Source organism: Micromys minutus, assembly GCF_963924665.1.
Source record: "Micromys minutus genome assembly, chromosome: 25".
Lineage (NCBI taxonomy): Eukaryota > Metazoa > Chordata > Mammalia > Rodentia > Muridae > Micromys > Micromys minutus.
Window position 1 is genome coordinate 22,310,921 of NC_137960.1, and position 116,789 is coordinate 22,427,709.

The 116,789-nt window shown below is 49.0% G+C and overlaps 2 protein-coding genes across 2 annotated transcripts; one reads left to right on the plus strand and one right to left on the minus strand.

Moving 5' to 3' along the window:
* The first annotated feature begins 11,560 nt into the window (after positions 1-11,560).
* Positions 11,561-75,266, plus strand: HK1 (hexokinase 1). Its single transcript, XM_080938022.1, has 17 exons — positions 11,561-11,638; positions 31,913-32,075; positions 42,104-42,252; positions 47,309-47,428; positions 50,226-50,321; positions 50,874-50,973; positions 51,078-51,261; positions 54,880-55,035; positions 56,765-56,998; positions 60,782-61,086; positions 62,463-62,731; positions 64,675-64,770; positions 65,442-65,541; positions 69,883-70,066; positions 71,170-71,325; positions 73,508-73,741; positions 74,359-75,266. Exons 1-17 carry the CDS (start codon positions 11,576-11,578, stop codon positions 74,504-74,506), a joined length of 2,757 nt encoding a protein of 918 aa, XP_080794148.1. The 5' UTR covers positions 11,561-11,575; the 3' UTR covers positions 74,507-75,266.
* A 7,951-nt stretch (positions 75,267-83,217) lies between these two features.
* TACR2 (tachykinin receptor 2) lies at positions 83,218-95,821 on the minus strand (the record flags this gene model as incomplete). The annotated part of the gene is made up of 5 exons (XM_080938314.1): positions 83,218-83,437; positions 86,848-87,044; positions 87,852-88,005; positions 90,749-90,943; positions 95,424-95,821. The coding sequence occupies 5 exons, from the start codon at positions 95,819-95,821 to the stop codon at positions 83,218-83,220; spliced, it is 1,164 nt and encodes a 387-aa protein (XP_080794440.1).
* Between the last annotated feature and the right edge of the window lie 20,968 nt (positions 95,822-116,789).

Below are 116,789 nucleotides of genomic sequence, written 5' to 3' on the forward strand. Positions count from 1 at the left end.
AACCAGGGAGCCATCTCTCCAGCCCCTGTCCTCCATCTTTGAGCTCCTGGTGCCGTTGTGAGGATCTGGTAAGTCTTCATTTGAGTAAATTCACGAATGGGAAATGCCTCCATCATTGCCTTTCTCTGGAAGAGTTGGGTTGGCACTGGCTCCTGCTGATTTCTTCCGTTCTCTGACTTTGATCAGCTACAGGCATCAGTCTATGTGGATGCAGGTTACCAAAGCTGCCTTTGTAACTCTGTCTTGTTTTGTCTTTAAGGCTATAGGTGTTGAACCACAGATCCAACCCCCTCTCACAGAGGATAAGGTAAGAAGTCTAAATGTGGGTTTGTTTGTTTGTTTGCTTGCTTGCTTCCTTCAGGAGTATTTCTGTGTGTATAAAAGATACTGTGTGGCTATTCTGTTCCCTCTGGGGACTCTGATAATGATTTTAAACCACTGGGCAGCCCCACAGTAGATTCCCCTGGGTGGGGAGCTGTGTTTACTTCTGAGCTCTTCCTCTCTGGGCCCAGATTTCCACACAGCAGAGTGCAGCAGGAGTGGGGGGTAAGGGGTGTAGAGGGAGTTCAAAGGGGACTCTTTCAGGCCCTTTCTTGAAAGCAAAAAGCAGGCTGAGCTGAACACAGGCCCTGCCTTGGCTTGGCATAACAACTGGGGAGCCCAAGATGAGATGGGGTCTCTCTCTGCCACCTTTCCAATTGTGTGGACCTCAGGGCCCGTTCCTTCTGTACTTCAGAAATGACGAGTGTCAAGCCTTTCTTACCCACAGAGGCAGACATAATTCATGGGGCCCTGAACGGAAGCTTGCTGTACCTCCCGTCCATTCCCCCAAGCAGGCACCTTAAAGTGTTTTAAAGGCCAAACATGGGGAAGTAGGTCTATAGTCTTAGTACTTAAGAAGCAGGTGCTGGGGATGGGGTGGGAGAGGGGTAGGGTGGGGGTGAGGGTGGAAGTGGGAGGCGAGGGGGGGAGGTGAGGGGAGTGGGGGTTGCAAATGTGAGGCCAACCAGGCTATAAAATAAGATTTTGTTCTTGCAAAGAAAAGAAGAAGAAAATACAATAGGTAGACTCCACCATGGTTTGCTCCATGAGACAGTTACGGTAAGATAAAGGCTTTAGTAACCAACCTGCTGTAAGGGGAGGTGGCGTGAGCTTTGGCACAGCCCTCAGCTAAGGCAGGAGTAGTAGTACAACTTTGGGGCCATAATGAGCTACCAGGCATATATGACCTTATCTCAAAAAAGCCACACAAAAAAAAAAAAAAAAAAAAAAAAAAAAAAAAAAAACCCAAAAAAAACCAAAACAAAACAAAAAAAAAGCAAAACAACAAAACATCAGCTTACTAAGTCTGTTTTTGTTTTTGTTTTGTTTGTTTGTTTGTTTGAGACAGGGTTTCTCTGTGTAGCTCTGACTGTAGACTAAAGCTATCTCTGTAGACTAGGTTGGGCTTGAAACTTAGAGATCTGCCTGCCTCTGCAGGTTTTTATTTTGTTTTGTTTTTGTTTTTTGACTGTGTAGCTCTGGCTGGCTAGCCTGAAACTGTGATGGTCTTAAACTCACAAAGATCTTTCTGCCTCTACCTCCCAAATGCTGGAAGGAGAGGGGTTTGGGGGGAGTGGAGAGGAAACGATATAGGTTTTAAAACCTCAAAGCCACACCTCCTCCAACAAGGCTATACCTCCCAATCCTTCCCAAACAGTTTCACCAACTGGGGACCAAACATTCAAACATATGAGTCTATGGGGGCCAATCTCACTTAAATCACCAAACCTGTCTGCCTTTGACCTTGGATTTTTCATCTCTCAAACCAGAAGACAATACATTTTTTTTTTTTTTTTTTTTTTTTTTTGTTAAACCACCCAGTCTGTGGCATTTCATTATGGCAGGTATACCAAAACTTAACTCTCCAAAGTGGAAAAAAGCCAAATATTCATCTGTCCTTGAAAGGACAAATAAGTAGGGCTGGAGAGATGGCTCAGCAGTTAAGAGCACCATCTGCTCTTCCAGAGGTTCTGTGTTCAATTCCCAGCAACCACATAGTGGCTCACAACCATCTGTAATAGAATCTGATGCCCTCTTCTGGTGATTCTGAAAATAGCTACAGTGTACTCATATAAATATAATAAATAAATCTTAAAAAAGAAAGAAAGAAAGAAAGAAAGAAAGAAAGAAAGAAAGAAAGAACAAACAAGTTGTGGTATGGTCACACAAAGGAATATTATTTGGCAACAAACAAAAATAAGCAAAAAAAAAAAAAAAAAAAAAAACCCAACAAAGTTCAGATACATATGACAGAGAAAACCCTTAAAATTATGCCCAGTGAGAGAAACCAATCACAAAAGACCACATATTGTATTGTTCCATTTCTATGAAATATCCAGAATAGGCAAAGATATGGACCTAACAAATGTTTGTCAACGACCCAACCCACTCATATAGAAATTTGCAAGCTGATAGTTACCAGAAAGAGGGAGACAGGAGATGTTCTAAGGTTAACTGTGGTGATTGTATCACAAGTCATTGGTGAATTAGCTCAGTTATGCTACCTGCCTCTAGTCCCAGCTTTTTGGAGGCTAAAGTAAGGAGATCCCTTGAGCCCAAGAGTTTGAAGCTAGCCTGGACAACCTGGGCAACCTGGGCACACGCACGCGTACGTACACACACACACACACACACACACACACAATCCTAAAACAACTAAATAAGGGGCTGGGGAGATGGTCATCATGCTCTGGGAGAGCACCGCTGTAACTCCAGGTCTAGGAGATCCAAAGCCTTTTTCTGACCTCCCCAAGCACTGTTATATATGTGGTGCACATATACACATGCAGGCAAAGCAGTCTTACACATGAGTCAGAAGTGACAAAACCAGATGGTTAAATTATGTAATATGCGAATTTACATCCCTCCACAAAGCCCCAACCCTTGGAGGCTGAGGCAGGAAGACTGTGAGTTCAAGCCCTATCTGGGCGACATAGTCAGACCGTATCCCCAAAAGGAAACCTTCCCTTTAAGGATTCCCTAAGGAAGTACCACAAACTTATGGAACTAAAAGAATCCACGAGATCAGTTTTCCAAACAAGCTCTCCAGTTCCTTGCCGGAAGTTCTTGTGAGGGGGCAGTTTAACCCTTTGTGGGCCAGACTGCAGAAGGCATCCAGAGAGGTGAGATTGGGAAGGTGTGTGGCTTGGTTGATTCCCTTTGTTCTGAACGGATGTAATGACAGGTCAGACATTGGTCTATAGAACAGATGGTGCCTGGGGATAAGGCCTGGGTTTGCAGCTTGGGGGACAGGGAACAAGTTCTGTCTGGGACACCCTTGCCCACACTCTGGCATGGCTTCTTCCTCCTCTTGTCAACCCTCGGGGAGGTCTTCCTGTCCACCCTGCTTGAGAGGATTCCCCCGACCCCTTGGCTGTTTAGCCTCTCTATTGGCTAGAAATGAATCTGGCTAGTTGTAATAGAAAACCCTCAAGTTTGGGCCACAAGGCAACTTCATTTTTCTCTTTATTTTGGAAATCTAGAGATAGCATGTGTGGGGCTGGGGCTGATGCATCATGCCTTACTGGCTCTGTATGGCACAGGGGCACTGGAACCTGCTTTAATTTGGTTGCTTTATTTTGTCTGGCTCCCATGCCCAAGGTGATTTTACAATCCATGGATCTGGCAGGAAGGAGGCAGGAAAAACGCTCTATAGAGGAAAAGAGGCACAAAAGCCGTTACTGGAAGTCACCAGGAAAGACTCCAACTTCCATCCCTTTATCTGTTTGGTTGGGGACTGGTCACATGGCCGGTAGCTGCAAAGGAGACTGGAAATATGATCCTTATCCAGGGGTGGAGGTGGTAGTGATGGTGGTGGCTGAATTCAGCTAAAAACAGAAACATTGATTAGTCAGACCAAAGGAGAAGTGGTTATCATGGGATGTGGCCGGGCGAGCGACCCGGCGCTGGCGCCTGCGTGATACATATTCAAGTAGGATTTGTTCACTGTCTGTCTCCCTAAATGTGGTCAGACACAGTGACTTGTCCATTGCCACATTTGGGGTGACCGGGGAAACACAGAGCAGAGAGTGTCTTGGATATTCATTGAGGTAAAAAAAATGACGCCGCAGGGACTTGAGAAATAGCAGGGTTCTTTTTCTGTTCTACATTTGGTTTTCTGAGACGGAGTCTAGATATGTAGCCCAGGCTGGCCTTGATGCCCCTGATTCTGGCACCTGAGTGCTAGGATTACCGGAGTGAGCCACCTGAGCTGATACAAGCATATTAAACAACAATGACCGCCGCTGTGGGAGGCACCGTGTTTTCAGTGTCTGAGCAAGCACACCCTTTCTAGTTCTTTCTGTACTCTGGCTGGCTGGTTCAACTCAGCTGTTCTGGCTCAAAACATGCTAATTCAGTCTGGCTTCTCCCAGCTTCTTAATGAATTGATCTGCTTGGCCTCAAACTAACTCTGGCAATTTGTTCCGATATTCTGGCTCCTTCTCATTCTCTGACTTGTTCTGTCCTCACTGGGGTCTAGCTTCTCTCTGTGATCTGTCTCTGTTCAACATTCCAGTTAAAATGCCTCCTTCCTCCTCTCTCTCTGCACTGGCCCTCAAGCAGCTTTCTGCTCCTCTCTCTACTTGTGAGAGTTGGGTACATCCAATTCTGTCAAATCTTTCTCTGATTTGTCACTTTGTCTGCCACTCATTGAAACATCACTTTTAGACATGTGTGCTTCTCTCTCTCTCTCTCTCTCTCTCTCTCTCTCTCTGTGCTTTTTTCTACAAACTAATTTTACCTCCATTGTTTTAGATTATGTACTAAGGGTGTGTCTGCATTCCAGCCAGAGAGATAAAGGTGTGTCCTAAGGGCTGAGCCATACCACAACTAGAAAGAGTTGTTGTTGTTGTTTTCAGATATAACACAATATCAAGGTTGACAAAGTTATCAAATATTCAAAAGAATTTTTATATGATTCTGAGTACATAGGTATATAAGGCAGTGTACAAATCAAATACTGATAATAAATCATAATTTACTTTTAAATGAGTCATATATATATAGATATAGTTATTTAATATAGGGTTTCACTGTGTAGCCATTGTTGCCTTGAAACTTGCTGTGTAGACCAATCTGGCCTCAAACTCACAGGAATCCTCCTGCCTCAGTCTCCTGAGTGCTGAAATTAAAGGCATGTGTTACTATAGTTGCCTATAATTTTTAAATTAAATTACCGATTACTGTGTGGGGAGGGGATGTCAGTGAGCACGTGTGCTGGTCTGGAGGTCAGAAGACAACGCTGACAGCAGGTTCTCCATGATGGGTTCCAAGGGTGGAACTCGGGTTGTCAGGCTTGCAGGCAACAGAGCCATCTTGCTATCTTGCCAGCTCTAATATGCACACACTCTTACTACCTATTAAAGATGAAAGCAAGCCAGCTGCTAATGAGGTGGGTGCATTTATTTTTCCATAAAGAATTGAACCTGGCCTGAATACTTCATCCTGAAGGACGTACTGAATCTTTACGGTCTCTTTAGAGTCCACGGCTATTCAGTTTTCTAAACATCAGTGCTGAGAAAACCACTTCCCATAAATACACAGGACAAGATGGCAGAAGCACATTCAGGGCCATTTCAGAAGTCATTAGAAATTCTGTCCTAATCCTGAGCTAGAATCCACTGGACAATTTTTAAATTGCTTATTAGCAACTCTCTCTCTCCCTCTCTCTCTCATCTCTCCCTCCCTCCCTCCCCCCTCCCTCCCTCCCTCTCCCTCTCTCAGGTTACACTGGCTGTCCTGGAACTCTCACATAGACCAGGCTGTCCTGCTTCTGCCTCCCAAGGGCTAGAATGAAGGGTGTGTGCTACCATGCCCTGCTATCAAGTGGCAACTTTTCAAATCAAACTTTCAAGCGCATGCAGTCTGCAGAGGTGGCTAATTTGATAAATGCTAACACGCCACGCGATGTCCAGAAAACATGAAAGTCTTTGTGCAATTATACCGTTGCTATTCTCGAAGCTAAAACACCACAGTTCATAACACACAGGACCATAAGCACATGTGCTGCTACTGTTCCCCAAAGAGTTCAGAATACCTGACAGGTGGCAAGTCCTACCTAGGTCTCAACCCCTTCTTACTATGAGGCCAATTGTGTTTAGTTTTAAAGTGACTTACGGCTGAGCATGATGGTGCACACCTTTCATCCCAGCAGTAGGGAGGCAGAGGCAGACATGTTTGGAGGCCAACTTGGTCTACAGACTGAGCTCCAAGCCAGCAAAGCTACATGGTGAGACACTGTCTCAAAACAAAATAAAACACCCCTTCCCAACAGAAAATGAGTCCCAGCACTTGGGATAGCAGAGGCAGGCAGATTTCTGTGACTATGTAGACAGCCTGGTCTACACAGTGAATTCCGGGACAGCCAGGGCTACAAAGAGAAACTGTTTCCAAAAAAAAAAAAAAAAAAAAAAAAAAAAAGCTATTTGCCAACAACAACAAAGTAACTAATTTCTAATTCTTCTCTGAATTAAAATATCTTTTTCTTTAGAAAATGAGGTGATAAAAAATAACTTTAAAAAGATCTTTTCTTAGCAAAATACCAAGTCAGTACTTAATTTGTGGTTGCTTGCATATTAGATTCACTGTGAACTCTCCTCCCCCAGGAACCCTGACTGGGCGTGGATTTGCACTTCCAAGAATATTTTGGCACTAAATCAAAGGCAATGGGTGGAGGCAGACCCTTGTTGGCTCTGTGAAGGCAGCTGAGTATGGGGACTGGTCAACATTGTCCTGGAAAGCTGTTTTGGTCAGCATGGGCAGTTGTAATTGCTCTGGGCCAACAAGATAAGGGTTTTCTTGTTCCGGAAGAGGCCTGGCTGAGATAAAGGACAGGTGCCTAAAAGGTGCTGCAGGCCTTCAGTTTAACCCTCCCACTCACAGACTTTCCTCAGCCCCTTTGGGGCAGAACTGAGAATATGGAAGTCTAGCTTTCTTTGAATAGTGGTCAGGTAGAGCCAAGCAGGTAGGCAGAAACCATGATGCTACCTGAGGGGCAGGTGTTTGGGGAGACAGTAGAGGGATTGCCAGGGTAACCAGGGTATAAAATTCTCATGCAAAACTTAAATTTTGGTGCCTCCATGTTCTTCTTGCTTGATCCTAACTAACCCTGGCTCTAATGCCTGAAGTCCATTGCTTGTTAAACCCACCCATTAAGATGGAGACAATGCTTTTACATTGTTGTGGTGTAGTGCGGTGTGTGTGTGGGGGGGGGTTGGGTGGTAGATCTGGCTACAGGTGCCTGCCTTGGGCTGGAGAAGGTAGTGGCTGCCCTCATATCTAGCCCAACCCTTGCTACATAATTATCAACACGGGTGGCTAGATCCTCGCTGTCAGAAATGGTGGGTTTTACCGTGAAGTCTAACCATGCTTAAGTGTTGGCCGGTACTTATAAAATACTAGCTGGGCTAAACAAGCTGATATAGGGTCTAGTGGTTGTCAGCATATCGATCCTGTTAGCAGGCAGGAGGACAGAATTTTGGGCCACTTGGAGGGAAAGCAGCTAAGAATGTAATTTTATCAGTCCATTCATGATGGGTGGTACTTGGAAGTGCTGGTAGGTTTTGGAGCAAAGCTGATTAGAGGTTGCAGTAAACTTTCACCCCTTGGTACTTGGCATCAGAAAGCCCCTACAGGCTGCTAAAAGAACACTACTTGGGGCTCTACTATGGAAGTCCTCATATGTCTTAACCCCATGGAAATCCAGGGTCTGAATCAGCAGTTCTCATTGGGCAAGTAGTAAACCAGGTTGCAAATCACTGAGGGGGTGCCGGGCTGTGTCTTCTCTTCACTGCTCTCTCTCTCTCTCTCTCTCTCTCTCTCTCTCACACACACACACACACACACACACACACACACACCTCATTGACAGATTAAGTGGGGGTAATGATATTTGTCCTTGTAACCTCTCCAGGCTGTTATCAGGAGAAATGAGGCAATACATGAGAAACTGCTTTGTAAACCAAACCGGTGACATTATGTAAACACAGTCATTGGGAGGAGTATGCTCCCTGGTGCCAGGGGTTCAGCCCATCTGTTGGGGATCACTGTGGGGGAATTGCCAGCACTGTGGGGCGGATGGGAACGAATCAGACATCCTAAGCATTCAGTCTGTATTGTCTTCTGGGCAGGTGTGTTTGGTGCGGAGGCAGCCTGACAACATTCGGTCTTTCCCAAGACTCGTACCAGGAGAGACACAGTAAATGAACTGAGAGCTCAGGGGACTTGCGGGACAGATGACACTTGCTCAGGAGCGGAGGGAACTTGAGACTCTCTGGGTTGAGGTCTTCCCGTGGCACTCAACAGGTAGAGACCAGAGATCAAAGTTGAAGAACATCAGGCCAGTTTGGGCTACATAGGACATTATCAAAAAGAAAGAAAAAAGAAAAGGAACAGGGAGTAGGGTAGTAGAGGGGGAAAGAAACATGCTAATGTGAAGAGAATAATCAAGAACTAAGCATAGTGGTGGACATGAAGGAGGCAGAGGCTGGTGGGTCCTTGAGTTCAAGGCCAGCCTGGTCTACAGAGTGAGTTCCAGGACAGCCAGGACCACACAGAGAGACTGTGTCTTGAAAAACCAACTAAAGATCCAAACAACCAAACATAACTCATGCATGAGGCCTGGAGAGATAAATCCATGATAAAGAGTATTGCCTGCTCTTGCAGAGGACCCGAGTTCAATCCCAGTAACCACATGGTGGCTCACGAACATCTGCAACTCCAGTTCCAGGGGATCTGATGTTCTCTTCTGACCTCCTTGAGCATGAGGAACATGCATGGCTCACACACACACAGACTATACATACATATGTACATATAAGCAAAATATTCATATAAAAACCCTAAAATAATTAAAGCTAAACCCCAGGCATGGTAGTGCACACCTTTAATCCCAGCACTTGCTAGGCAGAGGTAGGCTAGCCTGGTCTATATAGAGAGTTCCAGGACTGCCAGCGCTACATAGTAAGACCCTGTTTCAAACAAAAGCAAACTAAGGAAAAACCAGCAAGAAACATTCATGAAGTGGTCCAGGGCTCAACCGAGAGAAGACACACCACAGCTATAGTGCTGGCTCCAGGAAACTGTCTGATGGGAGCAGATAAGACCAAGTCTCCAGGGGACAGTCACCCATATCAGGAAGGCAGTCTTGACTCAGAGTTGCTTATCTGGCCCAGTCTGCCTGAGGTGCTGGGGTAGGATGGACAGAGTGCTGGCTAAGCATCAGAACTGGGGTTGAGTCCCCGCTCCAAATTCTACCGCAACCCGCCACTGGGCAAGATGGCCTACCAGCTGTGGATCCTACGGCTTGTCTGTAGAGAAGAACCCTGGTCTCCATTTGCATGGATTCTGAGCACTGTCCGAGTGTGCCCTGTGGAGGTGCTGGGGCCTGGGAGGCCAGGGTGAGTGGCTGAGGCCAGGGGAGGCCGGTTTGGGAAGGAAGGCCAGATGTGCCATCCTTTGGTGAAGTTGGAACTTAGACAGGTGTAGGTGAATGGGGAAGGATGGGTGAGCAAGGCAGTATGAGCAAAGCCATGATGGAATGGATATGTGGGGTTGAGGACAGTGGGAAACAGTTCTGCTGTGGCTGTGGCCAGGGGAGAGATGCGCTCAAAGAGTAGGGTCAGTAACAGGGCCAGCTTGTTTACATTGGCTCCATCAGGATGCAGGGCCTGGAACGGCAGGGACATAACGTAATTGAGGTTGCTTTTTAATGTGACTGTCGTGGCCTGCTGCACAGAATGGCTTGGATGGCGGGTAGCCAACAACTAGAAAGCCAGCTCAAATGTTCTTGTCATATTTCTAGCTAGACAGGAGAAAAACTGGGGTGGGGATGGTGTTGGGGGGGTGGCAGTGAGTCTGACTTAGAGATGTGTATTAGGAAACAATGTTAAGTCTTGGTGTGTGTGTGTGTGTGTGTACTGAGTCACCTTGGTATAGGGGTCAAGGAAAGGTACAGCAAAGGTACCTACCTGCCTACAAACTTGGCCAGCTTTTTCCCAGCTCTGGTTTGTTGGGTGAGGGTTGTACTGGGACAGATTATAGTGATGGCTGAAGACTGGGGGAGAGGGCCGTGAGCCCAGCGCTGGGGGGGTCGGAGAGGTGGCCCATTCAACCTACAGAACTCTGAGAAAACAAAACAACCCTCCTTCCTCAAAGACTCCCCCGACTTTGAGAGCAGGCAGAAGTACATTTGCAGATTCAAATGCAGCTCAGAAGAATCATTTTGTCCTGATACTGGCGGCCAGTGTTGGTAGCATTCCTGTGTGTGTGCTAGTTTGAGATTTATGTGGGACTCAAATAGAGGCCTCTGGTCTAACACCATCTCAGTGGGTGGTGATGGCTAGAAGGTTACTTGAAGGGTGTCCTAGGGCATGGGTATTTTTGCCCCCTATGGAGGTTGGGCCTAGCCAGGGGCTCCCAGTCCCCAGGTGTGGGGTGGAAATTGAACTCTATAGTCACCTTAGGGCATATGCTGCAGCCCTGGTCTCAGGGACATGGCCTGCAAGAGAAGTGTAGGTAAGAGAAGCTACATACAACAGCCAGGTCACAGGGGTTAAAGCTAAGCAACGCCAGCTCTACTCTTGAGCAGCAACTGTAAAGCGTTGCCTCAGGTTCCTCACCTGTAGAATCAGAGTGGTAGTCACTTCTGCATGTCTGAGTTCTTACATGCCATAATGTACAAATACGATTTTCCCTCAATCCCCACCTGAACAGTACCCCCAACCTCCCAGGACCCGGATGCCCAAGAGACAGAGAAAGGTGGGAAGATCTTGGACAGGTCCCCAAATTCCACACAATCCCATGTAAGGGCCATGAGTTTACAGGGGCAGGTGGTATGGGTTTAGCTATGTGAATTCTGACAGTTTTGGGATGTAGATCTGGTGGCCATGCTGGGATGCCAAGCATCATCCTTAGATTCTGGATGCTCTAGGGCAGGCAGGCACAGGGACCCAGTGTAAGATCAGCGAAGCCGCCTAGTTTCGGCTTCCGCTCTCTTTCCACGCCCACTTGTGTGCTTCCCCAACAGTGGGGTTGGGAGGGGTGGGGGACGAGCCCTAATCTCCGAGGAAGGGGTGTGGCCCCGTTCGTGTTCTTCAGTTTGTGGCGTCCTGGATCTGTCCTTTGGTCTAGATCGTGTCCTACACCCACCCGCTCAGGCATGGCACTGTGCCGCCACGCGTGACCGTGCGCTTCTTACGTGGGGGACGTGCAGGGTGCTGCCTCCTTTCCGGCGCGGGAGGGAGCGGCCGTCACTCTCCTGCTCTGTCTGGGAAGCCCCAGCCATTGCGCTGCAGAAGCGCCTAGCAGCCAATGGGGACTGAGGAGGTGGGCCGGCAGGCGGTTGTCACCCTCCTGGGGACGGGAGCTCTGAGGTCTGGAGGGCGCAGGCAGACGCCCCGCCCAGGGACTAAGGGGGAGGAGCCAAGGGAGGAGGAGGTGGAGTTGCGGATCCACCGCCGGAGGACCACTGCTCACTAGGGCTACTGAGAGCTACTGGCCCCATACCTGCTTCTCCGCATCCCCCACCGACAGAATGATCGCCGCGCAACTACTGGCCTATTACTTCACTGAACTGAAGGATGACCAAATCAAAAAGGTGAACCCCGCCGGCGCCGCCCTGGCCTCAGCTTTGCATTCCCGCATCCGCTCGCCACCGCCTGCATCCTCCCCGGCCTCTCCCAGGCAGCATCTGGTTGGACTTCAGGGTGCAGGCGACAGGCCTCGTGCTAGGATTCACCCGGGCATTGTCGGCATGCGAGCGTGCTTGTGCTTTAAGGAGCTGGGCGGCTGGCTGAAGACCCCCCCTTTCTTCCCCCCTCCGTCTGGATTGCATACTGCAGTGTCCTTGAAATGGACTATGGATGTCAGATGGGTACCCGCATGTTGTGCCGGGCTGGGACCTGGCTGGGTGGGGACAAGCGGGCCCGTCTTTGAGGCCTGTTTGGAAAGGTCCACGCGCCGTGGGCGGGGAAGGTGTGATCACTGAGATGTGCTGGGGAGGTGAGTTAGCAGCTGGTGAGGGTGCTGGCTGAAAGCCAGACATCCCATATTTGGGGGTTCTCATTTGGAGAATGTGGTGCCCTCCTGAAACTGTCTCTGGGCTCCCCCAGCTGTTGCAGCTGTTCCTTACTCTAAGGACGGGGTGACCCGCCTGGCTTTCCGGTGCGGGGAGGGGAGCAGAGGCCACCGGAAACTTTGCTCATAGGCCTTAGGTCTGGAACCGCATGTCTGAATGGAATTTTTTATTCCTTTAAAGCTGTAATTTACAGGCAGTCTCAGCCCGGGAGCTCAAATAAGACACTTTAGTCACTTGAAGAGCTCAGAGGGGTTGGCATGTGTTCTTGTGACTTGTTACACACTGACGCTGCTGGGTCCTAGGGGTGATGTTTGTCCAAAGTAAAGTGCCGTCCGCTGGTGGGTCGTAAAGATGTACCTCACTTTTCTGCCACCCGTTAAGTAAGACAGGATGCTTTTCCTGAAATAGCCTAAGATGGCCGGGGAAACATCCCGCACATTTTATTAGCGCTACAGGTATGCTTTACCTACCCTCCTAGCAGAGAGCATGGTCCTGTATCTTTCCAGAGGTAACAGTGTCACCAACCCGACTGGCACTGGGACAAGGAGTGCGATCTACAGGTGAGAGGCAGAGGTCCCCACCTGAGACTTCTCATCCTGCACTGTAGGAAGCAGTCTTACTGGGGAATGTGACCTCCTGAAGGTCACAGTGCTGGTTAGAGGTGGAGCCAGGGCGGGACTCAGACCTCCTCCCACTCAAGAACTTGACCAGGACTCCCCCTGGGTATCAGCTGAAGGGGAGGTGCTGAGAGCGCAGCTCATGGAGATGCTGCTAGCATCCTGGGATCTCAGCCTGGATGGGGACCAGGAGCAGGGTGCTGGGTGGATGGGATTTGGGAACTTGCCACAGGCTGGGGTTGTCATACCCAGGCTGCGCGGCAACCCTCTCGGAGAGACCTGACCTCAGGGAGCTATGATCAGCACATGCAACATGCAGTTGCTGAGTTTCTTCCATTGCTGATGCTTGTCGCATGGGAAGAGAAGACAAGCCCTAGCAGGGCGGAGTGCACGTAGAATGGGCCTCCGGAATCAAGAGTTCATAGCTCTCCTCTGCGGCTTAGGAATGCTGTCCAGGGTGGAGGCCCAATGACCTTGTAAACTAAGCCCTCCGGCCACACACCCACAGCCACCTGTGTGGCTGCCAGCTGCCTGGCTACTCCATTACATGGTGCTGGGTGGCTTCTGTCCGTGGCTGAGTTGGACTAAGGATCAGACTCCAGCACTCCACTACTAGTAGCCTGACTCATCTCCCTTCCATTCAGTCTCCCAGGCTCTGTGGATATATGAACACATGGATTCAAACAGGGCCCAACTAAAGCCCTCAGAGATTGATATCCCCTCCCCCACCTTTATCCCAGTGCGAAACTTTCACCTTGTTTGTGTAGGAGATCCTTAAAAACAAGAGCTCCCAGCCCGGTAGGTGGGTGGGTGGTGGCTCAAGCCTTTAATCCAGGTTTCCGCTTTTTTTTTTTTTTTTTTTTTGGGAGACAAAGGAGAGGTAGGTGGATCTAATCCCTCCTCCAAAACAACAAACAAACAAACAAACAACATTTCTCAAAACAAAAAACCCAATAACAACAAAACCAACCAAACAGCAACCAACAAAAAACAAGAGCTTCCTCTTGCACCTCACCCGGCCCCTCTACCTGTATGGTGGTCTGCCATACATGGGTGTGGCCCATGGGCGGGTCCCTGGGCACACAGTGGTCACTTGCTCGCCTGAGTCGGTTTACTAGCTTCCTGTCCTTCCCAGCCCATTTCTGTTATAAGAAAGGCTGCCTGAGAGTTCTAGTCTCTAAATCTTGCCTTTTTTCCTGGGTCTGGGTCCTGTGTGCTACCCTAAAGGGAACCCAGTCTCCTAACTGGGCAGCCATGATGATTCAGTTATCCCTCTGAGGCAGCCGTTGGGGCTCTGGAGACAGGCCTCTGGTAAGATACAGGACCATGCTGTCTGCTAGGAGGAAGGAAATTGGATCTTGTTGGGGGAAGGTTTTCAGGGTTGCCCAGAATACAAAGGCACCCAAGAGACGGTTTTATTTCCCTCTACTGCCTGAGAGCCCTCAGTAATCCAGCCTTGAGAACAGGTCCTGGGCAGAACTCTCAGCTCCTGGCTGCTTTTGCACAGTGCTCGTTAAAGGGTGCTACGAAAAAGGGGACCTGACGGGCAGAACCTAAGGTGTTTAAGAGGATGAACATTTCACGCACTTTGTGACTACTCCCATTTCTCTGAGTTCCACTTGGGGAAGGAGGGGGTTAACCCCCAAGTGGCTAAGGCACCTTGCAGGGCCCTGCCCCCTCCATTGTGTGCCACAGGGAGGGACCTGGAGGTGGAGTATTGCTCAGCTCGCTGCCTGTTTATTCAGGAAAATGAAGGGCTGGAGAGATGCCTCTGTGGTTATGGTGGTTCTTGCAGAGGTCCCTGAGTTCAGTTCCCACACCCTCTTCAGGTGGCTTGTAACCTCCTGTCACTTCAGCTCCGAGAGGAAGCATCCTTCTGGGCTCCTGGAGTAGGGCACAGGCAGACATGATTTAGAAAAGACCAGATGTGTCTTTTCTAAAAGAAAAGTGCTGTGTTCTTAATCTCAGCACTTGAGAAGCAGTGGTAGGGAGAAAAGAAAAAAAAAATATATAGAAAGAAAAATGGAGCCAGGAGTATCAGAAATAAGAAGGAGCAGATGTCTTTCTCCCTAGGCATGCCAGAGCAGCAAACTGCAGACACCCAGGGGGCTTTCTCTGGAGGGTTCCCCATAGCCCCTACACAATCTGAGTTGACAGGGAACCAACACGCGTGATTTGTGCAGTGGCCTGGCCCAGAATGGCCAGGTAGAGCAATGGATAGGCCGTGGGTGGCTTTTAATTGATAAACAGATGCCCTTCATTTCCTCAGACTATGGCTGGTAGAGCTACAAAGGAAGGGAAAGGGGAAGGAAGGAAATATGGAGCTGTTGGCTGTAACCACAAGATGTGGCAGGCTGAGTCTGGAAACGTTGAGAGTTCTAGGCTACCGTGAGGCCCTGTCTCAGAGTTCCTTATTGTTTAGGGAGGCGAGTTAGGAAATCCTAAAAACAGGGTGGGTGAGTTGACTCAGTTGGCTGAAGCGCTCACTTCACAAGCCTGGGGACCTGAGTTCGATCCCTGCGCCCCCATAGTTGGAGAGACCCAACTCTCACAAGCTGTCCTATGACTTCAACAAAATCGTGCCTGCACTCCCATCTGGTAATAGTATTAATAAATTGAATTTTTTAAAAAGAATTTTATGGCTAGGCAGTGCTGGCACATGTCTTTAATCCCAGCACCCAGGAGGCAGAGGTAGGCAGATCTCTTGAGTTCACAGCTGAACAGAGCGAGTTCTAGGGCAGCCAGGGCTGCATTGAGAAACCCTGTCTCAAAACAGACAACTAACAACCAAACAAAACAACAACTTAAAAAAGAAAGAAACAGCTAGCACCTGATTGGCCAGTATTCCATCATAGTTTTTCATTCCCCTCCATCATAGGTATTGGGTTTGTCCAGTAGAGCAGATGGGGACAGGGTCACTCCCAGGGAGGGCCCCGGGAAGGGTCCTGAGAGAACACTGAGGAATAGACCAGGGAATTGCGGGTTGTGAGGTGCCTCCTCTCTGACCACGCCCCCACTCTGACCACGCCCCCACTCTGACCACGCCTTGTGCCGTTGCCTCCCACACTCCTGCTGTTCTTTGGAGGAAATCATAGACAGCCTTCTCCTTGAAAGACCGGCCCGCTTGTGTGTCCGTCTGTACCCAGGGTTTTCTGGCTGGCGGAGTTAGAGTCTGGAAGCAGCTCTGCATCCGCCCGAGCGGGAACTGAGAGATCTTCCCACTGAGAGGCAGCCATCCCCAAACAATCACCATTTGCTCCTTGACTTCAGGTCCAGGGCTGTGTAAACCAAGCTCTGGATGTGAACCCGAGGAAGGGTGGACATTGGTCTGGTTGGAGAAGGGAGGACAGGGGCCCACCAACTTCCAGGTTAAGGAACTACACCAGTGGGACCTGAGGAAGCTACCTACTGTGTTATATTCATCATATATGACTATTTCATATCATATATATGTACATATAAAATACGTTTTTAAATAAATGTAGTTTTACTAGCTGGTAGATTTTTATTTCTGGAAAAAAACATTGGCTTCTGATGAACTGGCCCTTTAAGAAGCCTGTCAGCAGCTTTGAAAGGTAGAGCCCAGTGGACAGCAGCCTTTCTGTAGCTTGGGTTCCTTGTTTTAATAGTTTCTTAGCTCCGCGCACTCTGAAGTACCTTATGTCATTAAGACATCACTTAAATACAACTGAGAGATCACATCGTGAATCTTTCAAATGTGAATGTGTTATGTGTATATATGCATTCACGAGGTCCTCTGGAAACCTCAAGAGAGGCCCGTGGCTGTGACTCAGAAGTAGAGCCTCCCCCTGACCTGTGCTAGAGTCCCCATCGCTGCAAAGCTACAGACAAATTGGTTAGCCAGGCTGTGGGGCAGGAACGGTCATTGTGCTTCCGGACCACTCCCTCCTTTAGGCAGTCCTGTGTGCTGTAAGAGGAGGGGCTCTTAATCCCTATTCAGAAACCAGGGCTGCTCCCCACCCACCGGTTGCTGTAAGTTTATGAATGGAACCCAGAAAGCTTTCTGGGAGAAAAACTCAAATGCTGTCAATTTTAATGGCTTATCTCGGAACCTGTATCTTAACTCTCTGCTCTCTTCTATAAAAAAATATAAATCTTTTCTATGAGGAGATATTCGAGGCACATAAACCTATCGGAGCTCATGTGACTAATATACACAAACTCACACCTTACCTTGACAAGTCAGACACAGTTGGCTTAGAGCCACCTTGGGGCCCACTCGTTCCCATTCTTGAGACTCTGCCATCTGAGTGTTCTATTTATTTATCTGTTCTCTTTAATCGTTTTATTTTATGCATATGAGTGTTTCTGCATACATGTATGCACACTGTGTACGCGATGGGTGCCTGAGGAGGGATAGAAGAGGGTGTCAGGTCCCCTGGGCCTTGGAGTCACAGATTGTTATGAGGCACCATGAGCATGCTGGGAACTGAACTTGAACAGCCAGTTCTCTTAACCGTGCATCCGTCTCTTCACACCTCCCAACTTCTCACGCATTGTCTGCGTGTGCGCATGTGCGTTAGATCCCCCCGGGCGCTGGAATTAGAGGTGATTATGAGGTCCATTTACAGATCCTGTGGGTGCTGGAAACTAAGCCTGTGTTTTCTGGAAGAGCAGCGAGCCCTCTTAGTGGCTGAGCCATCTCTCGAGCTCCGCCGTCCCGAAGGTGGTATTTTCGCAGATGCTTTTACACTTGTTCCATACATCCCTCCCTATAAACATCGTCTAGTACCTTAAATGCAGGTACGCCTCCTGAATTCAATCAGTACTTGAGCCATTGATTTGTGTTGGTTTAAATGTTTGTAAGTAGCCTTCTTCTGGTTGTGCCCCGCTGAATTCTTTTCTGCAGCTCTGAGTTCTGTTTGGGGGGACTTTTTTCATGTTGCTGTGTGGACTTTATTTGTTTACACGGCTCCGTGCTCTGAGCTAACCGAGCCATCCTTTTGACAGCCACTTAGGTGTCTCAATTTTTTTTTCAGATACTGGTGTCTGCATGAGCTTCTTTCACCCCCTAAAGCTCCAGAGAGGGCTTCTGCACACTCTGAGGTGTTGCAAATTGTTGCCAAATTGTTGCCAAATTGTTGGCCCTGATGGTCCTGCTCTATTACACTCCTATCAGAATGTGGGATTTACTGGTTAAGCCAACTTTTGATATAGGAAAACCTTTACAGATAGTTTGGTTTAATTTTGTTTTGGTGTGACATTTCATTGATTTATTTGCTTGTGTTTGTGTACCACAGTGTGTGTGTGTGTGTGTGTGTGTGTGTGTGTGTGTGTGTGTGTGAAGTTTGGAGTTACTTCTCTTTATCCACCTCAAGCATTTGGTGGCGGGTTTGCATGGCAAACAGTTTTAGCTACAGAGCCACCCCAAGGTCCTTAACCCTTACGTATTTGTGATAGGCATCAGAAGTGGCTTCCATTTATGTCTTTGTACTGGAGCGTCTAGCAGAAATTAGCCTGTTTCCTATTTTACCCTATCAAGTGGCTTTGTTTGGTCACAGTCTCAGTGAGTGAACTTGACAGCTCCAGGTGTGATTTATGTGCAGTTCCCCTCACCCCCATCTGCTGAAGCTGAGCCTTTTGTGTAGGTCTGGGTGGCTGCAGAGCTCCCCCCACCCCTCTTTGGATCAGCCCATGGCAGAGCAGGCTTATCTGTCTCCGAAATGTGCCCAGCCCTATTCAGACAGAACTCAAGCCAACAGCCTCTCTCTGGCTATCTTCCGTAAAAGGAGAGGGTGGATGTGCCCTGTGCTTCAGGGAAAACTGAGCAGTGAATCTTGAAGCCCAGCCCTTTGCAAACAGTAACTGAGCATGCCCAGTGTGGGCAGAAAAATGTCGGCGCAGGCTCAGTTCAGTCCTCATTGACTCTCGGCTCCAGAATCTAAAACCTGCAGGGAAACTCCCTCTGAGATGGGGGCAGCGGTGGGGTAGGGTGTGGCAGAGTCACACTGTGCCTGCTGCATGCTCTCTTTTTGTCTTTGATTTTTATTTTTTGGAATGCATGTGTGCACATTTGCATACATGCCGGTGCGTGTGTGTACCTGCGTGCGTGGAGGCCAGAAGCTGTGCCATCCACAGGTGTTCTCTTATTTTTTGAGACAGGGTCTCTCAATAAACCCGGAGCTCACCCATATGGCTGGATCCGCCTGTCACCTCTCACCTGTCACCGTCCTCTGTTCCCCCAGTGTTGGAGTTACAGGTGTGCTGCTGTGTCCCACTTTGATGTGAGAGTTGGGGATCCAGCTCAGGGCCTCATGTTTGTTCACTATGGGAGCCGTTTCCCAGCCTTGATTCTTCTATGTAAGTCTAGCTAGCCTGGAACTCATATAGCTCAGACTGGCCTTGAACTCATAATCCTCCTGGCTCAACCCCCCAAGTGCTGGGGTTATTAGGTTTGCACCACCTCTGCCTTCTTAGATTCAGAGAAGGCCTTGGGTAGCATTTCCTGGGATTTTGATAACCCATTGCCTCTGCCGTGTTTGTCTGTCCTTTTGCCAATTGATGGGCGTCTGAGATAGGTTCCCTTTTGGCTGTCATCTGAATGCCGCTGTGAACATCCGTGCATACATGGACATTTGCCTCTGTGTGCTTCTTGTCTGTATGCAAGGGAACAGAGTTTTTTTTTTTTTTTTTTTTTTTTTTTTGGTGAGCCCCTGGGAGGAGGACACCATGTAGAAACGAGGAAACTGGGGACCCAGTCCTCACACACAAGTGGTGAAGCTCCTTGTTAAGGGCAGGCATGTCACCAACAACAGATCCCCTGACTCAGAATTGCACCCAGTGCTCTCCTGCGGCGGTTTAGGGAGACAGATCCAAAGGAAGAAAGGATGGATAGAGTAGGAGAGGCAGGAATGGGGCCTCCCAGGTTTCCCTTTCTCCAATGCCAGCTCTGCTCAGCAACCTGTGCTTGTGGTCTGGTGTCTTCTCCGCCCCCCCCCCCCCCCACAACACCACAGCCCAGGATGCCTTCCATTTGGAAAGGAAACTGACCTAGTAAGTTCATGTGCATCTGCGTGTCCCTGTTGATACATGCAAACTGTCTCTAGCAGCATCGCTTGCCCCAGACCTCATTTCCCTCTCGGTCCCTGGCGCCTGCCAGGACCTCTTCCAGATGGGTGGGGTGAGTGAGATTGGAAGACCCTGGCCGCCCTTAGAATGAAGCTGCACCTCCCCCTGGCAGGCCGTTTTGTTTCATTTTTGAAGTGTTTGCTTAAACAAGATGCTTGGCTTTGTTAAGTTCTTCCAGGGAGCGTACGAACTTTCTGCATTTTACATCGGGTGCAGAGGAGGGTCTAGACATAGACTCAAGGTAATCTCGGTGGGCAGAGAGCAGTCGGGACCCAGGCATCTCTGACACCATGGGTGGTTGTACCGAGCTGTATGCAGAACTAGAACTGTGGTCCAGGACTTGAAGCTGCCTCTGATGGGGCTCAGGGCAAGCTGTCCCAAAATATATCCGAAAACTGGAAGGATTTTCCCGGCCATCCACCAAAGGAACAGACCCTCGCCCCCGCCCTACCCCCTCACCACACCCAGAGCAATAGGAGAGTCTGAGAAACAGACCTGTAGCTGTTCCCTTGTTTATTATGTTGAGTCTTGCCCCGTAGCCTGGGTTGCATGCTGGGAGCCACAGCACCCAACTCAAAAGTTCCCATGTGATGAGGAAGCTGAGTCTTTAGAAACAAGGACGTAGACACATCAACTCACCCTGATACTCACAGCTTGTACGGTGGCATTTAATGACTCCATTGTGCATGAGAAAACTGCAGGCCTCACACACAGGGAAATTGTCTCAGCTCCCAGGGCAACACACTGGCAAACAGCAATAAACTCAGTCACCTTCCCTCTTGTTCCTCATGCCCTGAGCCAGGAAGACCAGAATAATACCCTGAGGTCAGGCTCAAGGTCCCCTGCTGCTCAGGGTGACCTTGGCACCTATTAACAAGTCTTGTTTGGGGAGAGTGGTCAAGACCTTGTCCAGGAAGAGAACAAAACTGTCACATTGAACCTACCAAATTCGGGAGACAGCCTGGAATGCAGCGGGACGGGAAGAGCCGGTCCCTCCTTACTTCCTGTGGCTAGCTGGGGAGAGAAGCAGCCTCCAGACACCCAGTCCCCAGAGTCCTAGGCACCCAAGACCAAGGTGACACCTGAAGTGAGGACATTTTCTCTCATTATGCTGCAGCTCGGGGAGGTGGCTAGGACAGAAACTGAAAAGCCCCAAGTCAGCCCTTAGGGGGCGTGAGGGGGACCAAGTCACTCCCTGTCTCCATCTGTAATGACACATGGCAGACGCAGGGACGCCTCGGAGTGTAGGCACTTAAGATACAGATCGCAGCTTTGATCTATTTGTCTAGCGAACATGGACACTCACTAGGGCTAGGAGCTCTGGCTTACAAACCAAGGCAGATGTCGGCCAGGATCCAGGCCTGGGGCCCTGAGCTCAGACTACCTAGGAAGTCATGGCTCCTCACGTGGTTGCTTAAAGTGCCCCGGGGTGGGGCTGGGGGTGTGTTCTGGGTGAGCCACAGTAACTCCACCTGGTATTTGTGGCATCTCTTAAGTTTTCCAAGTCAACTCTGGTTGCTCTCAAATGTGGTTAGTGGCTAGGTAACAAGGCAGGGATCATTGACCTCATGTGACAGAGAAGGAAACTGAGGCCCAGGGAGCTTAATGGCCATCGAACAGCGAACAGCGCTGTCAGCCTGGGCTTTCGTGTCTGGTCCCAGGCTACCCATGGCTCAGTGCTTAGAGAGTGGGTGTTACTCTTCCAGAGGACCCGAGCTTAGTTCCCAGCCCCGTGTCAGGGTACTGGCAAACAGGGCGTATGGCACCCTCTTCTGGACTCATTCATACTAATGCAAATCTAAAAGCAAACTAGAGCTTGGGGAGAAAGATCTATGTAAGAAGGGAGGCCTGAGTTTTTATGTGGGCTCTAGGGGCTAGAAGAGATGGCTAAATGGATTAATGGGCAAGAGTACTTGCTGCTCTTGCAGAGGATATAAGTCTAGCCCCCAGAACCCACCATGGTGGTTCACAAGCATCTGTTAGAGCAGTGGTTCTCAACCTGTGGGTCGTGACCCCCTTAGGGTCATATCTAACATAAAATTTTTCATAGGGTTGTACATCAGATGCTTGCATTAAGATGCATAACAGTAGCAAAATTGCACTTATTGAAGTCGCACCAAAAACTATTGTATAGTTGGGGTTACCACAGCCGGAGGAACTGTATGAAAGGGTCTCAGCATCAGAAAGGCTGAGAACCGTTGCTTTACAGGATCTGATACCTTCTACCTTCTGCAAGCATGAGGTCTATCCATGGTGCATATAACAACCAGCCTAGCTGAACTAGTGAGCTCCTAGTTCAGTGTGAGACTAAAAAAAGAAGGGGGACTGGAGAGATGGCTCAGTGGTTAAGAGCACTGACTGCCCTTCCAGAGGTCCTGAGTTCAATTCCCAGCAACTACATGGTGGTTCACAACCATCTGTAATGGGATCTGATGCCCTCTTCTGGTGTGTCTGAAGACAGCTACAGTGTATTTATATGTAATAAATAAATCTTAAAAAAAAACAAAAAAAAGCCAGATGTGGTGGCCTATGTAGAAGCAAGAGCATCTCTGAGTCTGGTCTATAGAGTGAGTTCTAGTACAGCCAGGGCCACTCAGAGAAACCTTGTCCCTACAAAACAAACACTACCACCAAAAATTAAAAATAAAAGGTAGAAAGATGGAGACCCGACATCAGCCTCTGGCTTTCACGTGCGTGCACATGTGTATGAACGTGAACAGGGACATAGCACACACACACAGACAACAATGAAAAAAAATGGGGGACATTTTTTCCCCTGTTGTTGTGGATAGAGTCCTTGGGGCTTAATCCGTGTTCACTGAGGCAGAAGGAATAGTCTGGATGTATAATAAGCCTTGTGCTGGAGGCCGTGTGTGAGCCTGGGTGAAGAGCAAGGGTCTTTGCTTTGTAGTTTTGCTTTGGAGATAGTTAAGGTTCTCAGAGGAACCTCTGCAAGGAATTCAATTTCCAGACGCGTGTTCCTCCGTGACTTGCAGATTGCTAAGTACCTTCTTACAGGAACATAAGAATCTGATTAGCTTTAGGGCCTTGGTGTTCTGCTGGGCCTCAGCCAATTAAGGGAGATATATGAAGAGACAGAGCGGGTTAGAACTCAGAGAGGGTTAGGGGATGTGACCGAAGTGCAGACCGTTTGGGGAAAAGAAGACAGTAGGCCTTATCTGAGCCAGTGCACCCTCAGAGACTTCCCTGAACTAGGCGTCACCAGAGGCCACCCCGCCCAGCTGAGGAGTCACATTGTGGCGCCAGCCTGAGGACTTGGGGACACACAGAGGGCAGAAGACAAGGCACCTGCGCCTCAGGCATTAGCAGTCCAGCAGAGGCGTGGACCATGCCCGTGTTCCTGTGGCATTGGGAAAGACACACATCATGACATGTGTCCTGGGGCCAGCTGACTTCTCTATAGAGGACACCTAAGGCTAGGGGGATGCTGAAGAGAGGGACAGACGGTGGCTTGAGGCCGGGCGGATCATGGCATGTCCTGTGCAGAAGGTGAGTTTGCAGATGGCGTGAAGGAACAAGAAGCGCAGGGGTCTCTTTAGCATGGTGTCGCATGCCTGAATCACAGGACTCAGAGGCAAGCAGTTTTCTGTGAGTTCAAAGCCAGCCTGATCTACGCAGCAAGTTCCAGACCAGCTAGGACTCTCCACAATGAGACCCTGTCTCAAAAGAACAAAAGCAGGATTCACAGAGACCACTGGGTGGTGACTCCAAGGAAGAAATTGAATGGGTGAAATTTGATGCTGTCAAAGCAGGAGAATATTGGGGTTATGGCTACTCTAGGAACCTCCAAATGATTGTAGATGTTCCCCTACTCCCCAAAGCTAACTGCATCTCTACTCAGAAACTGGCCACCAATGGTGGGGAAAGACCAGTTTCCCATACAGCCACCATCTGCAGCAGTGAGGTGGGGCTTGCAGCTGGGGCAGCCACGTGCATCAGGAGTTAGACTGGGAGATACTCGTCTGTCCCTCAGATGCCACCAACCACAGTGGAGAATCTGGGAGGCCTGGGCTTTGCTTCCATCTTTGCTGTAACTTCTGAACATTGTCCCCATGATAACTGGGGGAGGACTGGATACACAGGCAGCTAGCCCCTGCTGGGATGGCCCTTGCAACCAGGAAAGACCAAGTTACACAACTGTCACCTGTGTGGAGGGCCTGGGCGGTCCCGTGCAGACTCCCTGTTGGTGGTTCCGTGTCTCCCTAGGCCCCGGTTACTGGGTTCTGTAGGTTTTCTTGTGATGTCCTTCACCCTTTCGGCTCCTATGATCTTTTCTCCGCTTCTTCCAAAGTATTCCCTGAGCTCCGCTTATGTTTGACTGAGGGTCTCTACATTTGTTTTATCAGCTGCTGGGTGAGGCCTCTCTGGTGACAGCTGGGCTGGGTATTGATCCATACAGTCATTTCATAGACTTTTTGGGAAAAAAAAATGTCAGCCATGTTTGGTTCTATTCTAGGTCACTGGGCTCCCTGGCCTCCAGGTCCTGGCCCTCCAGAGAGTGTCAGGGTGGGCTCTCTCTCATGGTGTGGGTCTCAAGCTGGACCAGCCATTGAGACTGTGATGTCTGATCTACTTTCCTTAGTGACATTCATGCTTCCCTCCATGGGCCCTCCTTGTTACTTGGCTTTTTGGGTCTGTGGCTTGTAGCATGGTCATCCTGTACCATTTATAAACGAGTACACACCATGCTTGTGTTCCTGGTCCTGGTTACCTCACTCGGGATGGGATTTTCTAGTTCTATCCATTTGCCCGCAAAACGCATGAAATCATTGGAGCTGGAAAGATAACTCAGAGCGTTAGAGCACCTACTGCTTTTGCAGAGACCCAGGTTCAGTTCCCAGCATCTACACACTGACTCCGTGGTAACCAGTGCTGCCTTCTGGCCTCCACGAGCACCAGGCAGGCACACAGTGCACAAAATATACATGTGAAATAAAACAATTCATTTTCTAATAGAACGGGCTAACATAAATCTTAATCAAGTCATTCTTAAGATATTTCTTTTCTAAAATTAGTTATTTTATTTACTTACATTTCAAATATTATTCCCCCATTTCCTCCCCCATCGAGAGAACACATGATTACGTCACTCAGGGATGGGGAAAGAGATGCTTTTAGTTACATTCTTTGCACTTGACTAAAGTCTTGATCTTGCATCTTTTAGACAAAAGTTTGTCCCTATCTCAGAAGTGAGAAGAGCAGGAGGGAGGAAGGTTATGGAAGGTCCTTAATCCAAACCCAGCTGTTCTTTCTAAAACTTCAAGTCTGGCACTTGGCATTTGCCTTGTCTCTGCTCTGGCTCACCTCTTAACCCATTTGCTCCCAGCTGCCCAGGTTTCCTCTATGAGGGGCTGTGCTTGGAAATCTTCGCTTAGGGGATGTCCTGAGTAGTTTCAAGACATCTGTCGATTTGCCTAATTTATTTATTGGTTTTTGTTTTTGTTTGTTTAAGAATTGTTTATTTTATTTTATGTATGTGAGTACACTGTAGCTGTCTTCAGACACACCAGAAGTAGGCATCAGATCCCATTACAGATGGTTCTGAGCCACCATGTGGTTTCTGGGATTTGAACTCGGGACCTCTGCTAGAACAGTCAGTGCTCTTAACCACTGAGCCACGTCTCCAGCCCTCTATTGTTTTTTTATCTCTGAGTTGGAGTCTGTATAGCTCCCTGAGTAGAGGAGAATGACCTTGAACTTTTGTTGTGTGTGCTTGTGAATGGTGTTTGCTGTGTGTGTGTAAATTTGTGTATGGGTGTGTATACACTTATGAGGCCCAAGGACCCTGAGTAGCTCCCTTTATCACTCTCCACTGTTTATGAATGTATATGTATTTGTACATGCATATGTATATATACATACACACATATATGCTTGTGTGTGTGTGTGTGTGTATGTGTGTATGTGTGTATGTGTGTATGTCATCTTTCACTGAATTCAAGCTTCCTGTTTGACTGGTTAGTCAGTGAGTTTATTGGAGCCACCTGCCTCAGCTCCCAACCACCACCTCCTAACACTGGGATCAGAGGGCTGTCGAGAACATGCTGGAGTCTTACATGGGTGCTGGGGATTTGAACTCAGGTCCTCCTGCTTTCCCAGCAAATGCTCTTACCCAGTGCACCATCTTCCCCAGCCCTGACCTTGAGCTTTTGTTCCTCTGGGAGTATTGCTGTGACAGGCCTGTGCATGCTTTTGTTTGAAAGAATGTGGACTTTGGGGCTTTGGATTTGGAAAGCCATGGAATGCTGTAAGTGGGGCTTAATGGCCCAACCTCATAGGAATATGGAATACAGTGGTGCTGGGGTCATTTGAACTGTGTAGGTCTGCTGGCCCAAGAGCTTAGTGGAGAGGAACTTTAATTTGTGGCCAAGAGGCTGGTTTTGTGATGTTTTGGTGAAGAATGTGGCTGCTTTCTTTTCTTCCATTGTCCAGAGACTCTGCCTGAGGCTAAGGTGAAGAGACTCAGATTAACTGCACTGACAAAGGAAGTCTCAAAAAAGCCCAACAGAGACTTTGTTCTCTGGTTAAGTCTGATGAAGAGCATTTTGAACAAATGTAGCTAGTGGAGAAAGGAAAAATACAAAATACTTTAGTATTAAAGGGACACCAGGAAGTGAAATGGGGCTGAATCCTTCGATTAAGGATATTAAATTGAATTAAGGGAGTGGTGACCTTGGGTCAAGATCTCACCAAGCTAAATTTAGGTCTAGGCATAGTAGAATAAACCTTTAATCCCAGGAGGCAAAGACAAGCAGATCACTACCAGCCTAGAACCGAGAAGATGCTGGTTGAAGAAAAACATAATCCCAGTGTCTAGTAGGACAGACATGAAGATCTCTGAGTTCAAAGTCAGTCTACAGAGCACGTGCCAGGACAGCCAAGCTTAGGTAGTGCAGGAGGTGGAAAACAGAAAGCTAGTGAGAATGTAATAGGATGAGGGGGCCATGTTCCAGCCCCAGCAAGCAGCAGAACTCAGAAGCTTTGGACATGTGGCTCTGGCTTTAGAGAGTCCAGAATAGAAGAGACTACTGGGACTGTTCACAGCAGTAAAACTCTGAGACAAGAGGGCTGTAGAGAACATGCTGGAGTCTTACATGGGTGCTGGGGATTTGAACTCAGGTCCTCCTGCTTTCCCAGCAAATGCTCTTACCCAGTGCACCATCTTCCCCAGCCCTGACCTTGAGCTTCTGTTATTCCACTTTCTATCTCCCACATGCTAAAACCGTACACTTGGTTTATGTGGCACTATGGGTGGAACCTAGGACTTCCTGCATGCTGAGCAACCACTCTAGCAGCTGAGCTAGAGTCTCAGCCCAGATTTACCTGTTTTTTTAAACACTGTCTTTCTGTGTAGACAAGGCTGGCTTCACTTGCAACCCTCCTGCTTCAGCTTCCAGCACGACGGGCGTGTGTCACCATTCCGAGTTCTCTCATTCGAAATTCCCACAGAGAGCGGCTGGGAGAAGGGGTGAAAATTTCCACAACCAAACCCTTTCCATAGAAAGTGAAAGTGCTCATGTTGCCAACGGTTACTGGCAATCCTGTCCCGAGGCCTGCTCACTTGGGCATGTCTAGTCTTGAATTTTTTTTTTTTTTTTTTTGTGCTTGTCCTTTTGGGATCCAGAGGGTGGGACTGCGGTCAGGCACAGCCATGTGAGTTAACAGGGCCCAGTGCCTGGCCACCAGTTCTTTCATCGGACAGAGGGCTTGTGGCCAGGGGACTTGGCAAGGTGACATTCTCTCTGCTGATGGCATCTGCTGCCTCAGCCAGAGTCCATCTGTGCAAGGTGCTGAGTTTCAAGGCCCTCTTGGTATATATACACCGAGGAACAGTGAGACCCTACTCGTGGATAGGACTAGTCTCACATGGGGTGGTGGCACAGGCCCTGGAGTCTGATTTGGCTCTGGCAAGAGCTACAGGCCTGGCTATCCATGTCCCTGTCCACCCGAGTAGATCCCTGTAGAGTCATGTGATGCACAATGTACCAGAGCATGGGACAGCCTAGAGCTGTGTGTGTGTGTGTGTGTGTGTGTGTGTGTGTGTGTGTGTGTGTGATAGTCAGTGATTGAGTATATTATTGTGTGTGTGATAGTGATTGAGTATATTATTGTGCGTATGTGTGTGAATGTGTGTAAGAGTGTATAAATGTGAGTGTGTGGGTGAGTGTGTATATGAGTGTGAATGTGTGTCATGTGTGTGGTTGTGATTGAGTATATGATTGTGTGTGTATGTGAGTGTAAATGTGTGAAGTGTTTTAGTGTGTCAGTGTGTATGTGTGTGTATGTCTGTGTGTGATTGTCTGATTGAATATATGATTGTGAGTGTGTATGTGTGAGTGTGTAAATGTGTATGTATGTGAGAGTGTGTGTGTGAATGTTTGTGTGTGAGTGTGTGTGAATATATGTGTGTGTGTGAGTGTGTGTGGGGGTCTGTGTGCATGTATATATATGTGTGATTGTCAGTGATTGAGTATATGATTGTGAGTGTGTGTATGTGTATGTGAATGTGGGAAGTGTTTGAGTGTGTCAGTGTATGTGTGTGTGTGTGTGATAGTGGTGTGATTGTCAGTGTTTGAGTATATGATTGTGAGTGTGTGTATGTGTGTGTGAATGTGGGAAGTGTTTGAGTGCGTCAGTGTGTCAGTGTATGTGTGTGTGTGTGATAGTGATTGAATATATGATTGTGAGTGTGTGTTTGAGTGTATGTATGCGTGAGTGAGTGAGTGTGTATGAGTGTGTGTGTGTGTAGTTGGGGGAGAAGGGGCTATCTAGAGTTCCACTGACTCACATAACCCATTGCCTCATGCGCCTGCTGCCACGCCTCCTGAGCCATGCTGGGTTGAATCCCTGCCGTGTGAGCCAGGATGAACCTCTCTGTAGAATTAAAATTTCCTCGAGTCTCACACTGTAAAGGAAAAGGCTGGAGTCCTGGTACCAGCTGGAGCATGAGCTTGTCTCCTGGGAAGTGATTTCATCTCTTGTTGACCTGCAGGACCCGTTTGATTTTTTTTCCCCTCTCTCTATGGGCTAGGTCAACTTGAAATGCTGGAATTTGTGATTATAGTATCTGTAACAGAAATAGTCTTCCAGTTAGGAGCCAGGTTACCTGGGGAGCTTTAGAGAGTCCTGCCTTTCCTCTTTCTCTCTCTCTTTCTTCCTTTCTTTCCTTCATTTTTTCTAAAATACTTGTTTATTTTATGTATGCGAGTACACTGTCACTCTCTTCAGACACTCCAGAAGAGGACATTAAATCTCATTACAGCTTTGTGATGCTGTTGTGAGCCACCGTGTGGTTGCTGGGAATTGAACTCAGAACCCTTGGAAGAGCAGCCAGTGCTCTTAACCACTGAGCCATCTCTCCAGCCTGAGTCCTGCCTTTTCTAGAACCTTCTCCCTAACCAGCTGGAAGACCTCAACTGCTCTCCATAGGTAGGCCCTCAAGGGTCATGGATGGTTGCCTGGTGAGCTAAGCTTAGACGTGCTGGTGAAAGACTGTGCTCCCCTGGCTGTGTTCTTTGAATGGATCATTTAGCTACGTGTGGCCCCACTCCTGCAGCTGTAAAACAAGGATTAACAACATCTTCCCGACAAGGTCTTTTGGAAGGGTAAATGCCACACTGGACATGAAAGCGCGTGGTTCATGTGATTACAGGAGGGTTCCAGCAGCCAGCAGCCTCCTAGCTGCTCCTCTGTGCCGGGCAAAGCTCCATTTAAAAAACTTCCTTCCCCTGGGGGCACCTACACTGTGTCAGAAGGGGATGGGCATCACTAGACAGTCAGGACTTTGTGTGAGGAGGGTGGCAGATGAAGAAGTCACAGGAGGCTGGGATGGCCCTGTGACTTATTCCTGGAGGCCAGGTCCCTACTGCCTGCAGATGCCTTCTTGCTCCTTTGGAGGCTCCGCCATCTCCTTGGGTCCTCTTTGATGCTCTCGGGTTCACCATGTGCTGGGATCAGGTCTGTATTTGTTGGCTTGGCTCTTGGGACCCTGTGTGATGCAGCCACTCTTGGCTTCTTCATCTCTTGAGCTGTCAGCTCCATCCGCACTGAACTGATTTCCATTCACTTTTGGCCACACACGCACCTGCCAGCTTTGGGGTAGAGCACTGTGTGTCTCCACACAGGCTGTGCTCGTGTGGCAGCTGATTGTCCCTCATGTGGCTTGCCGAGAAGGAGAAAGAAAAGACTGGACGATGATGGGGACGGGCCCAGTGATTCCCCTCTGGCCACAGAGTAGACTCCTAGCACCATGGTTATCTATGCAACAGGAGACAGCGGGCCTGGAGACCAGAGCAAATATGCAGAAGTGACCTAGCCTGGGGACTCTTGTCCCCGAGGCAGGACATTTCCAACCATTCTGAACAGTGAGTACTGGACGCCAGTCTCTGCAGCTAATCAGCCAATCAGCATCAAGGTCTTGTCAGTGTTTCTGGGTCATAAATCTGGCTGTAAGCAGTGGGAGCCTTCTGTGTGCAAAGGGGCCACTGGGGTGACTGAGGCACACAGCACAGGAAGTTGTAATGGGTGAGTTGCAGGGCTCAGCACCATGGGAAAGGGTTATCTCCAGCCTTGGAGGACTTGGGTGACTTCAGGAGAAAGACTTCACTTGACCTGGAACTTGAGGGGCTGGGAAGAGGAGGAAGGCGGTTCAGGTGGGGGTGACCACAGGACCTGAGGCGCCTGAGGCAGCAGCAACAAGAGATAGATACAGGGAGTGCAAAGGGGAGTACACAGAGCTGCTGAGAGTGGGAGGGCGCCTCTGCGGTGGGGAGGCAGGTGAGGAGGCAGCGAGGGTGCCGAATGGGCGGATGTTGCCAGACCCAGGCAGACCCAGGTTTGAAGCAGGGCCTCGTGCATGCTGGGCAAGAGGTCTGCCAACTGAGTGATGCCCCCAGCCCTCCTCCAGTGAAACACGGTTTCAGAGAGTAATCAGAAAAAACAATCAGTGACGACCGCAAGGGGGTTTGAGATTAGGATCCTGTGTGTTTGGAGCTGTGAGCACATCTAGTAGGCACAGAGTCCCCATGTGTGAGCGTGGGCCCTCCCGGGGGGGGGGGGGGGGGAAGGGCTGGTGCTGTTCATTCTGAAGCTGGGGTTAATGCCTCCCCCTGGGGTCAGCTGCCTGTGCTATTCTGGACGGTTCTGTTCTCTGACTATCTATTACTCTACCTTCTTGGGAATTGTATTTGGCACTAGAGAGATGGCTGAGCACTGGGGAGCACTTGTTACTCTTGCAGAGGACCTGGGTTCGATTCCCAGTACCCACATGGTGACTTACAGTCCTCTATAATGCCAGTTCCAGGAGAGGTGGCACCTTCTTCTGGCCTCTGTGGGTGTCAGGCACAAACACAGCACACTTAACACAGATGTAGGCAAAACACAGAATACACATAAAATAAAAATAAACGAAACTTTTAAGAAAGCTGTGTGCCAAAAGAAGCCCATTGGCATTACTGCCTCATTCCTTCGTTCTTTTATTGCTGTTTTTTGAGAGTCTTGTTATACACTCCAGGCTGGCCTTGAACTTGTGATTCTCCTGCCCCGGTCTCCCGAGTGCTGGCATCGTAGGTGTACACCACCATGCCTGGTTAAGTCCAGTTTATTCCAACTGAAGAAAGGAAAATCCACACACACACCTCTTAGACAGCAGGGCTCAGACTTGAAACTAGGGGGCTGGTTCTAGAACCCGTGGTCTTAACCTGTGTGTCCTTGCCAACCAACCTTGATGAACTAGCTATCTCTCACAGAGGTACTGGGAGGGAACTTGCCTGCTTCCTGCATCTCCTTGGGGCCGAACAGCACACAGCGTGTGGTATCCAGGATTGGAACTAGCCTTGGGGTTGTCTTGTTGGTTTTCTAGGTGGGGAAGAGGGCAGCAGCACTGTGGACTGACTTTGGTTGGCACGGTTGAGGGAATCAACAGCCTCCTCCTGTGCGATGGCCCCTCCAGGCTGCTCCGGTGTGTCGATCACCCAGGCCCCCTGTTTCTTGTCATGCCCATCCAGGCTGGAGCGGAACTGAACTTCTCAAACTCAGCCTTCTTCTCCCTTCTTGTTCCTTCCCCCAGATTGATAAGTATCTGTATTCCATGCGGCTCTCTGATGAAATTCTGATAGACATCCTGACACGCTTCAAGAAAGAGATGAAGAATGGCCTCTCCCGGGATTATAATCCAACAGCCTCCGTCAAGATGCTGCCCACCTTCGTCCGGTCCATTCCAGATGGCTCAGGTGAGTCTGAGAGGTCTGGCTTTATGAGCTGGGTGCCCTGTGAAACCCATTCTTCTAACAGGTATTTGCTCATGTTACCCATTCATGAGTCTATCTATTAATCTAGCTTTACCCTCTCTCCTTCCATCCACTCACCCACCCACTCATCCACCCACCCACCCACCCACTCATCCACCCACCTACCCACCCACCCACCCACCCAGCCACCCAGCCACCCATTCCCTTGTTCCCCCATTGATCCCTCCATCCATACATCAACCCATGTGTCGTATACCTGCTGGGCATTTACCAAGCGCCAGTCACTGATGACACCATACTGAACAATCAATGCCTACCCTCAGGATTATGTGACACATGGAAAGTTTAGCATTTAGGGATTTACAGGTGCTTTGTGGGTTATCTTCATCTCTACTGTAAACCTAGGGTTTGTTCTGGAGAACTCCGAGCACCAGGCCATCTTTCCTTTGGAGCTCCTGAAAAGTAGCATTCCTAGTGGTCAGGTAGGTCTTGTGCCCAGAGGTGGGATATTCAAGTTCTCTTTTGGAAAAATTCCCTACACAATGTGTTAAGGTAGCCCCAAGAAGTCTCCCCTTGATCTGCATTCTTGTGGCTCCTGCCTGCTGCAGGGAGTTGAAGTCCCCGAGGACTGACATTATTGCTTTCTGGGTATTGCTGTCTGCTCTTCACTGCCCAGTGGAAGCTGGGAGGTCCTGGCTTCATTTGCTCACTGGTAGCCATTTTGTCTGGACAATTCATAGTTAACTACCAGTTTGCAAAGGTGAATGCTGAAGCCACACCAGTACTAGAATTGGGACTCACCCATCGTATGTCATGAGGGGAGCTATGTTTTTTTTTTTTTTTTTTTTTAGTTTACTCCTATAAGATTTCTTTACTGCTCTGGAGGCCTGGATCCAGTCTGATCTAGTGATTTTTAAGAAGCAGCCTTTTACAGTGGTTTTCCCAGCAAATGTTGGGCTTGCTGTGTGCACAATCTGGCTGGAGCCAGAATAGTTCTGGCTATATACCTGGCCTTGGGATTGTCCTCAGTGAGTTTTGGGTCCGGTTACTACTTGGTGGCATTAGGCCTGTTTTATAGCTGGGATCCACCACACTCACACTGTCTCTGTCTTTGATGTCTCTTTGTTCAAGAGCTGAACCGGTTTTGCTCAGGACCTTTCTGTCTGCTCAGGGGTTGGTTACTAGTTTGGCTTTTGAAGCGGTTCTGGCAGGCCGAATGACCCTGGCTGCTGTGCTCTGAGTGTGTTCTGATGCCTGCGGCTGGGGATGGGAGCCTCTCGTGTTCATTCTTAGTTTTTCTCAGCCCTGGATGGACCACAAGTGGGCAGAGAATCTGTCCCGTGTCTGAGCTGAGGTCAGCCGTGCCTTTGGCGGCTGAGTCCGGAGGGAGAGGCAAGTGAGCTGGGCTTGGGAACTTGGAAGGTGACTGTGAGCCCGTGTGACCAGGAAGGAGGAGTTAGTGGGAAGGAGGAAGGAGATGTGTCTCTTCTTTCTGAACTTGCACCTCCCAGCAGCTCCCTTCCTTAGATCAAACTGTGGCCCCTCCTCCATCTTTCCCACCATCCATTTCCAGGGTTGAGGGTCTCAAAGCGGGACAGCAGTAACCTGGACACTTTGCCCCTCAGATACGCTTCCAGACCCAGCCAGGTGGATACTAAAGCCCCTGGGTATTCCGGCCGAAGACAGATCTGTTTGCTTTAGCACAGCCACCCTCCCTGGAATCAACGTCCACATCTCATTTATCTGGAATCTCCTATTCTTAAAAGGCCTCTGAAAGCTGCATTGTCTTTTGTATAGCGTTTCCTTTGGTTCCTCCTCCACCTCAGTTATCCGAACCTCATAATCAGCCCAGCAGCATTTTTTTTTCTTCGTTAATGTTCCATCAGATAATGGTGTGCCTCGAAATCAGTGGTATCCCAATGTGATGACTCACGTAGCTACGCACCCATATTGGGACACAGTCACAAGGTCTGAGGAGTCAGAGCCAGCAGCCTGGGCCTTTGGCCTCCTTTGGCCCCCACTGCTTCCTCTGGTGCTGGTGGGATCAATACTGATCTGAGGGGCACAGAGCACAGATCATTATTAATAAGAAAAAGAGAAAGTAAAGGAGAAGGTGAAGCCAAATACCTGAGCGATGATGACCATTGGGTCCTCTGGGTCCTTGTCACTTGTCCTAAGGGATGCCACCTTGGGTTAGGGCCCACAGTGGTGATCTTTCTCTTTATCAGATCCCATTCCCAGATAAGGTTCCACTCACAGGTTGGCAGCACTGACCCCTGGATACAAATATTCATAAAGTTGTGTACTTGTGGGTTTTTTCTTCAAAGATAGGTAGGTCTGTCTGTCTATCTATCTGTCTGTCTGTCTATCTATCTATCTATCTATCATCTACCCATCCATCCATCCATCCATTCATCCATCCATCCATCCATTCTTCTATATCTATTGAGACAGGTTCTCATTTGTGTAGTTATAACTGACCTGCCTCTACCTCCCAATCTACCTGTTGGGATTAGGGGTGTGAAGAGTTTTTGTTGTTGTTATTGTTTTTTGGTTTCGTGTTTTGTTTTTCTGTACATGTAAATGTTTTGTCTGCATGTATGGGCTCCATGTGCTTGGGACCTCTGAAGTTAGAAGAGGGCATCAGATGCCTTGCAACTGGAGTTATAGATGGTAGGTTCTGGGGACGGGTCCTCTACAAGAGCAGCCCTTGCTCTTGACTACCGAGCCGTCCCTTTGGCCTTCCTTGGATTTCTTTTTTTTTTTTTTTTTTCTTTTTTTTTTAAGATTTATTTTTATGTGAGAACACTGTACTTGTCCTGAGACACACCAGAAGAGGGCATCAGATCTCATTACAGATGGTTGTGAGCCACCATGTGGTTGCTGGGGATTGGAACTCAGGACCTCTGGAAGAACAGTCAGTGCTCTTAACCACTGAGCCATCTCTCTCTCCAGCCCCCTTGGGTGTTACTAATGGACAATATTCCTCGTACAGTTTCTCCTGGTTGACTCTCATTCCTGAGGTTCCCCCCCACCCCGCTCCATTTAGTGCTAAAGGTATTGTAGGTCTTGGTTAGCCTGGGAGCTATGGGGTGCTATACACTCTTAGATGTTTGTTTCCCTTCATGGGTCACAACAAGTTCTTTACAGAGAAGCCACAGTTTTCTGAAAGCATATGGGCATAGCATTATCTTTTTCCATTCCAAGTAGAATGATTTATAGTATATTTGAGCATATTCTTTTTCTTTTTCTTTTTTGAGTCCTGTAGTCCTAGGAACTCGTTCTGTAGACCAGGCTGGCCTTGAACTCACAGATATCCACCTGCCTGAGTGCTGGGATTAAAGGTGAGGGCCACCACATGCTAATTCGCTTCTTTTGGGTCTGATGTAGCACTGGCTACCTTGAATGCTGCTCTGAGGGTGACTTGAAGTTCAGGTGGCAGGTGAGTGGTTCTGGGGGAGTTTAGGATAAAGACTGTCCCTGGAGCTGGCTTGCCTGTAGCGCATTCCCAGAGCAGGGCACTTTATGAAGGCAGGTTCTGTTTGTCTTGTGTTCCAGCACAGGCTGGGGCTTGGAGGCACCTGCCTCTGTGTTTGCTTTCTATTATTTAATGAAGGTCTGGCAATAATGACCTTCATTATTAGAAGTGCAGAGAGGGGCCGGGCCCTTCAGAGCTCTGCTTAATGAGCCTTCTCTTGAAGAGCGGCTCCCTCCCCACAGTACTATGGGAAATGCTGGGAGGAGTTAGGGGAGGAGGCCCTGGCAGAGGGGGGAGGAGGCAGATTTGAAACTGAAGACACAGAGAGGAAGTTGGACATAAGCCCTTGGCAGCTGAACTTGAAGTAAGAGGACGTAAAAAGAAATAAAATCCAAACCAAATGGTGAAGTCTCCAGCTCTCTCATTCAGCAGGACCTTGGAGAACTTTCTTTAGTCTCAGCCTCCCTTTGCCTCTTCTGTTAAATGAGTGTGAGGGAGTCTGATGACACATACTTACAGTTCCAGCCTTTGGGAAGGCTGAGGCAGGAGAAATGCCATGAGTTTCTCTATTTAGAAAAAAAAAATTTTTTTTTTGAAGGAGGGGCTGGAGAGATGATGGCTGAGGGGTTACAAGCACTGACTGCTCTTCTGGAAGTCCTGAGTTCAAATCCCAGCAACCACACAGTGGCTCATAACCATCTGTAATGGGATCCTATGCCCTATTCTGCTGTGTCTGAAGACAGCAATGATATATATATATATATATATATATATATATATATATATATATATATATATATATATATAAAATATATATAATATATATAATAAATCTTAATTTTTTTTGAATGATCTGAATACCATAATAAACAGAAAATGGCTGACTGCTGTGGAGGGACCTGTAGGGCACTGTGAGAAGCATAGTGAGTTCCATTAGCATCCCCGCACACTCTGTTGTTCCTTGGGAGGGCCTTTCTGTAGGTCCCCAGCCATAGGACCCGTCCTGGGGCTATGTAGGGGCAGCTCTGAGGGATGAAGAGGGCAGAGCTCTCGCTGGTATTGCTGATGCTGTGGAAGGAGGCAGAAGGGGAAACAGCCAATGCTCTCTCCCCTCCGTCCTCTCCCAACCGGCTGTGTAAGAAGCTACTTAAGAGGTTTAGGCAGGAGAGGAGAATGCTAAGTTTGACCTAAGTAAATGCCAGGCACCCAGCAGAGCTTAACAAATGCCCCGTGGCACTTACCTGAAGTCATTTCTCTTTGTCCCTGGCCAGGCTGCCTCTGAGAACAAGCAGACCTCATGACTGACCCAGGCAGTTCCTGCTGAGCCAGCTTCTACACTCAGATAGATAGTCTGCTGTCTGCAGACTCCTGCTGCAAGGGGAGCCGGTGAAATCAGCCGGTCCGGTGTCAAGCTTACTTCTCACTTATGAAGCTGAAGATGACTTATAGACATAAAACAAACAAACCCAGTGAGCACTGAGTATTTTTGACTCTGTGAGAAGGGAGGGTCCCCTGGCCACTGGTGGGACCAGTATGCTTGGCGCTTTCTCCTCCATACGCATGGGATGGACTTAATATTTTTCTAGCATTTCTAGGCTATAAAAGTGATTTTTCAAATAAGGGTGGTAACCATTTCTTCTCAGCCACACAGCACACTGAAGATGTAGCTAGAGACACCATAGGTAGAGAGGACCCTGCTTCAAGAGAGACCCCTTGGCTGTCAGCATTCACCAGTCAGGTACTTCTCAAACCCACCCTCTCCTTCACTGCCACCCAGGCTGGTTTTTCTGTTTGTTTCGTTATTGTTTTTGTTTATTTTTATAAACTCTGTCCTGGCCATTGTCATGGCCATCCTTTCTGATCCTGCCTGAACTCCCTCTTTTTTTTAAAGAAGCCAATCGCCAAAGGCAAGGTCGAAACGGTCGCATCTATTTTTCTTTCTGGAGTGTGATGGCATCAGATCTTTTATTTAGGTCTTTGATCTACTTGGAGTTAATGTTTTGTACAGGGTATGAGGTAAGGATACAACACGGTTCTTTCTGGACATTTAGCTTCCTGCTACAGCTAGCTGAAGGGACTCCTGCCAAGTCAACCAGCCATGAAACTGTGTCTCTGTCTGCCTGTATATTTTACTTGTTTTGGGTTCTACTTTGTTTTGAAACAGGCTCTTACTGTGCAACCCTGGCTGGCCAGGAACTCTCTGTGTAGACCAGGCTGGCCAGGGACTCTCTATGTGGATCAGGCTGGCCTCAAACTCAGAGATCTGTCTGCTTCTGCCTCCTGAGTGCTGGGATTAAGTTCATGCTTCACCATACCCGGCTTTATTTTTATTTAAGTAATTTTTCTTTCCCTCCAAAAATACAGTATTCTCTTTTATACAGTGGATATATACTTAGGCTTGATTCATTAAAAACTTTTGTAACTGGGAAAATTTTTAGTTGCCAACTTGGTCTCATGGTCAGATGAATAAAAGAAAAGAGGTTTCTCCCCGGTGGTTGAGAAGTCAGCACAGGCTGTCCTGCCCATCCCCCATGCCCAGTCAGCCTTTGAAACAGGATTGGGCCAACACTGTTGCTGTCTTCAGACACACCAGATCTCATTACAGATGGTTGTGAACCACCATGTGATGGCTGGGATTTGAACTCAGGACCTCTGGGAGAGCAGGCAGTGCTCTTAACCACTGAGCCATCTCTCCAGCCCCTGGCTGGTTGGATTCTTATGCATATCACAGAACTAAACAGCAAAACCAGAAACAGATGGGGCTTGGTGAGACCGTGGAGCCCAATGGTCAGCACCACAAAAGTAACCAGAAAAATAAAAGATGTTAGTGTCTCTTTATCGTCACTAAATTTTATAACTTAAATTTAATTATTGTTATTGTGAAAGTGTGGCATGTACACACATGTGTGGAGCTCAGGACAGTTGTGTGGAGTTGACTCTTTCCTCCCACTTTTACGAGGTTGGGGGGATCCAGCCATTGAACTCAAGTCTTCAGGCTTGCACGGAAAGGGCTTTACCCATCTCTCCAGCCCCGTTAGTGTGCATATGAGCATATGTGTATGTGTGTATGTGGAAGCATGTCCATGCATGTGTGGAGCCAGAGGTCAGCTTCAGGTGTCATCCTTCAGGTATGTCAGTCTTCCTTTTGGACATGAGTCTTTCATTGGTCTGGGGCCTAACAGTGGCTGGGCTGGCTGGCCAGTGAGCGCCTGGGATCCCAAGTGCTGTCCACCGCTGGTGCGGCGAGTGCATTACTCGCCTGGCTTCTTTCACACTGGTTCTGGGGATTGAACTCAGGTCCTCCTGCTTGCCTGTCAACCACTGTATTGAGTTATCTATGTAGCCATTCCTCTTACCCATCTATCTATCTTCTTTCCTCCCTTCCTCCTTTCCTTCCTCTTTCCATCTATCTTTCTTTTTCCTGGCAGAGACTGAACTTATGTGTGATTTGAAAGAGAATGGCCCCCATAGGGTCATATGCTTGAATGCTTGGTCCCCACCTCGTGGAAGTAAGGTGCGTCACTGGGGTATGAGCTTTGAGGTTTCAAAAGCACATAGCAGGTCTTATCTCTGCCTCTGTCCTGTCTCTGTCTCTGTCTCTGTCTCTCTCTCTCTGCCTGCTGCTTATAGATCAGATATAAAATTCAGCTATTGCTCTACTGTCTGTCTGTCTGTCTGCTTCCCTCCATGATAACTAACCCTCTATAAACTGTAAGCCACCCCCAATTAAATGCTTTCTTTTATAAGAGCTGCTGTGGTCATGGTGTCTTTTCACAGCAATAGGACAATGACTAGGCAACCTCAGGCAAGCTAAGCAAATGCTCCACTATCAAGCAACATTCCAGGCCTTACATTAATCAATCAATCAATCAATCAATCAATCAACACATACATAGCATGCTTATGGAGGTCAGAGGACAACTTCTTTTCTCTCCTACCTTGTTGAGACGGACACTGCTTTCCTTTCCTGCTTTGTGTTCTCCCGGCCGGCTGGCTTCCAGCCTACTCCCCTGTCTCTGCCTCCCAGCTGGCAGTGGGATTACAGATGTGCATCCCTCTGTCTGTCATTTTACCTCGGTTTGGGGATCAAACTTGGATCTTCAGGCTTGGGTGACTAGTGTTTTACTCACTGAACTAACCCCTCACCCCCAGTTTTGACCCAACCAAAGGGTGTGGCTCGGCGTTAAGTAGATGGATGGCATTCTAACACCAGCTTTCATCGGAAAGATGCAAGAGACAGTGGAAAATGACCTCGCACACATGTTAGTGAAGACAAACTAGAGGTCTCTTTTGTCGTGGCTAATGGCAGAAAGTGGTACAGCCTCTTTGTCAGGCTATATTTCTATGAGCTAACCATGCTTTATCAGACAGTGTGACTCACGAATACACTTGAGAGAAAGGGGAGACATGTGTGCCAGCATGCCTGGCAGTAGCTTTTTAATTAATTAATTAATTAATTAATTCCCTTTACATCCTGAGTGTGGTCCCCCTTCCTCCCTCACACGCCCCCTTCCCCAATCCACCCTTTCCCTTCACCTCTGAGAAGGGGAGGTTCCTCCTGGGGAACCAACCCACCCTGTCACCTCAAGTCACTGCAGGACTAGGTACATCCTCGCCCACTGAGGCCAGACAAGATCCACAGGCAGGCAACAGAGTCAGGGTAAGCCCCCGCTCCAGTTGTTGGGGGACCTAGATGTAGAACAAGCTGCACATCTGCTACATGTGTGTGGGAGGCCTAGGTTCAGCCCTTGTATGCTCTTTGGCTAGTGGTTCAGTCTCTGAACCCCCAAGGATTCAGGTTAGTTGACTTTCTTGGTCTTCTTATGGAGTCCCCATCTCCTCTGGGACCCGCTGTCCTTCCCCCAACTCTTCCATAAAACTTCCCGAGCTCCATCTAATGTTTGGCTCTGGGTCTCTGCAACTGTTTCCGGTCAGCTGCTGGGTGGAGCCTCTCAGAGGACAGTCAGCAGCTAGGCTCCTGTCTGAGAATCCAGGTTGACCGACAAACATAGCTTGAGGCTCCAAGGAAGTTGAAGGAGGAAGCCAGGCCAGTAGTGTGCCCCTGCACATCCTCTGAGGATGGCTCATTCCTAGCGCTGATAATCATAGTAGCCCGAAGTGCAAACAGCCCATGTCCATAGGTTAAGGAAGGATGTGTGAAGCCTGGTTTGTGTAATGGGTTACCAAAATGAATGAGACTTGCACAAACAGTATAACATAGAAGCAGGCTAGAAGCATTTTGCTAAGTAAAAAACTCAGTTACAAGGGACCATTTGTGTCTAATACTCAGAAAAGAGTTCAAAATCTACTTATCTGTCTGTCTATATCTGTGTGTTGTTCATGGTGCTATAGATCAACCCCAGGGCCTTACATATCCTGAGCAAGCACTTTACCACTGAGCTACATCCCCAACCTTTGGAATTTAAAAATATAACTTAAAAAAAAAAAAAAAACCTTTTAAAAAAAAGTATCATTTATACCACTCCCTTTTGAGACAAGTTTTTACTATGTAGCTCAGGTTAGCCTTAAACTCTCAATCTTTATGACTTAGACTAAGTACTGGGATCACAGGCATGCACCACCCTACTTGGCTTGGACCTTGAATGAACAGTTTTGTTATGTGACTCAGATTGCAGATTGTGTGTGGGTAACCCTTTTCAGGGTAGGTACCACCATGGTGATATTGGTAGTCATGGGGGATGGGGACTACTGGGACTCAGGGAGGCAAGGGTGGCTGACACTCCTGGCCTGGTGACACAGGCTGCAACGTGGATAAACCTGGAGACATTGTACTAAGTGAAAGCCACCAGCTGCAAAGAGACAATTTATGCCTGGCTCCACCTACATGGAATGTCCAGATCTCTTAGAGAGGAAAGAGGTGGCTGCTAGGGATGGGAGGGGTTAATGCTTAATGGTTACCAAGTCATGTTGGGGTGATAACCAAGTTTCCCAGAAGTAGTGACGGGAGCTGCTCAACTGTGCAAATATCCTTAGTGTCACCGAGCCGTGTGCTCAGCAGATGGCCCCAGTGTTAGGTTTCACATCTTTTACAATAACAATGAAAATACAATCCAAGGGGTGCCGGAAGCTTTAGGCAAGCAGTGATTGGCATCTGAGCCAATGTGGAGCGAACCCAGGACAGAAGATGGACCTTTCAGCACAGGCTTCTCTCGTGCTGAAATTCTGTTCAAGCTGGCCGTGGGCCGTGTTCAATCCTGCTTAGGCAGCAGGGTCAGGAGACCGAGGTCATCTTCTGCTACATAGTGATGTTGAGGCTAGCCTGGGCTACATGAAACACTCCCCCCCCTCAACAAAATAAAGAGCTAGTGTTGTGTGGACCTTATAACGAGGCAGAAGGTGGGATAGAGCTTTGTGCCTTCTTTGATGCCTCTTCCTCCTCAGAGTGGGACTAGAGATGGTTCCAGCAGATGCTGTATGGCGGGTGGGGGGCAGACAGGGCTGGATCCAGAGAGCAGGTACTGCGGGTGGCCCTCTCACACATAAATCTGACAACTGTTCTCTCTCTCATCAGAGAAGGGGGAGTTCATCGCCCTGGATCTCGGCGGGTCTTCCTTTCGAATCCTGCGGGTGCAGGTGAACCACGAGAAGAGCCAGAATGTCAGCATGGAGTCTGAGGTCTACGACACCCCAGAGAACATCGTACATGGTAGCGGAAGCCAGGTGAGCCCCTGTGCTCCTCACCCTGTCCCATCCATCCGGAATCCCTTGGCCAGACTTCTGAAAGCTGCCATCCTGGGCCCTGGCAGGACTCAGTGGAGGTCTGACACATAGTATGAACTGTACAGGACCCCCAGTGGAGGTTTGAGGCAGCTGTAGGGGGCGCCTGAAAGAGGTATGCACCGCCTGGTGAATCTAGGGACCTTCGAGTGGGTGAAGGCTGTGGGAAGGGAGGTCCTGTGGCATTGTTTCGAGCCCTTTTGTTCCCAAAGGATCCTGGGTCGCATCCTTGGCACAGGTTTTGCCCACCCTTTAGGTAGAAATGCTCCTCTCTCAGGCCACTGGCTCCTGCACCCACTCCCTGGAGGCCAGGCCTTGTGGAGTTGCTCTCAGCTTGGGAGAGCAGGAGCTCTCTCTTCTGATTGGATGACGCGCACACACCCTTGGCATGGCAACCAGAGGCTGCAGACTTTGCTTTTGCTGTGACTCCTCTAACTCATGTCCATACCCAAAGCTTCCCCTTCTGCCCCCAACCCTCCCCCTGCCCTTGTGTAGGGCCATCCTTCCTGACCACAGGACATTTGCGTACCTGCAGAGGGACTGCTTTGTGATGTGCGGTAGGTCCCTGTCTCCCAGGACTTTGGGACAAAGGTTCGGGCAATACCCTCGGGTTTTTATTTTTTATTTGTGGGTCCCCTGAGACTATCACATGGGGGTGCTCCATTACTCTTAGGGATGGACAAATGAGCTTGTGCCCCATCCATTCTGCAAGCTAGGGCCATCCACAGTCTTCATAGAAGCTTGCCAGATTTCTGCTGGGGAAACTGTGTGTTCCTGGTGAGGTTCCCAGTTCTCCAGAGAAAGCAATGGTTTCAGGGTGGACTGAGGGGAGGCCCAGGGGCCTTCTCTATAGGATTTTCTACCTGGTGCCTAAGTCACTGTGGGGGCGGGTTGGAGCCACCCACCTGGATAGGAGCTATTCTTGGCCTTGTGCAGTGCTCCTTGGATTCAGAGTTTTCTGGATCACATCACAGTGAACATAGAAAGAAGCCGTGTGTCTACGGTGGGCAAGCCACCTTACGAGCTAGCCACAGAGGCAGGCGAACTGCTCATTAGGTAGTCCTGTTCCCATCACTGGGCATCAGAGGCTGGTCCCTTCCCCCTAAAGCATCAGCGGCCCCTTTGCCTACTTGCATGGCTTCTTTCTACGAGTGGCCAGCAGCCAGGTTGCCAGGTCCTATTCCATGTAACAAGTACTGGCTTATCACTGGTCTTTGTGGTTAGTCTTTGAACACTACCAGTGTGCAAACATTCCTTGTGTTTCTTGGCTTGGCCTTTTAGGTGCAGGACTTGTATAGGGAGTGCTTCCATCCCAGGGTACCTTTCTTATTCCCAGGATCATTTTGCTCCCCATTTGTTCCTTTGCCCTTTGAGTCATCCAGGAAGATGATGGTGGTGGTGATGTAATGATGCTTGTTCTGTGTAATAGCCGATGTATAAGTACTTGGTATTTAGTGACCCATTTGATCATCATGGCAGCCCTGGAGAGTTTTCCCATGTCCATCTTAACACATGGGAAAGCTGCTTGATACCTGCCAAGTTCTGAGATTTCTGAGGTGCCCGCACACTAGAAGTTACAGTTTCGGCTACTAGGACCTTTTCTTTTCAATTTGCTTATTTATTTTGAAACAAGGTTTCACTGTGTAGCTCTGGCTGTCCTGGAACTCACTTTGTAGATCAGGCTGACCTCCAACTTGTAGAGATCTGCCTCCTGCCTCTGTTTCTCACTGCTGAAGTTAAAGGCGTGAATTTCTACATCCAGCAAAAATGTTTTGAAGTGTATATGTTTGCCTTGTGTGGGTGTATACCACATGTGTGTAGGTGCCCTAAGAGGCTGGAAGAAGACGCCGAGTCCCCTGGAATTGGGTTATGAGCCTCCAGATATAGGTACCACCAACCAAACTTGGGTTCTTTGGAAGAGCAGCAAGTGTTCTTAACCTCTGAGCCTCTCCCTAGACCCCTTTCTTAGATTATTGATGATGAGAAAATGTGGTGGCTGCAGACAGGGGCTTAGATCAGGGTGTGCGGGAAGCGAGGTAGGATTATGAACACGAATGGAACCGGGACATCTCCCGCAGCATCCTGGAATTAGCAGGCAGCTGATATCGAGTGGCCCATCTCCTGAGATCGCTGATGACCTCTTCCGCGGTGACCCAGGTCCTCACGTTACCCACAGAACTGCTCAGACTCACAGCCTGTGAACAACGACGTCTTAAGGGTCTGGATTTTATGGGATCCTCGCCCTCTGTGACGTGTAGGTGCTTAAAGGTTGATCTTCAGCTTGTCTCCTGAAACACCGTTAAACGTAAAGATGAACTGACACTCTCCGTGTTCGCCCTGCAGCTCCCCACCCCCACCCCTCCCAGTGTTTCTCTCCATCACACGGTATCTCAAACGTCTCCTACAATTTTAAGCTTTATGGTTTCCGAAGTTGCATGCAACACTGATGACACGGGACTCGAGTGACCAGGGAGACGGCTCGGCAGTAGTTACGCTTGCTGCACGAACTCGAGGACCAGAGTTCGGATCCCTGTACTCAGATAAAAAGCAGGCTGTGGCTGCCCAAATGGCTGTAACCCTAATACTGTCAGATAACGGAGGCAGGGGGATGACTTGAGCTTGCTGGTCCCCAGCCAGCTCCAGATTCAGTGAGAAGCCTTGTCTCAGGGTAGTAAAGTGGAGAGCGATAGAGGGGACACTTGATATTTTCCTCTGGCCTCATTTGTGAGCAACAGGACACATACACTGATACACATGTGTACATATACCTTATGTACATCACACACACACACACACACACACACACACAACTTAGTTTTGAAGATTTTAAATACTACTTAAAGGGTTTTTTTTTGGGGGGGGTTGGGGCGGCTATTTCTTTTGGTCATTATTTGCCCTGCTAGTCAGAGGGATTGAGTCTGTATGTGTGTGTGTGTGTGTGTGTGTGTAGCATGGATAGTATACAAGTTGGGTGGAAGCTCATACACATGCATGCATGAGAGCATTGTGTAGAGGTCAGAGGTTGACATTGGTAATCTTTCTCCAGCGCTCTCTGCATTATTTGTTTGAGACAGATCTATCATCGAACCCAAAGTTCACTGACTGGGCTGGCCATGTTGGCCAGTCAACCGTCCTCGTCTCTTCCTCCCCAGCACCAGGGCTGCAGTTTACTTCCTTGACTGGCTGTGCATACGTGCTCTCGGGATCTGAACTCAGGTCCTCACCCTTGCATGGAAGGCACTTTACCAACTGAGCCATCTCCCCATCCCTTAAAAAATTTATTTTTACTTGTGTGTGTGTGTGTGTGTGTGTGTAGGCTCACACATGCCACAGCGTGAATATGTGGAGGTCAGAGAACCTCTCGTGAGCACTGGGTCTTTCCTTCCATCGTGTGAGTCCCGCGTGTTGAACTCTAGGCTGTCAGGCTAGGTGGGAAGCACTTAGCTGCTTAGCTGTCTTGTTTACCCCAAAAACGTTTCCTTTGTAATTTATTTATCTTAGCTCAGGCTGGCCTGGAAGTAACTGTCAAGTCCAGACCGGCTTCAAACACATTATCCTGCCCTTGCCTTCAGAGTGTGAGATTATCGGATTGAGTCATTATCTAGATTCTGTGTCCATTCAAAAATAATGAGCATGTTGTCCGGAAGGTAATGAGGATTCATTCATTCATTCACTGATTCATTCATTGATTCACCCATTCATTTTTGTGGTACTGGGTACTGAATCCCAGGCCAGGCATCGAGGATGTTAGGCAAGCACTCCACCACTGATCTACCTCCCAAGCTTGTGTCTTAAATTTTATTTTAGAAGACAGGGCCTCTCTAAGATGCCCAGGCTGGCCTGGAACTCTGGAACCTCCTCCCTCAGCCTCTCAAGCGCAAAGACTCTAGATGTGTATATAAATACGTCCGGGGCAGCTTGGCCTGCTCAGCCACAATGAGGAGATGCATCTGGCTTGGGTCCAGGTGCTGGCTATGGGTTCCTGGCGTGGCCCTATTGCTGCAGCCAACCATTCCAGGCATCACACCCTGCCCTTCCTGTGTGGCCGCTCTTCCTTCCTTCTGCTCACTTACAGCAGGAGTGCCCGGAGCCCGAGCTGCAGATGGCATGTAGGGCTCAGGGACTGGCTTAGTAATGGGTTTGTATCAGTCTGAAGTAGGTCACAGGAAGCTTAGCCTGGTTTCTCCAGGGAGGGTGGTCACGTGTCCCTTCAGTCAGAGATACTGCTGACTGATACAGGCGTAGCTTGAGCAATAGGACCGAGGTGCCCGAGTTGGAATAGATTGGGCACCCCCACCCCCACCCCAGCAATGAGTCAGGTCCCCTCCAAAGCTGGCTCAGGGTGACTTACGGATTGGCACTCTGACACCGTCCTCCTCTGTCTGTGTCTTAGAAAGTGCGAGACTGTCTTCAGAACTGTTCTTAAAAATGCAGGGATGATGTCGTAACAGACAGCAGAGAGAACAGCCACCTCCATTTCCACTGTACCCACGAGCGTTCGAGATCGGGGCCAGGAGTAACCCCAGATCCCAGGTCCGGGGGGGGGGGGGCAGACAAGGGTGTTGTAGTTAGACGGTGTTGCACCATGAGCCATGCCTGGAGCCCTGTTTGTACGGCTTGATGTGGGTATTGGCAGGTGCAGAACCACGTGACCTCCGTACCTGGGATCCGCGCATTTTCCGGGGTGTTCATCTTTCCTTCAGTACGTAAAGCAAAGCGTAAAGCGTTGATGGTTCAGCCATGGAGCTGCCCGAGGATTTCTCTGGGAGTGGTCAGGTCGTTCCCTCCTGGGTAGCTGAGAGATGGCCAGTGTGTCAGGGAAGACTCTGTGTTTCTGAATTTCCCTACATGCCTGGATAACTGGTGTCGTGACCTCGGAGGGCTCAGTTCCGGTGGAGAACAGGAGGTGTCCTGTGAGAGCTTGTGCTAGCTTCACACATGCACAGCGCCCTCCCCCCACCCCTCCCCCAACCTGGTGTCCCTCCTCTGTGCCTTCTAGCTTTTTGATCATGTTGCCGAATGCCTGGGAGACTTCATGGAGAAAAAGAAGATCAAGGACAAAAACTTACCCGTGGGATTCACATTTTCCTTTCCCTGCCGACAATCCAAAATAGATGAGGTAAGACGATGCCTTGGAGATGATTGGACTCAGAAGATGGCGGCAGACACTCCCTTGTGTCCCCTTGCTTATGGGTGACCCTGTGCCTCTTAGTTTTGGAATCATTTGTCAAAATTAACCTGAGGTTGTGGTGCCACATTTCTCCTTCCCCTTCCTTTTGTGTACCACCTCTAACCCCTGACCTCTTCTGAGGCAGGGTCTTAATGTAGCCCAGGCTACCCTCTGGGTGGTAGCCTAGGATGACTTTGACCTCATGCTCCTCCTACCTTTACCTTCACAGTGCTGGGATTACAGATGTGCGTCACCTTGCCTGGTTTCTGGGGTACTGGGGATTGAACCCAGAACGCAATGCACGTTTAGACAAGCGCCCTGCTAGTTGAGCCATATCCCCAGCCTATTCCTTTTTTTTTTTTTCAATTACTTTAGTTGACGGTGTATTTTTAGAGCCCAGTTTATTCGTAGGTCCCTCCTCCCCCCAGGTAGAAGGAGCCATTGATGAAGCTCTCATAAATGAGCAAGTAAAAGAAGGTAGACAAGGCCTAATGGTTATGGAGAGATGTGGGGACATTCTTCATTGCGGTCGAGGTGTGTGTTTACCTGGAAGCCACATGGCGACTGAGAGTCTGGGCAGGTGCCATATCTCAGGAATCAGGCTGTCTTCTGCCTCAAGAGAAGCCTAGGGCTCCTTTGCTGAGCTCCCCGGTGCCTGACATGTCACACCATCTTTCTCGTTTGCTGTTCTCTCTCCCTGTGTCTATTTGGCAAGGTTGAGTTCAGCTCCGCCATGTGGCACACCTGTGCCCCGGAGAGCCGCAAAGCTGCGGAGTAAAGAGATATTCTGGCTGCAGAGTAAAGAGATACACCATTCCTTTTCTATATAGAGAGATAGAACATCCCCCACCCGCATCCACCACACACGCACGCACCTCCAGGTAAACAAACCCCAGGAATACCAACAGTAAACATTGAGGGCCCAGCCAGCCTCTGTGAGTGCTTCCGTGATGGGGAGACTGAGGCTGTCCTGCCGTCAGGAAACAGCAGAGCATGTGCTGACATGCTAGTTTACTGCAGGACCTTTGTTGATAGGGTCCACGCCCTGCTGCCGGCCGCTGCACGTTTGCCTGTTCCTCCTGAATCAGCAGGAAGGGTTTGGAGAGCCCAGTAGATCAAGCCCCTTGTTTTAGGATAGAGAACAGAGGCCTCCTTGAGATGACAGATTGATTTTTCATGATAGAACCCGGAGCACTGATCCAGGTCTCAGCCTCACATGTCACGCCCGCTCTAAGATGTTTCTGTCCCAGACGTTCCCCCTCTGGAATTGGGTAGTCTCAGCTAGACTCCCAAGATATCCAGTAGTTCAGTACCTTCAAGGTGTTCAGGTAAGCTGGTTCCCTGGAGTACCTCTTCCAGCTCTTCCCGAATGCCTGCCATTGTGTATCGGTAGTGTGGGAGAAAGGTCCCAAGTCCTCAGAAGATACCTAAAGCTGTAGATCATGCTGAACTATGTATTATGTGTTTTTTTCCTATACATACACACCTCCTGATAAAGTTAAGTTAGTACATTGTCCTAGTTAGGATTTTTCTGCTGTGAACAGACACCATGACCAAGGCAAGTCTTATAAGGACAACATTTAACTGGGGCTGGCTTACAGGTTCTGAGGTTCAGTCCGTTATCATCAAGGTGGGAACATGACAGCATCCAGGCAGGCATGGTGCAGGAGGAGCTGAGAGTTCTACACCTTCATCTGAAGGCTGCTAGGAAAACACTGGCTTCCAGGCAGCTAGGATGAGCGTCTTAAAGCCCACACCCACAGTGACACACCCACTCCAGCACAGCCACACCTTCTAATAGTGCCACTCCCTGGGCCGAGCATATGCAAACCATCACACACATTAAGCATGTTAAGAGATCAGTAACCAAAACTAATGGTGGGACATTTCTGTTTACTATACTAAGAGTTACATGAAGATATGTTCTGAAAACACCAAATTGCTGGGCTGGGATGTGACTCTGTTCAGTGCCTAGCAGGCACAGAGCCCCAGGTTTGATCTCCTGCACTTAGTAAATCAGGTATGATGGTGCATGCTTGTAAGCCCAACATAGCCATAACCCAGCTCTTGGGAGGCGGAGGCAGAAGAATCAAACTCAAGGTTATCCTCAGCTACATAGCAAGTCCAAAGCCAAAATTAGACACGTGAGACCCTGTCTCAGAGTCAGTTTACTCTTTGAGACATGGCAGTTGCTCTAGTAACCAAGATGGCCACTCAGTGAGCAACAAGATGACTAAGTGTTTAATGGGCACCGGGCCAGGCCCTAAGAGAAAATGGATAGGGATATGACCTGGCCTCCAGAAGGCAGTCTTTGACGGGAGGAGGGTGTGGCAAAAGGCACATCCTCCTGCAGACAGCAGCGGAGGAGCCAATAGTGTGGCTCTCTCCTTGGCTGCTCTTCAGAGGACCTGGGTTCAATTCCCAGCACCCAAATGATGCTCACAACTAACTGTAACTCCAGTTCCAGGGGAGTGGTCCTATACTCTCACATAGACAAACATGCAGGCAAAGCCACCAATGCACATACAAAATAATAAGTAAATCATTAAAAGAAAAGGTTTCCTCAGGCAAACCCATCCAGCGAATATACAGACAGACCCGGCTCTATCTCCATCGTGACCTGGTAGAGGCCATTTGTCACCGAGGGCGTCTGCTTTGTCCCTGTGCTGAGTAGCCCCACCCCCACCCCAGCCTTGGAGTGCCAAAGGCTCTCTGCCCTCAATCCACTGTCCACTCTCTTTCGCAGGCTGTACTGATCACGTGGACAAAGCGGTTCAAAGCCAGTGGAGTGGAAGGGGCGGATGTGGTCAAGCTACTGAACAAAGCCATTAAGAAGCGAGGGGTAATGTCTCTTGGGTTGGGCATATTGAGGGGAATCAACATCTTAAAATGGTTTAAGGTTCGTGTCATCAGGCGTGGAGGGACACGGAAGTTCTGTGGCCTTAATACCCTAGTAGAGGATGGTGTCACCAAAAGGTATCTAGTCTAGTCTGCTCCTGTCTGCTCCTGATACCATCCATGTGTAATCTGCAGAGATTAGAGCTGCTTTTCTCAAGCACGCGGGATTAGAGGGAGGAGCTGCTTTGCGCATGCGCATGCGACTCTTAGGCGCTCCTTTGGAGGCTTGCCCAGGAATGTAGCTCCAGGAGTAAAATTCACTCCCCCCCCCCCCCCCCCCCCCCCCCGAAGAATCCTAAACCGGATAATTAAGGGGACCTTGCAGTTTCCATAATGTAATCACTGCTGTCTAATCCAATTAATTGAGTCCTGGCCGCAGTGAAGCGGCTGCCACCCATCATGGGTGGTGGCGTTTGAGAATTGGAGCATGCCTGGTTGGGATTTCTGCGCCCATGTGGGAGCTGGTGTTGACCTTCTCTTCCTTGTCGGTCCCCAGGACTATGATGCTAACATTGTCGCCGTGGTGAATGACACAGTGGGGACCATGATGACCTGCGGCTACGATGACCAACAGTGTGAAGTTGGCCTGATCATTGGTAGGGTGTACCCTCCCCCATGCCCCAGCTTTTTGCTTTGCTCAGCCCATAAGGCACCCTTCCTTGCCTTGTGTGGTCACAGTTTACCACGTCGTCTCTCGCAGGCACAGGCACCAATGCTTGCTACATGGAGGAACTGAGACACATCGACCTGGTGGAAGGTGACGAGGGAAGGATGTGTATCAACACGGAATGGGGAGCCTTTGGGGACGATGGGTCCCTGGAAGACATCCGAACCGAGTTTGACAGAGAGTTGGACCGGGGATCCCTCAACCCTGGGAAGCAGCTGTGAGTTAACTTTCTCTCTGGCCACACATCTGACTTAGGAGGCATTTAGTTAAAGACGGGGCCGTTAAAACCAGGTAGCCACAGGGGCTGTCACCTATTGGCTTCCCCCAACACACACTGGCCTCAGCCATGCTAGGCAAACATTCTACCACGGAGCCACATCTCCAGCCTTTAAAAACGCTTTTATTTTGAAACAAGAGTCTTACTAAGTTGCTTAGGTTGGTCCTGAACTTACAATCTCTACCTCCTAGGTAGCTGAGATAACAGACCCTTACCGCCAGCCTGCCCCCTACTTCAGATGTGCATGATTGGACTATGCTTCTCACAGATGCACGGCTGTGGAGTTCATGCCATTAAAGGCAAGATGCCTTAGCCGGTTAAAGGCTCTTAGTGTGTAAACCAGGCAACTGGAGTTCAAGCCCTGGAACCCACATTACAGTAGCAAGGGAGAACCAAGACTTGTTTTCTGATACATATACACAGCAATAATAATAATAATAATAATAATAATAATAATAATAATAATAATAGGAGTAGTAGGACCATAATAATAATTATAATATTTTTAAAAATTTAGGGATGAATGATGGCTATATGGCCAAGTGTACTGACTGCTCTTTCAAAGGACCTGGTTTCAATTCCCAGTACTCATATAGCAGCTCAAAATCAACCATAGCTCCAGTTCCGGGGCATCTGACTCTATTTTCTGACCTCCACAGGCACTAAGCACATAGACACACAGTCAGGCAAAACCCCCATAAGTGCAAATTCATAGAACAATTAAAGCTATTAAACAGCATTCTCTCCCCTTACGATTGGGGGTAGGGATGTAGCTCCGTTGGTAGAGATGCCTGCCAGGCATGTCCAAGGCTCCGTCCCTCGAATGGGCGCAGTGATTTGTAATACCCTGTTCCCATCATCTGTTGGTGATTAGAGAGGGTCAGAAGTTCAAGGCCATCCTGTGCTCCATAGCATGTTCATGGACCGCTGAGGCTATGTGAGACCCCATCTCAAATGCAAAAATAATAGCTTTGGAATCACCAGACACAGACAAATGTCCTAAACAGTCAGTGGCCAGATTTCTTGGTCATGTATGAGCACGTGCCCTCTGTAGAACCTTGAAGGAAGGCCTTGTTTCACTGTCACTGAGATGAGAAGACTGGGGTACAATGGAACCGAAGCAACATGAGCCAGGCAGTCAGACCCTGCTTGCCTTCTGCTAGCCTGGGGATTCCAGCTTTAGACCCCACAGGGCACTTGCCACAGGAGCCTAAGCAGGAGCTGAACAGCCAGGCCACAGACGGTGCCTTCCTGCCAGGGAGCATTGACTCTGTGGATCTGGGTGAGCCCGCCCGGGGCCGGGCAGAAACAGGAACAATGAAGGCTGTGTTTGAAGGAAGGCTTGTTCTGTGCTGACAGGCCAGGGCTGGACTCTTGGGGGCCCCCGCAGCATCTTTGGCTGCTGGATGGCTCCGCCTGGAACACGTTGTTCTGTTGTGTCACTGCCAGCTCAGGGAGTGCCAGCTAACCAGCCAGCCTTGAGGAGGCCTCTGATCCGCCTTGCTTAGGAGTTCCTTCCCGTCCCTGATCAGTCATACTGGGGTCTGAATCTGACTCAGCTATGGTATTAGGCCCCGGGAGCCCCTGGACTGGGTCTTCAGCATGGCATGCATGGGTTGATTTCCACCCACAGGCTTCCCTACAGTGCTTGGACCCAGAAAGTTGACTTCAGATATGGAGTCACACCTCACACCACATGCACTGTGGGATTGGCCTATCCTTGAATTTGTCCAGAGCACCGAAGTGAGCTGATTGGCCTGCATCTACTTAGAGCCCGCCCCTGAGCATTAGGGTGAGGTCAGTGGCAAAGGATAAAATGAGGGTTTGGAGATGCATCAGAGTTGGTACAACATTTGCCTTGGCATGAACACACAGCTCTGGGTTGGAACCCCAATACTGTATAAGCCAGACCTCATAGCACACACCTATAATCCCAGCCCTCAGGAAGTAGAAACAGAAAAATCAGAAATTCAGTCATTCGTCCTCTGATCTTCATCAAACTTAAGAGCAGCCTGGCTTTGTGGGAATTTGTCTCAAAAAAAGAAGAAAAAAAAATCCACAAAAAACCCAAACCCATCAAACATAGACAAGTTGATCGTATTAGCTCTGAGCTAATTACCAGCTCCAATTCTCATCTCCTGCACCCCTACAGTGCTGAAGGGGCTGAGATCCAAACTCACATCCACTGTCAGTGTTCTTCCCTGAATGGGTGAACTGACCTCTCTGAGCCCCACTGTCTTAGTCAGGGTTTCTATTCCTGCACAAAATATCATGACCAAGAAGCAAGTTGGAGAGGAAAGGGTTTATTCAGCTTATACTTCCATATCAATGTTCATCACCAAAGAAAGTCAGGACTGGAACTCAAGCAGGTCAGGAAGCAGGAGCTGATGCAGAGGCCATGGAGGGATGTTACTCACTGGCTTGCTTCCCCTGGCTGCTCAGCCTGCTTTCTTATAGAATCCAGGTCTACCAGCCCAGGGATGGCTCCACCCACAATGGGCTGGGCCCTCCCCCCTTGATCACTAGTTGAGAAAATGCCTTACAGCTGGCTTTCTTGGAGGTATTTCCCCAACTGAGGCTCCTTTCTCTGTGACTAACTTCGCTTGTGTCAAGTTGACACAAAGCCAGGCAGTACACCTTCCTGGGGTAGAATGATCTCTAGGTCCCCTGTTGATGGGAGCTTCCAGGCGGCCATGCACTGATCCCTCTCATCCCCGTCTCCAGCCTCTCTGCCTTCTTCACCATCATCAGCCACCAAGGCTGCGATCCACACTTGTACAGGGGCTGGAGAGACGGCTTAGCGGCTAAGAGTGTACACTGCTTTTGCGAAGGTCCCAGGACCCACGTTAGGCAACTGTCCTTAGAGGTCACATATACTCCAGCACACAGACAACGCACAAGACGTATTAATTTATAGGGACCTGTGGCTCCAGCCACATATGTAGCAGAGGATGGCATTGTCTGCCATCAGTAGGAGGAGCCCTGTGAAGGCTCATTTCCTCAGTGTAGGAGAATGCCAGGGTGTTGGGGTGGGAGTGGATGGGTGGGAGTGGGAGCATCTTCATAGAAGCAGGGGGAGGAGAAGGGGGGATGAGAGAGAGGGGAAAGGGGTAACATTTGAAATGTAAATACACAAAATATATAAAATATAAAATTAAAAAAAATATTTGTGTTAGCCAAAAAGCCAAATGTACAAATAGCCCCCTTTTCCCGTGGAGAACAGCTTTGCCCATCTTCCAAAAGAAGACATTTTCCCTTTTGCGAGCTGGGTATTTCCTGGCTACCTCTATCTCTCTACTCCTGATGGGTCTATGATGGATAGGAATGACAGCCCTGTGAAAAAGTACATCTCTATCCCCAGGCAACCTTCCTGCCTGTCCCTGCCCTGCAGTGTCCTTGTTGAATCACAGGAGGGGTCTTGCTGACCACGGAGATTGGGAGCTTGAGAGACAGGCACAGTGGGGTCCTCTCTGCTCTTCTGCTGCTTGCTCCTTGAGTGCTGACGCGGTGGCATCAGCAGAGAGGGAGCGCTGATGCGTGTGGAATCCGCTCCTGCAGGTTCGAGAAGATGGTGAGCGGCTTGTACCTGGGGGAGCTGGTCCGGCTGATCCTGGTGAAGATGGCTAAGGAAGGCCTCCTGTTTGAAGGGCGCATTACTCCAGAGCTGCTCACGAGGGGCAAGTTCAACACGGGTGACGTGTCCGCCATTGAAAAGTAGGTACCATCCGGGGGCTTGGAAGGAAGGCAGTGGCCTGTCACCTCTTGAGACTAAACACACGGGGTGGGGGTGGGGGCTTCTCCCCATGCATCAGGCCACCAGGCCCATCTCCCCTCAACCTCAGATGACCACTCCAGCTGGTCTTTCCCTTCTGATCACTAAGAACAGCCTAGGGGGCTAGAGAGTCCCCAGCACGCAACACACATGGCAGCTTACAATAATCTGTATTTCCAGGGGACCAACACTACTGGCCACTGTAGGCACCAGGCATGCACGTGGTGCACACAAGACACCCACCCATAGGCGTAAAAATAAATACATGTTAGAACAAGAGGATTTAGCACAAGCGCTTTATGGATGATTTTTCTTGTGCAGTTTCAAAACCCCAGTCCCCTCTGCCACCCTCACACAACCATACACACATACACACACGTACCACACTACACAGACATATGCAAATGCATGCCGCAAGCACACCCCTCTGGGTAAGATCTGGGTTCAGGAAGCAGATGACTCCACTGCTGAGCAAAAGGCTGACCGAACCTGGGTCTGGGTCCTGGAATTTTCTCTTGATATATCACGGCCATTCCAAACTGTTCCAGGAAACCTAGATGTGTCCGGACAATGAAATGACTGGGAAATAATAGTTTATAGTATTCATCAATTAGAACACTAAAGAAACCTGACCACTGTGATTAACCCTTCATTCCCCAAAACTTCTTTTGAACCCAAAACCTCCCCCCCCCCCCCGGCTTCCACACGTTCTCTGGAAATGTTTGAGAAGCATTCAAGTTTGAGAAACACTTGTTAATAGATAAAGACGAAGTCCAGGCAGCATCCTGCCCACTGCCCTCTGGCACCCACAGGGTGTTCAGGAGCCACTGTCTGAGAGGTGCACAGTGTGGTGCCATCTAAATGAGCCCTGTGCCGCACATGGCTTCTGTGTCCCACCAGGCTCTCGTCCTACTGCAGGAGGCTTCACATAGCCATGGAAGGCCATCAGGAAGGACATGAGTCACCCCACAGTGTGACCTCACTGGTCCTGGATATTTGCAGCAGGGCAGTGGAGCTTCACGTTGGCTCTGAGAGTTATGTGCACAGCCATCTCTCTGGCTAAAGAGGCTTTTGAGGGGGTGAGAGGGGGGAGGACCTAGAGCTTTCCTGGACTTACTCTCTGTCTAAGCTGTGTGTTGGAGTTTGCTACAGGGTCATTCTCCTTCAGCCAAGTCCCGAGATTCTGTGTGTGTTGCAATGCGAGGGGGAAAGGACAGACAGACAGGAGAAAGATTCTTAAACCTAACCATGTATAACAACAACAGAATTATACAATACCTCTGAATGAAACCAACAAAATATACACAAGGCGCATAGGCAGAAGATTAGAATTTTACGGACCACATTGTAAGCAACTCCCTGAGGGGAGGTGCCCCTTGTGTTATGTTAATTAACCCCCAGGTAAAAACAGCTCTTTCTCCACCTGCTTACAGGCCAAGTGTGCAATGTTCCCTTTCTAAGGCCTGGGATGACATATCCGGCCTGGTAGCATTTTTCTACCAGCCAGATATTTCATGTGTAAGAACACCTACCTCAGGTGATTCACAGAGCTGCTCCCATGCCAGGCTGCGCGGTGGGTTCTGCCTTCCCTAGCTTTGCCTCAAATTCTGGTGTTCTCCACAGCCTGGTGTGAGCCTGAACTAACTCATTCACATTCCCCCCCTCCCCCAGGGATAAGGAAGGCATTCAAAATGCCAAGGAAATCTTAACCCGCTTGGGAGTGGAGCCGTCTGATGTTGACTGTGTATCCGTCCAGCACGTATGCACGATTGTCTCTTTCCGATCAGCCAACCTGGTGGCTGCCACGCTAGGTGCCATCTTGAACCGCCTTCGGGACAACAAAGGCACACCCAGGCTGCGGACCACAGTTGGTGTGGACGGTTCTCTCTACAAGACGCACCCACAGTGAGTCCACCTATCCCCCCATCTGAGGCCAGGGCCCTTCTCCAGAAGGCAGACTTTCGCGCCCAGGGTGTGGTCCTGGGAAGCAAGGCTAAGGGTTGCTCATCCAGGACGCCTCACCCCGAGGTGCCTTCTCACACGTTGCTTCTGCAGCCAGCTTTGGTCTCTCATTCCCCAAGGCGACATAGAAGTCTCTCCAGACAGGAACGTGAGGTGTAGTATGTCTTCAGCTGGGTTGCATTGTATTTATTTGGTAGTGGTGGTTGTTGTTGAGACAGTGTCTGACGTAACCCAGGCTGGCCCCAAGCTTGCTGGTAGCACAGGCTGGCCTGGAACTCCTGATCTTCTGGCCTCTGCCTCCAGGATGCCATGACTGGTGGCATCCGTGTTCTTGTCTCAGAAGCTTCCGATATAATCTGTCAGCTCCAGACACTGCTGCTTCAAATGGGCACATGTCAGCTCTTGCTGTCTGAGAGCCAGGGATAAGCGATCTCTATACTGGGAGAGGCTTTTCAACTAAGCTGCCTTCTTGCTTGCTGATGGCACTGGCCCGTCCTGAGCCTCAGAAGTCTCCTTGGCCACTGAAAATGTGACTGACACTTTCGGAATGGCTGAAAGTAAATTCTAAGTCTTTCCCGGATGCTGAGGGGCTAGCCTTCAACTATCTGGGTGATGCCAACCAACTTCCAAGTTTACAATTTTGCAATTTTTTTTTCATATTTTAAAGATATTCAAAAGAGAAAATTAACCATTCCTTTCTTTATCCTTTCCTTTTCTTTTTTGTCCTCCCTTCCTTTTTTTTATTGGATATATTTTATTTACATTTCAAATGTTATCCCTTTTCCCAGTTTTCCCTCCATACCCCCGTCCCCTCCCCCATCCCCCTGCTTCTGTGAGGGTGTTCACACACCCACCCCCGCCCACCTCCCCACCCTGACATTCCCCTACACTGGGGCATTGAGCTTTGCCAGGACCAAGGGCTTCTCCTCTCATTGATGCCCAACAAGGCCATCCTCTGCTACAAATGCAGCTGGAGCCATGGGTCCATCCATGTGCACTCTTTAGATAGTGGTTTAGTCCCTGGGTGCTCTGGTTGGTTGATATTGTTGTTCTTATGGGGTTGCAAACCCCTGCAGCTCCTTTAATCCTTTCTCTAACTCCTCCATTAAAGACCTTGTTCTTAGTTCAATGGTTGGCTGTGAGCATTCGCCTCTGTATTTGTCAGGCTCTGGCAGAGCCTCTCAGGAGACACCTGTATCAGGCTCCTCTCAGCATGGACTTCTTGGCATCAGCAATATTGTCTGGGTTTGGTGGCTATATATGGGCTGGATCTCCAGGTGGGGCAGTCTCTGCTCCAAACTTGGTCTCCGTATTTCCTCCTGTGAATATTTTTTGTTCCCCCTTCTAAGAAAGACTGAAGCACCCACGATTTCCTTCCTCTTGAGCTTCATGCGATCTGTGAATTGATATTGGTTATTTTGAGCTTTGGGGCTAATATCCACTAATATCAGTGAATGCATACCATGGGTGTTTTGTGTGTGTGTGTGTGTGTGTGTGTGTGTGTGTGTGTGTGTGTGTGTGTGTGATTGGGTTACCTTATTCATGATGATATTTCCTAGTTTCTTTTTGGTCCCCTTAAGAAGCAGGATCTCATTATGTTGGTCAAGCTGTCCCTGAACTTGTAGGCTTCAAGTAACCCTTTAGCCTTAGCTGTTGAGTAGCTGGGACCACCGGGTTTGGGACAAGAAAGCCTAAAGGTTTATAATGCTACATTAAAGCTTTGTTAGGGCTGAGCATGCTGGCCCATTCCTTTATCCCTAGCAGCTGGAAGGCAGAGGCAGATGGGTCCGTGTGAGTTTGAGGCCATGCCTGGTGTAACTAGCGAAGCCCTTGTCTAAAGAACAAACAAAACAAAACCTCTTGAGGCAGTAAATAAAATACACAGGACACCAGGTCTGTCACCATAGGTAGTCTTAAGTATACAGTCTGGTGGTGTTGGGGCACCCATGCTGTTCAGGGTGCTGGGGTGGTGTTGGTGGGCTTCTCTGCTCCGAAACTACTAATGTTTACTGTAAGGAAAAGATGACGGGGCACCAATGAAAGGAAAAGTCACTGAAAAGAAAAGTCACGGGGCACCAATGTTGTGAAAAGATGATGTCCCAGGTTTCGGCACCAATGTTAGGGGAAGGATGAAGAGAGTGGGGGGCATATGGCCCATGGAGGTGCGGCGAGGCCTGAGGGCAAGGGGGATACCTCTGAGGGACCCATGTTGGGAATCCCTTCCCCCTGAGGAACCAGCCACAGAATCCCAACATTTACACTTTCACCTTTTCCTAACTCATTTTTATTTGACGTGCATTAGTGTTTTGCCTACACATTTGTCTGTTGAATCTCCTGGAACTGTACTCAAAGCAGTTGCTGGGAACTAAACTCAGGACCTCTGGAAGAACAGCTAGTGCTCTTAACCACTGAGCCATCTCTCCAGAGCCCATACTTCCACATTTTCAAGAGTAACCTTGACCTGGGGTGATGGCTCAGTCCAGAAAGTGCATGTTACACAAGTTCAAACACATGATGCACTTCCCTAAGAACCCAAGACAAGTGTAAGTGCGTGCACCCACAGGCGCAGGGGGAGGGTAGAGACCGGAGTATCCCTGGGGCCTGCTGGCCAGCACATCTAGCCTGTTGGTGAGCCCTAGATTCAGGAGAGACTCTATCTTTAAAAATAAGGTGGAGAAGCCATTGAGGAAGTCACCTGAGGTTAACCCCTGACCTCCACGCCTGTGCTCACATTGGGCTCATGCATATGCGCTTTACTCTTGTGTAACCCATCCGGGAGCACACGCTCAAAAACAAAAGACTAACTGGGAACAGGTGTTTCCTCATTTCAGAATTCCTAGAAACTTGAGGCCATTTACAAGAGTTTCCAAAAGAATAGAAGTCATTCTTAACCCGTTCCTTGGAGGCTGTGACTGTTTGTATTTTGGGAAAATGGCTTTTCCTGTTTCCTTTGGCCTGTGGCCCTCCGTACGGGAGACCACCAGCTCTGTCTCACGCTGGCCTAAGCTTTTCTTCTAGAGAAGGGGAAGAGCTAAATGGAAAACAAAAAAAGCAAAACAAACAAACCTAGAGGGATTGAGTTAATCCTCCTCACTAAACCCATTCATTTCGCTGTACTCAGCCCTCAGCTGGTCAAGGTCAGTACTGGCTCAAGGTCACTTGAGCTCGGTATTCACCTTGTTCTTGGATCTGACTCCGAAGTGCTTGCCTTTGGCCCTTGTGATACTATATAACACAGCCAAGAACACAAACACCCCCGACCCCCTTTTTGATTATTTAAAGCAAAGGTTTTTTTTTTTAATTGGTTATTTTATTTCTTTATATTAAAGGTTGTCCCATTCCCGGTCTCCCCTTCGAACCCTCCCCTCATCCCATCTTCCCACCCTTGAAGCAGAGTCTTGCTATGTAGCACCAGCTGGCTGAGAATTGACTCTGTAGCCCAGGCTGGTCTGGAGTTAGCAGTGCTCCCGCATCACACAAAGATGGTTTTGACCCTCAAATGTTTTTGGAGGTAATAAGCTTAAAATAATGATCTCCTCCCTTTTTGTTGTTGTTATTGTTATAAGTTTTGGATTTTTTTTTTTTTAATTTTATGCATTCTACGGCAGGCACCTAGAGGTAAGGAAAGAACAGTTAACAGATTGGGATTAAAGCTTTCTGACCAGAGAGTGCGCCCCCTGCAGGTAGCGGCTGTGGCGGCTCACCCACTTCCACTCTCTCCCGCAGGTATTCCCGGCGGTTCCACAAGACCCTAAGGCGCCTGGTGCCTGACTCCGATGTCCGTTTCCTCCTCTCGGAGAGTGGCAGCGGCAAGGGGGCCGCCATGGTGACCGCAGTGGCCTACCGCCTGGCCGAGCAGCACCGGCAGATTGAGGAAACTCTGGCCCACTTCCGCCTCACCAAGCATACGCTGATGGAGGTGAAGAAGAGGCTACGGGCCGAGATGGAAATGGGGCTGAGGAAGGAGACGAACAGCAAGGCTACCGTCAAAATGCTGCCTTCTTTTGTCCGGAGTATCCCGGATGGGACAGGTGAGGGCCTGAAGAGGCTGCCAACACCTCTGTCCCAGGAAGCGGGTAGGGTAGGGATGGGGATGGATAGGGGACATATTGGACTCTTCTGAGGATGCTGTTGGGTTAATCAGCCATGTCTAATTTTATAAGAGCTGGACTCTTACCCAACCCAGTGTGGTATGTGTGTGTGTGTGTGTGTGTGTGTGTGTGTGTGTGTGTGTGTGTGTGTGTGTACTTCAAGCACCTAAGTTTTCCTGGTGGGAGTTCCCATGCTGGTGATCTTTGTAAAACCATGTTAGAAGTGGAAAATGGGAAGCTGGCACAGAAGTACACACCTGTACTCTGAGCACTCAGGAGGCTCTAGAGTTTGAGGCCAGCCTGGGCTACATGAGATGAACCAACAGAAGAATTCACACAATCCATATCTTTTAAGTAGTGACAGGGTGTGTGTAAGAGAGACAGACCTGGGGCAGGAGGAGAAGCATCCCACCCCTCACTGAGGCCAGTTTCATGGCGACACTGAAGAGATTCTTGGGTAGATCCTCAGAACAATGACTGTCTGGGATAGAAAATACATCCTCACCTTCATCAGTGTCTGCTAGGTGAGGTGGAAATGGGCCAGGGATTTCTCAAATTTCGTGGTATAAATCAACCACTGTTTATTATTGCCCACGAGACAGTGGGTCAGCTGTGTGATTCTGCTAATCCAGGCCAGGATCTGCTGATATCTGCTGGGGGTCCTCTGAGAAGCCAAGTCAGTCGTACAGGGTGGCCGGCCATGGACTTCCCACTCAGGGGTCTCTACTATACAACTAGATAGAGGCAGAATCTGGAGGCCAAGGCCAGGGCTGACCCAGCTTTGTCTGTGCCACTCCCTTTGGGTCCCAGAATCCAAAAAGAAGAGGAAACAGATTCTTCCATTTTTTTTCAGTGGCAAGAGCCATATACCCAAGCTGAATGGTGGTGGCACCCACCTTTAATTCCAGCATCCGAGAGGCAGAGGTCAGCCTGGTCTTCAGTGAGTTCCAGGACATCTATGGCTACTCAGAGAAACTCTGTCTTGAAACAAAACAAATAACAGCAACAAAAAAGAACCATACACCCACATTGCAAAGAGGGAAGGCAGGTTGTGGTCATTTGTAGGTTCATACGTTGATACAAATTATGCATTTTTATATGAGGGCCACTAAAATGAAGATATTATCAGGCTCTTAAATAACAGTGAAGTTAATTGTGACAAGTGCCTTCCTCCTGGGGCCAGCCCGGCTTGTGACTCGGAGTCTAGGCCATGGTGTATACCCAGGGACCACTCACCGCAGTGCCTGTGGGACATCTGGGGGTTACTGGCCAGTAACTAGCTACTTCAGACTCTCTCTGTGTTCCTCTCATGACAGAGCATGGTGACTTCTTGGCCTTGGACCTTGGAGGAACGAATTTCCGAGTCCTATTGGTGAAGATCCGCAGCGGGAAGAAGAGAACGGTGGAGATGCATAACAAGATCTACTCCATCCCCCTGGAGATCATGCAGGGCACCGGGGATGAGCTGTTTGACCACATTGTCTCCTGCATCTCCGACTTCCTGGACTACATGGGGATCAAAGGCCCCCGGATGCCTCTGGGCTTCACGTTCTCCTTTCCCTGCAAGCAGACACGCCTGGATTGCGTGAGTCTCTTTCCTGTGGGCCTGACAGTGTTGAGTGCATGTGGCTAGGGTTTTCTCCCACCTCAGTGATATCCCTAGATGTCTAGAACAGCCTTACATGTCTCAGGGCTCACCGTCTCCAGAATGTTCTAAGACTCCTCTTCGGATACTGTTGAAAGGGGCCATCTTAATAGGTGGTGGTGGCATTGCACACCCTTAATCCTAGCACTCAGGAGCCAGAGGCAGGCTGATCTCTTGAGCTTGAAGCCAGCCTTTTCTACAGAGTGAGTTCTAGGACAGCCAGGGTTACACCGAGAAATTCTGTCTCCAGAAGCCAAAACAAAAAACAAAAACAAACAAAATCAGAAAACCAAAAACCGGAGCCATGACTTTTGAAAACCTTTGGGACTTCCAGGCACAAAGAATAACCTTCATTAGAGAACTTCGCACACTTCTTAGTAGCTCATCAATCAGCTCTTCTTTCCTTCCTCCTCAACCCCATTTTCCCCCTCCTCCTTTATCCCCAGGATGGCTTCCAACTTGCTCTGTAGCCATGGCCTTCTCTTCTGATGCCACAGCATCCCCCTCCTAGATGTTGGCACTGCGGGCATGCGAGACCTCACTGGGCTTTTGTGTACTGGGGTGGAAGCCAGAGCTTTGCCCATGCTAGGCAAACACTGCTAACCAGCTACATCCTCAGTCCTTGGCAGCTTTCCTTTTGGCTGCTTGTATGGCAAGGTGCTGGATGCCCCTAGGCCCTGGCACAGTGCCCTGTTAGAATAGACCTTTAGTAAATGCTTTTTCAATCTATGGGATGAAAAGGGTCCCAGATGGGGGTGTGGGTCTCCCCCCTTCTCCAGAACGAACTAAGGTGTGGGTACAGGTGGAGAGTTAATGTTAGGTCTCACTCTGTACCTGTGGCTCCTCCCACACTTTCCTCCCCACCCCCTACTCTAAACCTCTTGGGGGCTGGGCTTCCGCTCCCCCTCCCCCAGACTGATCCCTATGGATCTTGGTTCTTTTGGCTATGCCAAGCTCTTGGCTGGTGACTCCTCTCTCTCTCTCTCTCTCTCTCTCTCTCTCTCTCTCTCTCTCTCCTTCCCTCTCTCCTCTCTTGGTCCTTCTACGTCTGCCTGCCATGTTCAGCCTGGGATCTTCCCTCTGCTTTCTCCCTTATGTCTACGATAAAGATCATCTCTGAACTTTAGGAGTCGGCATGCCCTCCTCCTGTTAATTCTTTTGTCTTCTTTTCCCCATCCAGTTACAAGTTCTGTCCTTAGGGGCCTCCTATGTCAGTGCCAGAGTCAGAGGCCCAGGCCAGCACTCTGCCATCACATTCAGGAAGGGCCAGGCCTGGGTGGGCATACTGTGTGCAGAGAGGGAGATGATGATGCTGAATCACTGAGGGAGGAGCCACCCTCTCTGGAAGATATGCAGGCAGCCTTGCACACCAGGGAGGGGCCTGAGAGCTGATTGGCAGCACTGGGAAAGCTATGTAAGGTGATGTCATCAAAAAACCTCCCTCCTAAGGAGGTTGACTACAGCCATGAAAACATAGTGATTAAATAATTCCAGACAAGCAACATCAAAAGGAGGGAAACACACACACACACAGCACTTTCCCCCAGCAGCATAGAACTTCAGACCTGTGAAGCCTAAAGTCTCTTATAAAGTAAGTGTTACTGTGATGTTGTGTTCCTTTAAACAAGTCCCCAAACAACCTTATGTGCCCCCATATTTCCATCTGTGAAGTGGGTTTGGAAAGCAGATGTCGGTGAAGATGGTGGGAGAGGGCCAGCCCACAGGACTCCAGTCATGCTTTCTGATGAGTGTGATGATGTCGCAGCATCTGGACACACAGCCTCTGTGCTTATTGTCTGGAAGGCGGGGCATTACATTCTCCTGACTGTCCAGTGACCTGAAGGTTACCCACCTAAACTCTTTGGGTGCCTTTTCTGTTTCAGGGAATCTTGATCACATGGACAAAGGGTTTCAAAGCCACTGACTGTGTGGGTCACGATGTCGCCACTTTACTGAAGGACGCAGTAAAAAGGAGAGAGGTAACTTAATATTTTAAAAATAACATTTGCCTTTGGGGAGGGGTGTTACAAAAATAAAGCTTGCTTTTCTTGTGAAGAATTGGAACACTGCAGAAGTATGTAATTTGGAAGTCCCCCCACCCACCCACCAGGCAGGTGTGCCCACCCCAGTCACTACCAGCATTCAAGTGACACTTGTCAGTTTCTTATTTTAAAAGGGATAATATGGGGCTGGTAAGATGGCTCAGCACCAAACCGGAGGGCCTGTGTTTAGTTCCTAGGACCCACATGGTAGAGGGAGAAAGAATCCTCTCCTGTGGTTTAGTTTTTGGCCTGCACACATGTGCTGTGGTGTGTTTATGTGCACGTGTGTGCACACAGTAAATAATTGTGAAGAATGGTACACTCAAAGAGACATAAAATCATGACTCATGGGGATGGAAAGATGGAATGTTCCTGACAGCCCATACAGCTGAGAACTGGCAGGCTTTTCAGAGTGCAAGCATCTGACATGGATGGCCATGTTGGCGGAGACTGATTTATAGACTGTGTTGCTACTCTGTCAAATTACAGAACACAGTCAGGAAATTAACCCTGCTTCCCAGAAGCATGTAGTCTAGAGCACAGACTAGCAGGATTCAAGCCAGGGCAAGCTGGCCCATCCCTACATTCGTGTCCCTTTCTTTTCAAAGGAATTTGACCTGGATGTGGTGGCTGTGGTCAACGACACCGTGGGCACCATGATGACCTGTGCTTATGAAGAACCCACTTGTGAAATTGGACTCATCGTGGGTAAGTACCATAAAAGGGTCTCTTCTCTAGGAAGGAGACGCTGGCGTTTTCTCTTTTGTAGAAACCTAGCAGCTTAGTCCTTAGTAGGGGAACATTTGATCTGTGGGTACCATCTTTATACCCTCTAGCATTCTGTATGGAGACAGGCTGCACCCCATGATGGCTGCACATCCATTAGGATCAGACCGTCAGTCAGTGAGTTCTCCAGGAACAAGGTGCAAAAACAAAAAGCTCATGTGTCCTGGGTAAATGGAGTGGGGTGCCTAGAACCAGACCATGTGTAAGAGCTTCAGGGCTGCAGACTCAAGGGCTCAAAAGGAAGTAGAGACCATTTCCACTCCTGACCATGTTCTTGGGCACCATTCACCATCTGTAGCTGCTGTCTTAGTGACTTCAACCCTGTAGGTTGTTTTCTTGTGTTCCAAACATGTCAAAGGTCTAGACCTCAAAAGGATTAAACTTTGTGTATGTATTTTGTATGTGTGTGTGTGTGTGTGTGTGTGTGTGTGTGTGCATGTGCCACACAGTGCCTATGGAGGTCCAAGAACAACCTTGAATATTGGTCTTCACCTCTATCTGCTAATATACTAAATAGCCTAACAGAAGGGACCTAGGGGAGAAAGGGTTTATTTTAGCTCCCAATTCCAGGTTACAAATAGACAAGAACTTGAAACTAGTCACATTGTATCCATAGTCAAGAGTAGAAAGAAAATGTACAGTCTTGCTTGTGCTTATTTCCCCCTTACTCAGTTTAGGACCCTCTCCTAGGGGATGGTGCTGCCCACAGTGGGCTGGGTTTTCAACTAACATAAGACACTCCTTCTACCCAAAGCTGACAGACAGTCCCTCATTGGGATACTCTTCCCGGGTTGATTCTATGTTGTGTCAAGTTGGCAGTTACAGTTAAACATGGTACTCCCCAAACTCTTTACTAATACCTGCAAGCTCTTCTTGGACAGCTTGAGATTCTTTCCAGCCTTTGAAGGTTGGGATGGAACGCACACAGACTGCCCTCTGTATCTGTACCAGTGAAAGCGTTTCTGTTTGTGATTAAGCCACTTGAAACAACTGTTGACACAAAAAACCAGGAAGCACATCCAGATGAAAGGAATTCAGCTTCTGCCCCTGAGATTTTATTCAGTTCTTCCTTTTGGCAAAGCAGCCTTCACCCAGCCCTGCCCAGGCCAGCCTTTGGCCTGTGAAAAGCTTGGGCGGGGCTTAGGTGAGCCCTGCAAACCTAGCATGACTGGGCATATTCTCTTTGATGCCCGGCCTCATGTTCCTGCCTGGAAGCTATGTGAGGAGCTGGTGCCAGGATTCACCCAGCTTTTTCCTGCCTCCGTCAACCTAACTCTTTGTTCAGAATTCTCATGGCCATGGGAATATAGTTTACATATTGTGGCTTTCTTTGTATCATCTATTTCCGGAGCTCCTTTTTTTCCCCCCTTCTCTTTTATACTTTGGGCAGAGGGGAACTGAACAGGGTTAGCAGAATTGAGACTGGGCCAGGAGAGGTGGAAGGGGATCAGGGGAGAGCAGGAGTGGGGAGGAGGGGGAGGGGGAGAGAGCTCAATGGACAAGATTGCTGAGTTATAGAAGAGAAAATCTGGGGAAGTTATGAGTAGGGGGCGGGGCGAGAAGGGTGGGAGGAGCCACGGGTCCTGGATGAGACTTGTCCTGGGTTCTTTGAGACTTAGCAAAGATCTTAATGAATTCAGGCTCCAGGGCATCTGTGGGAATGGATCCTTGACTGAGTTTTCAGTCTATGCCGTAGGACAAGTCCAGTGACTCCAGGCCAGAGGTCATGACGTTAAAATTACTGTGCCGTAGGCTAGCAGCACAGGTCTCAGTGGACTGAGGGCAGGCTAACAGCCCGGATCTCAGTGGCTAAAGGCACCTGCTTGCCAGACTCATAGCCTGAGCCCAATCCCCAGGCTCACTCCACAGTAGAGCAAGAGAACTGAACTCCCTGCAGGGCCAATTCTGATTTCACACACCCATACCCCCGTGGACACTCACAGCTTGTTCTAAACTGTGAAAATGTACCTCCCATTTTGTGTTCATAGCCCCTTGTAGGCTAAAACAGCACCAACTTTTTCTCCTTCCCAGATTTGGGGGTTGCTGAGTGAGATACACTCTCGGGAGGTCAAACATGGACACCAGAGGCTTCCCAGGAACCACACATCACCCAGAGGAATTCTCCTTGTCTTAGAAACAGAAGATACTCTATGGTGTCTGTGTGCTGTTTGGTTTTATGTTTTTTGTCAATTTGACACAGCTAGAGGCATCAGAGGATGGAACTTCAACTGAGAAAATGCCTCTGTAAGATAGGGCTGCAGGCAAGCCTGTAGGGCATTTTCTTAATTAGTGATTGATGAGGGCAGGTCCAGCCCATTGTAGGTGGTGCAGTCCCTGGGCTGGTGGTCCTGGGTTCTGTAAGATAACCGGCTGAGCAAGCCATGGGGAGCAGGCCGGTGAACAGCACCCCTCCATGGCCTCTGCATCAGCTCCTGCCTCCAGGTTCCTGCCCTGTGTGAGTTCCTGTCCTGACTTCCTCAGTGATGAACAGTGATATGGAAGCATAAGCCAAATAAACCCTTTCTTCCCCAAGTTGCTTTGATGGTGGTGTTTCAGGATAGCAATGGTAACCCTAAGTAGACAGTCTGTGGTACCGACAAGGCAAGGAGCTGCTGCTGAGAAAGGAGGGATGTGTCCCCCAGCACTCAGAAGTCCGATGACTAGATGACAGATGAATGGATGAGGCAGGAAAGTAGTCCTCTGGCTACTGTGTATCTGTGTGTGTGTGTGTGTGTGTGTGTGTGTGTGTGTATGGTAACAATACATTCCTTTGCTGTAAGAGCATATACCAACATAAATACAGCCCGGTCTGAACAGGCCAACAGGTTAGGCCTTAGGCAAGATGTAAATTAATCAAAGTTGGGGTTCATGGGAAGTGGGCGTGGACACTTGAGAATTGCTGCAAGTTCAAGGCCAGCCTAGTGAACATTGTAAGTATCTGACCAGCTAGGGTTACTTAGCCGGACCATGGGTTTTGTTTTAAGAGTTATCTCAGATTTGCTATTTACATGTAAGTTTTCCTAGAAACAATGGGAAGACAAAATGTTTTGTTTTCAAGAAATACACCCAGCTGGACAGTAGTGGTCTATGCCTTTAATCCCAGCACTTCAGAGGCAGAGGCAGGCTGATCTCTGTGAGTTCAAGTCCAGCCTGGTTTACAGATCAAGTTCCAGGACAGCCAGGACTACACAGAGAAACCTTGTCCCCAAAACAAACAAACAACAAAATCATCCAAAACTATAGGGTTAGAGAGATGGCTCAGTGGTTATGAGCATTGGCTGCTCTTCCAGAGGCCCAGAGTTCAATTCCCAGAACCCACATGGTATCTCACAACTGTCTAACTGAAATTCCAGTGAATCCAACCGGCTTACCCATATGTAGGGCAAACACCAAATGTACATTTAAGAGAAGCGGGGAGAGATGGCTCAGTGGTTAAGAGCACTGACTGTTTTTCCTGAGTTCAAATCTCAGCAGCCACATGGTGGCTCACAACCATTTGTAATGAGATCCGATGCCCTCTTCTGGTGTGTCTGAAGACAACAACACTGTACTTATATAATGAATAAATAAATCTTTAAGAGAGAGAGAGAAATCTGTGTTGAGTTAGTGGTGGCACATACATGAAATCTCAGTGCTCGGGAGATAGAGGCAGGCAGATCTCTTGAGTTCAAGGCCAGCCTGGTCTACAGAGGGAGTTATAGTACAGCCAGGGCTACACAGAGAAATCCTGTCCTCCCAAAACTAAACACACACACACACACACACACACACACACACACACACACACACACACGTACAAAATATGTGTGTGTGTGTGTGTGTGTGTGTGTGTGTGTGTGTGTGTGTGTGTGATGATTCCACCCCTAGCTGAGGAACTATCAGCACCTGCTAGCTACTGGGGAAGGAGAGTCAGTTTTTTGGTTTTCTTCGGAGATGGGGACCCTGGGACCCTCCTTGTGCTCCAGGTCCTAACCCACATGCAGGCAGCATTAACTGTGCCCAGTGGGTATTTTTAGAAGGAGTTGCATAGAACTGAGTGGGAAAAAAAATGGTAGAGGATAGGGGAGGGGCCAGAGGGAAGGGGTTATAGTTCATCCAAATCTATGCGTGTATGACAATTTAAAGATTGTAAGCAACCCTTGCCCTGCATCAGAGCTCTAGCTGGGAAGCTTCCACTGAGAAGGCCCCTGGAGGAAGCCTCCGTGTGACCCCCCTCACCCTCTCGTGCCAGCCCCATTATTGACCTCTGCCCTGGTATTTTAGGAACTGGCAGCAATGCCTGCTACATGGAGGAGATGAAGAACGTGGAGATGGTGGAGGGGAACCAGGGCCAGATGTGCATCAATATGGAGTGGGGTGCCTTTGGCGACAACGGGTGTCTGGATGATATCAGAACAGACTTTGACAAAGTGGTGGACGAATATTCTCTAAACACTGGGAAACAAAGGTAACCAGCCTTCTGGGCACCGGTAAAGGAGGTTGGCTGCATTCATTCTGCAGCGGCAGGAAAGAGGGAGTCTGCAAAGGGGCTTGGAAACCCATCCCTTTTGTATTCATTGGGTTTTTGATTTCTGGAACGGGATAGGATTATTCCTAGAAGTGACCATGACAGTGGACACGCTGCCTTGTTTGCCCTTTGGGGTCTGGAAGAGTTCAGTCATGCCTCAAAGGTCTCCTACCTTTGAGGACTTCCTTCCATCCGTGAGGTAGACTCCCTTCTCACTGCAAGGTCCTCTGCCACCTTGTGGCTGTTCAGAGTTTTGCAACTCAGGTCACAGATCCTGAAATGGCAGTGTCCACTTAGAAATGTGGTGATTGTCCCAGTCTCCCAAGAAGCAGGTTCTTGTTCGCTGGCATAGCTAGGAAGAGATGGTCCAAGTTATGTTCTTTGGAAAACTGGCTCCAGTTTAACCCTGAAAGTGTTGCGGCTCACCCAACTTGTTCCATGCTGTGCTCAATCGGAATTTCTTTGACAGCAAAACCACCAAAAACCAACCAACCAACCAACCAACCAAAACCATCAAAAAAATAAACACAAAAACCAAAGAACTTTCTTCCTTTGTCCACTTAAGACCCCACTGAGATTTTTGCTTGGTTTGGAACTGCTGAGGTCCTTGTACTGTGCTGGGCTGTGATGTAGGCGAGACACCCACTCCCTGTCTTCTCAGGACGGGAGTCACTATGGTGGTGACAAGAGAGAGGGAGCTTGTGTGTTCCCTGTAGAAGGGTGAGGTGTGAAAGAGCCTAGCACAGGAAGAGTGCTAGTCTTGGGTGGCTCTCTCTGGGGTGTGGCTTGTGGCTGAGAGCAAAGAGGTAATGACAACAAACAAGGCCACCTAGCACAGCTTTCTGTGACTATTGGGGGCATCAATGTGGGGGTGGGGGGCTTCTTAGCGCCCCTCCCCCGTCAGACTGATGGGGAGGCACAGGACAGGCATGTGACAGGTCATACCCTTGACCGGCTGCTGTAGGCCCGGTATGACTGGTGTGACTGTTGGGCCGAGGGCAAGTGGGCCTCCGGCTCAGCATCCTCCCTCCCTCCCGACTCAGGTTTGAGAAAATGATCAGCGGAATGTACCTGGGCGAGATCGTCCGTAACATCCTGATTGACTTCACCAAGAAAGGCTTCCTCTTCCGGGGACAGATCTCCGAGCCACTCAAGACCCGAGGCATCTTTGAGACCAAGTTTCTCTCTCAGATTGAGAGGTGAGTAAGGAGGGGTTTTAAGCACCATTTTGCTTTCAGCAAAGTCTAAACTCGCCTTTAGAGCACCTCACTTGGCATAATATTTTTGAGGTTCACCCACTTTAGGTCCTCCCCGTTAGGGCTGAGTTTCATTTTCCTGTTTCTACTACTGTCCTGGCTGCTTGGATTTCCATCCGTTTGGTCCTTGCCAAGTTGTGTCTCCTCTGCATAGACTCACAAGTGGACTGGCTGGTTCCTATGGTAATTCCCTTTCGGGTTTCCTGAGGAACCACCATATTGATTTCCAAAATGGCCACTGTAACATAGGCTGCCAGTTTCTAACAGCCTAATAGCAAAAGGAAATACAGAACAAACCAGAGCTCCATAGGTTCTATAAGGTCTTTTTAAGATTGGTATTTGAGGGAGGGAGGCAATTAGTTCACTGAGGAAAACATTTACTTTGTGACAAGAGGCAGAAGCGTGGGGGAGGGGGGGCAGATCCCAACAGTTCAGACCCCATGAGCCTCTCTGCCCTTGACTGTGCTTTCTGGAACGCCCCCGTTTCCCAGGGCCTCCTTTTCTCCTTTAAAATGGGGATGGGCCAGAGGGTCAGGAGTTGTAGGCCCAACTCTTCTATGTAGTGAAATTGGGGCTAGCCTTAGCTATCTGAGATCTTGTCTCAAATGCAGACCAAGGTAGCGATTGCCGTGCTTATACAGTGCAAATCACATTAAGTCCTTGAGAAAGGCTAGCCAGTCTTATCTTGGCTCTTTCCGTTCACTAGGAGAAGGGAAAGCCCTGGGGTACACTAGGTAATTCATATGACCCTCAAGCAAGGGAACAAAGGCCATTGTGGCTGTAAGAATAATGCAAATTCACCTGAGGTGTGGTGACAAATGGCATTTTAAAAAAGATTACTCTGTGTGTGTGTGTGTGTCTGCACACGCTGTGCTACAACGCACACGTGTCAGAGGACTCCTCTCACTTGGCCAAGAACGGGGGTCACTCCCTCGTTTCAGGCTAGCCTCTCCTCTTGCTGTGGGATGCTTAGGGTGTCCGATTTGCTCATTGGGCTTTCATACCCAGTGCTGTCCCCACTGAGCCACCTCCCAGCCCTGCTGTTGTTGGTAGGAAATTACAGCTTCAAAGTGGTCTCTTTCTAGATGGGCAGCATGGTAGGGTGGGAAGCCAGCGAGTCTCTCTCTAGGTCTCCTTGGGCAACCCTCTCTAACAGAAGAGGAGAAGAGAGAGAAGAATGTAATAGCATTTCCTAGGGTCACTGGGGTTGGGGATTAAGTTTAAACCCAGCAGCACTGGCACGCACCTTTAATCCCTGCACTCCAGAGGCAGAAGCAGGCAGATCCCTGAGTTCGAGGCCAGCCTGGTAAACAAAGTAAGTTCCAGGACATCCAGGGCTACACAAAGGAACCCTATCATGAAAACAACAACAAAACCCAAAACAGCAATCCTCAACCTTTGTAACACTGCAACCCTTTAATACAGTTCCTCATGTTGTGGTGACCCCCCCCCCCCCCACACTCCCACACACCATAAAATTTTTGTTGCTCCTTCATAGCTGTAATTTTGCTACTCTTACGAATCATCATGTAAATACCTGTTTTCTGATGGTCTTAATGACCCCCGTGGAAGGATCATTAGACCTCCAAGGAGTCACGACCCGTGGGTTTAAGAATCACTGGTTTAAAGCAATGGACGGAAGAGACGATTGCTCATTGGTCGAGCACATACAGCTGCGAACCTGAGCTCAGTTCCGGCAGCTCACAGCCACCTGGAACCCCAGCGCCAGGATCTGACGCCTCCAGCTGCCGCCGGAACCTGTAACTCATGGACACAGATGTGCATAGCTATAAGTCACAGGGGGGAAAAGTGGCTCTCACCTCTTCTGAAGGTCCAGTGTGAGTCTCAGTGTGCACCAGTCAGGCACATCACAGCTTCCTACAGCTTCAAATCCAGATCTGATACCCTGTTCTGGCCTGTTTGGGCACCCATGGTATACATAGACACCTATCTACAAGTGTGTGTGTGTGTGTGTGTGTGTGTGTGTGTGTGTGTGTGCATGCACACTCTCGCACAGGGAAATAACCCCCCTAAGATGCCATCACAGACAAGCAGAATGCTTCGGACCCGTCCTTTGCTCCAAGGGTTCCGTGGGCCTGCTCCATCCAGCTTTTGTCCTCCACAGTGACCGATTAGCGCTGCTCCAGGTGCGGGCCATCCTTCAGCAGCTGGGTCTGAACAGCACGTGTGACGACAGTATCCTGGTCAAGACCGTGTGTGGGGTGGTGTCCAAGCGGGCGGCTCAGCTGTGTGGTGCCGGCATGGCCGCCGTGGTGGAAAAGATCAGAGAGAACAGAGGCCTAGACCACCTGAATGTAACCGTGGGAGTGGACGGGACGCTCTACAAACTTCATCCACAGTGAGTGCGGCTTCCTCCTGGCTGGGGAGTTGGCTGAGGGTTACAGGGTGTCAACATCATTCTTCATGGAGGCACAGCAGCCCGAGGCATTTGGGGACCGGATCCCGAGACCGTGAGTAGCCCTAGTATTTGAAGGGACTTTGGGGAGCCAGAGAAGGGCTTCAACTGAGTCAGCTCACAATGGCAGGGGGTAGGACTCTCCCTGTTTTCCTTTGGCCCTCTGAGGTGTGTATACGTTTGTGTTATGAGTGTGTGCATTGGCCAGCTGTGCTTGGTAGAAGGAAATTACGAATCAGGGAAGTGAGTTGGTGTCTGATAGAACAGGGGTGGCAAGGGGGACCATTTTTAATCAGAGTTGTAAACCCTCAGGCTAGCCTCAAACTTAATATATAGCTGAGGGTCACCTTGAATTTATAGATCTTCCTTACCTCTACCTAACCAGTGCTGGGAATCAGATTCAGGGCCTGGGTTCCTGCATGCTTAGGCAGATGAGGTATCACTGAGTGAGCTGGGTTTGCAGCCCCCTCGCCCCTTTCTCTAGCACACCTTTCTAATTTCAGTCAACCCTAGTTCTCGAGCCTCATCTTCCTTTGACTTTCTCCCGTCTTCTTTTTCAGCTTCTCCAGAATCATGCACCAAACTGTGAAGGAACTGTCACCAAAGTGTACCGTGTCCTTCCTCCTGTCTGAAGATGGCAGCGGCAAGGGGGCCGCCCTTATCACAGCTGTGGGCGTGCGGCTCAGAGGAGACCCTTCGAACGCCTAAGAGGCAGGATCCTCCCAGCCCCCACCCCGCCACCCTTCCAGCACTCCTCTCTAGAACCGAAGACCACACCCACCGTGTTCCACCCAGCAAGCCCTGCTGGGAGACCCAGTGCCGGCGCCCACTCAGCTGCAGAGGGAGGAAGGGGACCGCAGTAATGGAGCATCACATAGAATACCACCCAGAGCGCGTGCTGCTGCTGATCTGATCTCTCGCCTGGACCCCTCACCCCCGCCCCCCACTCTGCATGATTCAAGTTCAACCTGGCCATGCATTGCCCATGCGTGAACGTAGCGGCACCCACATCTACTGCAGACGTTCAGCCAGGAAAGAGTCCCCCTTCTTGGACCCGTCTTCTGGGCCCTTCCAAGCCCATCCGTGGAGTCACCTCCCCCCGTGTGAAGTGTGTTATCACCAGCAGACACTGCCGGACTCCTGCCCACAGGGGCGTGGCCTGAAGGGCGAGTGTGGACTTGGCACTGCTGTTCCCTTCCCCTCCCAGCACCCGCCGCAGCCTGCCATCCCGTCTGGATGTATCGATGCCACTGAATCGTGAAATGTGTGTCCGTCCGTGGAGCCAGTCCTAGCCACATAATATTGACAGTCTTGCATTTTTGTTTTGTTTCATGGTGGTGGTGGGGGTGGTATGGGTGCGCTTAGGTGGACAGTCCTGTGGGAAAACATTGCGTCTCCATCTTGCTAGAAGGAACCAACCCACAAAACAACGCCATCACTGGAATCTCCCATCGCTTTAGTGAGCCATTGTTGTACGTCTAGTAAACTTTGTACTGATTCAAAAGTCCGAGTGGTGTTTCCTCGGGTTGGTGGTCGGGGCGGGGCGGGCTCAGCATATGGTGACAGCCAGATGAGAGGCTTTATGGACTGGGTTGGGGAGAGAGTTTAAAAGCTTCACAGGTGTGTCTATAATCCCAGCACTTGGGAAACAGGAGAGTTCCACCCTCTCTGGCTACATTGTTTCAGGCAGGCCTCTCCAACATGAGAGCCCATCCCAAATGAAATGAAGCAGTAAGTCTCTAGCCCCCAGAGTTGGTTTCTTGAAATAGAGACAAGGGTTTCTCTACTTCAAAATGTCACACAAGTAGCCTTCGGCCTGATGTCCCAGCACCTGCCTTGTGCTTACATCGTAAGCCTCAACCTTATGGCCTGGAAATAATCGTCCCTCTTGCTGGGGAGCTGTGAAGGTGACCTTCTGGGGCTGGCTGGGTTAGTGAGAAGGCAATACAGCCTTTTGTAACAAGGGTGTTGGGTAGTTGTCCAGGGGTTTTCAAAGTCTGGCTTGGGTATTCCTTGGAGAATACCCTGGGTCCTCTCCCTTCTCCCTATTGGTCCTTTTTAGATACCCACCCTCATGCCTTCCCTCTGGGAATGTTTTCAGGGAACTAGAAGCTGCCATTTCAGGGAGCCTGCCTTCCCTTTCCCTGCCTACCTATGTTTCTCTAAGGCCTTTCAATCCTTCCTTCTCAGAGACTGACAGTTTAGGGCGACTCTGTGTGTGGTTATTCGACAGAGAGACAGGCAGATGGAATGCTCCCAGGAGGCAGACTTCTGAAGCCAGTTCAGGGGAGTCTGCAATGAAATTGCCAGAGATGTGGCCATCTACAGGTCCGAAGGAATGAAAAGCCTCAGAGGCTATTACAGTAAGGTGAGTGTAGGCCAGCCTAGAGTGACCATTCCCACCTAGTGGCAATCAGTCAAACAAAACTAGTTATGGACAGCAAAGTAAACAAACAGAACTAGCCAGTTGTGCAAAGCCAGGAATCCATATTGTTTGGAAGCGTATAACCCTGAGGGAAGTCCCTCAGTGGCCTTTCTAGCTCTGTCGTCCTTGGGTCATTACTTCAAGAAGTTCCCTGGCTGTCCACAGAGTTAGCATGCCCTCAAGGTACACCAGGATGCCCCCTCCTTGGGTAACACCCATTAACAGGTACATTGTATTCCTTTTCCTTTCCCTGTCTTGGTCAAGTGAGCTCATCAGTCTAGAACAACTGGTCTAGGACATCACCTGGCTCAGCCACCAGAGTCTGCAAAAGTACCTTTGTTTTTGAAAGACGGGGTCTCATTATGTAGTTCTGGCTGTCCTAGAACTCACTCTGTAGATCAGGCTGGCCTCGAACTCACAGACCTGCCTATAACTCCACCATGACTGGCTTCTGCAATTCTCTATGAATATCTGGGACTGTCAGGGAGTTAGTTGCCTTGCAGACATCCAAGGTCTCTGGTCTTGCATCAATGTGTGTTCTGACAGCCTTTTTTAATCTCTGAAGAAAGGTAATATAAGACTCGTTTTCTCCCTGGTAAATGGCCATCAGCTGAGAGTAACTAAGAGATTTGGTCTTGGCTTTTCTGAAGCCTCCAGAAATAAAGTGCTTTTTCTCTCAGTGATCTATGGTGTCAGTGACATCCCTGTGGGTCAACCTGGACTCCTGTGGGAACGTGGGCGTGTGAGTCTTGGTCTGGGCCATGTAGGAGTCAGAACCAATGGCTGTTGCCTATCCCATTGCCCTCTGGTTTTCCACTGAGGTCAAAGTCTGATCTAACACAAGTGTACCAGCCTCCTGGGCCACATAGTAAAGACTTTAAAAATGGTCTGCATCATTTCTAAACCTGTGGCTGAGTCTCCTTTGGCAAAGCTCTACCCCCCAAAATACTTGCATTACAATTCATATAACAGTAGCAAAATTACAGTTAGGAAGAAGGAATGAAAATATTTTTATGGTCGGGGGGGGGGGGCCACCACAACATGAGGGACTGTATTAAAGGGTTGAAACATTAGGAAGGCTGAGAATCACTGGTTTAGACTTGCCTTAGGCCTGTTCATGTTGGTCAGGATTTGTAGCAAAACTACTTTAATTCTGGATTCATTTTTTTTTTCTTTTGTTTGAGACAAGGTCTCACTATGTAGCTCTGCCTTACTTGAAACCCACTATATAGAACAGGCTGGTCTTGAACTCCCAGAGATCCATCTGACTCTGCCTCACAAGTGCTGGGATTAAAAGTACGCATCACTTCACCTGGCTCTCTCTAATTCTTCTTCTTTTTTAATCTTTAAGTTCTGCTAATAAACAGGCTCTGTAACTTATATGGGTTCTAAATCTCCCACCATCTGCAAGGGAAACATCTCTAGGTCCCCTGGGTTTCCAGGATATGGTGGGCAGGTTTCTGGGGGAGCCAAAGCTGAACCTCAGGCAGTCAAAGAAACAGGATCTAGCTGACAATTGTAGACCAACTCTGAGTGGTCTCAAAGGCATAAGAAGAGTTGAACATAAGGAACCTTAAATCATTCTCTCATGCAGAGCTGAACACAGTGTTATGAGCTGCCTCTAATCCCAGGGCAGCTGGATCTCTGAGTTCGAGGCCAGCCTGGTCTACATAGAGAGTTCTGAAACAGCCTGAGCTATGTAGTGAGACCCTGTCTCAAAAACAAGCAAACAAAAAACCCAAAACAGTATTATAATTAAGGTCTCCTGAGGTGGCCATCTTTTAATCACCCAAGGGATAGTAGGCCATCACCCAAGGGATATCACTTCCTGATAAATGCAGGGTTTTTGAGAGTCTGAGGGTCTAAAAGTCTGCGCTGCATTTGGGAAGGCTGCCCAGTAGTGATTTTTGGAGGAATCAAGAGTCAGTTTGTCCTGTCTGCAATGAGATCAAGTCAGAAAAAGAGAAGTCTTGGGTCATCAGATTTGCCCTTCCCTCATCTTCATCCCCTGGTCCATCAGATGAGGTTAGACTCTTGGTAGAGAGTAGCTAATGCTATTGAGTTCATCTGGGGGAGTGGCCAGGCTCAGATGTAGGATCCTGAACCCATTCATGGCTCGGTGCCCTGCTTCATTTCCTCCTTGAGTGTTCCAAGATATTTGATATCACCAGTCCTCAGCCATTTTCCAGGCTCTAAGGGGCACCAAAAGCTCCGTGGTTCCCTGAGCAGGTGACTGCATGAACCTACGGCCATTCACTCAAGTTCACATGGCTAGAGACAAGAAGCAGAAAGAGTTAGATGGGCTCTGGGTTCATCTAGCCTGTGAACCCAGAGAGGCCCAGGAGCCAAGATCTGTCTGCCTCATTCTGGGATCCATCTCTCTAACTAGAAATTCATATCACTTGCAGAGACCCCCGAGAAACCATGAGAACTACATGCTTTCTAATTCCAAGATGGAAGACCCAGGGCACAGCCACAGCCAGATACAGCTTGGTCACATAAATGGCTCTTACAGAATCTTTGCTTCCCTCTGGGCCTTCACGAGCCAGGCTGTACGAGCCCACTAGGAGCCACCGTGAACAGACAGGACTGGTCCTCCTCACAATCTGGCTTCTGATCTCTGTCACACCCCCTTCCAGTTCCCAGATGAACAGGCTGGAAGATTGGGGGGACAGCTCCTGACACACCTCAAGTCTTGTGTTCACTCAACCGAAACAGGTCCCTGGAGCCTTTCAGATTTGCCTAGTAAGGTTTCAGACACTGGCCAGGGACTAGAGGGGACTGAGGTCAGGTCCAGTGTTCAACAGCACCACCAGCAGCAGCAAAACCAGGTTGTCTTCTCTGGGACAACTTACCCACAACCAGGAGGCCAAGGATTCAGCAACAAGTAAACTCCTGGAACTGCCACACCCACCTCTTAATCAAGGGAAGCAAGAACCGAGAAGGAATGCAGCAGTTTTACTGAGGAGCCTTCTAGACTAATTGTTAGCCTGACCTTACAGGAGTGTGAGTGGTTTTTACCCTTCATGCACCACCCCCTTCTGAGGTAGCCCTTGAAAGTACTTCCTTTATTGGCAACAGTTGGCAGCAATTGAGACACACTTAGGAAACACGGGGGGGGGGGGGGGGGCTGCAAACTACAAGAAAAAGCATTCATCAACTCACAGGACCCTGGGATCTGCTCACAGCTGCGGAGATTTGTGTGCCATGTTAAGAGTTAGTAATCCAAAGAACAAAATGAAATCAAAAGTGGGGTTTCCCAGGGCACGATGGGACAGAAACAAAAGTGGGTGCTGAAAACAAAGCAAAGCAGGCTTAGAGGCTCAGAGAGGAGAAAGCATAGGCATCAAGACCCCGCGGAGCCCCTTGTCTCCAGCCTCCGACCGTCTCCAGCCTCCCACCGCAGCAGCCCGGGCTGCTCAACTTACCCCAGGCTGCAGATTGATTCTGTGCTGCTGCAGACTTCTAGTAATGAAGACGGAACCAGGGTCTCCTGAACACTTGGCTAAGCCTTCTAGAGTGGAGTCCTACCTCAACCTCACCCTGCACCAGTGCTCGTACCTTTTCCTGCTGCCTTAGTCACTGTTGTTGCTGTGAAGAGACACTGTGACCAAAGCAGCTTATAGAAGAATGCATTGGACTGAGAGCTGGCATACGGTTTCAGGGCTTCAGTCCTTAACCATCATTGTAGGGAGTCGGCTGCCTGCAGGCGTGGTGCTGGAGCAGAGAACTTTATAGTCTGATATAAAGGGGAGGGAAGGAGAGAGAAAGGAAAGGAGAGGGAGGGGTGCATGGGGGAGGGAAAGGGGAAGGGAAGGGAGGAGGAAGGGAAGGTGGAAGAAGAAAGGAAGAAAGAAGGAAAGAAAAAGGGGAGAGAGAGGGCAAGAGAGGGGACTGAGCCCCATGTGAGCTCTTGAATCATCAGTGTTCACTCTCAGTGACACACCTCCTCCAACAAGGCCACACCTCCTTAATCCTTCTTAAAGAGTCCACCAAATGGGAAACAAACATTCAAAGAGATGAGCCTATGAGAGCCATTCTCTTTCAAACCACCATAGTCCCCCATCGGCTTGAAGACCTCCAGAGCCCAATGTATAAGACAGCCTGGGTCGGGGAAGGGCCCCGCCGCAACAACAGTAGCCATATGGGTTCTGGACAGCCAAAGGCCCCTCAGCGGTGGCCGCTTTCAATAAAGCTTTCCTACCTGGAGACAAACACCCTACCATATCCCCAAAGCCCACCCACCAGGAGCCATATCCATTTGAATTTTAAGTAGATCCCATTTTGAACTCAAAGAAAGCTTAGTATACTTGAGGGTTTGTCTACATGCTAGAACCTTCATGACAATTCCCAGGTGCATACACTTAGCTGTTCACAGCTCAGGGCCCAAAGGGTCAGGTGTGGGTAGAGGCATGGCTCCCCCATGGACCTTCTCCAGTGTCCTGAAACAGAAGATAAGCAATGCCCTATGGGGCAGGCTCACAGTCTCCTGTTCTCATTACTCCCAGCACAAGTGGGACCTGGCTGGGTCTAGCTGGGGTGGAATTAAAGACCTTTCTGGGAATGAGTCCTTAGAGTGCAGGACAGTCTCAGACACTTCCAAGTCCTCTTCTATTTTCAGTCAGATTTACTGACTGTCTTAGGTAGGGTTTACTGCTGTGAGCAGACACCATGACCACAGCAACTCTTAAATGGACAACATGTAACTGGGGCTTACAGGTTCAGAGGTTCAGTCCATTACCATCAAGGCTCCATAGCAGCATCCAGGCAGGTATGTTGCAGGAGGAGCTGAGAATTCTACCTCTTCATCTGAAGGCCACTAGCAGAATACTGGCTTCCAGGCAGCTAGGATGAGGGTCTTAAAATCCATGCCCACAGTGGCACACCTACTCCAACAAGGCCACACCTACTCTAACAGGGCCATACCTAATAGTGCCACTTCCTGGGCCAAGCATATACAAACTATCACACTGGCCTCAGGAGATCCCAAGACATTCATAGGGTGCTGATAGTAGTTGTCTGGGTTCTTTCTGAGCTTATTTCTTTGGACAGGCCAAGATTTGAGTGTCTAAAGAATTGAGCATTCACAAAGACTGGCTACTAAACAGGAAGCTGGCTTGGCTATTTCATAGGCTCTGGGTCTTCCTCTCTCCCTTACAGGTGCTGTTTAGATATTCATTCGAGTGCCTCTATTCCTCTCCCCCACTAACACCTCCTTTCCCCTCCCCCAGTGCCACCCCCCCCCATCAGTGTGTTCTGGGAATAAGAAGCCACGATCTCAGAGAGCTACCCACATTCCTCTGAGTCCAACCCCCCTTCCACTGTGTCCTTCCCCTCCCCTGCTCCACATACCTCAAGAAGCCTTACCTCCCTCTCAGCCTCTAGACATGAGGCATACCCTTTACGCCAGCATGTGGATGTGGGGGCAATCCGAAGAGACAAAATGACTGCCGGGGCCCCTATCCAGACTGTGGAACCTTAGTCCCTGCCTGGAGCTATGCATCCTAGCTCTGCAGTTTTGGATTCACCCCCACCCTTTGGTGGGTTTCCCAACAGTGCCTTCAAGCACTCTGTGATGTCCCTGTCACAACTGCAGCTCTAAGTGACATCAGAGCCCTTTATTGGGGGGTACTGGCACATCAAACTCTGGAAGAGCTCAGGTGACATTAAATTATGAACACGTTTACAGCGTATTTGGTTTTCAGAAGGCACTGGGTAGGCAGCAAATGAGTCACCACCGAGCAGGCAGATGGACAGCCCTGGAGCAGCCTGGGCCGGGCATTCTTAGAATTGGGACCATCAGTGTCCCCTGCCTGCCAGCTCCTTGCTGCAGAAGTGAGGGTGGGGGCTGTGTTCCTCACTTGTAGGTGGCTTTTGTGTCTTAGCAGCTGATGCAGTGTGAAGAATCGTGGTTACTATTTATTGAGCGTTAAGCTGAATGTGGCCTGCTGGTTTGACGGCATCACTTCCACCTCAGGGCAATCCTGCCATCAGGCAGGGGGTCAGGGTAACTTAGATCTCAGCTGAGGTTCCTCTGGACTGCTAACCACCCTCTGGGCTGTTCGGGAGCTTAAATGCTAAGGCAGAGAAGCCCTGGATCCATTTACAGCTAAATGAGGAACTTCTTCCTTTGTGGGTTGTCTTTGGCGAGGAGGTGGTGTGGTTGTACCCCACTCTGGCTTAGCCAGTGTCTCTAAGCATTTTCATGAACCAAATTTAGAAGCCTGGAGCTTCCATATATATATATTATATATATATATATATATATATATATATATATATATATATATATATATATATATATATATATATGTTTGGATCTCAGGCTTTATTCGGAAAACCTGGCAACTGTGTTCCAGAGAGGAGGGGGCTGGGTTTCCTTTTGGGGGCTTGTCCTCCGTAGGCTGCAATAGCCCCCACGTTTTCCTGTGACCCTAACATTGGAGCTGTTGCCTTCTTTTTAACATTGTATGCACACACATGTACAGATGTGAGGTCACACACACATGGATGCACACACTTGGAGGGGGGGGTCAGAGAACAATTTGCAGGAGTTGGTTCTTTCCTTCCGTGTGGGTTCCAGGACCTGCACTTAGGTCACGAGGCTTAGCAGAGAGTGGCCTTTACCACCTCACTGAGCCATCTTGCCATCCTTCTGCCTTTCTCATTATAACTGCAGGTTTCTTCCCTGGAATCCAGTTTTCCATCCCCCTCTTTTCTCCGGGGAGACATCTCACTTGGCAGCTCCTAGATTGGCCAAGTGTTGCTTCCCGGTCTTCCTGGCCCCTTCCTCATCACTGGAATGCCTATGGTGGGTGTCTGCACTCTGAGCTCTTTGATCAGTACTTCCCGTGGAGCTCTGAGAACCACCTCATTTTTTTTTTCTGTTGGTGTGTTGAAGAATGGGGGTTGGGACAAGCTATTACATAAGGGCTTTTCTATCAGCTGCTTCTCAAAGGGGCTAAGCCTGGACCTTACAGACAGGCTCAAGACTTCAAGGTCCAATAGACTCCCCATCCTGGGGACTCCCAACCTGTCCATTGGTGGTAGCCTCAGAGTGGGTCATGTCCCCTGTCATAAACAAAGTCTCCTTGGTGTGACACCGGTTGACTCTCCTGGAGATGGATGGTGTGTGAGTCAGCTCCAGCCTGTCTTCCTCGGTTGGCGTCACCCAGGGGCAGCACCGGAAAGCAAGCCGGAATCCAGAACGAAACCTAGAGAGGGTGGAGAGTCACTTTAAGCAAGGGACCTACAGATACAGGAGCCGTCGGCCATGTCTAGCTCCCTTGCAAAGGAGCCTCACCTTGAAGAGTCTACCAACAACTCAGGGCGGTGGAGAGATGAACACTTGAATGGATTTAGTTTTTTGGGACAGCCAGAAACACCGGGAATATGGCTCATGCCAGTAATACCAGCACTTGCTAGGCATGGGCAAGAAAGATGGCATCAAGGTCCAAGGTGACCAAGTGGTGCCTTGACATGGAAAAGAAGGAAGAAAGGAATGGAGGGAGGGAGAAGGAGGGAGGGAAGGAGTGAGGGGGGAGAGATAAACCAAAGTGTATTACAAAGGTGTCATGTGATTTAACTGGCTTCTAACAGAGAGGAATCTTAGAAAGAACTGGGGTTCATGCCATGTGTGTGGAACAGGAAACCTCCCCAGGAACTACTTCAAAGGAAAACTGGCACATTGGAGCTACCAAGTATGGGTGTATTTGCTCAAAATATAAACAGCCCTCACTCAAACCGAGCGGAGGCCTGTAAACCCAACTCCTCGGAGAATAAGGAAGCACAGTTAAAGTATGAGGCTCGCCTAGGCAGCTTAGGAAGACCACACTTCAAAACAAGGCAAGGCCTGGAATGTTGCTCATTAGTAGAGCATTTGCCAAGCATGCCAGAGGCCGAGTTCAATCCTCAGTACTGGGAGGACAAAAAAAAAAAAAAAGTCGAAAAACAAACAAAACACCCACCCTTCTCCACGACGCCACTGACTCCTCTCTCCTCTGGATCTGAGGTTGTGAGGATGGTTTTGAACTTTTGATCCTACAGGTGTGCACCGACAAGTCCAGCTTAGGCAGATCAAGCCTTGAGCTTCTTTCGTGCCTGTCAACTACATCATTCCCGCTTTGGTCTGATTATTTTTTTATTTGTTGTTGTTGTTGTTGTTTTTTTAATGTGTGTGAGTATTTTCCCTGCACATGTCTCTGTGACACATGCATGCATTGCCCTGGGTGGGTGGCCAGAGTACGGTGCTAGATCCCTTGGGACTAGAGTTACAGGTGGTTGTGAGTCACTATGTGGTTGCTGGGATTTGAACCAGGCTTCTCTGGAAGAGCAGCCAATGCTCTTAAGCACTGAGCCATTTGTCCAGCTGATTCTTCTGAAGGGTAAATCGGACCTTGTCTCCCAGGTCTTGCTGGCTCAAAGCCTTGTAGAGCTCTCCCTGTTGGTGAGCACTTGAGCTCACGGCTGTTGGTTCCCTTTGCAGGGAACTTTGGCCCAGGCTGCAGAGCAAAGTCAGTTGCTCCAGCTTCTGCTCAACTGTAAACTGCACCCCCCACCCAGTGTCTAAGACCATCAGCACTTCCTGCCCACCTTCACATATTATGTTTGTCTACTACATTATGTCTGGCCCCTCCCACCCAGGCTGTCAGTGCTTGCCAAAAATATATTTTATATTAATATTATGTATAATTTGCAATAAATATAAATTGTATATAATATAGTATATAGTATATATACTATGTTATATTTATAATATAGTATATAATATAAATATAGTATAACATACACATACAATATGATATATAACATACACAATATATGTGTCACATATTATATGTTATATATTACACATTATATGTTATATATTACATGTTGTATATTATATATGCCATATTACATTTATATATTATATTAACTTTATTATATACTATATACACTTTAAATATACTATATATATGGTATACACAGTACATTATATATCATATGTATTATACAATGTACTATATATACACTGCATTGTATATACTATATTATATATCATGTTAATATTATATATATATCTTTGCTTCTGCTTACTCCTTAACCCCTGAGGCTTGTAAAGTCCTGGGCACATGTGGCCATTTGTGCGCATTTTCAGAGCTGAGAGTCCAGACCTATATGAGTGTTATCACAGAATGACACTTCAGGGGCTCGAAGTGTTGAATGTTGTGCAGTGTCCAAGAACTGTGTGATTGGGTAACAGAAGAGTGGCAGGCACACAGATATGGGAGCTGGTGGCCTCTCCCTGATGTGACAGGTGGTCCCCAGGCTTTCAGGTCGATCTGAAAGTGTGAGAGGGATACGCTGGGAAGCAATGGAGATACAGGAAATTCCAAATCCTGTATCCTTTGCCATGGGCCAGGGCAGTCTTCCCCTTTTAGGCTCAGTTTTTCTATCTGTACAATGGGAGACCTCTTTTCTGTTCTTATCTATTTACCTCTTGTGAGCTAAAGATTCCAGGCATCCAGTAAGCACTCATAGAGCCTGGCCCAGGCAGGTGGGCCAGATGAACAACAAAATCTGAGTGGTGTTATGTGGAGTTTGGAAGCCTGGGTAGTTGGCTGATACAAGTTATGTTACGAACAAAGAGGCCCCATCCTCAATGTTGTTAGACTACACCTAACTCAGAGTCTCCCTCTCCCAGCCTCTTACCTGTCCCACCCCAGGCTGAAAGTCTCACTCTGTGCCTCCTGGAATCCTGGGACTTGGATTCTGCCTGGCTCACCACCTCTTCTCTAACCAAGAGTGCTAGAGCTGGTGCCAGGATATCTCAGACTCCAGGACCCCAGAAACAGCAGAGCCAGGAGCCAGATCCCAGTCCCTCCTCCCCTGGTCACATCCTGGGAGGGGCAAGAAACACATTGCCAGCCCCCAGCCCTGCCTCCAGCCTCTTTAGACACCTGCCCACCCAGATCAGGCACATCCTTGGGAGAAAGTAATGCCAATACTTTAAGCCGCTGAGATGGCTCAGTGGGAAATGGCATTTGCTGCAACCCTGGAAAACCAAGCTCCATCTCAGAGACCTACATGGTAGAAAGAAACTACTACAAATTGTCCTCTGATCAGCACATATGTGCCATGGCACACACACACACACACACACACACACACACACACACACACACCATAAAAAAGAAGAAGAAGAAGAAGAAGAAGAAGAAGAAGAAGAAGAAGAAGAAGAAGAAGAAGAAGAAGAAGAAGAAGAAGAAGAAGAAGAAGAAGAAAAAGCCATCTTGTTGGTAGTCCTATCCATCCAGGCTATTCCTCCCTTTCTCTTCTGCCTCTCCCTACACCCCCCTTCCCTCCATCTCTCTGATCTTGCCTGTCTACCTTCTCCCTTGTCTCTGACACAGACCCCAGAAGAGACGAGGACAGACATAGGCACTTTGGCTCAGCAAAGGACAAGGTGAAGGAGATGGGACTCAGGCTAGATCCAGGCCGCAGGAAGGGGTGATGCTGTGGGCTCATCTGGAGGGCAGCATTCCTATGTGGTATCAGGGGCAGCTCCCGGCTCTGGCAGGAGTTAGAGGGGAGGTCACTCACCCTCCCTGTGGGTGGGGCGTAGGGCTAGGGTGGGACTCACCTATGATTAAGGCAACAATAAATGATGGGGTTGTACATGGTGGAGCTCATGGCCAGCCAGAAGAGCGCCAGGTAGACCTGTTGGATAAACTTGCGGTAGTAGATGTCTTCTTGGAAGGTTCCCAGGATGAAGTAGAGGTGATAGGGCAGCCAGCAGATGGCAAATGTCAACACCACCAGTACCATGGCCTTCACAAACTGGTCATGGAGAGACTCTGGTCAGTCTTCAGCATCTGAGTCCCAAGCCTCAACCCTCCAAGAACCAGTGTGGGGTACCCTTCACCCCAACCTTGACAGCTTTCTGCTGTCAGACCCCAACCACCTTTCTAGCCTCCATCCCCTGGAACATGTATTTGGCACATGCTCCAGAGCCCACCACCCCATGGCATCGCCACAGGAAGGCTTGTTCTTCCCATGAAATCTTCCCCTGGAGCAGCCCAGCCCTATGGTCTACTCTCCCATCAGATGTCCAGGACTCTTTCTCTGGCAGTACCTCTCTGTCTGGTCTGCTCTCTTAGGTTCAAGCTCTGGGACCCAAGCCAGCCTCCCCTGGGATCTTTTTCTGCTTTAGCCCTTCTATCTGTGTAGGCAGTGAAATTCCAACCCGATATCCCATCCTCTGCCTACAGACCAGATTCTTGAGCCATCCCTAGCACCTCGCATGCCCGGCATCTACAGGCGCATTCTTGTGTTGCTAAGCACCGCTGAGGACTAGAAGGTGATTTGGAGATGGTAATGGAGACCAGCTTCCCAGTAGGAGGGGCACCTGAGTAACAGCCCTGCCTGCTACAGTAAGAACATGGATGAAAGATTGGTCCAGCATTGGCCTCCAGATTGCTAAGACTCTTTCGTGGTTCCTATATAGGTTCTCTGAGATGCCCAGTGACCTGGGTCATGTACTCCCTAGCACCCCCTAACGGGTGGGTTTTGGGTCCCCATGGCTTCCTGGAGCAGGTTCCCGCACCCCCATCCGGCTCCCACCGCACCCAACCTTCCGCTTCCCACCTTCTTCTTGGCCTGCAGATGGCGCAGGTTGGCCCCATGAGCCTGGTGTCTGGGTACCGCACGTTTCCACAGCGTGAGGCCGATGACACTGTAAGCCGGGAACATCACCACTAGAGGCAGGAAGTAGACGAGGACAAATACCACCAGATGATACCTGAAGGGAAAGTCGGGAACCTGGGTGGGCAGTGGGTGGCCAGATCCACCAATGCTCACCCAAGATTAAGTTCCCTGAACCCCACAGCCCCACCTTGCAACCCTACCCTGGAATTCGGTTTAAAGAAAAATGAAGGCAACATTTGCTAGTATGCATGCCAACGCTGGACTTTCCTCATAAAAAGTAACCGGCATCAGCCAGTTCTTCCGTGGCACGGAAAAGGAGGAAAGCTAACCAGATTTTATGTTTATTTAACATCGAAACTGGAATGCCAGCACCAGTGAGACAGTGGGAGTCGGGGCTTGCAGCTTGATGTCCTGAGCTGTGATCCCAACAGTCCAAGTATGGAAGCAGGAGGTTGGGGTGTTCCTAGTTAATCCTCCATTCATAGTGAATTAGAGGCCAGCCTGGGATACAGAAGACCCTGTTTCAGATTAAACACCAGTAAGGCCCAAAGTTAACACTCCCTCCACCATTCACAATGTCTTCACCCAGAATCCTCTCTGTGTATTGTTGCTATGCTGTGTGTGCAGGATATGTGTGCACATGAATATATACTTATATTAAATAGGTAGGTCATATGTGATATCATATGTATAGAATTGCAGGAGCCACACTACAGAAAAGTCCTTATCCAGAGATGGGCAACAGAGAATCCACATTCATAGCCCCCATGTCCTCTGCTTCCTTCCTCCCAACACTGGATACATGGCTGTGCCAGTAAATACCTTTGGGCAAGGTTCTCACACCACTGCGCCTGCAGAGTTCCCAGGGAGGATACCTGGGTTGTATTGAAGATCATCGTTCTGTTTTGTTTTGAGGAAGACACTATGCAGAAGGCATGTTAGTGGCTCCATTTCTGAGAACACCATAGCCTTCTGGATAAGCCACAAGCTTTCTTCTGTCTCCCAAGAAGGCCTTCTGAGGAGGGTCCTTGGAACATCAAGAGATGGGCCAGAGAGCCCCCCTCCACCATGCAACTTCTTCAAAAAAAAAAAAAAAAAAGCACGTGTATATGTATGTGACATGCATGTGTGTATGTGCAGCTGCATGTGAATAGGTACGTGTGTGTGTGTGTGTGTGTGTGTGTGTGTGTGTGTGTGTGTGTGTGTGTAGGGGGGGGAGTCAGGCAGAGATTGATATGGAATGTCTTCCTCGATTTCTCTCTCCCTAACGTTTTGAGGCAGCCTCTCTTGTTTGAACCCAGAGCTCTCTGACTTGGCTAGTTCAGCGGACCTTGCTCTATATCACAAAGCCCGCTTCTGAGTACTGGGCTTACGGGGGAGCCTCTATGCCTGCTTAGCATTGATCTACAGAATACACATGCATTCTCTAAGATGTGTACACATCCATCACAAGCCCCCACACAGACACCACATGTATGCAGTGCATGTGTGATGGGTGCAGAGATACACACTCCAGCAGATGCACATGCTGATATGCACACTCCATCTGTAGATACACATGGCTCCACCTTACCAAGATGGCCGACTGGCTGAGCACCCAGACCCTGAGGCAGGGTTGCCAGCATCTGCTTTCCCTTTCCTCGCCCTGCCTCGCCGCTCGCTGCCGTGTTGTCCAGAGCACGTCTTGTGATCTACTTTCTCCACCACCACGATGGAGACTACAATGCCTACGGTGGTCACGAGACTTGTGAGAAGGAGGCAGGAGGATCAGAATTTCAGGCCAGTCTAAGGCTACATCAGACTGTCCCGAAAATCAAGACAACAGGTTGGGGATGGAGCTTAGTTTACAGGGTGCTTGCCTGACACACACAGGCCCTCCGTTCCATCCCACATACTACATAAAGCAGGCGTGGTGGTAGCAAGGTCAGTACTGTCTAAACTTAAATAAATAAAATGCCAATTTAATATAAATATTAACTTAACATAAATATTATAATCGCTATTATAACGATTATACTATTTTATAAAGACTAAATTATTATATTATAATATACTAATTATTATACTAAATTATAAACATTATAATTGATGTTAATATTAATTTGATATAAATATTATAATCAAAATGATTTAATATGAATGAAATATAATGCTCTATAACATTCAAAGAATTAAAAGCATTTGCACCCCAAAGTACTTACAACAGGCCTGCTACTTGGTATTACTTTTAGTATGGATGGTCCCCAACTTATGTTTTGGTTTAATGACTTTGCCTTTCTGATGATGGAAATGTAACAAGGCCCTTAGCAGAAGCTACACCTTGAATTCTTACCTTCCTGTTTGCTCTTAAGAAGCTGGGCAGAGACAATGAGCTGTCCTCCCAGTTAGCTACTGACATCACTCACACCTAAGGGGTATTTCCCCCGCTCACAATGGGTTTATTAGGATAAAGCCTCATTGTTAGTTTTTGCTGTTTTGTTTTGAAACATGGCCTTCTGTAGCCCAGGCTTACCTCGAGCATGCTATGCAGCCGAGGATGGCTTTGAATTTATGGTCCTCTTCCCTTTGCCTCCCAAATACTGAGATCACAGGTGTGTACAGGCACTCCCAGCTTGTATGGTGCTGGGAATGCAACTAAGGGTTTCCTAGATGCTAGATAAGCAGTTTATCACCGAGCCACAACCCCAGCCTCTCACTATCAGCTGAACAGCCTCCGTATAAACCTGCACTCACATGATCACATACATAGCTTCAGAGTAGCATGCGTATTCCTAGGCACACACTACACACAGACACGAGCCAACATATAACTCCATGTACCCTGGGGTGGGGCTTACAGTAGGAGCATCTTGCCTCCGTTGTCATTGGGCCAGGCCACCACACATTTGGTGGCCCCCTGGTCTACAGTGATGGCAGAGTAGAAGCATTGTGGGGAGGCAAGAGCCAGGGCTACCAGCCAGATGCCAGTGATAACCGCCTTGGTGCTGGGGGCCGAGAGCCGTGGCTGGAAGGGGTGGACGATGGCCATATACCTACAAGCAGAGTACAATGTCAGCAGCTGGCATCCTCATGGCCCATCCCCCCCTCTTCATCTTCCTGCCCAGGTTCCTACCCTCCAGCTCCTGCCCTGTATGCAGATGCCAATCTGCAACTGGGTAGGGTCCTATTCAATCTGCAGAGAGAATCAGCTTGCATGGCCCTCTGTGAGGTTTTCTCCCCTCCCTTCCTGGGGCTCCTTCTTCCTCTCCGTACTCACTGAAGTCACAGGCCACCTTCTTGATGAAGCTGTCTAGAGCAGCCTCAGATGCTACCTCTCTGGGGACGGAGGGTGCTGTGGGGGCTTGAGCCGTACTTGTTGAGCCCACAGCGTGGCGGAGTGCAGTGGTTTTGACAGGGAGCATCATCTCCATTTTCCCACATCAGGAGACATGGGCAGCACTGACTTTGAGTTCTGATTGGTCCCAGCTTGCCCTGGCTTGCCCTGAATCCTGTACTTCAGGATCCACACAGCCACTGTAGGAGGACCCTGTGCTTAGTGGGGACCATCAGCCTAGGGCCCAACTGAGGAAGGCCCACTGCTTGCTTCTCCATGGCTAAAGGACCCGAAGGCACCATTCCCAAGGATTCATCCACCCTCCTTACGTACATTCTAACTGAGGCTTGGTTCTCTCAGCAGGACAGAGGAGACGCTGAGTGTCACAAGTCTGTGAGCCATAGACAAGAGCACAGGCCCTTCATTAGAAAAAGATAAACTTGTTTATTTATTTATTTTGTTTCTTTTTGAGGCATATTTTTTTTACTACGTAGCTGTGGCAGGCCACCAACTCACAACAACGGCTTCTGTCTCCCAAGGGCTGGGATCAAAGGCTCCCTCACTATGCCCAACTGTCCATTTGGTTTTTGAGACTGGGTCTGAGGTAACTCAGGCTGGTCTCAAACTCTGTACATACAGCAGGACGAAATTGAGTTTCCAGTTCTTCTTGCCTCCCCCTCCCAAGTGCTAAGCCAGTACCACCATGCTGAGCAGAAATCTTTGTGCCTGTGGGTGCTTGTGCAGGAGTGAGGCCAGAGACCAGTGCTGTGTTCCTTAAGACTCCCAGCTACCTTGTTTTCCGAGGTAGGGTGTCTCAAGGGTCTGGAACTCACTTGTTGGGCTAGGCTGGTTGTCCAGCAAATATGGGGATCCTCATGTCTCTAACCTCTCCTGCTGGCACACTTTGTCCATGTAGGTGCGGGGTGGGGGTTAGAACTTAGATGTTCTCGATTACGCTGAAAGTTCTTCACCGACCAAGCAAGCTCCTTAAGCTCAGGGCAAAATTTCTTTCTCTATCTATCTATCTATCTATCTATCTATCTATCTATCTATCTATCTTTCTATCTATCTATCTTTCTATCTATCTTTCTATCTATCTATCTATCTTTCTATCTATCTTTCTATCTATCTATCATCTATCTATCTATCTATCTATCTATCTATCTTTCTATCTATCTATCTATCTATCTATCTATCTATCTATCTTTCTTCCTCCCTTTCCTTCTTTCTTTCCTTCTATCCCTTCCCTCCTTCCTTTGTTTGAGACAGGGTTTCTCTGTAGCCCTGGTTATCCTGGAACTCACTCTGTAGACCAAGCTGACCTCAAACTCAGAGACCCACCTGCCTCTGCCTCCTGAGTGCTGGCACTGAAGGCATGAGCCACTATCAGCCAGCTAGAGTAAGCATTTAATATGAGGGCCAGGTGTGGCAGCTTATGCCCCATTAGGAGAGAGAGTCAGGTCCTGGGAGTTTAGAATCAGTCTGGATTTGAATCCTGTCCCTACTGTTTCCTGACAACAAGATCTTGAACAGATATCCTTAGCTCTCTGGGCCTCCATTTCCATCTCTATGAAAATGGGTCACTCTTAGGTGGCCATATGGAGGAGGTCATATATGCACATGTGCACAGGAATGAGCGTATTCCTGTGTACTCACTGTTTTCAATTCATCAGGGAGAACTTTGGTCATGGTTCATGGGTCAAGGGTCAAGGGTCACGGACCCTTCAACTCTGGGATGAGCCTGAACTTTGAGACAGGGCTGGAACCACAGACTGTGGTGTTGAACGGTATGCTTCCCTGTTTGCTGAAGCAAAGCCATCCCCACCAAAGCCTAGAACATTACGTCTTATCTGCTGCTTGGAATATTTGTCCTCTAGAATTCTCCAGACTGAGCCTGATCTCCCACTCATCTGTGCTTGGATCCCATCTTCCCAACGAGACCCACCCTGGTGCTCATGGAAGCCTGTAACCCAGAGGTTCTCGGCCGGCGGGTCACTCCCCCCCCCCCCCCCCCCCGGGGCAGACCTCAATCTAGAAATATTTACATGACGATTCATAACAGTAGCAAAATTACAGTCATGAAGCAGCAACGAACAAAATTTTATGGCTGGGGGTGGCGGTCACTACCACAGCATGAGGAACCGAGCCAAGGTCACCGCATTTGGAAGGTTGAGGACCACTGCATGTGACCTGTCCCGCCCTGGCACACACATCTTGGCACCTGGAGATTCTTTCCCTTTAGCTAATATTTGTTCACAACACTCATGATCTCAAAATGTGACACCATCTTTATTTGTTGGGAGGTGGTGGTGAGCACCTTTAACAGAAGCAGGTGGATCTCTCCGTTCGTGGACAGCCTAGTCTACAAATGGAGTTTCAGGACGGCCAGGGCTCCACAGAGAAACTCTGTTTCAAAAAACAAAAACCAAAAAGCCCAAAACAACAACAACAAAAATATTTGTAGGCTTAGAATTTAAATTCTTACTGTGGCAGGAACATTAACATTGGGGTTTTTACCCAGAATAATGGCAGACACTAAGGATAAATTTGTTGAGTGAAGAAATGGAGGAAAGGGGCCAATAATATGGCTTAGAAGGTAAGGCTGCTTGCTGCCAAGCCTGATAACCCAAGTTCAAGGCTCCAGAACCAACAAAAGACTAAATCCCTCAAAAAGGACTAGAAAGATCTGAGTCCTGCAAGTTGTCCTCTGACCTTCCCAGGTATGATATGACAATGTGTGTGCTAATATGTACACACACACACACACACACACACACACACACACACACACACACACCAAGCACATAAATTTAATAACAATTTTAAAAAGAGGAAGAAGAGTTGCTGTAGCATGGTCAGAGACCTCTGAAAGAGCAGTCATTAGCCTCCTGCCTGACTTCCTGACTTCCAGGCTCCCTCGGAGCCTTCTGCCACCCAGCCTCGCTCCGAAGTGCACGCTCTGTGAGTCTGTGTGCTAAAGTTGCCCCCATCCCCATTGATGGAAGTTCCCCAGCCCCTGGACCTGCGCCTGGCATAGAGGAAGCATCCTAAATTTGCTGCATAACAGAATAGAAATGCTTAGGGGAATTCACACAGACCCGGGAGGAGGAAAGGATGTTCAGCAGCACCAGCCCGATTTCTGAAAGACTTCCCTGAGTCCATCACCCAGAGAACTGTGTTCCATGTCCCTGGCTTGGCTCTAACTCTGTGGCTGACCCTAAATCCTAATTATCCTGACCCCTCAGGGAACTTGTGTGTAAAGTTAGAAGCTGGGTCCATATGAATGGTGTTCAAACTTTTTTTTTTGTCTCTGACAACCGGCTACATTGCTTAGGATGATCTTGGCAACTCTGACCCTCCTCTGGCTTACCTCTGAGCGTGGGGAGTATGGGAATATACTACCATTTTATACCTGATTTATGTGGTACTAGGGGATCAAACCCAGCTGAACAAGCACTCTGTCAACCGAGTTACATTTCATTTTGAATGACTTGAAAACATTGTCTCAAAGGAAATCTCTAATAACTCCATGAAAAACAACCTACAGTTCAGTGGTGAGAGGCCGTGGGTGAAGGTTTCTGGGGAAGTTAAGGGAGGTGGGGATTCTGGAAGATGGGGGGCTCACATCCATCTAACAGAACTCTATGTACCAGAGGGTCTCATGGCGCTGTCTCCCCTACCATTCCTGTGTCTTTGCCTCACTCTGTCCTATTGCCTCTCGTCAGATTCCTGCTCCCCGAGGCATACGAACCCTCTCTTATCCCAGAACTTCCTGTCCCAGAAGTTCTCACTAAAGAAGGTGGTCTTCCTCCACCCCATCTTTGGCCTACTCCTTAAAGGTCACTGTTGGTGACCTCCCCTTCCCTGGCTGGGATTATTAAAAAGAATAGCATTGTTATAACTTAGATGCAACACTCTAACCTCATGCAACATTCCACTTTCTTTCCCCTAAATACAAAGGCAACGTGTGCAGCTTCTTCCACAAAGAGAACACACAGGAGACCATTCAAAAGTCTCTAGGAACACCTTCCTTTCCAGCCTCAAGCAAGCTCCTAGGGTGAAGCCATTCTGTGTCTAATTTGACTCTCCAGCTTTGGCCCCACATCCCTTTGTCTTCTTGCTATGAACAGAAACTGGTTCCTAATTCCCTGGGATGAGCCCCCCTCCCCTGCCCCCTGCCCCTTAACCTGATGCCCCACTCTTGCCTGTCTGCAGCGATGGCAGTCATGGAGTAGATGCTGACGAACATGGCTGTGATGGGAAAGAGGTTCTGGAAATAGCAGAAGGCACGGCCAAAGTACCAGATGTTATGACTGGCATAGATGAAGTTGAAGGTCGCGTTGAAGGCTGCCATGCAGAGATCTGCCAAGGCCAGATTGATGATGAAATAGTTGGTGACCGTGCGCATCCTCTCATGAGCCAGAATGATCCAGATGACGGTTGCGTTGCCCGTTACAGCCACCAGAACCAGGGCCAGGTAGGCCGTGGCCCATAGCGCCAGCTGCCAGGCAGGCATGGAGAAGGCTGTGACACCCGTGGTGTTGCTCACAAGGCCAGACAAGTTGTTGGTGTCAGTGACAATGGCACGGACCCCCATGACTGATTCTGGGCCTGGAACACAGGGTCTGGCTCTGCGGTTCCGTCTTGAATTGCCACCGAATAGAAAATCCTCTTTGGTGTGTAGATTTATGGGGGGTGGGGGTGGGGGAGAACGGTCCAAAAGCAGACACGTGTAGTCAGAGGACCACGCCTACAACTCAAGCAGAGATGAGTCAGGCCGAGCTGAAAGCAAGGTCCCAGTCAGACTGTTGAAGCATCTCGTGGAGATGGAGAACTCAAACTCCAGGTCTCAGAGCAGGGGGCATCCTGAAAACACGTCAGTTCTGCTCTTTTACGCCGGGGCCAAAAGGCTGAGAGTCAGAGAGAAGATGGGCTTAGCAACGGGCATTCAGGAAGTGGGTGACAAGCCAGAATTTGAGTTCAGATCTTCCTTAATGCTTTTCAGGGTACACCCCAGATGATGGATATGTACAGTTTGGCAAGTCTGTGGGGTCCTATACGTCCGCTGTGCAGCCGGCTGCTCTCCAAGCTTTGTGGTGCAGGCTCCCAATGCTGCCAACACTCCGAGGCTGCTCCCAGCTCCTCCCTGAAGGGGCGGACAAGGGCCTTGGCAGAAGTGCTGCCTGCTCCCGCCCCCTTTCCACCCCCTGCTTGCACGGCTGGCCCTTGTCTCTCTAAAGATTTAAGACCTACTGCGAAGCAGGGGGAGACCTTGGGGAGCGAGGCACAGCCTGGATGGGAGTGGCATCAAGGGCATGTGCCTTAGTGCTTGCATTCTGCTCCGTGGGAGCTGTGGGGCACACTGGCATTTGCATTTGGGAACGAGAGGGACTTAAGCTGACTTGGGAACCCCTAGGGAAGTCATTCACTCTGCTTGAAAAGGAAAGTGTTCAGAAATACCTTGGGGTATGAGGGTGATTTGATGGGGTGTCGGAAATGTGGTAAGGTTCTCTGGGACCTTTTACCTGCTCTCTGACTAGACAATCCTGGCCATTTCTCCAGCCTCAACTTCCTTGGGTGTAAAATTAGAAATTGTGCCTGAACAAATGGTGTTGAAATCCCTGCCCCCACCCCAGCCCCCTCTGAGACAGGATCTTACGTATCCCAGGCTGACTTTGAACTGCCATTAGTCCAGGATAAACTAAATTTCTGGTCCCCATGGGCCCGCCTTCCAAATGCTGGGCTTTGAGCTGTGTGCCACTCGGCCTAGTTTAAGCAGTTTTGGAGACTCGTGCTAGGCAGGCGCTCTATGAACTGAGCTACATGCCCAGTTCTGAGTTCTGTCGTGGGGAAAAGACACTGATGCACTCTAAGACACAAATAACGCTAAGCCGCATGCCCCGAGGTCCTCTTCTTTCATTCTCGAGTTGGTTTCTCGAGACTGGATTTCTCTGGGTAGCTTTGGCTATCCTGGAACTTGTTCTTTAGACCAGGCTGGCCCCAAACTCAGACCCACCAGCCTCTGCCTCTCCGGTTCTGGAATTAAAAGTGGGAAGCACCACCGCCCAGCTCAAAGCAGTTCTTATTGTGAATTTCCTGAGCCTGACAGTGCCCGAATATCTGTTATTTGCCGTCCAAGCTACACCGATGTGTCATGTGTGGGATGGAAGACCCAGCCTTTGACTTTGAAGATGTCCTTCCGGGGCTTCTTGTTTTCCCCAGAATGAGTTAGAGGGATCTGAAACTTCTGCGCCTAAATATAGACCTGGCCACGTCTTTACCACGTCACCAAGGCCTGCTTCCGCTGTTGGATGGGCCACCATGTTTTGACGTTGGTCTCTTACCCAGAGGGTCTCTGTCTTTGATCACTTGGTGGCGGCAGCTGTGTCCTATCAGCCCTGTATTTGCTTCTGTCCCATGCTTGTTTGGCCTCTGTCCTAGAGGCAAAGTATGTAGTGGTAAGTACGGAAGCCATTTTCTCCTCTCTGGCCTGCTCTCCGTGATCAAGAAGCTGCACTTGGTTGAACTCAGAGCCACAACCCTGGTGTAGAGTTGGGGTGCCTGAGAGTGTGTTACCAGCTTCAGAAGCCCAGAATAGCACATCTCCACCCCTGCTACTCCGTTGTGTATGTGATGGGGATTATACTTTAGACCTACTAAATCTGAGTTTTTATTTCCTCCTTAAATCATAAATTCTTGCAGCTTTCCCGAAATGTGCCAGAAGACTTGTAGGCTCAGGGTAGAAGAGGTGGGGGGCCCTGGGACAAAGTGGGGCTGGTTAGCTGTGCTACTTAGGGTGGGCCCCTGGAATTCATGGCTGGGCAATGATCTTTGTTTTGTTTTTTCAAGACAGAATTTCTCTTTGTATTCCTGGATGTCCCGGAACTTGCCCTGTGGACCAGGCTGGCCTCGAACTCACAGAGATCCACTTTCCTCTGATTCCTGAGTACTGGGGTTGAAGGTGTATGCCACCAGCCTGAACAATGGTCTTAAAGATCAGCCTTCAGTAACAGGGAAGGGAGGTACTTTAAATTACTTGCTGTTGTCGAGACATCAAAATGGGAGGGTTAAGTCAGGCACAGGGATGCAGTGCAGGAAGAACAGGAGTTAAAGGCATCCTTGGTTACATAGCCTGTTCAAGGCCAGCCTGGACCACATGAGACCATGTCACAGACAATGGTCTGGGGAAATATCCTTAAAAGCTTGAGAACAAGGAGTTCTTCGTGCTAATGGGGTATCTAAATCATTCTTCCAACGAGCTTCCCTTCCTGGGCATTCCTTCCCACAAAGGAATTAATTCCCTGGTTCACCTGAATAAATGTATATATTCACATCCGCCATCAAATAAACCAACATGAACAAGCAAGGATGGTCAGGAGGAAGGCTTCCATCTGATAGACCTGCCCTAAATCTCCCGGGAGACCTCCATATTCTCAGCACTCACTAGGAATCAGACTGGTTCTGTCCATCCTGACCCTGGCTCTGCCTCCAGTCTCTGCCTGGCACGCAGACTCCCAGACTCCAGGAGGAAAGGACAGACACCCCCAAACCGACTCCCCGTGGACTCCCACTTCGAACTTTGCCCTGCCTTCTCCCAGCACAGAGTTCCCCCCACCCCAGCAGAAAAGCAGGTCTCAGTATGACAGACCAGTATTTGGCAAAGTCGGGAAAGGAAACAGCAGCAAAGGAAGATGCTCAGGCAGACCCGACAGCGGGCAACTGCGGTCTCATCCAGGCTGCTCTCCAGTGCAAAAGTGGATCCATACCATAGGCTGCAGGACCCCTAGGAACAGACCCTTGACAAGGCAGTTCTCTGTAGCTGAGGTGAGGCCTGCAGGAGCATCGGCTAGTCACTGTCCCGCATCACACCCAGTAGAATGCTGGTGGTGGGGGAGGGGGCCCAGAAGGACAGGATGGCACATGTGCTCACAAGAGTGCCTTGCTGGTTTGTGTCACTGTGACTCTAGAGAGGCCTGGAGAGTGTAGTTAAGAGGAGCCTTGGTTGGTTTTCAGTTATGACGAAAACCAATTTATGGAGAGAGAGAGAGAGAGAGAGAGAGAGAGAGAGAGAGAGAGAGAGAGAGAGAGATGGTTTAGTCAGCTCAGTTTTAAAGGCTCAAAGTCCAAACAGTATGGCATTGGTATTGGGAAGAGTCCTGCTACATATGGGACAGGCAGGCAGAGACAAGAAACCAGAGACACAGGCCAGACACATGGCTCAATGGTTAGAGCACTGACTGCTCTTCCAGAGGTCCTGAGTTCAATTCCCAGCAACCACATGGTGGCTCACAACCATCTGTAATGGGATCTGATGCCCTCTTCTGATGTGTCTGGAGACATTGACGGTATACTCAAATAAATTAAATAAATAAACCTTTAAAGAAAGAAAGGAAGGAAGGAAGGAAGAAAGAAAGAAAGAAGCCTGAGACACTGGGAATGGCCCAGTCTTGCCTCTTTATAAAAACCCTGGAGTGCTACTAGGACTCTATATGAGCATCATTGATTCCCTCTACTGGTGGCTATCTCCCCAGCGAACTAAGCAATTCTCAACGGGCTTCATGTCTTAATGGACAACCTCCAGTCAACATCATTGCCCTGGGGACCGACTTCTAGCACAAGAACACTAAATCCCATGGTCAAAAAAGGAAATGATATTTTCAGGGAGTTTGGAGCATAAAAGAGTATGAGTAGCCAGATGGTGGCCGCAGTGCAGGCAGAGGCAGGTGGGTCTCGAGTTCGAGGTCTGCCTGGTCTACAGGGTGAGTTCCAGGACCTCGAAGACTACATAGAGAAACCTTGTCTTGAATAACAAAAACAACAAAATAAAACAACGAAAGCCAAATATGAATGACAAGGATGGGAAGAATCAGGAAAGTTTTCGAAGCCTTGCAGGCTAGGGGTCCTTCATACAGTGAGAAATGTCTTTATTTACTCCCCCATATTTAGTCCAGGCTTTGCCTTGAACTCATGAATGTAGCCCAGGCTGGCCTCATTCTCCCACCTCTGCCCCCAGAGCACTGGATTTACAGGTGTGTCCCCCCCTCAGACCTGGCTCGAGAGATGGATTTGGAGGTTGGCCAATTGTGTTTCCTCTGGAGGCTATGCTGGGTCACAGATCTGTGAGACACTAGTGTCAGGTACCACCGGCCACCACAGTGTGGGGGGCGGAACCTGGTGAACATGGACCGTACAAGGAGGACAACTTGGGGGCAACATTTAGGATGCAAATAAACAAATAGTTAATGTAAGTAAACGAATTAGAGTAAATAATTAATGATGTCAATAGAATAACTCAAAAACAATTTTATAAAAGGACAACTCGGTGAGCCTTTTTATACTCCACAAACTCGGTCCACAGGATCATGTTTGCCTGCCTGCCGGTGGCAAATCTACTTTGGATCACAGTACGTGGGGGTAGAGGCAGGCAGAGCTTTAGGTTAGCTTTAGCTACACGAGACCCTGCCTCAATAAGACAAAGATCACCCTGAGACTTTGCCCTTAATGTTTGGGGAGTTAAAAAAAAAAAAGTTAAAAAAAAAAAAAGTTCCTCCTTTCATGAAGGTGCTAGCAGGCTGTCTTTATTAGTTTTTGGTTTTTTTTGTTTTTTTTTCTTTTTGCGGTGATAAAACACCATGAGTAAAACACCAAAATGAACACACCCTTGTCTCTGTAGCAGACTAACAGGGTACTAGAGGCAGGTGTGGGGGTCTGCAGCGTTCCTGGGGCTCCCCTGTCTGTAAACGACAGGACCCCAGGATGGTTCTTCTGGGAGGCAAACTGTGTACCCCCCTGGCAGGGAGAATCAGTGGCCCAGAAATTCAAGCCAAGAGATGAAGAGCCCACTCCTGCCAAGACCGAAGGCTTCTTGTTGACATCTTCTTTAAACACAGAGAGCGCACTGGGGCAGTGCTGTGCCCTAAAAGCTTGAAGTTTATCTAGGCAGAGGAGAGAGGCCAGAGTGTTTACATCTACCTCGAGGCTGGTATACACAGAGCTCAGAGGCTCTTAACACCCACACCCAGCCCTGGGCTCTCACAGAATCTGCCCATCTATGGCAGGCAGAGCAGGAAGTGGTGAACAGCCCATCGCCTCCCTGAATGGGGAATGGGGGGGGGGGCTTGAGCATCTCTGAGCCAGCTTCGGTATCTTACAGGACTTGGCAACTACTCAGGATATCAACCAAAGTGATGAGGAGGCCTGGCTTGAGGTGAGGAAAGGGGCTGTCACAGTCTGACAAGTGACTTCAACTCCTCCTGGTCCCCTCCCGCACCAGGACTTGTGGAGGTGGCTTGGACAATCGGCTCCGTGCTAGGAGAAAGGATTATGTCTCTGTCTTCATAAGGTCCCCGTCAAGATGTGGAGTCAAGTCCCAGGCTGGCTGCAGGAACTCCCCAGAGCTTTCTGTTGAGTGTTTAAGGCAGAAGGGACCTAGTGGCTTTGGGCAGTGAAGAGAGATCAGAGGAGGGGATGTGGGAATGAGCTCTTATCCTGAGACAGGTTGGGGGATCCAAGCTGGATCCCTAACTGGAAAAGAGCATAAGCCTCAGTTTACAACTCTTGAGTGCAGAAAATGGCTTCTGTTTCTTTATTCTCTCAAAGTCGGCTTCATCCTAGCTGTGGGCTCCATCCCGTTTGGGCTGACACAGGTTCTGACTTCATTAACCCCAGGGTCACTCTCTCTAGCACAGGAAGCTGTGTACAGTGACAAGGCTTGTGAGGTAGAGCTGGATGGCCACTGAGATTTCTCAGGCCTCTGTTCTGCAGGGTTCTAGAAAATCTCAGTGGGGGAGGTGGAGCATTGTTTCTGAGAGATGCCTGGGGCCCAGGAATTTGGGGGCTCATCTGGGGAGAACAGAAGTCATTTCTTTCAGCCCCCCTCAGGGAGAGGACACCATCGGTTCTGGGATCCTGGGCCTCTCCATGAGGCTCATTTTCCTTCAAACCCAGAACCCAGGGCGGGAGGTTATCTGATTTCTTCAGGGCACAAAGACTTTCTTCTTCAGAATGTTTTAGGAAATGAGGAAGAAAATGCATACCTTCTCTCCAACAGAGGAGAGAAAGGCAGGGAAAAACAAAAGCTAATTTTCCATATTAAAGCAACCAGGAGCCCTGAGCCCAAGGACTGAGCTGGGCCTATAATCTAACACTTAGGAGGTGGGGGCAGAAGTTCAAGGTCAGGCTGGTGGCAATTGTAAGGGAGGCTGTGGTACACAGGGACTGCCTCCAAAATATAAAATAAAATAAATCACAATATCCACCTCCTGCCTCAGAGGGGAGGCTGGCAGGGCAATTGGGGAGCACTTTGGATTTTTGTTGTTGTTGTTTGCTTGTTTTTTTTCCAAGACACTTAGTCTGAAGTCAGCCTGTGGGCCTTCGAAGACTCCTCAAAGACCTCCTCCTCAAGATGGTATCAATTCGGGCTGGAGAGATGGCTGTGGTTAAGAACACTGACTGCTCTTCCAGAGGTCCTGAGTTCAATTCCCAGCAACCACATGGTGGCTCACAACCATCTGTCATGGGATCTGATGCCCTCTTCTGGTGTGTCTGAGGACAGCCACAGTGTACTTACATATAATATGAATAAATATGAATAAGTAAATCTTAAAAAAAGAAAAGATTGTATCAACTCAAACCGTTTTGCCAAATGGCCTTTTTGCTGTTTTGGTTTTGGTGGTGCTGGGGTGAAGGGAGGCCCTCATGGGTGTTGTGTAAGCCCCATCCCCCAACTCCAGGCCGTGTGGTTTCCAGTTCTTTAAATTTTTGCGTTTATTTTTATTGCATTTGTTTGTTTTGTGTTGGAGGCTGTGGTGTGTGTGTGTGTGTGTGTGTGTATGTGTGTGTGTAGATCAAAAGCTAACTTTTGGGACCTTGTACTCTCTTTTTTAAAAAAGATTTATCTATTTATTTCATATATGTGGGTACATTGTTGATGTCTTCAGACACACCAGAAGAGAGCATCAGATCTCATTACAGATGGTTGTGAGCCACCATGGGGTTGCAGGGATTTGAAATCAGGACCTCTGGAAAAACAGTCAGTGCTCTAACCACTGAGCCATCTCTCTAGCCCCCCTGCCCTGCCTTCTTCTCTCTTTCTACTTAGTAGGACCTGGGGATCAAACTCAGGTCATCAGGCTAAACAGCAAACACCACAGAGCCATTCTGACCACCCCATTTATCTTTATGTTCTTTGTGTATTTGTGTGTGTGTGCTCCTTGTTTATACCCAGTCTCAGTGCCTTTCCCAAGGCCACTGAGTTTTGTTAAGAAACCAGGATTCTCACTGGGCCCTGGTTGGTCCTGCCCACTGGGCTAAACTAGCTGGGGTCCTGCAGCCTTTGCCTTCCTGGCGCTGGGATTACAAGCATGGCCCCGCCCACAAGCCTGACTTCTTTTCCTCTGACCTGTGGAATAAACTCAGACCCTTGTGCTTGGGCAGTGAACTTCTCTTCTTACACTTGAGCAGCGAGTATTCTACAAACTAAGGTACCTTCCCGGCTCCTCTTTAGAAACAAACCAATTTGAGACAGGGTCTCACTAAATTGCTCAAGCTGACTTTGAACTTGTGATCCCCCTCCCTCGGCCACTGAAGTAACTGGAGTTACAGCTAGACATCACTGGATGTAGCTCAAATGTCTTTCTTTTGTTAAAGATTTATTATATATATATATATATAAGTATATTGTAGCTGTCTCTCTTCCTGGGCTCAGCCTCCCGTCTCCAATGGTTTGGAACTGTACCTTCGATCTCTGTAATACACATATAACGCCACTAGAGGGCAGACACAGAACATGAATCGGGATAAAAGGTGCGTGCCACTGCGTCTGGACCCGTCACTACAGGGCTTTGAGACGCCTTTCTGTTAGCGATGGTGACAGGAACTGTGGAGTGTGATTATGGCTTTGGCTGTGGCTGAGATAGCGAAGGCTGTTCACCCAGCCAAATCTTCTACTACTAATAAGCCTAGTGAGCACAAGGCATCTCCAGTGGGGCTATCTCATGCATACCGTGCTCCCTGTGTTTGAAATCTCAGCATCTCCACCCAGTTGCCTAAGCCTGAAGTCAGGGCACCTCAGCAGCGGCTTCCTCCTCTCTCGGTCTCTCCACCCTGCGCGGCTTCTGCCCATGCAGCAGCTTACATTTTAGCCCACCAACCTCTCCCCACCGCCTTTCTCATACCATAACGAGGCCGAGTGGCTCCTGAACTCTGCCGCATGCTGGAATGGGGGGGGGGGGGGGCGCTTCGAAAACCCCAGATGCCCATTGCACACCTGAAACCAACAGAATCGGGGTGCCTGGGGCAGGCGCCAGGTGCAGAGCTTTTGAAAGAGCCCCAGATGGCTGCAGCGTGAGGCCACATTTAGACACACCCCTGAGACTAGACTCTCTTCCATGTCCTTACACCTGGGGTGCTCCAGCCCATCTGTCAGGCCCTTATATAACACGGCTGCTTTTCCTAGAACAAGGAATGAATTGAAGGCTCGCTCTGCAGACACACTCACTACCCAGTTCCTCTTTTGTCAGCAGATGCCCTGCAGTTTCTGTTCTCGACAGCTTGAACACAACAGCTTTCCACTGGTAGAAGTTACTTTAAAAACAGAAATTTACTACCGGACATGGTAGCACACACCTTTAATCCCAGCACCCCAGAGGCAAAGACAGGCAGGTCTCTATGGATTCGAGGCCAGCCTGGTCTACATAGTGAGTTCCTGGATAGCCAGGGCTACATGGTGAGACTGTGGGTAGGGGAGTGGGGAGATACTTCCTTATGGTGCACACTGTCAACCCAAGCACTCAGGAGGCAGAGGCAGGTGGATCTCTGAGTTTCAGGCCAGAGGAAGGTGCACAGTAAGGTCCTGCTGTTTGTATAAAGCCGTGTGTTTATGTGCAGGTGTCCTCAGAAGCCAGAGGCTTTGGATCCTTCTGCAGCTGGGGTGGCAGGGGGTTCTGAACCATCTGATACGAGTGTTGGGAACTGAACTCAGGACTTCAGCAAGAGCACTGAGTTCCTTAACAGCTGAGCTGTCTCTGCAGCCCCAGAGGTAGTTTTAATTTCTTGAACTTTGTTCAGAATTCGGGTTATTTTTGCAGTGGTTCTTAACCCGTGGGTCTCAACCTCTTTGGGGGAATCTAATGCCACCTGCATATCAGATATTTACATATTGATTCATGACCTAGCAAAATTACAGTTAGGAGATAGCAAACAAAAGTAATTTTATGGTCGGGGGTCACCATAACCGAGGAGCTGTATTGAAGGGTCACAGCATTAGGAAGGCTGAGAACCACTGGTTTAGAGGGTTTCCAGTAGCAACACAATTTTTCCCCCTTCCTTGTGGATTTAACTGTCAGCACACTCAAAGCCATTTCATACTGTTTTCTACTTGGAATTTTCAAACTCTGGCTCATAACAGCCCAAGACGCTCTAGCTGCAGAAAACACAGCAACGGTTAGGAGTTCTGTTTTGCCTAAGTCGGCCTCAAACATGTTAGGTAACCAAGAACAACTTTAAACTCTTAATTCTCCTGCCTCAGCCTTTTAAAGGAAATATATATATATATATACACACACTGTAGCTGTCCTCAGACACACCAGAAGAGGGCATCAGATCCCATGACAGATGGTTGTGAGCCACCATGTGGTTGCTGAGATTCAAACCCAGGACCTCTGGAAGAGCAGTGAGTGCTCTTAACCACTGAGACATCTCTTTATCCCCCTGTCTCAGCCTTGGCTAGGATTGCAGACATACCATACCATACTTGACCTGATTTAAGCTTTGTTTGGTTCAGAATCTTTCTGGAGAGTTCTTCTCAGGTTGCAGGGTTCTCTATGGGTTGTAGAGTTCAGATGAACTAGACCTTGGTAACACATGCAATTAAGTTCGTCTTCATTACCACGGCACTTCTCAGACATCCACATTTGAGTTTAAAAAGAAAATTAACACTTGCCTGGTGCTATTTCTCCAGGGACCTGGTTCTTCTCCCTAGAAGAGAGCAGCGTTTTTTAAAAGAACGATTGTTGTAGAGAATTTGCAAATAAAAAAAAAAAATCACACCAAATCAAATAGACCCAAAGTCTGTACATGTCAGTGAACCTCTAACCAGTGTGAAGCTGTGGAGCTATGAAGCTCCACACTGGACTTTAGGCTCTCACTGTTGGATATATTTTAGGCACTTACCCACCACAATATGAAAAATCCACAACAGAGTTGAAACTAAGGAACAAAATCAACATCAGAAACCCAATTAAGCTTTTGTTATTTCTGTTTTGTCTTTTAAAAAAAGATTTATTTTATATATGTGAGTACGCTGTAACTGTCTTCAGACACACCAGAAGAGGGCACTGGCCAGGACCTCCTTCTCCAGAGGCTCTGTCAGTGGTGGCGTTGAATTAGGTTGGTGGCCCAGTCATGATGACACTTTGTATCTCTGTACTCAGGAGGCTAAGCCAAGAGGACTATCAGGGGCACCCTGGGCTACATTAAAAAAATGTATATACATATATGTGTGTGTGTGTGTGTGTGTGTGTGTGCGTGCGCGCGCGCGCGCGTGTGCGTGTGCGTATGGTCACTCATCTCTCATCTAAGATGAATCTCAGCACTTGGAATGCAAGAGCAGCCAACTCAGCCACACAATAAATTTGATACTAGTCTGGTTTATCCAGCCTTGTCTGAAAAAGATGAACACACAGGGCTGCCAGCTGCCTCAGGGGATAATGGTGCACAATGCCAGCCAAGCGTCACCCACACGGTGGAAGGAGAGAACCTCTTCCTGCAAGGTGCCCTCTGACCTCCACGCTTGGGCTGTGGCAGCCCATGCACACCTATGTAGTAAGTAAATACAATTTTCAAAAGTTTGCCTCTCTGCTGGGCGGTGGTGGCACACACCTTTAATCCCAGCACTTGGGAGGCAGAGGTGGGTGGATTTCTGAGTTTGAGGCCAGACTGGTCTAAAGAGCAAGGTCTAGGCCAGCCAGGGCTCACAGGGAAACTGAGTCTTGAAAAACAAAACAAATTAAAAAATGTGTCTCAGGGTAAGGGTGAGTTTGTTTCCTGCAACTCTTTAACCTAGTGACATTGTCACCATTTTGATGTTTGTACAATGGCAAAAACTGCCCGGAGAGCTCATTCTTCTGAACCTTATCCCTAAGGGCTGCACAAGGGCATACTGGGCCTTATTCGCCTTACCGGTCTGGTATTTAATGGGAGCCAATTCGGTGCTTAAGAAAGCACACCACTCTTGCTGCCTAGAACCACCCACAGCTCTAGAGGAGACACAGCAGTCTTTCAGTTTCCATGGACACTGTATCCACACGCACAAGCCACACACAGACACACACATATGCATATCATTTTTTAAAAAGAAAAATAGAATCTTTCTTCTCTAATATGAGCCAAATTGGGGTGGCAGCACACACCTATTGCCCCATCTCCGCTTGTAGCCAGGCTAGGGGAGCTGCAGGAGTGTAAAGCCAGTCTAGAGAGCAACACGAGTGTTTGTCTGATTGGTTGATTAGTTTGGTTGGAAACTACGAGAGCTGGGACATTAGAAGCAATGTCCCATGTCCCCATGTCCCCATGTCTGCTGCTTTTCCTTAGCAGATAGCTCATGGTTCTCTGGCAGTAAATAGCAGGATCACTCCTTCCCTAACACTCCCTGTTACTCCCTGGGACACAGGCTGCGTGCTCTGCAGTCATGGAGCAGTGGTAGGGTCATTTGCTCCGAGAGGGAGAAAAAAAACAGCGCTGCTTTCTGTCGGCAGGGAAGCTTGGTGCAGCCATAGGGTGGATGGGGGAGACTAGCCCAGGTTCCAGCCCCAGGAGATCTCAGAAGGTCTGTGTGGTTGTAGGGGGGACCCCAGGTCTGAGCCTTTTCTTCAGTCAGAGTCTGGTTTGTTTACCTCACAAAGGTTTGGTGCTATCTCCTAAGAGAGAAATGACAATGTGGTGTCTATTAATAACAGAAAAATCGAACTTTGTTAAAGGAGGGGCCTTCTGCTTGTCCAAGCAGGGCCCCCCGAGGGATTAGTTCTCGAGACAGAAAGTAGAAGCTGAGAAGCAGAGAAGAAGTTGAAAAGCCCCGAGAGAAAAGACAGGAAGTAGAGGAAGGAGACAGAGAGGCTTCCTGAGAAGGACTGACCCCTCCCGGACCCAGTGAGGTTTTCATCAAATGTCTCAGTGGCTGGATCTCTAGTGGACCCAGCTCTGCAGTTGGCAGTGGGGAGGCTGCCAGCAGTTAGTCTGAACAACCCTGGGAACTGCTAACTAGTGGTTCATGTTTCACAAGCATTTCCGTGGCCCCCCTCAACGTGGCCTGGCGCTGGGCACTGGTGGTAATGGAACCACAAGACAGTCTTTCTTGTTGCTCTTCCCAACCATCCAGTAGGCACGAGGACCCAGCACAATTAGAGGTGGGCAGGCGAAAGCCTACCACCAAGGCCTGCTGGGGCCTTAGAGCCCACTTTCCCTGGCCCAGACTGACACATCCATGTATGTTTTCCCCACTTCTGTTCAGGTTCTTCAGGGGCAGATTTAGACCCTGATGTGATCTGGAAGCAGGTATCATTTGGTCTTATTTAAAATTTTAAAATCATACCTGTTCGTGTGTGTGTGTGAGTGTGTGTGTGTGTGTGTGTGTGTGTAGGCCAGAAGACAACTTTAGGGAGTCAGTGCTCTCTTCCTAGCATGCTGGTCCCAGGGATATCTCTCAGGTCACCGGGTTTGGTGGCAAGTGCCTTTACCCATCAAGCCATCTTGCCACACCTAGCAGCTACTGTTTGAGGATTTGTCCTTTAGAATTCACATGTGGGAAACTTCATCCCCAAATTCCCATGTTAATGGTCCTTTAGGAGGTCACCAGGACCAGATGAGGTCACGAGGGGGAGGCTCCCATGATGTATTAGTGGCTTTGTTTTACTTGTATTCTGGGGACAGGATCTTAATGTAGCTGGCCTGGGACTGGCTCCATATCCAAGCATGACCGAGTCATTCTGATGCTCCTGTTTCCACCTCCTCAGAGCTGAAATAACACCTCCTGTCATCAAGCACCTGCTTGTAGCACTGGGGACTGACCCCAGGCCTTGCATGTGCGTAAGGCAAGCACCCTGAAGACTGAGCTATGTCCTAGCCCACATTAGAGGCTTTATAATGTTGGAGCAGATGTAGGGTGGAAGGAGAGTTTGGACATGTGGTACCCTACTGGGTTATGATGTAAGAATACTCGATGGACTCCAAGCAGAGGTGGCACTGTGTTCTTAGGCTTCCCAGTCCTTGGAGCTGTGGACTTTACTTTAAATGCCAGAGCTTTACAAATTAGTGTTTTAGGGTTTTACTGCTGTGAGCAGACACCATGACCAAGGCAAGTGTTACAAGGACAACATTTAACTGGGGCTGGCTTACAGGTTCAGAGGTTCAGTCCATTACCATCAAGGCAGGAATGTGATGGTATCTAGGCAGGCATGGTGCTGGAGGAGCTGAGAGTTCTACATCTTCATCTGAAGGCTGCTAGCAGAATACTGGCTTCCAGGCATGAGGATGAGAGTCTTAAAGCCCTCACCCACAGTGACACACCTACTCCAACAAGGGCACACCCATTCCAACAAGGCCACACCTCCTAATAATGCTACTCTCTCCCAATTAGCTTGCCTCCATGTTTTTCTTACTGTAACAGAAGACAAACTGAAACTAGACAGCCAGAGGAGCCTAGTCAGATTCCCTGAGCCTTCCCTTTCCAGCAGCACCCAGCTTTTCCTGGAAACGTTTGTCCTGCCCCCACTTTAAGGAATAGGGTGCCAGCCATTTCCTATGTGAGTCACACAGGCCTGGCCTAACTTTCTGTCAGTCAAAGTACCCAGACTGCTTTCCCTGGATTCCAGGTTGGGCCCCAAAAGAGCCAACTCTGGCTGGTGGCTGCTTCTGACACCCTCTGACACCAAAACCACACGACCAGCCTTAATGGCATTTTCTCAGTATAACCTAACTAGAACATACACAATGGATAAAACCAGGCATTTGCTGAACCACAAAAGGCTGATTAACATGCTAAATATTTTCAAACTCACCAGCCATCAGGGGAATGGAAATAAAACCAGGAGTATTTTCTTTAAAAAAAAAAAAAATTAAAGCATCTCCTGAGAATAAACTGCTCTTGCAGAGGACTTGAATTTGAAGTTTTCAGCTTCAGGGCACCCCACATCCTCTTCTGAATTCCATGGGCACCTGCACTCACAATTGTACATGTTACCTGCCTTAGTCAGGGTTTCTATTCCTGCACAGAACATCGTGACCAAGAAGCAAGTTGGGGAGGAAAGGGTTTATTCAGCTTACACTTCCACACTGCTGTTCATCACCAGAGGAAGTCAGGATTGGAACTCAAGCAGGTCAGGAAGCAGGAGCTGATGCAGAGGCTATGGAGGGATGCTGCTTACTGGCTTGCTTGCCCTGGCTTGCTCAGCCTGCTTTCTTATAGAACCCAGATCTACCAGCCCAGGGATGGCTCCACCCACAATGGGCTGCCCCCAACCCCCCATCACCAGTCAAGAAAATGCCCTACAGCTGGATCTCACGGATACACCTCCTCAACTGAGGCTCCTTTCTCTGTGACTAACTTCGCTTGTGTCAAGTTGACACAAAACCAGCCAGTACACTACTTGGGCAGGTAGTCCTGGGAGGTGTAAGGAAGGAATGCAATGTGTGCTTGCAAAGCAAGCCACTAAGCAACTTTCTCCCACAGCTTGTGCTTCACTTCCTGCATCCAGGTTCTTGCTCTGCTTGAGTTGCTGCTTTGGCTTCAGTGGCATCCCTCAGTGTAAACTGTAATGGGGCAGGGAAGCCAAGTAAGCCTTTTACATCCCTAATTGCTTTTGGCCAGTGTGGTGGTTTGAATAAGAATGGCCCTCTTCGGCTCATATACTTGAATGCTTAGTTGCCATTGAGTGGCACTACTTGAGAAGGATTAGGAGGTGTGGCCTTGTTGGAGGAAGTGTGTCACTAGTCTAAAATGCCCAAGCCACCAGTCTTCCTCTCCCTCATCTGTGGATCCTGTTGTCTGTAGAACTCTCAGTTCCTTCTCCAGCACCGTGTCTGCTTGTGTGCGTCTATTCTACCCACCATGATGATAATGGACTAAACCTTTGAAACTTTAGGCAAGCACCAATTAAATGCTTTCTTTTATAAGAATAGCTATGATCATGGAGTCTCTTCACAGCAATAGAACACGGACCATGACAGTCAGTGTTTTCTTACATCAATGAAAACTCAACTAAAATCCGTCGTGTAAAACCACCACATTGGAGGCAAATGAGTATGAGTTTCAGGACCATCTGGGCTACATAGAACCACACCATCCCCCAAAATACAGAACAACAGCCAACAAATGCCAGGCATTCAGAAGATGTAGGGAGGAGGAAGTTCAAGTATAGGGCTGAAGAGATGGCTCAATGGTTAAGAGCACTGACTGCTCTTCCAGAGGTCCTGAGTTCAATTCCCAGCAACCACATGGTGGCTCACAATCATCTGTAATGGGATCTGATGCCCTCTTCTGGTGTGTCTGGAGACAGCAACAGTGTACTTATATATAATAAATAAATAAATAAGTTCAAGTATATTACCTACTTTTCTGTTGCCATGATAAAATACTGCATAGCAGAAAGACACACAGTGAGGCAGCAGGCAGAAGCTTGGTGGTGGTTACAGAAAGCTGAGACAGGACATCTCCAACCGCACACAGGAAGCAAAGGAACAAGAAGCACAGTGGGCCATGGACTCTCTTAGCCTACTCAGCAAGGCTGCCGCTCCCACAACCTCCCCAAAATAGTCCACATTAATTGGAACTAATTATGTGTCTGACCCTATCGGGGACATTTCTCATGAAACAAACCATCCCAGTCCTGGTGAACTAGTTGGAGGCCAGTCTGAGTGACCTCTGTCTCAGGCAGGCCTCTTTCTCCAAGCACCGTGTGATGGTTTGCATATGCTTGGCCCAAGGAGTGGCACTATTAGAAGGTGTGGCCTTGTTGGAGGAAGTGTGTCACTCTGGGGGTGGACTTGGAGACACTCCTCCTAGCTGCTTGGGGATGTTTAGTCTGCTCCTGGCTTCCTTTGGATGAAGATTTAGTTAGAACTTTCAGCTCCTCCTGCACCATGCCTGCCTGGATCCTGCCATGCTCTCGCCTTGATGGTAATGGACTGAACCTCTGAACCTGTAAGCCAGCCCCAATTATATGTTGTCATTTATAAGACTTGCCTTGGTCATGGTGCCTGTTCACAACAGTAAAACCCTAACTAAGACATACCGTGAGTTGGCCCAAGGATGGGAACTCAGGACGGCCGGCTGAGTCTCTTAGGTTAACACACACAGTTCTGTATTCCAGGAAACTCCTCAGCCTAGGAAACTCATATGGTGCATTAGGAGCAGACTTGGTTTAGAAATGACAGTTCCTAAATGCATGGATCCACTTTCAAGTCCAGGCAAAACAAGATGGTGGCCATCCTGGACAGAGGGAGGGGGAGGGGAGCAGCATTAGAGGATCTAGAGGAAGAAGGTAGACAGGAAGGCAGGGGGGAGATGCAGCCCCTAGGTGTGATTATAAGGGAGTGTCTATCCCAGCTTGCTCTGGAGGGAGCTGCCTGGTGTCTGGAGCTGGGGCTCAGACTCATGGCCAGGCAAGATGGTATGAGACCCAAGCCCCACACAATTTTCAGCAGCATGTGGCCTCGAGATCCTGTCACATGACTGAAAAAGACTTCCTGGTGAAGATGTCCCAAAGACTGTTCACATGTTCACTGGGGCCTAGGATGGGAAACCGGGAAAAAGACTGGATATCCATCCTGGAAGTCCCCTTGTGAACTTTTCCAAACTGTTCTTCCTTTCAGAGAAATGTGGCCTAGATCCTGTTTGGTATTACAAGAAAAGCTAATTCTGAGATTATAAGTCACCACATCACCACCACCATGTAACTTTAATTTTTTCTCAGTGTGTATTTTTAATGATGGTTCTTAAACGCTTTAACCTTCCTTGTAGCCCACCACCCACCAGAAGTAGTAGAAAAGAAAGGCTATGGGGGAAGTGGACCCGTCTAGAAAGGTTCTTTGGAGCAACTCTTGTCTGTGTCGTCTGGAAATCGGCAGTTCAGGTCACAGGTCAGCAGAGGCAGCTCAGTCCCCTCGCAAACACCTCACAGATACCCCAGCCGTCCGGTTCGGTAGAGTCGGGTTAGGAGCAGTGGTGACATGACCTAGCAGAGACAGCCAGACCTCAGGTTCAGCTCGAGTCAGATGGAGGGACCAGGAGGAACAGCAGACATTCTTGGCTATGCCTCTCTCAGGGAAGTGAAGATCAGCAAAGACAGGAGACCCACAAGCGCTGCGCAGCTAACTGTACCAGCAAGCCAAGCTCAGCTCCCATTACGGCCTGTCAAGTCCTATTTATACCCTCCAAATATCACATGTCCTCCACGGGTCTTGCACCTGTATCTGTCTCAGTTGACATCACTGCCAATCAGCCCAAGTCCACGGAAGCAGCAAGAAATACAACACACCATCAGGAGGTTTTGGTACGTTCCTCTCAATGGACTCTTAACAAATGGAGCTCAACTACATAATGTGAGGCAGACCAATACATGTGTGCTGCTAGCAAAGAATACGTGTCCTTTCAAGAGCTTGCTTTAGCAGAACATCCTCTCTCCTGTGTCTCCTTCAGCAAAACACCAGCCAACTGACTACCCAAAGAATCCTTAAGTTTCTACTTCACCAGCATCATCACCGTCACCACCATCACCACCATCAACACCACCAACACCATTACCATATTCTACCTGTATCTATTTCTCCTTCACTCTTTGTAAATAGCAGGGGCATCCCTACTCGTTCAATGCAAACGTATCCAACCCAAATCTAGGGATGGTCCCAGACGTGTCTTTCCTCACAAGCCACACCCACCCCTCAGTAAGCCCTCTCTACCAGACAAATCCAACATTTTGAAGTCACGACAGAACACTGTTGTCTACAAAATGCAAGTGTGAGACCCATGTAATCAAGTTATCCAAAAAAGTTGCCAAAGAGCTTCTTGCAATGTTTTGAGTAAGTTCATGATTTTCTATTGAGCCAAATTCACAACTACCCTGGGGTGCGCGGAGCCTGCGTGCTAGAAATAGCACAGTTCAATCACTGGTCCTTATTTTCACAGCACAAGCCTCAGCTCCTCCTCATTACTGGACCTTCATAGCTGTCTTCTGAATGGCAGGTTAAGACTCCGAGCACATCTTCACACAAACCTTACTAGTGGCCTGCGCTATAGCAGGAAGTAAACAGAGTTTCTGGTTTGGTTTACCTTCAACAGCTAGCTAGGCAGAAGTTGCAGTCCTTTGTAGAGTTAAGAGTTCCTTTCTGGTCACTGGCCTCACCCTCTCCTGCTCTCCCGGAAGTGTGTGTGCCCGTCCTTGCTTGCACCAGCTGCTCCTCGGTGGGAAGCCCATTACATCCTTAGCACACACCTGCATCTGTTAACCTCTTTCTGCTTCTGCAACCCAGTTAACACATGGCCACATTTCCAGCTCCTCGGTAGGACAGGGATCCTTTTGTCTTCTTTTGAAGCTTTCCTCAGAGCCCGCAGCACTGGACATATGCACTTGCTGACTGATCTGTTGACCAAAGAATCTAAGGCTGGCGGAGCTGAAAGGAAGCGGTCTGACCTCATTGTTTCGGAGGTAGGGAAACAGAGACGTAGAAAGTCATAGGTCCAGTTGCGTAGCTACAGACTTTCCCAAGGACACCAGCAACACAGAATCCTTATGTCCTTCTCTTTCCAACATTGGAGCCATTACTGACAAGGATAGTTTCCCTCTAAACGTTTCCGCCAAGTTATCATGAAGAGAAATCTCAGCACACATTCTGAGGCCCGTACAGGTAGCGACAATGCGACCTTTATGAGCAGGTAGCCACAAAACCGGTTCCTGTAACTTCAGTAAAATCACTTAAGATTCAACCTCAACCGTCTGTCCTTGCAGGAAGGGCCTGCTCAAGGACATTCTAGAGACAGGATTCAGGTAACTGACAGCTACGTGTCCCCCTCAAGGATCTAGCCCAGTGTGCTGTCGCTAAGTGCAGGTGCACCTCCGCAAAGTCTTTACTCTGTTTGGACAAGGGAGGATGGTATCTGAGTTGCTTTACCCAGTCTATGCAGAATTTATTTGTGTGTGTGTGTGTGTGTGTGTGTGTGTGCGCGCGCGCGCGCGCGCACGCACGCGCACTTCATAGTGAGGTGTTTCTAAAAACAAATGAAAAAAGTTCAGTCCCTGAGAGATGGCTCAGGCTCAAGAGGGCTTTCTGTTCTTGCAGAAGACCTAACTATGGCTCCTGGTACCCACGTCTGCTGGTTTACTATTACCTGTAACTCCAGCTCCAGGGAATCCAACATCCAACTCTGGATCCAAAAGCAACCACATTCACAGCATTCAGACACACACGTTAACAATAAATCTTTAAATAGAAATATCAGGATTAGCACCTGCCCACCTCTTGGACATTTCCTCCCGCTCAGCCCAGGGAACTTGCCTATAGGTGCCATTCCCAGATTCACCACCAGAGCCCCCCACTCAGAACTTGCAGAGCTTTTTTTGACTAGCAGCTAGGCATTTAATTACCGATTGTCAACAAACACAGATTGCATGGTTCTCAGGCTCTGAGCTGAGTTAGGCCAGGCCAGGAGACAGGAAAACAACAGAGCACAGCTGGGAGCATTTAGCCAGGAAAACGGAATCGTATCCACCTGTGGCCCAGGCTGCCAAGGCGATGTGTGGGGCAGGTCAGACCCTGGCTGAGTAGTGACTAGGTTTGAAGATAGGCCTAAAAGAGGATTTCCTGGGAGAAGTTGGGGAGCAGAGCTGGGGACCAAAAGGGAATTTCCATGGTCAGCTGAAAGGCCTAGGACAGATCTGTCTCTGGAAGACAGTTACTTCAACAGGAACACCCTGGACTGGTGACTTTGCAGGATGTGACGATCACTCTTAACACACTCGCTTGCATGTTTTTTGTTTTGTGTTTTATCCAGACAGAGTTTCACACATAGCCTTGGCTGGCCTGAAACTGGCTATGTAGACCAGGTTGCCCCCAAACTCAGAGATCTGCTTGCTTTTCTTTCCGGAGCCCAGGATTAAAGGAGCGCGCTAGGATGTATCAGCAATGACATCACACTTGGCACTTTTTCGTTTTGTTGGGGTGTTTTTGTTTTGTTTTGCTTGTTTGTTTTCGAGACAGGATCTCGCTGTGTAGCTATGGACGCCCTGGGACTCACAGTGTAGACCAGATTACTCACATAGATCCACCTGTCTCTGCCTCCGCCTAAACGCCTCCGCCATCGCTGTCAGTCCCAACCCCATTCGCAGTATCCATTCTCAACCGTAGAAGGCCAGCTTTATTTTTTGACGGTGCTTAGGCACCCAGGCTCTTAGGCAAGCCCTCTGTCATTGAACTACAGTGCGAGCGCCGAAAGCCTGTTTTCTAATACGGAACTGGACGCGCTCGGTCTTACTCCTGCGCCTCTCCAGGCCACCTGCTCCCACGCAAGGACCCGGAAC

Bases quoted from the DNA above. Each gene is read 5' to 3' on its own strand.
- HK1 (XM_080938022.1), top strand. From the start codon at position 11,576: ATGATCGCCGCGCAACTACTGGCCTATTACTTCACTGAACTGAAGGAT. The intron at 56,999-60,781 runs GTGAGTCCACCT...TCTCTCCCGCAG, and splicing joins CTCTACAAGACGCACCCACA to GTATTCCCGGCGGTTCCACA. The intron at 70,067-71,169 runs GTAACCAGCCTT...CTCCCGACTCAG, and splicing joins CTAAACACTGGGAAACAAAG to GTTTGAGAAAATGATCAGCG.